Genomic DNA, 143,683 nt, shown 5'->3' with positions numbered 1-143,683 from the left:
TGGGTGTGGCTGGATTGTGAGGTGTGGCAGGGTTGTGAGGCGTGTTTGGGTGTGGCTGGATTGTGAGGTGTGGTTCGGTGTGGCAGGGCTGTGAGGTGTGTTTGGGTATGGCTGGATTGTGAGGTGTGGCAGGGCTGTGAGGCGTGTTTGGGTATGGCTGGATTGTGAGGTGTGGCAGGGCTGTGAGGCGTGTTTGGGTATGGCTGGATTGTGAGGTGTGGTTCGGTGTGGCAGGGCTGTGAGGTGTGTTTGGGTATGGCTGGATTGTGAGGTGTGGCAGGGCTGTGAGGCGTGTTTGGGTATGGCTGGATTGTGAGGTGTGGCAGGGTTGTGAGGCGTGTTTGGGTGTGGCTGGATTGTGAGGTGTGGTTCGGTGTGGCAGGGCTATGAGGAGTGTTTGGGTATGGCTGGATTGTGAGGTGTGGTTCTGTGTGGCAGGGCTGTGAGGTGTGTTTGGGTATGGCTGGATTGTGAGGTGTGGCAGGGCTGTGAGGCGTGTTTGAGTATGGCTGGATTGTGAGGTGTGGCAGGGTTGTGAGCCGTGTTTGGGTGTGGCTGGATTGTGAGGTGTGGTTCGGTGTGGCAGGGCTGTGAGGCGTGTTTGGGTATGGCTGGATTGTGAGGTGTGGTTCGGTGTGGCAGGGCTGTGAGGCGTGTTTGGGTATGGCTGGATTGTGAGGTGTGGCAGGGTTGTAAGGCGTGTTTGGGTGTGGCTGGATTGTGAGGTGTGGTTCGGTGTGGCAGGGCTGTGAGGCGTGTTTGGGTATGGCTGGATTGTGAGGTGTGGCAGGGTTATGAGGCGTGTTTGGTTGTGGCTGGATTGTGAGGTGTGGTTCGGTGTGGCAGGGTTGTGAGGCGTGTTTGGGTATGGCTGGATTGTGAGGTGTGGCAGGGTTGTGAGGCGTGTTTGGGTGTGGCTGGATTGTGAGGTGTGGTTCGGTGTGGCAGGGCTGTGAGGTGTGTTTGGGTATGGCTGGATTGTGAGGTGTGGCAGGGCTGTGAGGCGTGTTTGGGTATGGCTGGATTGTGAGGTGTGGCAGGGTTGTGAGGCGTGTTTGGGTGTGGCTGGATTGTGAGGTGTGGCAGGGTTGTGAGGCGTGTTTGGGTGTGGCTGGATTGTGAGGTGTGGTTCGGTGTGGCAGGGCTGTGAGGTGTGTTTGGGTATGGCTGGATTGTGAGGTGTGGCAGGGCTGTGAGGCGTGTTTGGGTATGGCTGGATTGTGAGGTGTGGCAGGGTTGTGAGGCGTGTTTGGGTGTGGCTGGATTGTGAGGTGTGGCAGGGTTGTGAGGCGTGTTTGGGTGTGGCTGGATTGTGAGGTGTGGTTCGGTGTGGCAGGGCTGTGAGGTGTGTTTGGGTATGGCTGGATTGTGAGGTGTGGCAGGGCTGTGAGGCGTGTTTGGGTATGGCTGGATTGTGAGGTGTGGTTCGGTGTGGCAGGGCTGTGAGGTGTGTTTGGGTATGGCTGGATTGTGAGGTGTGGCAGGGTTGTGAGGCGTGTTTGGGTGTGGCTGGATTGTGAGGTGTGGTTCGGTGTGGCAGGGCTGTGAGGTGTGTTTCGGTATGGCTGGATTGTGAGGTGTGGCAGGGCTGTGAGGCGTGTTTGGGTATGGCTGGATTGTGAGGTGTGGCAGGGTTGTGAGGCGTGTTTGGGTTTGGCTGGATTGTGAGGTGTGGTTCGGTGTGGCAGGGCTGTGAGGTGTGTTTGGGTATGGCTGGATTGTGAAGTGTGGCAGGGCTGTGAGGCGTGTTTGGGTATGGCTGGATTGTGAGGTGTGGCAGGGTTGTGAGGCGTGTTTGGGTATGGCTGGATTGTGAGGTGTGGCAGGGCTGTGAGGCGTGTTTGGGTATGGCTGGATTGTGAGGTGTGGCAGGGTTGTGAGGCGTGTTTGGGTATGGCTGGATTGTGAGGTGTGGCAGGGTTGTGAGGCGTGTTTGGGTGTGGCTGGATTGTGAGGTGTGGTTCGGTGTGGCAGGGCTGTGAGGCGTGTTTGGGTATGGCTGGATTGTGAGGTGTGGTTCGGTGTGGCAGGGCTGTGAGGCGTGTTTGGGTATGGCTGGATTGTGAGGTGTGGCAGGGTTGTGAGGCGTGTTTGTGTATGGCTGGATTGTGAGGTGTGGCAGGGTTGTGAGGCGTGTTTGGGTGTGGCTGGATTGTGAGGTGTGGTGGGGTGTGAGGCGTGTTTGGGTATGGCTGGATTGTGAGGTGTGGCAGGGTTGTGAGGCGTGTTTGGGTGTGGCTGGATTGTGAGGTGTGGTTCGGTGTGGCAGGGCTGTGAGGCGTGTTTGGGTATGGCTGGATTGTGAGGTGTGGCAGGGTTGTGAGGCGTGTTTGGGTGTGGCTGGATTGTGAAGTGTGGCAGGGCTGTGAGGCGTGTTTGGGAATGGCTGGATTGTGAGGTGTGGCAGGGTTGTGAGGCGTGTTTGGGTGTGGCTGGATTGTGAGGTGTGGTTCGGTGTGGCAGGGCTGTGAGGCGTGTTTGGGTATGGCTGGATTGTGAGGTGTGGCAGGGTTGTGAGGCGTGTTTGGGTGTGGCTGGATTGTGAGGTGTGGTTCGGTATGGCAGGGCTGTGAGGTGTGTTTGGGTATGGCTGGTTTGTGAGGTGTGGCAGGGCTGTGAGGCGTGTTTGGGTATGGCTGGATTGTGAGGTGTGGCAGGGCTATGAGGAGTGTTTGGGTGTGGCTGGATTGTGAGGTGTGGTTCGGTGTGGCAGGGCTGTGAGGTGTGTTTGGGTGTGGCTGGATTGTGAGGTGTGGTGGGGTGTGAGGCGTGTTTGGGTATGGCTGGATTGTGAGGTGTGGCAGAGCTGTGAGGCGTGTTTGGGTGTGGCTGGATTGTGAGGTGTGGTTTGGTGTGGCAGGGCTGTGAGGTGTGTTTGGGTATGGCTGGATTGTGAGGTGTGGCAGGGCTGTGAGGCATGTTTGGGTATGGCTGGATTGTGAGGTGTGGCAGGGTTGTGAGGCGTGTTTGGGTGTGGCTGGATTGTGAGGTGTGGTTCGGTGTGGCAGGGCTGTGAGGCGTGTTTGGGTATGGCTGGATTGTGAGGTGTGGCAGGGTTGTGAGGCGTGTTTGGGTGTGGCTGGATTGTGAGGTGTGGCAGGGTTGTGAGGCGTGTTTGGGTATGGCTGGATTGTGAGGTGTGGCAGGGCTATGAGGAGTGTTTGGGTGTGGCTGGATTGTGAGGTGTGGTTCTGTGTGGCAGGGCTGTGAGGTGTGTTTGGGTATGGCTGGATTGTGAGGTGTGGCAGGGCTGTGAGGCGTGTTTGGGTGTGGCTGGATTGTGAGATGTGGCAGGGCTGTGAGGCGTGTTTGGGTATGGCTGGATTGTGAGGTGTGGCAGGGTTGTGAGGCGTGTTTGGGTATGGCTGGATTGTGAGGTGTGGCAGGGCTATGAGGAGTGTTTGGGTGTGGCTGGATTGTGAGGTGTGGTTCTGTGTGGCAGGGCTGTGAGGTTTGTTTGGGTATGGCTGGATTGTGAGGTGTGGCAGGGCTGTGAGGCGTGTTTGGGTATGGCTGGATTGTGAGGTGTGGCAGGGTAGTGAGGCGTGTTTGGGTGTGGCTGGATTGTGAGGTGTGGTTCGGTGTGGCAGGGCTGTGACGTGTGTTTGGGTATGGCTGGATTGTGAGGTGTGGCAGGGCTGTGAGGCGTGTTTGGGTATGGCTGGATTGTGAGGTGTGGCAGGGTTGTGAGGCGTGTTTGGGCGTGGCTGGATTGTGAGGTGTGGTTCAGTGTGGCAGGGCTGTGAGGTGTGTTTCGGTATGGCTGGATTGTGAGGTGTGGCAGGGCTGTGAGGTGTGTTTGGGTATGGCTGGATTGTGAAGTGTGGCAGGGCTGTGAGGCGTGTTTGGGTATGGCTGGATTGTGAGGTGTGGCAGGGCTGTGAGGCGTGTTTGGGTGTGGCTGGATTGTGAGGTGTGGTTCGGTGTGGCAGGGCTGTGAGGCGTGTTTGGGTATGGCTGGATTGTGAGGTGTGGCAGGGCTGTGAGGCGTGTTTGGGTATGGCTGGATTGTGAGGTGTGGCAGGGTTGTGAGGCGTGTTTGGGTGTGGCTGGATTGTGAGGTGTGGCAGGGTTGTGAGGCGTGTTTGGGTGTGGCTGGATTGTGAGGTGTGGTTCGGTGTGGCAGGGCTGTGAGGTGTGTTTGGGTATGGCTGGATTGTGAGGTGTGGCAGGGCTGTGAGGCGTGTTTGGGTATGGCTGGATTGTGAGGTGTGGCAGGGTTGTGAGGCGTGTTTGGGTGTGGCTGGATTGTGAGGTGTGGTTCGGTGTGGCAGGGCTATGAGGAGTGTTTGGGTATGGCTGGATTGTGAGGTGTGGTTCTGTGTGGCAGGGCTGTGAGGTGTGTTTGGGTATGGCTGGATTGTGAGGTGTGGCAGGGCTGTGAGGCGTGTTTGAGTATGGCTGGATTGTGAGGTGTGGCAGGGTTGTGAGCCGTGTTTGGGTGTGGCTGGATTGTGAGGTGTGGTTCGGTGTGGCAGGGCTGTGAGGCGTGTTTGGGTATGGCTGGATTGTGAGGTGTGGTTCGGTGTGGCAGGGCTGTGAGGTGTGTTTGGGTATGGCTGGATTGTGAGGTGTGGCAGGGTTGTGAGGCGTGTTTGGGTATGGCTGGATTGTGAGGTGTGGCAGGGTTGTAAGGCGTGTTTGGGTGTGGCTGGATTGTGAGGTGTGGTTCGGTGTGGCAGGGCTGTGAGGCGTGTTTGGGTATGGCTGGATTGTGAGGTGTGGCAGGGTTATGAGGCGTGTTTGGGTGTGGCTGGATTGTGAGGTGTGGTTCGGTGTGGCAGGGTTGTGAGGCGTGTTTGGGTATGGCTGGATTGTGAGGTGTGGCAGGGTTGTGAGGCGTGTTTGGGTGTGGCTGGATTGTGAGGTGTGGTTCGGTGTGGCAGGGCTGTGAGGCGTGTTTGGGTATGGCTGGATTGTGAGGTGTGGCAGGGTTGTGAGGCGTGTTTGGGTATGGCTGGATTGTGAGGTGTGGCAGGGTTGTGAGGCGTGTTTGGGTGTGGCTGGATTGTGAGGTGTGGCAGGGTTGTGAGGCGTGTTTGGGTGTGGCTGGATTGTGAGGTGTGGTTCGGTGTGGCAGGGCTGTGAGGCGTGTTTGGGTATGGCTGGATTGTGAGGTGTGGTTCGGTGTGGCAGGGCTGTGAGGCGTGTTTGGGTATGGCTGGATTGTGAGGTGTGGCAGGGTTGTAAGGCGTGTTTGGGTGTGGCTGGATTGTGAGGTGTGGTTCGGTGTGGCAGGGCTGTGAGGCGTGTTTGGGTATGGCTGGATTGTGAGGTGTGGCAGGGTTATGAGGCGTGTTTGGGTGTGGCTGGATTGTGAGGTGTGGTTCGGTGTGGCAGGGTTGTGAGGCGTGTTTGGGTATGGCTGGATTGTGAGGTGTGGCAGGGTTGTGAGGCGTGTTTGGGTGTGGCTGGATTGTGAGGTGTGGTTCGGTGTGGCAGGGCTGTGAGGTGTGTTTGGGTATGGCTGGATTGTGAGGTGTGGCAGGGCTGTGAGGCGTGTTTGGGTATGGCTGGATTGTGAGGTGTGGCAGGGTTGTGAGGCGTGTTTGGGTGTGGCTGGATTGTGAGGTGTGGCAGGGTTGTGAGGCGTGTTTGGGTGTGGCTGGATTGTGAGGTGTGGTTCGGTGTGGCAGGGCTGTGAGGTGTGTTTGGGTATGGCTGGATTGTGAGGTGTGGCAGGGCTGTGAGGCGTGTTTGGGTATGGCTGGATTGTGAGGTGTGGCAGGGTTGTGAGGCGTGTTTGGGTGTGGCTGGATTGTGAGGTGTGGCAGGGTTGTGAGGCGTGTTTGGGTGTGGCTGGATTGTGAGGTGTGGTTCGGTGTGGCAGGGCTGTGAGGTGTGTTTGGGTATGGCTGGATTGTGAGGTGTGGCAGGGCTGTGAGGCGTGTTTGGGTATGGCTGGATTGTGAGGTGTGGTTCGGTGTGGCAGGGCTGTGAGGTGTGTTTGGGTATGGCTGGATTGTGAGGTGTGGCAGGGTTGTGAGGCGTGTTTGGGTGTGGCTGGATTGTGAGGTGTGGTTCGGTGTGGCAGGGCTGTGAGGTGTGTTTCGGTATGGCTGGATTGTGAGGTGTGGCAGGGCTGTGAGGCGTGTTTGGGTATGGCTGGATTGTGAGGTGTGGCAGGGTTGTGAGGCGTGTTTGGGTTTGGCTGGATTGTGAGGTGTGGTTCGGTGTGGCAGGGCTGTGAGGTGTGTTTGGGTATGGCTGGATTGTGAAGTGTGGCAGGGCTGTGAGGCGTGTTTGGGTATGGCTGGATTGTGAGGTGTGGCAGGGTTGTGAGGCGTGTTTGGGTATGGCTGGATTGTGAGGTGTGGCAGGGCTGTGAGGCGTGTTTGGGTATGGCTGGATTGTGAGGTGTGGCAGGGTTGTGAGGCGTGTTTGGGTATGGCTGGATTGTGAGGTGTGGCAGGGCTGTGAGGCGTGTTTGGGTATGGCTGGATTGTGAGGTGTGGTTCGGTGTGGCAGGGCTGTGAGGCGTGTTTGGGTATGGCTGGATTGTGAGGTGTGGCAGGGTTGTGAGGCGTGTTTGTGTATGGCTGGATTGTGAGGTGTGGCAGGGTTGTGAGGCGTGTTTGGGTGTGGCTGGATTGTGAGGTGTGGTGGGGTGTGAGGCGTGTTTGGGTATGGCTGGATTGTGAGGTGTGGCAGGGTTGTGAGGCGTGTTTGGGTGTGGCTGGATTGTGAGGTGTGGTTCGGTGTGGCAGGGCTGTGAGGCGTGTTTGGGTATGGCTGGATTGTGAGGTGTGGCAGGGTTGTGAGGCGTGTTTGGGTGTGGCTGGATTGTGAAGTGTGGCAGGGCTGTGAGGCGTGTTTGGGAATGGCTGGATTGTGAGGTGTGGCAGGGTTGTGAGGCGTGTTTGGGTGTGGCTGGATTGTGAGGTGTGGTTCGGTGTGGCAGGGCTGTGAGGCGTGTTTGGGTATGGCTGGATTGTGAGGTGTGGCAGGGTTGTGAGGCGTGTTTGGGTGTGGCTGGATTGTGAGGTGTGGTTCGGTATGGCAGGGCTGTGAGGTGTGTTTGGGTATGGCTGGTTTGTGAGGTGTGGCAGGGCTGTGAGGCGTGTTTGGGTATGGCTGGATTGTGAGGTGTGGCAGGGCTATGAGGAGTGTTTGGGTGTGGCTGGATTGTGAGGTGTGGTTCGGTGTGGCAGGGCTGTGAGGTGTGTTTGGGTGTGGCTGGATTGTGAGGTGTGGTGGGGTGTGAGGCGTGTTTGGGTATGGCTGGATTGTGAGGTGTGGCAGAGCTGTGAGGCGTGTTTGGGTGTGGCTGGATTGTGAGGTGTGGTTTGGTGTGGCAGGGCTGTGAGGTGTGTTTGGGTATGGCTGGATTGTGAGGTGTGGCAGGGCTGTGAGGCATGTTTGGGTATGGCTGGATTGTGAGGTGTGGCAGGGTTGTGAGGCGTGTTTGGGTGTGGCTGGATTGTGAGGTGTGGTTCGGTGTGGCAGGGCTGTGAGGCGTGTTTGGGTATGGCTGGATTGTGAGGTGTGGCAGGGTTGTGAGGCGTGTTTGGGTGTCGCTGGATTGTGAGGTGTGGCAGGGTTGTGAGGCGTGTTTGGGTATGGCTGGATTGTGAGGTGTGGCAGGGCTATGAGGAGTGTTTGGGTGTGGCTGGATTGTGAGGTGTGGTTCTGTGTGGCAGGGCTGTGAGGTGTGTTTGGGTATGGCTGGATTGTGAGGTGTGGCAGGGCTGTGAGGCGTGTTTGGGTGTGGCTGGATTGTGAGATGTGGCAGGGCTGTGAGGCGTGTTTGGGTATGGCTGGATTGTGAGGTGTGGCAGGGTTGTGAGGCGTGTTTGGGTATGGCTGGATTGTGAGGTGTGGCAGGGCTATGAGGAGTGTTTGGGTGTGGCTGGATTGTGAGGTGTGGTTCTGTGTGGCAGGGCTGTGAGGTTTGTTTGGGTATGGCTGGATTGTGAGGTGTGGCAGGGCTGTGAGGCGTGTTTGGGTATGGCTGGATTGTGAGGTGTGGCAGGGTAGTGAGGCGTGTTTGGGTGTGGCTGGATTGTGAGGTGTGGTTCGGTGTGGCAGGGCTGTGACGTGTGTTTGGGTATGGCTGGATTGTGAGGTGTGGCAGGGCTGTGAGGCGTGTTTGGGTATGGCTGGATTGTGAGGTGTGGCAGGGTTGTGAGGCGTGTTTGGGCGTGGCTGGATTGTGAGGTGTGGTTCGGTGTGGCAGGGCTGTGAGGTGTGTTTGGGTATGGCTGGATTGTGAGGTGTGGCAGGGCTGTGAGGTGTGTTTGGGTATGGCTGGATTGTGAAGTGTGGCAGGGCTGTGAGGCGTGTTTGGGTATGGCTGGATTGTGAGGTGTGGCAGGGCTGTGAGGCGTGTTTGGGTGTGGCTGGATTGTGAGGTGTGGTTCGGTGTGGCAGGGCTGTGAGGCGTGTTTGGGTATGGCTGGATTGTGAGGTGTGGCAGGGCTGTGAGGCGTGTTTGGGTATGGCTGGATTGTGAGGTGTGGCAGGGTTGTGAGGCGTGTTTGGGTGTGGCTGGATTGTGAGGTGTGGCAGGGTTGTGAGCCGTGTTTGGGTGTGGCTGGATTGTGAGGTGTGGTTCGGTGTGGCAGGGCTGTGAGGTGTGTTTGGGTATGGCTGGATTGTGAGGTGTGGCAGGGCTGTGAGGCGTGTTTGGGTATGGCTGGATTGTGAGGTGTGGCAGGGTTGTGAGGCGTGTTTGGGTGTGGCTGGATTGTGAGGTGTGGTTCGGTGTGGCAGGGCTATGAGGAGTGTTTGGGTATGGCTGGATTGTGAGGTGTGGTTCTGTGTGGCAGGGCTGTGAGGTGTGTTTGGGTATGGCTGGATTGTGAGGTGTGGCAGGGCTGTGAGGCGTGTTTGAGTATGGCTGGATTGTGAGGTGTGGCAGGGTTGTGAGCCGTGTTTGGGTGTGGCTGGATTGTGAGGTGTGGTTCGGTGTGGCAGGGCTGTGAGGCGTGTTTGGGTATGGCTGGATTGTGAGGTGTGGTTCGGTGTGGCAGGGCTGTGAGGTGTGTTTGGGTATGGCTGGATTGTGAGGTGTGGCAGGGTTGTGAGGCGTGTTTGGGTATGGCTGGATTGTGAGGTGTGGCAGGGTTGTAAGGCGTGTTTGGGTGTGGCTGGATTGTGAGGTGTGGTTCGGTGTGGCAGGGCTGTGAGGCGTGTTTGGGTATGGCTGGATTGTGAGGTGTGGCAGGGTTATGAGGCGTGTTTGGGTGTGGCTGGATTGTGAGGTGTGGTTCGGTGTGGCAGGGTTGTGAGGCGTGTTTGGGTATGGCTGGATTGTGAGGTGTGGCAGGGTTGTGAGGCGTGTTTGGGTGTGGCTGGATTGTGAGGTGTGGTTCGGTGTGGCAGGGCTGTGAGGTGTGTTTGGGTATGGCTGGATTGTGAGGTGTGGCAGGGCTGTGAGGCGTGTTTGGGTATGGCTGGATTGTGAGGTGTGGCAGGGTTGTGAGGCGTGTTTGGGTGTGGCTGGATTGTGAGGTGTGGCAGGGTTGTGAGGCGTGTTTGGGTGTGGCTGGATTGTGAGGTGTGGTTCGGTGTGGCAGGGCTGTGAGGTGTGTTTGGGTATGGCTGGATTGTGAGGTGTGGCAGGGCTGTGAGGCGTGTTTGGGTATGGCTGGATTGTGAGGTGTGGCAGGGTTGTGAGGCGTGTTTGGGTGTGGCTGGATTGTGAGGTGTGGCAGGGTTGTGAGGCGTGTTTGGGTGTGGCTGGATTGTGAGGTGTGGTTCGGTGTGGCAGGGCTGTGAGGTGTGTTTGGGTATGGCTGGATTGTGAGGTGTGGCAGGGCTGTGAGGCGTGTTTGGGTATGGCTGGATTGTGAGGTGTGGCAGGGTTGTGAGGCGTGTTTGGGTATGGCTGGATTGTGAGGTGTGGCAGGGCTGTGAGGCGTGTTTGGGTATGGCTGGATTGTGAGGTGTGGTTCGGTGTGGCAGGGCTGTGAGGCGTGTTTGGGTATGGCTGGATTGTGAGGTGTGGCAGGGTTGTGAGGCGTGTTTGTGTATGGCTGGATTGTGAGGTGTGGCAGGGTTGTGAGGCGTGTTTGGGTGTGGCTGGATTGTGAGGTGTGGTGGGGTGTGAGGCGTGTTTGTGTATGGCTGGATTGTGAGGTGTGGCAGGGTTGTGAGGCGTGTTTGGGTGTGGCTGGATTGTGAGGTGTGGTTCGGTGTGGCAGGGCTGTGAGGCGTGTTTGGGTATGGCTGGATTGTGAGGTGTGGCAGGGTTGTGAGGCGTGTTTGGGTGTGGCTGGATTGTGAAGTGTGGCAGGGCTGTGAGGCGTGTTTGGGAATGGCTGGATTGTGAGGTGTGGCAGGGTTGTGAGGCGTGTTTGGGTGTGGCTGGATTGTGAGGTGTGGTTCGGTGTGGCAGGGCTGTGAGGCGTGTTTGGGTATGGCTGGATTGTGAGGTGTGGCAGGGTTGTGAGGCGTGTTTGGGTGTGGCTGGATTGTGAGGTGTGGTTCGGTGTGGCAGGGCTGTGAGGTGTGTTTGGGTATGGCTGGTTTGTGAGGTGTGGCAGGGCTGTGAGGCGTGTTTGGGTATGGCTGGATTGTGAGGTGTGGCAGGGCTATGAGGAGTGTTTGGGTGTGGCTGGATTGTGAGGTGTGGTTCGGTGTGGCAGGGCTGTGAGGTGTGTTTGGGTGTGGCTGGATTGTGAGGTGTGGTGGGGTGTGAGGCGTGTTTGGGTATGGCTGGATTGTGAGGTGTGGCAGAGCTGTGAGGCGTGTTTGGGTGTGGCTGGATTGTGAGGTGTGGTTTGGTGTGGCAGGGCTGTGAGGTGTGTTTGGGTATGGCTGGATTGTGAGGTGTGGCAGGGCTGTGAGGCATGTTTGGGTATGGCTGGATTGTGAGGTGTGGCAGGGTTGTGAGGCGTGTTTGGGTGTGGCTGGATTGTGAGGTGTGGTTCGGTGTGGCAGGGCTGTGAGGCGTGTTTGGGTATGGCTGGATTGTGAGGTGTGGCAGGGTTGTGAGGCGTGTTTGGGTGTGGCTGGATTGTGAGGTGTGGCAGGGTTGTGAGGCGTGTTTGGGTATGGCTGGATTGTGAGGTGTGGCAGGGCTATGAGGAGTGTTTGGGTGTGGCTGGATTGTGAGGTGTGGTTCTGTGTGGCAGGGCTGTGAGGTGTGTTTGGGTATGGCTGGATTGTGAGGTGTGGCAGGGCTGTGAGGCGTGTTTGGGTGTGGCTGGATTGTGAGATGTGGCAGGGCTGTGAGGCGTGTTTGGGTATGGCTGGATTGTGAGGTGTGGCAGGGTTGTGAGGCGTGTTTGGGTATGGCTGGATTGTGAGGTGTGGCAGGGCTATGAGGAGTGTTTGGGTGTGGCTGGATTGTGAGGTGTGGTTCTGTGTGGCAGGGCTGTGAGGTTTGTTTGGGTATGGCTGGATTGTGAGGTGTGGCAGGGCTGTGAGGCATGTTTGGGTATGGCTGGATTGTGAGGTGTGGCAGGGTAGTGAGGCGTGTTTGGGTGTGGCTGGATTGTGAGGTGTGGTTCGGTGTGGCAGGGCTGTGATGTGTGTTTGGGTATGGCTGGATTGTGAGGTGTGGCAGGGCTGTGAGGCGTGTTTGGGTATGGCTGGATTGTGAGGTGTGGCAGGGTTGTGAGGCGTGTTTGGGCGTGGCTGGATTGTGAGGTGTGGTTCGGTGTGGCAGGGCTGTGAGGTGTGTTTGGGTATGGCTGGATTGTGAGGTGTGGCAGGGCTGTGAGGTGTGTTTGGGTATGGCTGGATTGTGAAGTGTGGCAGGGCTGTGAGGCGTGTTTGGGTATGGCTGGATTGTGAGGTGTGGCAGGGCTGTGAGGCGTGTTTGGGTGTGGCTGGATTGTGAGGTGTGGTTCGGTGTGGCAGGGCTGTGAGGCGTGTTTGGGTATGGCTGGATTGTGAGGTGTGGCAGGGCTGTGAGGCGTGTTTGGGTATGGCTGGATTGTGAGGTGTGGCAGGGTTGTGAGGCGTGTTTGGGTGTGGCTGGATTGTGAGGTGTGGCAGGGTTGTGAGGCGTGTTTGGGTGTGGCTGGATTGTGAGGTGTGGTTCGGTGTGGCAGGGCTGTGAGGTGTGTTTGGGTATGGCTGGATTGTGAGGTGTGGCAGGGCTGTGAGGCGTGTTTGGGTATGGCTGGATTGTGAGGTGTGGCAGGGTTGTGAGGCGTGTTTGGGTGTGGCTGGATTGTGAGGTGTGGTTCGGTGTGGCAGGGCTATGAGGAGTGTTTGGGTATGGCTGGATTGTGAGGTGTGGTTCTGTGTGGCAGGGCTGTGAGGTGTGTTTGGGTATGGCTGGATTGTGAGGTGTGGCAGGGCTGTGAGGCGTGTTTGAGTATGGCTGGATTGTGAGGTGTGGCAGGGTTGTGAGCCGTGTTTGGGTGTGGCTGGATTGTGAGGTGTGGTTCGGTGTGGCAGGGCTGTGAGGCGTGTTTGGGTATGGCTGGATTGTGAGGTGTGGTTCGGTGTGGCAGGGCTGTGAGGTGTGTTTGGGTATGGCTGGATTGTGAGGTGTGGCAGGGTTGTGAGGCGTGTTTGGGTATGGCTGGATTGTGAGGTGTGGCAGGGTTGTAAGGCGTGTTTGGGTGTGGCTGGATTGTGAGGTGTGGTTCGGTGTGGCAGGGCTGTGAGGCGTGTTTGGGTATGGCTGGATTGTGAGGTGTGGCAGGGTTATGAGGCGTGTTTGGGTGTGGCTGGATTGTGAGGTGTGGTTCGGTGTGGCAGGGTTGTGAGGCGTGTTTGGGTATGGCTGGATTGTGAGGTGTGGCAGGGTTGTGAGGCGTGTTTGGGTGTGGCTGGATTGTGAGGTGTGGTTCGGTGTGGCAGGGCTGTGAGGTGTGTTTGGGTATGGCTGGATTGTGAGGTGTGGCAGGGCTGTGAGGCGTGTTTGGGTATGGCTGGATTGTGAGGTGTGGCAGGGTTGTGAGGCGTGTTTGGGTGTGGCTGGATTGTGAGGTGTGGCAGGGTTGTGAGGCGTGTTTGGGTGTGGCTGGATTGTGAGGTGTGGTTCGGTGTGGCAGGGCTGTGAGGTGTGTTTGGGTATGGCTGGATTGTGAGGTGTGGCAGGGCTGTGAGGCGTGTTTGGGTATGGCTGGATTGTGAGGTGTGGCAGGGTTGTGAGGCGTGTTTGGGTGTGGCTGGATTGTGAGGTGTGGCAGGGTTGTGAGGCGTGTTTGGGTGTGGCTGGATTGTGAGGTGTGGTTCGGTGTGGCAGGGCTGTGAGGTGTGTTTGGGTATGGCTGGATTGTGAGGTGTGGCAGGGCTGTGAGGCGTGTTTGGGTATGGCTGGATTGTGAGGTGTGGTTCGGTGTGGCAGGGCTGTGAGGTGTGTTTGGGTATGGCTGGATTGTGAGGTGTGGCAGGGTTGTGAGGCGTGTTTGTGTATGGCTGGATTGTGAGGTGTGGCAGGGTTGTGAGGCGTGTTTGGGTGTGGCTGGATTGTGAGGTGTGGTGGGGTGTGAGGCGTGTTTGGGTATGGCTGGATTGTGAGGTGTGGCAGGGTTGTGAGGCGTGTTTGGGTGTGGCTGGATTGTGAGGTGTGGTTCGGTGTGGCAGGGCTGTGAGGCGTGTTTGGGTATGGCTGGATTGTGAGGTGTGGCAGGGTTGTGAGGCGTGTTTGGGTGTGGCTGGATTGTGAAGTGTGGCAGGGCTGTGAGGCGTGTTTGGGAATGGCTGGATTGTGAGGTGTGGCAGGGTTGTGAGGCGTGTTTGGGTGTGGCTGGATTGTGAGGTGTGGTTCGGTGTGGCAGGGCTGTGAGGCGTGTTTGGGTATGGCTGGATTGTGAGGTGTGGCAGGGTTGTGAGGCGTGTTTGGGTGTGGCTGGATTGTGAGGTGTGGTTCGGTGTGGCAGGGCTGTGAGGTGTGTTTGGGTATGGCTGGTTTGTGAGGTGTGGCAGGGCTGTGAGGCGTGTTTGGGTATGGCTGGATTGTGAGGTGTGGCAGGGTTGTGAGGCGTGTTTGGGTGTGGCTGGATTGTGAGGTGTGGTTCGGTGTGGCAGGGCTGTGAGGTGTGTTTGGGTGTGGCTGGATTGTGAGGTGTGGTGGGGTGTGAGGCGTGTTTGGGTATGGCTGGATTGTGAGGTGTGGCAGAGCTGTGAGGCGTGTTTGGGTGTGGCTGGATTGTGAGGTGTGGTTTGGTGTGGCAGGGCTGTGAGGTGTGTTTGGGTATGGCTGGATTGTGAGGTGTGGCAGGGCTGTGAGGCATGTTTGGGTATGGCTGGATTGTGAGGTGTGGCAGGGTTGTGAGGCGTGTTTGGGTGTGGCTGGATTGTGAGGTGTGGTTCGGTGTGGCAGGGCTGTGAGGCGTGTTTGGGTATGGCTGGATTATGAGGTGTGGCAGGGTTGTGAGGCGTGTTTGGGTATGGCTGGATTGTGAGGTGTGGCAGGGTTGTGAGGCGTGTTTGGGTGTGGCTGGATTGTGAGGTGTGGTTTGGTGTGGCAGGGCTGTGAGGTGTGTTTGGGTATGGCTGGATTGTGAGGTGTGGCAGGGCTGTGAGGCATGTTTGGGTATGGCTGGATTGTGAGGTGTGGCAGGGCTGTGAGGCATGTTTGGGTATGGCTGGATTGTGAGGTGTGGCAGGGTTGTGAGGCGTGTTTGGGTGTGGCTGGATTGTGAGGTGTGGTTCGGTGTGGCAGGGCTGTGAGGCGTGTTTGGGTATGGCTGGATTGTGAGGTGTGGCAGGGTTGTGAGGCGTGTTTGGGTATGGCTGGATTGTGAGGTGTGGCAGGGTTGTGAGGCGTGTTTGGGTGTGGCTGGATTGTGAGGTGTGGTTTGGTGTGGCAGGGCTGTGAGGTGTGTTTGGGTATGGCTGGATTGTGAGGTGTGGCAGGGCTGTGAGGCATGTTTGGGTATGGCTGGATTGTGAGGTGTGGCAGGGTTGTGAGGCGTGTTTGGGTGTGGCTGGATTGTGAGGTGTGGTTCGGTGTGGCAGGGCTGTGAGGCGTGTTTGGGTATGGCTGGATTGTGAGGTGTGGCAGGGTTGTGAGGCGTGTTTGGGTGTGGCTGGATTGTGAGGTGTGGTTCGGTGTGGCAGGGCTGTGAGGCGTGTTTGGGTATGGCTGGATTGTGAGGTGTGGCAGGGCTGTGAGGCGTGTTTGGGTATGGCTGGATTGTGAGGTGTGGCAGGGCTGTGAGGCGTGTTTGGGTATGGCTGGATTGTGAGGTGTGGCAGGGCTGTGAGGCGTGTTTGGGTATGGCTGGATTGTGAGGTGTGGCAGGGTTGTGAGGCGTTTTTGGGTATGGCTGGATTGTGAGGTGTGGCAGGGTTGTGAGGCGTGTTTGGGTGTGGCTGGATTGTGAGGTGTGGTTCGGTGTGGCAGGGCTGTGAGGTGTGTTTGGGTATGGCTGGATTGTGAGGTGTGGCAGGGCTGTGAGGCGTGTTTGGGTATGGCTGGATTGTGAGGTGTGGCAGGGCTGTGAGGCGTGTTTGGGTATGGCTGGATTGTGAGGTGTGGCAGGGTTGTGAGGCGTGTTTGGGTGTGGCTGGATTGTGAGGTGTGGTTCGGTGTGGCAGGGCTGTGAGGCGTGTTTGGGTATGGCTGGATTGTGAGGTGTGGCAGGGTTGTGAGGCGTGTTTGGGTATGGCTGGATTGTGAGGTGTGGCAGGGTTGTGAGGCGTGTTTGGGTATGGCTGGATTGTGAGGTGTGGCAGGGTTGTGAGGCGTGTTTGGGTGTGGCTGGATTGTGAGGTGTGGTTCGGTGTGGCAGGGCTGTGAGGCGTGTTTGGGTGTGGCTGGATTGTGAGGTGTGGCACGGTTGTGAGGCGTGTTTGGGTGTGGCTGGATTGTGAAGTGTGGCAGGGCTGTGAGGCGTGTTTGGGAATGGCTGGATTGTGAGGTGTGGCAGGGTTGTGAGGCGTGTTTGGGTGTGGCTGGATTGTGAGGTGTGGTTCGGTGTGGCAGGGCTGTGAGGCGTGTTTGGGTATGGCTGGATTGTGAGGTGTGGCAGGGTTGTGAGGCGTGTTTGGGTGTGGCTGGATTGTGAGGTGTGGTTCGGTGTGGCAGGGCTGTGAGGTGTGTTTGGGTATGGCTGGTTTGTGAGGTGTGGCAGGGCTGTGAGGCGTGTTTGGGTATGGCTGGATTGTGAGGTGTGGCAGGGTTGTGAGGCGTGTTTGGGTGTGGCTGGATTGTGAGGTGTGGTTCGGTGTGGCAGGGCTGTGAGGTGTGTTTGGGTGTGGCTGGATTGTGAGGTGTGGTGGGGTGTGAGGCGTGTTTGGGTATGGCTGGATTGTGAGGTGTGGCAGAGCTGTGAGGCGTGTTTGGGTGTGGCTGGATTGTGAGGTGTGGTTTGGTGTGGCAGGGCTGTGAGGTGTGTTTGGGTATGGCTGGATTGTGAGGTGTGGCAGGGCTGTGAGGCATGTTTGGGTATGGCTGGATTGTGAGGTGTGGCAGGGTTGTGAGGCGTGTTTGGGTGTGGCTGGATTGTGAGGTGTGGTTCGGTGTGGCAGGGCTGTGAGGCGTGTTTGGGTATGGCTGGATTGTGAGGTGTGGCAGGGTTGTGAGGCGTGTTTGGGTATGGCTGGATTGTGAGGTGTGGCAGGGTTGTGAGGCGTGTTTGGGTGTGGCTGGATTGTGAGGTGTGGTTTGGTGTGGCAGGGCTGTGAGGTGTGTTTGGGTATGGCTGGATTGTGAGGTGTGGCAGGGCTGTGAGGCATGTTTGGGTATGGCTGGATTGTGAGGTGTGGCAGGGCTGTGAGGCATGTTTGGGTATGGCTGGATTGTGAGGTGTGGCAGGGTTGTGAGGCGTGTTTGGGTGTGGCTGGATTGTGAGGTGTGGTTCGGTGTGGCAGGGCTGTGAGGCGTGTTTGGGTATGGCTGGATTGTGAGGTGTGGCAGGGTTGTGAGGCGTGTTTGGGTATGGCTGGATTGTGAGGTGTGGCAGGGTTGTGAGGCGTGTTTGGGTGTGGCTGGATTGTGAGGTGTGGTTTGGTGTGGCAGGGCTGTGAGGTGTGTTTGGGTATGGCTGGATTGTGAGGTGTGGCAGGGCTGTGAGGCATGTTTGGGTATGGCTGGATTGTGAGGTGTGGCAGGGTTGTGAGGCGTGTTTGGGTGTGGCTGGATTGTGAGGTGTGGTTCGGTGTGGCAGGGCTGTGAGGCGTGTTTGGGTATGGCTGGATTGTGAGGTGTGGCAGGGTTGTGAGGCGTGTTTGGGTGTGGCTGGATTGTGAGGTGTGGTTCGGTGTGGCAGGGCTGTGAGGCGTGTTTGGGTATGGCTGGATTGTGAGGTGTGGCAGGGCTGTGAGGCGTGTTTGGGTATGGCTGGATTGTGAGGTGTGGCAGGGCTGTGAGGCGTGTTTGGGTATGGCTGGATTGTGAGGTGTGGCAGGGTTGTGAGGCGTTTTTGGGTATGGCTGGATTGTGAGGTGTGGCAGGGTTGTGAGGCGTGTTTGGGTGTGGCTGGATTGTGAGGTGTGGTTCGGTGTGGCAGGGCTGTGAGGTGTGTTTGGGTATGGCTGGATTGTGAGGTGTGGCAGGGCTGTGAGGCGTGTTTGGGTATGGCTGGATTGTGAGGTGTGGCAGGGCTGTGAGGCGTGTTTGGGTATGGCTGGATTGTGAGGTGTGGCAGGGTTGTGAGGCGTGTTTGGGTGTGGCTGGATTGTGAGGTGTGGTTCGGTGTGGCAGGGCTGTGAGGCGTGTTTGGGTATGGCTGGATTGTGAGGTGTGGCAGGGTTGTGAGGCGTGTTTGGGTATGGCTGGATTGTGAGGTGTGGCAGGGTTGTGAGGCGTGTTTGGGTATGGCTGGATTGTGAGGTGTGGCAGGGTTGTGAGGCGTGTTTGGGTGTGGCTGGATTGTGAGGTGTGGTTCGGTGTGGCAGGGCTGTGAGGTGTGTTTGGGTATGGCTGGATTGTGAGGTGTGGCAGGGCTGTGAGGCGTGTTTGGGTATGGCTGGATTGTGAGGTGTGGCAGGGTTGTGAGGCGTGTTTGGGTATGGCTGGATTGTGAGGTGTGGCAGGGTTGTGAGGCGTGTTTGGGTATGGCTGGATTGTGAGGTGTGGCAGGGTTGTGAGGCGTGTTTGGGTGTGGCTGGATTGTGAGGTGTGGTTCGGTGTGGCAGGGCTGTGAGGCGTGTTTGGGTATGGCTGGATTGTGAGGTGTGGCAGGGTTGTGAGGCGTGTTTGGGTGTGGCTGGATTGTGAGGTGTGGTTCGGTGTGGCAGGGTTGTGAGGCGTGTTTGGGTATGGCTGGATTGTGAGGTGTGGCAGGGTTGTGAGGCATGTTTGGGTATGGCTGGATTGTGAGGTGTGGCAGGGTTGTGAGGCGTGTTTGGGTGTGGCTGGATTGTGAGGTGTGGTTCGGTGTGGCAGGGCTGTGAGGTGTGTTTGGGTATGGCTGGATTGTGAGGTGTGGCAGGGCTGTGAGGCGTGTTTGGGTATGGCTGGATTGTGAGGTGTGGCAGGGTTGTGAGGCGTGTTTGGGTGTGGCTGGATTGTGAGGTGTGGTTCGGTGTGGCAGGGCTGTGAGGCGTGTTTGGGTATGGCTGGATTGTGAGGTGTGGCAGGGTTGTGAGGCGTGTTTGGGTATGGCTGGATTGTGAGGTGTGGCAGGGTTGTGAGGCGTGTTTGGGTGTGGCTGGATTGTGAGGTGTGGTTCGGTGTGTCAGGGCTGTGAGGCGTGTTTGGGTATGGCTGGATTGTGAGGTGTGGCAGGGTTGTGAGGCGTGTTTGGGTATGGCTGGATTGTGAGGTGTGGCAGGGTTGTGAGGCGTGTTTGGTTTGTGAGGTGTGGCTGGATTGTGAGGTGTGGTGGGGTGTGGCAGGGCTGTGAGGCATATTTGGTATAGCTGGATTGTGAGGAGTGATTCAGTGAGGCAGGCCTGTGAGGTGTGACTGTATGTGGCGGGACTGTGCGGTGCGTTTGTGTGCCTAGCAGCTCTGATGTGCGTTTGGGTTGGTAGCACCGTTTTTTAGCAGTAATTCAGATTACTCGCAATTTAATTCCCATCACATATATTGCTGTGTAGGGTCGGGCACCGTCCCAGCAGGCGAGGGCTTCCCATCCCAGCTCGTCTGGCTCTGCTGGGTGGTCTCAGTGCACTGAGTCACGTCTCTATACGTGTACGAATTTTGCTGGTAAAAAGAGAGTTTCCTGGGTGAAAGGCACCTGCAATCGATTGGCTATTGAGACGCAAATAGCCTACAGCTCGCTGGGGCTGTCCTCGGCGCTGGGGAGCGGAGGAGGGTACAGGAGAAGGAGAGAAGGAGCTGCAGGAGAAGGGTACATTGACTGGCGTCTTTTTGAGAGCTGCTATTGTATCACACATTTCAGGCTGAGTTGGGGACTGGAGTGACTTGTCTCTTGCCCGCCTCCTGGAGCCACCTGTGTCCCAGTTGTGGGGTGGCTGGAGGGCGTTCTGCCCTGGGGCCGGGCTGTGACTCACATTGCTATAAACACAGCCTCCTGTTGGATAATGAATCCAGGCCCTGCCGGCTGGGCTGCCATGTGGAAAACCTTTTGATTTTCTTTGTGACACTTTCCCCCTCCCTCTTTGCCTTCTGGCGGCTCCGCTCCTGCGTTCCATCATTTCCTGATACAAACCAGAGCCAGGAATCTGAGGCCCTTTTTCCAGCAGGCCATTTATAGACTCTAGTTTATTCCAAGTTTCAGCGTTAACCCTTCTGGGGTCACTGGTGCCACATGTAGAGTCAGAGGGATGTTAGCGTTCCCTGTCTCGGGGCGGGGGGCGGGAGGCGGGGGGGAAATGCCCCGCAACATTAGCTCCCACTGGGACTTTATGAGCACAGTTTCCCATTTTCAATGGTTATTTAAGTCTTTTCTTCCACCTCCCCTCAAAATCCATGGCCTGGGGAGGCTGGGGTTGCACGGTCTCTGCTGGGTGCACAAAGCCGTGTTTTCTGGGCTGGTTTTACTCATTCCATACCATCAATCCCTTTATCTCGGCATGATCATCACAGGCCTGATGCAGCAGTCAGCATCTGAGCCTCTGCACCCAGCCCAGGAACTGGCCACTTTTCCTCTGCAGCCCTCGCGGTTTCCGCTCAGTCCCCCAGAGGCAACGCTTGGTGTCAGCCCAGGATGAGGCCTCTGCCCTAGAATGGCTCTGCTCAGTGAGCAGAGCCAGCTGGCAAAAGGTTCACTACTCTGTGTCAACACCTCCTAAGAGGCCTGACAAGCTCAGTACACCTCGCACGCTGCTTTCAGGGTATTTATGCACAAAGAATATGATGTAAGGTGTCAAACAGCAACTTGCGTCATACTGCTTGTCATAATCACTGCGAAGGGTCTGTATGGCTGGTATTTAAGGATGGCCTGAGTGTAAGTACTGATAAGGTAGGGTGAACGGATAGGTTTTGCCAGACGAAGGGCTGTCTAGTTACCAGTCTGCTGAGGGTCAGCTGGAGATTAAGCATTGTAAGCCAAGTAATGGTGCCCCATTCACGCACAGGGGGATGGGAAGGCAGCAGGAAGAGAACAGCAGGGCAGCTTTGCCTAGCGGGGCACTTTCAAGGGTTATTGGACTCTTAACTGAGGAACAGGGACTGTGATCAACCACTTAGGGAGCAAAACGAACCGCAGTTTTTGCATCCATAAAGGGTGGATCCCAGCCATGTGCTTTGGTGACTCTGAGAGTTTGCTTCAAGTGAGAAATCACTTTGGACAAGGATTTGATCCCGTTAAAGTTAAGTTTAGACTCTAAGAAATGTGTTACACTTTTTATTTTCTACATGTGACCTTGTTAGCCTCCCTCTTAAACTTCACTCTGATAATAAACGTTAATTGTTTCACTCTGACTAGATCTCAGTGCTGAGTTCTTCTGAAGGCCTGACCCTGAGCGGTGCCAGTCAAGCTGGGTGCACGCTGTCTCTTCGGGAACAGCTTACCTGGTCACTTCTGAGTGTGGCAGTGATGGGTTGGATGCTGCAGGGAGTGCGCCAAGGACTCGGGGCTTGCTGTGTGTCTGTCACTAGCCTGCACCGGGGGGCGAGTCTGCGGAGACCGGGAAGTCAGTGCTTGTGGGTCCAGAGGCTGCTGGTGTCAGGGAGCAGAGCTACACAGGCACAGACAAGACGGCTTCCTGCTCAGGGCAGGTGGTGGTGGGGCGTCTCATAACCCAGGGAGCACCACATCACTGGCCCAGGGAAACCCTAAAACAGATGCTCTACAGTGGCATCTCTAGCAGACCTTGCCTCCAGCCCTCCCTCTCCCCGCCCTTCACCCCACAGGCGGTATGTGGGAAGTTAGCCTCAGTCCCCATCCTCTCACCTCTTCTAAATAGGATTTTTAAAGCTGGATCCAGTCCTGAGCCACCTCCCTAAAATCTGACTCGATGGAGTCACTGAATATATCCTGTCACTGGGCACCTTCCACACACAGCGCCATTGCTATGGTAGATCCAGGACAATGGCCATCGAACGGACTTCTTATAATCTTAGCTTGAGACAGATTGCCCTGTGCACAGTAAAAGGGCAGCATCTTGTCAGCAGGGCCACAGCAAAGCTACCCCATGCTTGCTAGGGAGGCAGACGGAACCTTTTGCTGCACACTTAGTCCTCCCGCATAAGGAGACACCCTGACGCATCAGGAGTCCTCGCGGTTTTCTGTTGTGAGGAGGTGAATGCAGCCCCCATGTGTAAATAAATCTCACTTTTGCTTTTCTGGACTGTGCGGAAAGGGCTTTTTAAATAATTAATGCTTTATTGTATTTCCACAAATAAACAGATATAGCCATTCAAATACAATAGAAAGCCTAATTACAGAGAGGAGTGTAATGCTAATAAAATGCAGCCCATGGCACAAAAGGGCAATGATACCTGTCTTTACAGGTCGCTGTGCATTAGGAAGAGATACCCCCTTTGGCTAGGTTAAGGACGAAATGCTACACCAGAACTCCAGCTGTAGCTCCAGGCACAAACGTAACCAGTGAAAGATTTGTAAATGCAAAGATCAAAGACACCAGAATCCACATCTGCAAACGCTGACACTGCTTGACCACAAATGAATACATGTGAGTTGCTTGAAGAGTTCCCTCCCCACCAAAAATCTCAAACCCACAGGACCTGCCCCTAAATCCGGCCCTGATCGGGGACCTACTCTCTCTGCCAGCCTCTTCTTCTCTTAGCTGCTGTCTGTATTGTTTGGTTTCAGGGAGAGGAGGAGGCGGTGCATCAGTGTCACAGTTAATCCCCAAGGCCTCCCCAGTACCTCAGCATGTTTATATGAGGCTCTGGAAGCGCTGCCTTTGGAATGAGATTATTTTGAGAATATTGTTATCTCTCTGTGGCCATTACGATTCCATGTACCTTTTCCAAACCTAGAGACGAGGTGATGATTCCTGTGTTGTGAGTGAGTCTCCAGCTCATGGTCAGCTGATTATCCACCATGACCCCCAAATCTTTTTCAGAGTCCCTGCTTCCCAGGACAGAGTCCCCCATCTGATGAGGTTCAACAAGGACAAGTGCAGAGTCCTGCACTTAGGACGGAAGAATCCCAGGCACCGCTACAGACTAGGGACCGAATGGCTCGGCAGCAGTTCTGCAGAAAAGGACCGAGGGGTGACAGTGGACGAGAAGCTGGGTATGAGTCAGCAGTGTGCCCTTGTAGCCAAGAAGGCTAATGGCATTTTGGGATGTATATGTAGGGGCACTGCCAGCAGATCGAGGGACGTGATCGTTCCCCTCTATTCGGCACTGGTGAGACCTCATCTGGAGTACTGTGTCCAGTTTTGGGCCCCACGCTACAAGAAGGATGTGGATAAATTGGAAAGCGTCCAGGGGACAAAAATGAGTAGGGGGCTGGAGCACATGATTTATGGATAGAGGCTGAGGGAACTGGGATTATTTAGTCTGCAGAAGAGAAGAATGAGGGGGGATTTGATAGCTGCTTTCAACTACCTGAAAGGGGGTTCCAAAGAGGATGAGCTAGACTGTTCTCAGTGGTACCAGATGACAGAACAAGGAGTAATGGTCTCAAGTTGCAGTGGTGGAGGTTTAGGTTGGATATTAGGAAAAACTTTTTCACTAGGAGGGAGGTGAAACACTGGAATGGGTTCCCTAGGGAGGTGGTGGAATCTCCTTCCTTTGAGGTTTTTAAGGTCAGGCTTGACAAAGCCCTGGCTGGGATGATTTAGTTGGGGATTGGTCCTGCTTTGAGCAGGGGGTTGGACTAGATGACCTCCTGAGGTCCCTTCCAACCCTAATATTCTGTGATTCTATGATCCTGTAAAAAGAAAAGGAGTACTTGTGGCACTTTAGAGACTAACCAATTTATTTGAGCATAAGCTTTCATGAGCTACAGCTCACTTCATCGGATGCATTCAATGGAAAGTATAGAAGATCTTTTTATACACACAAAGCATGAAAAAATGGGTGTTTAACACTACAAAAGGTTTTCTCTCCCCCCACCCCACTCTCCTGCTGGTAATAGCTTATCTAAAGTGATCACTCTCCTTACAATGTGTATGATAATCAAGGTGGGCCATTTACAGCACAAATCCAGGGTTTAACAAGAACGTCTGGGGAGGGGTGGGGTAGGAAAAAACAAGGGGAAATAGGTTACTTGCATAATGACTTAGCCACTCCCAGTCTCTATCCAAGCCTATTCTATTCATGCTTTGTGTGTATAAAAAGATCTTCTATACTTTCCACAGTATGCATCCAATGAAGTGAGCTGTAGCTTATGAAAGCTTATGCTCAAATAAATTGGTTAGTCTCTAAGGTGCCACAAGTCCTCCTTTTCTTTTTGCGAATACAGACTAACACGGCTGTTACTCTGAAACCTGTCATTATGCAAGGCACTGCATTTAGCCGTATGGAGTGGAAATCTATCAACTGCATGAAAACACTTGTACAGATACAGACAGACATCATCTTCCTTTGCAAATGCAAACAGATGGACATCGTACCAAAAGGACTGAAGGTAAAAAATCCATTACAATCTACATACCACACAGACTATGCTGACAGCTTGTGCCACACGCTCTCAAAGAAACTGCGGAACCACCTGATCAACATCCTCTACAGCAAACAGGGAAAGATTAAGAATGAGCTCTCAAAAATGGATACTCTCATAAAAAAACAACCTTCCACACAAACTTCCTCATGGCTGGACTTTACAAAAACTAGACAAGCCATTTACAACACACACTTTGCTTCTCTACAAAAGAAAAAGGACACTAAACTTTCTAAACTACTACATGCCACAAGGGGCCACAGCAATGGTTCCCTCAACCCACCCAGCAATATTGTTGACCTACCCAACTATATTCTTAGCCCAGCAGAAGCAGCTGTCCTATCTCGGCGCCTCTCCTTCTGCCCCTCCACCCCCACGAACATGATACAGTTCTGTGGTGACCTAGAATCCTATTTTCGACGTCTCTGACTCAAGGAATATTCCCAACACACCTCTGAACAGCAGACTAACCCACAGAGACCTCCCTACCAACACTACAAAAAGAAGGATTCTAGGTGGACTCCTCCTGAAGGTCGAGACAGCAGACTGGACTTCTACATAGAGTGCTTCCGCCAACGTGCACGGGCTGAAATTGTGGAAAAGCAGCATCACTTGCCCCATAACCTCAGCCGTGCGGAACACAATGCCATCCACAGCCTCTGAAACAACTCTGACATCATAATCAAAAAGGCTGACAAAGGAGGTGCTGTTGTCATCATGAATAGGTTGGAATATGAACAAGAGGCTGCTTGGCAGCTCTCCAACACCACTTTCTACAAGCCATTACCCTCTGCTCCCACTGAGGGTTACCAAAAGAAACTACAGCATTTGCTCAAGAAACTCCCTGAAAAAGCACAAGATCAAATCCGCACAGACACACCCCTGGAACCCCGACCTGGGATATTCTATCTACTACCCAAGATCCATAAACCTGGAAATCCTGGGCGCCCCATCATCTCAGGCATTGGCACCCTGACAGCAGGATTGTCTGGCTATGTAGACTCCCTCCTCAGGCCCTACGCTACCAGCACTCCCAGCTACCTTCAAGACACCACTGACTTCCTGAGGAAACTACAATCCATCGGTGATCTTCCTGATAACACCATCCTGGCCACTATGGATGTAGAAGCCCTCTACACCAACATTCCACACAAAGATGGACTACAAGCCGTCAAGAACACTATCCCCGATAATGTCACGGCAAACCTGGTGGCTGAACTTTGTGACTTTGTCCTCACCCATAACTATTTTACATTTGGGGACAATGTATACCTTCAAATCAGCGGCACTGCTATGGGTACCCGCATGGACCCACAGTATGCCAACATTTTTACGGCTGACTTAGAACAACGCTTCCTCAGCTCTCGTCCCCTACCGCCCCTACTCAACTTGCGCTATATTGATGACATCTTCATCATCTGGACCCATGGAAAAGAAGCCCTTGAGGAATTCTACCATGATTTCAACAATTTCCATCCCACCATCAACCTCAGCCTGGTCCAGTCCACACAAGAGATCCACTTCCTGGACACTACAGTGCTAATAAACGATGGTCACATAAACACCACTCTATACCGGAAACCTACTGACCGCTATTCCTACCTACATGCCTCCAGCTTTCACCCTGACTACACCACACGATCCATTGTCTACAGCCAAGCTCTGCGATACAACCGCATTGGCTCCAACCCCTCAGACAGAGACAAACACCTACAAGATCTCTATCAAGCATTCTTACAACTACAATACCCACCTGCGGAAGTGAAGAAACAGATTGATAGAGCCAGAAGAGTTCCCAGAAGTCACCTACTACAGGACAGGCCTAACAAAGAAAATAACAGAATGCCACTAGCCGTCACCTTCAGCCCCCAACTAAAACCCCTCCAACGCATTATTAAGGATCTACAACCTATCCTGAAGGATGACCCAACACTCTCACAAATCTTGGGAGACAGGCTAGTCCTTGCCTACAGACAGCCCCCCGACCTGAAGCAAATACTCACCAGCAACCACATACCACACAACAGAACCACTAATCCAGGAACCTATCTTTGCAACAAAGCCCGTTGCCAACTGTGCCCACATATCTATTCAGGGGACACCATCACAGGGCCTAATAACATCAGCCACACTATCAGAGGCTCGTTCACCTGCACATCCACCAATGTGATATATGCCATCATGTGCCAGCAATGCCCCTCTGCCATGTACATTGGTCAAACTGGACAGTCTCTACGTAAAAGAATAAATGGACACAAATCAGACATCAAGAATTATAACATTCATAAACCAGTCGGAGAACACTTCAATCTCTCTGGTCACACAATTACAGACATGAAAGTTGCGATATTACAACAAAAAAACTTCAAAACCAGACTCCAGCGAGAGACTGTTGAATTGGAATTCATTTGCAAATTGGATACAATTAACTTAGGCTTGAATAGAGACTGGGACTGGCTAAGTCATTAGGCAAGGTAACCTATTTGCCCTTGTTTTTTCTACCCCCCCCCCCAGACGTTCTCGTTAAACCCTGGATTTGTGCTGGAAATGGCCCACCTTGATTATCCTACACATTGTAAGGAGAGTGATCACTTTAGATAAGCTATTACCAGCAGGAGAGTGGGGTGGGGGGAGAGAAAACCTTTTGTAGTGGTAAACACCCATTTTTTCATGCTTTGTGTGTATAAAAAGATCTTCTACACTTTCCACAGTATGCATCCGATGAAGTGAGCTGTAGCTCACGAAAGCTTATGCTCAAATAAATTGGTTAGTCTCTAAGGTGCCACAAGTCCTCCTTTTCTTTTTGCGAATACAGACTAACACGGCTGTTCCTCTGAAACCTTTTCTTTTTGCGAATACAGACTAACACGGCTGTTACTCTGAAACCTATGATCCTGTAAGTATGGCCAACATTCTTTGTTCCTAGATGTATACATTTACATTGGACCGTATTAAAATGCATGATGTTTGCTTACACCCAGCTTACCAGGTGATCCAGATTACTCTGTATTAGTGACTAGTCCTCATCGTTTTTACCACTCCCCAATTTGTGTGTCATCTGTAGACTTTATCAGTGATGATTGTATGTTCTTTCCCAGGTCACTGATAAAAGTGTCAAAGAGTGTAGGCTCGAGAACTGATCCCTGCGGGACACCCCTAGAGACACACCTGCTAGTGGGAGTGGAAAGCGGACAGTGACTGTGACTTGCCAATGCTATCTGTGTGGGCATACAAGCTCTCTGCCAATATGCAGAAGAGGGGGGAATATAAAATACGTCATGCACTATCCTTTCCTCAGAAGAATCCCCTAAACCCTTGACACACACATCAGTTCACACATGACAGTTACCTGTTGAGATCCATCAGCCACCTTTTCATCCATTTAATGTGTGTGGGACGGGGTGAACTCACCCTGCACTGGTCGGGAACGGGTTAACTCCTCACTGTGGGCGGAGGAAGCCACCCCTCCGACGTAGCACCAATATAGGGGGGAGCAGCCCAGCTCAGTATGGGCTGACTGCCGGAGAGGAAGGACACTCCTTGCCAGCTCTTGCCCAGAAACAACCGGAGCCCCAGACCACGGGAGCCAGAGGCACTGAGACCTAAGCAGATGCCCAGCTACCTGTGGATGCCCCAGGGCGGTCTGAGCCACAGGGAGTTGCACTGGCCGAGGAACCCAGAGACTACAAAGATGCACAGACCAGTACCATGAGTATCACAGTAGAAAGCAGCCCAGGGGAGGACTAACCATTGTCCCAGTGATGGTCAGCGTGTGGTGGACGGATCCTCACTGACTGAGTGGTGGACACACATGCCACTGACAGGGCCCTGGGCTGGGACCCAGTGGAGCAGAGGGGGCCCAGGTCCCCCTACCCTGGCAGCCACCCACCCCCTCGGTGGGTGGCCCACACACCCCAACCGGCCAGTAGGCCATACAGCCCCACCCTGGAGGACTACTCTATTGACTCTGGCCGCTAGGCCACACTGCTCTGCGAACCCAAAGTCTAGTGACATTGGACACCAGGCCTCTCTGCCTTGTAAACCAGGGTAAATCTATGGACTCCAACTGTTAGGCCCCACTGCCCGTGGAGAAGGGCTACCTCACTGACTTGAGCCACCGGGCCCTACTTCCCTGTGGATCAGGGTGACTATATAGATTCCAGCCACGAGGCCTTACAGCCCTGTAGATCAGGGCAACTCAATTGACTTTAACCCTTAGGTCTCACTGCCTAGGGACTGAGGGCAACTCAAAGGATGGGGTGAACTCACCCCGCACTGGACAGGGTCCCCCGACCCCGTCACAGTGTGCCATGTTATTATATCGGGCTAGCTTTTTTAATCAAAATGTTGTGTGGTACCAAGTCAAATGCCAACCCACTTCAATACAGAACCACCCCCCTCCCCCATTGACCACCCAGTGGCTGTAGGCATGCTAGCATTCACACCCAACACACCGATACACTCGTAATTGTAGAAAACATGCCTTGTAAACTATTATAGGGCCACTAATAACACCTGGGTTAATAAAATCATTGTAAAACAGGTGTTAACGTCACATGTGAAGTTATGAATTTCCTCTGTATGATGTGACTAGAACCTGTTTAAGAGCAGACAGCCTCGCCCAAGGAAAAGTGATAAACAAATCTGTTCCACACAAAGGAATGTGGGTTTATCTCAATTTACATATTAACCACAAAAAAAGCCATTGAGCGAAACCAAGGGGGGAGGGGTATCCTGAGCCTGAACTCAAGAGACAGAGAATTAACATGCCAGAGAGACACAGACGACTGAATCCCTGCGAGGCCTTCCTGACTTGTAAGACAAACACAGTCCCTTTGGGAATATAAGAAACGGAGAGACTCCATCTTTATCCTTCACCATGGGAGGGAAAGAACCAGGTGATTTGGTTTCTGTGATGGCCCTGGCCAGGCCAGCCAGTGAAAAACTAGAAAGGGAGCTGTGGGTGAGAGAAACCATCTTGAACAAAGGCTGTATCTTGCTAGATGACATTTCAGTCTTTTAGATGCATGTTTTCACTTTGATTTGCTTGTAGCCATCTCCGTCTTTATCCTTTTACTTGGTATCACTTAATCCCGGCTCGTTTGTTACTAAACTTGTTTTACTCTAACCCAAGTGAGTGCTGTGCTGGCAGGGAAGGATGTATTTACTCCAGAGAAATCAATCAGCTGATTAAATGGTCTGCACTTTATTCTGTTTGCACATTATAAATGTGAGCAAGTCATGATCACTTGTACCTACGTTGCCATTCTTTTTTAGTTGTGTGATCAGTTCCTCCTTATCTGTCAAGATGAAGTCTAATATAGAATTCCCCCATGTTGGAGGCAACCCTTTTTGAGTTAGGAAATTGTCATAGAATCATAGAATCATAGAATCATAGAATATAAGGGTTGGAAGGGACCCCAGAAGGTCATCTAGTCCAACCCCCTGCTCAAAGCAGGACCAATTCCCAGTTAAATCATCCCAGCCAGGGCTTTGTCAAGCCTGACCTTAAAAACCTCTAAGGAAGGAGATTCTACCACCTCCCTAGGTAACGCATTCCAGTGTTTCACCACCCTCATAGTGAAAAAGTTTTTCCTAATATCCAGTCTAAACCTCCCCCACTGCAGCTTGAGACCATTACTCCTCGTTCTGTCATCTGATACCATTGAGAACAGTCTAGAGCCATCCTCTTTGGAACCCCCTTTCAGGTAGTTGAAAACAGCTATCAAATCCCCCCTCATTCTTCTCTTCTGCAGGCTAAACAATCCCAGCTCCCTCAGCCTCTCCTCATAACTCATGTGTTCCAGACCCCTAATCATTTTTGTTGCCCTTCGCTGGACTCTCTCCAATTTATCCACATCCTTCTTGAAGTGTGGGGCCCAAAACTGGACACAGTACTCCAGATGAGGCCTCACCAATGTCGAATAGAGGGGAACGATCACGTCCCTCGATCTGCTCGCTATGCCCCTACTTATACATCCCAAAATGCCATTGGCCTTCTTGGCAACAAGGGCACATTGTCATTGACAATGTTTAGAAATTGTGAGGATGTTTTCTTACTGGAAGCATGAGCCCTCCAGCATGTGTCACTCAGATGGAAGGCCCCTATGATCACACAGCTGTTTTTCCTACACATTGCAAATAGGTGCATATGGAAGTGGTCTTCCTGTTCCTAGTGCGATTTGGAGGGCTCTCGCAGACGCTAAGCAGTACCCCATCTTGTGGTTTATCTGTTAGGACATTGATCCATTAGCATTCTAGGTCATTTTCTTCTGCGTTATCAGTGACTTCATTTTAGGCAGAGTGCCACTCCCTCCCCCGACCCTTTGCCTACTCAAAATTTTCCGAAATAGGTTATAAGACTTGATAAACACTCAGCCAAGCATGGGACATCCACAGATCACCTATAAGCAGTACGCTTGCCGGTTTAATTACTGTAGTGTCAAATGGTGATGGGGAGAGGAACATTTCCAAGTTGAGAATACAACAGGTATGCAAGTGTCTTATCTTTTATTTCAGACTGAATCACATTGAGGGGAAATGCACTTATTGAAAGGAACGGAAAGCTTAGGAATGACTATTTGGGAGTCACCAGGGATGCACTGGGCATAAATACATTCAGAGCCAGACCTTGTATTTATTAACCCACAAACACTTTCCCTGGGCAATTAAGGTATCATGAATTATGAGGTGAGTTCAGAATATGTCATGTAACTGTACGTTTACAGTACATTTGCCAACAGTTTCCACTGGGCTTGATGCTGCCATCTTTGTGCACCCAGAACTCCCACTGACTTCTCTGGAAAACTGCAAGGGCTGCTGGTGCTATATGGTATGGCCCTGCCACTGTGGTACGTGTATGCCTCGCAGTCCTGGAGAGATTTGAGCCTTACAGCCCCTTGTAAGGCAGGGAGCCATTCATTTTCTCAGTAGACTGCACTAACAATATCAGGGCCCAACCCTCCCCCTTTGCTCAGATGACCTGTTCAGTGTCACTTGCACACCCGCAAGTAAATCAATGCGCCCACGTGGATGAATAAGGGTGGCAGGAGGTTGTAGAAGCTACTTCCCTGGTGGTTTTCAAGAGGAGGCTGGAGGGCCATCTGTCTTGGATGGTTTAGACACAACAAATCCTGCCCGACCTCCAGCACCCCAACCTTGGCAGACAGCTGTGTGCAGGCAGTGGGGCCTGTCGGAGGATTCTTCTCTTCCTGTGCTCAGCCCTGCAGCAGCTCTGCTAATGGTGGCAAGATTTCAGCCTTCCCTGTGCCAATGACCGCTCACCTGCTAGTCAGAACTTGTTCCTTAGAATGCACAAGACAGTAATCGCCCTAAACGGCTACCCACAAACCCAATTTTAGGCTCTAGTTTGAGAGAGTTCTCGACTGTTTCTCCCTGTGACCCGTTCCTGCCAGGAAAGCCTTTTGATATCAGTGTTACAACGGTCCTTCCCTTAGAGGTCTACTAGAGCATTTCAAATTCAAGGGCCAATTCTTCTTTGGTGTAACACTTTCAAAATCCAGGGAGTGGGGCACACAGACGGTTCTGGCTCCAGTTGCCAAAAGTCTGCATTCAGATTAGCTCCTTCTTTGGTCACTACTATTAGATTTCCATTTACACATGGATGTTCTTTTCCTCCAGGAACAATTCAGGTTCTCCAAGGTCCTTAGCTGAACAGAAGGTAATTCCGTCTTTCCAACTGATCCTGTCAAATACAGATGTCCCTCAGGCCCATCACAAAAGTGTCTGTGCTCCTCCTTAAGACCTGCATAGACAGTTCGCCATCAACCTTCTGTCTAACAATTCTATAATGACCTCTTTGAGATATGCCTCAATCTGCCGTCCCTGAACAAGCTCTGGTTATTCTGGAGATGGCCTTCCATGAAGAGATCAAAGTCGTTCATTCTAGAAACACCATATGTGGGAAGATCAGCCAGCCAAAGCAGTGTGATACAAAACTTCAAATCATACTCCAGATACAGTTAATTTTCACATTAATCACTGTGAGCTTTCATCTTTACTAATTCCTCTTTGAGGGATATATATTGTTAAATTGTTTAGTCAACTACATTTGCTCTCCGTGTAGGGAAACAACAAAATTACAAACTCCTGAAAACAAATGTGCATCTGTGATGAAGTTGCATAAGCTGTGGTGTGGGAATTTGTATACATGTGAGCTGTGTATTAAACAGTCAAGCAGACGGAGTTAATGTGCTGGATTTTTTTTTTCTTTTTTAATGACTATGTCTCTCTCTGTACTGCTGTCTCTCTTTGCAGGACCACAGCAGAGGGGGAGCAGATGCTACTAATCACCACCAAAGGAATTGCACAAGGCTCTGCCTAAGGTGTTATCCTGTGATGAGCACGCTTGGACGGTGCTATCATGCTCGATACATAACGCAGTTGATTAGGAAACAATACAGTATTTTTGGAAAAGAAAACAATTGCATGGAGTAAAGCATTTGTCCCCGTCATCTGTAGGGCAAGGAGCAGGAACAGATGGGGCTGAGTCACTGACCTTTGTGTGAATAGCTCTGTACTTGGCTCTACGGCTGTACTTGTGCCAACCACAGATATTCCCAAAGTGAAATGTTTGAGAGCACAATGTGAGGCCAAAGGCCGCTGGGCAGAGAGACAGTCCCTCCCCTGAGGGGAAGAGCTGCCGGGGGGCACAGGCTCTGGGTTGGGCTGTGCCTCGGCACCAGCAGCAGCTCCAGGGACCATTGTGCCTGAAGAAGGCCCCCTACTTCCCAGAGCTTCACACCGGCGAGAGGCTGTCATGTCTGCTCTTCTCTGAGACCGACAGGCTCTGCTGGCCTGGGCCATGGACAGCCCACCACCAGCACTAGCTTGATCATAAGGTCGGCGGTCCTGCTGTGCAAGCCAACAAGGATCTACATGCCCTGTCCCCATCCTTGTGCACCCGCACAGAGTTGGCCACATGCTAACTAGACCACGGCTTCCTTCGGGGCGTCATTTCAGACAGTGGGGGGCAGACCCGAGACAGCAGGTAGAATGCTGTACGTGATCATACTGCATCCTGCCAAGACGGGCGAGATAGGGAGAGGGCAAAAAGAGGAAGACACAATGAATGGCGCATAGAGCCTTGGGGAGGGAAAACGCCTCCTTGCCCATAGCAAATGATGCCCCTGGCTTCCCTGAGCAGCACTGCTTAGGAGTTAACGCGCCAGACCACTGGCCAGTGCCCGGCAGATGTATTGATTTTCAAAGTGGGGCCCTGGGGCCTGTGACTATTATATGGGATTTATGAGAGTAGCTGCATTTCTGTTGCTATGGGGCTTCTGCAGCCGTCCCAGTGCAGGCAGCAACTCAGTCACCCTTTTAAGCCCCGTTTTCAGCCCTCCCCCCAAGAAAACCTGCAGGTAAAGATCTGGGGGCTGGGGGAAGAGCACCTCATGGCCCAGGCAGGATATTTGTAGCAAGTTTCATGCGAATGGAAAGGGGGGAAATCGGGAGCTTTGGACCCCCAAGCCCAGCAGGTGTTGAGAGTCTACATCTTGTCAGTCTTCACCGCTGCCAAGCACACACCCCTGGGCCAGCACTCGCGCCTGGCAGCCGTTCCTGGAGCACCCCAAGGAGAAGGCAGGACATGCGTGGGGCTCTTTTCTGGAACAACACCTTGGCTTGCCAACTGTGCTGAGCCACTCTTCAACCAACACTAAGACGCCTCCTCTGGCTCGTCCCTCCTGCTGCCGATCCACAGCAAGATCCTGGCTTGTGGTGCAAGCCAAGGCAGCAGCCATACAGGACACCGCCAGCCTTGCTGCCACTCTCCCCTTTGGCCTAGCAGCTCCAGGGGACTGGGAGAGAGGTGGCCATGAGTCCTGGCCCATGGCGGCCAGAGGAATGCAGCTCCACGGGAACAGTGCTGTCATGGAGGGGAGGGAGGGCTTGGAGGGGCTGCATGAATGATGCTGACCTTGGCCCAGTTCCATGGGACCAGTGGGCGCCACGGGCCGAACCCCCTGCCCTTCCATCACCCCACAGAAATGCTGGGGATGCCTTTAGAGGATGGTAACAGCCACAGAGCTTACAACAGTCCAGGAGCTCTCGGTGCAGATCCCAAAGGGTCACACGTCTCAGAGTAACATCTCCAGAAGTTTCCCCTCAGCCCTAGCAACAATGGCTGGTGCAGTAGCCACTGCTGAGGAGATTGGTCGGCTTCTACAGAAGCTTTGGAAGAACTGGGTTTCGTCCAATTCCCTTTCAGCGTTCTGGAAAGAATTCTCCTCTGGCTTAAAAGCCAGGATGAGTCATTTTAGACAAACAGGAACGCTCAGAACGTTGGAGACAGAGGATTAAAATGAGGCGTATAATGGAAGCTGTCTCCCAACCTTCGTTACAGAGCCATGACTGCGGCCCCATGGTTATATAGGGAGAGTGAGTGTGGGTGCAGATACTCTGCTCAGTGTCCTGAAAGGGTTTAAAGGGTACCGTGTCTGCCAAACAAGGAATGCCACACACTATGCTGGGTGTCGTGAGTCTTCAGAGGCGAGGACATTAATGCCAGCCCTTAACACCTACTGGCTTGCGCCCTCCTCCAGAGCCCAGTGAAGTCAAAGGGAGTCTTTCCATGGACTTCAGTGGGCTTTGGGTCAGGCCCCCAGTGTCCCCACTGCCCGTGGGGGGTCCAGGGGAGCTGCAAATGTTCGATACTTTAGGAAGAAGCACTCAGCAACTCTCAGGATCTGGCCCTTACATCAGCAAACCCCTTCTGGCTGATTGTCAGCCACCATTGCATGCAAGCTCTCCGGCCCAGTCAGCATACACGCCAATGACAATGGCTGTCTCCAGCTGAGGCTAGGTCTATTGCCCCGTCACTGCAGCTCCTGGGTTGTGGGCATGAGCACCCCACCGGGTCCAGCAAAGGGCTCACTGCATTTTCCAGTGAGCCACCAGAAGGCACCAGAGCTCGTCTCTCGTCTTCCCTCGGGGTGGAAAGATACAGGGTGGGAAAGCGAGGCTGCTCCCTGCAACAGCAGCAGACAGGCGGCACCGCACCCAGCCCACGGCTGCGGGGTTCTGCCCAGGGGAGGGACACGGGGGCCGCTGCCAACGCAAGGAGCTGTTTAAAATACAGGCGGAGGGTGACATCTGGTGGCCAGCCTGGGTCTTAATACTTACAACCTTGGCAATAGGGAGGAGGGACAGATGAGTGAGGAAGCTTCAGGCTGCAGGGCGTTATTAATTGGGTTGATTTAGTTGGGGATTGGTCCTGCTTTGAGCAGGGGGTTGGACTAGATGACCTCCTGAGGTCCCTTCCAACCCTGATATTCTATGATTCTATTGTTACCCTCCGGCCCTGCCACCAGACTCCTAAGGCACATGTGAAAACTTACCAGAACAATTATGCCGATAACAAAGCCATCCCCAAGAGGAGAAGGATTCTGTATTTATTCAGGCTGCTTGGCAGCCTCTTCGATGTCAATACCAATCTGAGAGTCAGTTTAGTAAGACAAGGCCCGATTCTGCTACCCTCACTGAGTAACACCTTCTGCCATGAGTGCCCCCCTGGGGCCAGCGGCTGTATTTGCACAGTAAATGTCACCCTTCTGCCTGTCAGAGTTGGCAGCAACAAGGGCCGGGTTCAGTATCTAGGGGTTCCATTCCAATAACACAATGCAAACCGGCTCGAGCCCCCACCCAGTGACCTGGGACAAATATATACCACCCTCGCTGGGTGCCTCCAAGGGGCAATACTTCCCCTCTCGCAAGCACATAGTCTGAGTGTAGCAAAAGCCTTTTAATAACAGAGAGAAACAATGTGGCATTATGTTGGGGAAACACCACCAACAGGATTCATAACACAACCCATGAGCAAAAACCCACCCCAAGCAAATTGGGGCATGTCCTTTCCGTTTGGTTCTTGAGTCCAGCAACCCAAAGTCCAAAAACCCAGAAGTCTCTGTCCCTGGTCAGTACAGCGCCAGAGTTTGAAAGTTTATCTGCAGTTTTACCTCCCAACCTGGGTGGAGATGGGGGGGGGGGGCTTAAGCAGCACCTTACGTGGTCCAAAGCTGATTGCCCCACCTCTCCATGGGGCTCCACTCCACTCCAGTCCACCAGCCATCCCACAAATTGCTCTGCTCTGCCAGCCATCCCATGAGCTGCTCCAGCCATCCTGCAAGCTGCTTCAGGCTCCCTCACTACTTAACACAATACTCAGTGATTTCAGCTTGTAGCAGGGGAGCCTCAGTGCTGGTGCACCATTGGCCCAAAATGAATTCAGCTCAGCAGCCTGTAACTAGTCTCCTAATGGAATCAAAACTAGCTCTGATATTCCACAGTGGAGAAAGGAGGAAGTACAATTAGCACATGGGACCCATACCACCAAGCATTAATACCTATCCTCAGCCTCTCTCCATTCACTGAAAGTTGGAACCCATGTCCCTTGCTTAGCGAGTGCTACTTAGTTGATGGTGAGTCCCTCCATCATAACAAAAGGCCAAGTACAGTTCCACTGTCCTTGATTCACATAATCAGGATAATAACAATTTATTCTTCCTGCCCCAATAACAGAGAAACTGGGGATCCCCACAGCAGCCAAAGTGACCATTTGGTCAGCTTTGGGCTCATGCTAGGCGCGGTGGGTGTGCCTATGCAAATGAGATCAGCCCCTGAAGTTCTTTTCCACAACTTGCCACAGCTCACCACCAGATGTCAGGATGGAGCTCATCCTGACTCTGCTTACATCAAGTACAGCTCGTGAGTGAGAGTGGCAGCATCTGGCTCCAGGCCTGATCCAACTCTGCTGAAGAGACTGAGGGTCTTTCTATTGACTTCAAATCCATTTTGAAGCACTTGGAGGAGAGGAAGCTGATCCGGAACAGTCAGCATGAATTCACCAAGGGCAAGTCATGCCTGACCAACATGGTTGCCTTCTATGGTGAGATAACTGGCTCTGTGTTTATGGAGAAATCAGTGGACGTGATATACCCTGACTTTAGCAAAGCTTTTGACACGGTCTCCCACAGTATTCTTGCCAGCAAGTTAAAGAAGTATGGGCTGGATGAATGGACTATAAGGGGGATAGAAAGCTGGCTAGATCGTCAGGCTCAGTGGGCAGTGATCAATGGCTCGATGTCTAGTTGGCAGCCGGTATCAAGAGCAGTGCCCCAGGGATCGGTCTTGGGGCTAGTTTTGTTCAACATCTTCATTAATTATCTGGATAATGGGATGAATTGCACCCTCAGCAAGTTCGCGGATGACACCAAGGTGCGGGGAGAGGTAGATATGCTAGAGGGTAGGGATGGGGTCCAGAGTCACCTGGACAATTGGAGGACTGGGCCAAAAGAAATCTGATGAGGTTCCACAAGGACAAGTGCAGAGTCCTGCACTTAGGACGAATGAATCCCATGCACCGCTACAGACTAGGGACCGACTGGCTAAGCAGCAGTTCTGCAGAAAAGGACTTGGGGGTTACAGTGGACGAGAAGCTGGATATGAGTCAACAGTGTGCCCTTGTTGCCAGGAAGGTTAACAGCATATTGGGCTGCATTAGTAGGGGCATTGTCAACAGATCGAGGGAAGTGATTATTACCCTCTATTCGGCACTGGTGAGGCCACATCTGGGGTATTGCATCCAGTTTTGGGCCCCCCACTACAGAAAGGATGTGGACAAATTGGAGAGAGTCCAGCGGAAGGCAACGAAAATGATTAATGGGCTGGGGCACATGACTTGTTAAAAAAAAAAGCAGAAAGCATACAGGGAGTGGAAGATGGGAGGGATCAGCAAGGAAAGCTACCTTATGGAGGTCAGAACATGTAGGGATAAAGTGAGATAGGCTAAAAGTCAAGTAGAGTTGGACCTTGCAAAGAGAATTAAAACCCATAGTAAAAGGTTCTATAGCCATATAAATAAGAAGAAAACAAAGAAAGAAGAAGTGGGACCGCTAAGCACTGAGGATGGAGTGGAGGTTAAGGATAATCTAGGCATGGCCTAATATCTAAACAAATACTTTGCCTCAGTCTTTAATAAGGCTAATGAGGATCTATGGGATAATGGTAGCATGACAAATGGGAATGAGGATATGGAGGTAGATATTACCATATCTGAGGTAGAAGCGAAACTCAAACAGCTTAATGGGACTAAATCGGGGGGCCCAGATAATCTTCATCCAAGAATATTAAAGGAATTGGCACATGAAATTGCAAGCCCATGAGCAAGAATTTTTAATGAATCTTAAACTCAGGGGTTATACCGTATGATTGGAGAATTGCTAACATAGTTCCTATTTTTAAGAAAGGGAAAATAAGTGATCCGGGTAACTACAGGCCTGTCAGTTTGACATCTGTAGTATGCAAGGTCTTGGAAAAAATTTTGAAGGAGAAAGTAGTTAAGGACATTGAGGTCAATGGTAAATGGGACAAAATACAACATGGTTTTACAAAAGATAGATTGTGCCAAACCAACCTGTTCTCCTTCTTTGAAAGTAACAGATTTTTTAGACAAAGGAAACACAGTGGATCTAATTTACCTAGATTTCAGTAAGGCGTTTGATACCGTGCCACATGGGGAATTATTAGTTAAATTGGAAAAGATGGGGATCAATATGAATATTGAAAGGTGGATAAGGAATTGGTTAACAGGGAGACTACAGCGGGTCCTACTGAAAGGTGAATTGTCAGGCTGGAGGGAGGTTACCAGTGGAGTTCCTCAGGGATCAGTTTTGGGACCAATCTTATTTAATCTTTTTATTACTGACCTTGGCACAAAAAGTGGGAGTGTGCTAATAAAGTTTGTGGATGACACAAAGCTGGGAGGTATTGCCAATTTAGAGAAGGACCGGGATACCCTACAGGAGGATCTGGATGATCTTGTAAACTGGAGTAATAGTAATAGGATGAAATTTAATAGTGAGAAGCGTAAGGTCATGCATTTAGGGATTAATAACAAGAATTTTAGTTATAAGCTGGGGATGCATCAATTAGAAGTAACAGTGGAGGAGAAGGACCTTGGAGTATTGGTTGATCATAGGATGACTATGAGCCGCCAATGTGATATGGCCGTGAAAAAAGCTAATGCGGTCTTGGGATGCATCAGGCGAGGTATTTCCAGTAGAGATAAGGAGGTTTTAGTACCGTTATATAAGGCACTGGTGAGACCTCATCTGGAATACTGTGTACAGTTCTGGTCTCCCATGTTTAAGAAGGATGAATTCAAACTGGAACAGGTACAGAGAAGGGCTACTAGGATGATCCGAGGAATGGAAAACCTGTCTTATGAAAGGAGACTCAAGGAGCTTGGCTTGTTTAACCTAACTAAAAGAAGGTTGAGGGGAGATATGATTGCTCTCTATAAATATATCAGAGGGATAAATACCAGAGATGGAGATGAATTATTTAAGATCAGTACCAATGTGGACACAAGAACAAATGGATATAAACTGGCCATCAGGAAGTTTAGACTTGAAATTAGACCAAGGCTCCTAACCATCAGAGGACTGGAATTCTGGAACAGCCTTCCAAGGGAAGCAGTGGGGGCAAAAGATCTATCTGGCTTTAAGATTAAACTCAATAATTTTATGGAGAAGATGGTATAATGGCATAATATGATTTTGGCAATGAATTGATCTTTAACTATTCATGGTAAATAGGCCCAATGGCCTGTGATGGGATGTTAGATGGGATGGGATCCGAGTTACCCAGGAAAGAATTTTCTGTTGGATCTGGCTGGTGAATCTTGCCCATATGCTCAGGGTTTAGCTGATCGCCATATTTGGGGTCAGGAAGGAATTTTCCTCCAGGGCAGATTGGAAGACACCCTGGAGATTTTTCGCCTTCCTCAGTAGCATGGGGCACAGGTCACTTGCTGGAGGATTCTCTGCTTCTTGAAGAAAAGGAGTACTTGTGGCACCTTAGAGACTAACCAATTTATTTGAGCATAAGCTTTCGTAAGCTACAGCATCCGATGCATCCGATGAAGTGAGCTGTAGCTCACGAAAGCTCATGCTCAAATAAATTGGTTAGTCTCTAAGGTGCCACAAGTACTCCTTTTCTTTTTGCGAATACAGACTAACACAGCTGCTACTCTGAAACCTGCTCCTTGAAGTCTTTAAACTACGATTTGAGAACTTCAATAGCTCAGACATAGGTGAGAGGTTTATTGCAGGAGTGGGTGGGTGAGATTCTGTGGCCTGCATTGTGCAGGAGGTCAGACTAGATGATCATAATGGTCCCTTCTGACCTTAATCTCTATGAATCTATGAATCTATGAGGAGAGGCTGAGGGAACTGGGTTTATTAAGTCTGCAGAAGAGAAGAGTGAGAGGAGATTTGATAGCAGCCTTCAACTACTTGAAGGGGGGTTCCAGAGGATGGAGCTCGGTTGTTCTCAGTGGTGGCAGATGACAGAACAAGGAGCACTGGTCTCAAGTTGCAGTAGGGGAGGTCTAGGTTGGATATTAGGAAACACTATTTCACTAGGAGGGTGGTGAAGCACTGGAATGGGTTCCCTGGGGAGGTGGTGGAATCTCCATCCTTAGAGGTTTTTAGGGCCCAGCTTGACAGCGCCCTGGCTGGGATGATTTAGTTGGTGTTGGCCCCGCTTTGAGCAAAGGGTTGGACTAGATGACCTCCTGAGCTCTCTTCCAACCCTAATCTTCTATGATTCTATGATTCAAAGGGGCCTGGCTCTGGTCCTAAGAAAGTCAGGGGTGACTAGTGCCAGCTGGAGAGGATGCGAAGAGGTGAATGCTTCCCTCTCCTAATCTGCTAATTTACCTGAGCCCTGATCTGCTAAATCCACCATCAGGCCAAATGCACAAGTCTCTAAAACAGGCCCACATCTGTCTTCATTTGTTCTGGGCTTCATCTGAACCAGGGCTATTAGCACTGGCAAACTGCATGCTAGTTTTGTGATGGGGATAAGTAGGAAGAGCCTACCAACCAGTTTCCATTTCTGACCCAAACCAGGATTAAAATTCAGATCTTATCATATATAAAGACAGCATGCTACACCACTGAGCCAGTTAACCCCAGGGCTGAGCCCTGCCTTTGGAACAGGGAGGGTTATATTTCTTTTGGAATTTAACTGATCCATGGACTAGGTATCTGGAATAGACTCAACTACAGCTGTAACTGATCAGATTTAGTAGGAGGTGGACTTCTCAGGTTCCATTTCTTGCAAATGCGATGAGAAAAGCTGTCAAAAATATTTTATACAGAACCAAAACCATCCTTCCACCTCTGTGACCCTGGATAAAAATGATTAAGACTCTATCTATCCCACATCTCCATGTGCAGAGGAATCCTGCAGCCCGAATTCCAGAGGCACTGGGGCGGGGGGGGGGGGGGGGGTTACATTTTCTAATGGACTGCATGTTGAAAATTAGAATAATTAAAAGTGACTATTGTGAATACACAAAAAGCTGAATTACCGCTAAAGCAGAAGCATTTAAATGTAAAATGTCTCACTGGTGAAAGTCACTTTCCCGTAGGGAAAATTATCTATTTTTCTAAACCCATTACCAGTTCTATATTGTGTTTTCTAAAGTATATTGCACATGTAGTATAGGAAACTATATGTAACAATACATGAAATACTTGGCCTAATTTTTGTTTAGTGCCCAAACGTAAAAGCCAGAAGCACATTTTCCACTTACTGTCAATTTCAAGATATGGAGTTTTCTTTAGTTAAGTGCTTTAAATAGCCAAGGTTTTTACCTCTTCCTGTCTCTTCTTAAACTCCTCAAACCAAAGGAGAAACCTTTCCCAAGAAAGCAGAGCTTGCCAGTCCAGCCTCAGACCAAAATGATCAGAGAGTCAGTCAGCGATATTTTAGGGTGGACTCAAGTGGCAGATTCCTTCACTGACGGAGGAAGCCCTCCAACACCACAGGCGTGAGTTCAGGTCTTCACGGCTAAGCAAGAAAGCGTTCCAGCCGTGCGCCAACTCTAGATACATAGCTGGCGCGTTTACTGGGGTCACCCCCTAAACACTGGGCTTGGCTTTGGGGTGTGTCAAGCCGTTAAGATTTACACTAAAGAAACCTTAGAGACTAATCTGTAGCCCACGAAAGCTTATGCTCAAATAAATGTGTTAGTCTCTAAGTCCTCCTTTTCTTTGAATAGCAGACTAACACGGCTGCTATTCTGAAAACTAAAGACACCCTCTGATTCTTTTCACACATGGAAAGTCCAGCCACTGGATAAAATTAACGTTCTCTCAGACCCGCGACCATGCAGATGGGGTCATCTGCCCCCTGCTGGCAGGGGCTGCTCTTGGCAGCTGGAGATGGGACACTCAGCCTTGCGCCTCTTTGGAGCTCTCTGACCATTACTGGGGCACTGACCTGTCATTCCACACCACCTTGCAGGGCTCTCGCTCTCGCAATCTAGCAGGATGCTGCTGTAGTTGGGGATTGGTCCTGCATTGAGCAGGGGATCGGACTAGATGACCTCCTGAGGTCCCTTCCGACTCTGATATTCTGTGATTCTATGACGCTGCTGGAACTCCCCTGGCCAGGCAGCAGTAGCGGGGCAAAGCACAGACCAGGCCATGCCCAAAAGCTGCCCTGCAAATGTTTGTTTGAGTGCGCAGAGGGGATGCTCCCAGAAAACAAAGCCAGCTCTGGATAGCTAACAGAAGCTCAACGCCTCTCCTGAGAGACAGCACAGGGACACCACAGCTGGGGGAAAGCACCCATGCACGGGGATGGAGCATCCTGCCATGCCACGGCTGCAGAGATGCAGAATTACAGCTCAGATAGTCCTGCCTCTGCAGGACGCTCCCCCGAGAGGCAGCAGTTCAAGGGGTATCCCAAAGGAACAGGAGAGGGAAGCTGCAAGGAGCAGCAACAAGGCTGCTATCTGCTGTGTGACCAGGGAGGTTTCTGCGTGCACACAAAAGGCGTGCTCTCTCATGGGCAGTGTCGGGGACATAGCCAGCAGGGTCCTCTGAGGTGGGTCTTTTTCTCAAGCACCCTGGAGCGCGGGTAGCTAGGGGAGGTATGCAGTCCCTCCCATTAGCTGGCTGGAACAGAGACAAGGGCCAGCAACTCTGCTTCCTGCAGCACACCTGGGTTGTGGCCCTGACAAGTTCCTGGAATGGCTGTCACTCGAATTCAGCTGCCCTGGCCACTTTCTGTCTAGCCTGAGCCAGCTCTGCTCCAAAATGATCACAAGCGACACACTCCGGTGAGATGTTCCAATTTTGAGACAACTGCACTCTGCAGTGGAAACCTGTTCCACCGAATTGTCTTGGCCAGCTCTACTTCAAAACCTGGTGAGGATGTAGGTGGGGGCATGCTGCAGTCACTCCAAATGGAATTCGGTTTGGTTTTCCATTTTCCTTTGTGAAATAACCGAGGAAATTGCATACGAAAAGCTAAATGAAAACCACATGATTAATGTTAAAAAGTCGGAAGTTAGGAAATGACACAATTAAGACTACCTAAACCAGTTAATGGGCCCCCCTTGTACATAGACATGATGATACTCCCTTTTCCACAGACTCTCTGCTTCCATCAGTGCACAGGATAGCTGGCGCTCAGCACATGATGCCCAGCTGTGTAGTGAATTGTCTATAAGACCCCTAAAGTGCCAGAACCTCAATGACTTCTGCAGGTTTCAGTTTTCCCCCACAGCCTGGCCCATGTGATGCTTATGCCTGATCTACCCCAGCTTTCATCTCCCTGCATGTAGGACCAGAGCAGACACACTTGCACAGAGGATTTAATGGCTGGCAATTTGCTTCTTGAAACCTGCATGACTCTGCTTTGGAGCCACTTGCTCTTGGTAGTGCCCAATTTGGGGGTGGGGAGGGAAGGGGATCAGGGACAGGGCTGGCCCTAGACCAAATGGCACCCCAGGCAAGGTGTGTCTTCAGCACTCCCCCCCTCATTTGTTAAACTGTTGAATACCTTATTTTTTATTGCCTTTGTAGCCCATTTCATGAATTTGGTGAATGATTTGCATGCATGATTTATCCCTGTCATATAAGATGATAAATTTGTGTGTTAGGATCCATAAATCTGTATTTATTCCTGCCATAGATAAGCAAAAAAAAAAAGAAAAAGTTTCCTCTAAGATTATAGGTTTCAGAGTAACAGCCACGTTAGTCTGTATCCGCAAAAAGAAAAGGAGGACTTGTGGCACCTTAGAGACTAACCAATTTATTTGAGCATAAGCTTTTGTGAGCTACAGCTCACTTCATCGGATGCATTCAGTGGAAAATACAGTGGGGAGATTTATACACACAGAGAACATGAAACATTGGGTGTTACCATACACACTGTAATGAGAGTGATCACTTAAGGTGAGCTGTTACCATCAGGAGAGCGGGGGTTGGGGTGGAACCTTTTGTAGTGATAATCAAGGTGGGCCATTTCCAGCAGGGGACACCAACATAGGGCCTAATAACGTCAGCCACACGATCAGAGGCTCGTTCACCTGCACATCTACCAATGTGATATATGCCACCATGTGCCAGCAATGCCCCTCTGCCATGTACATTGGTCAAACTGGACAGTCTCTACGTAAAAGAATAAATGGACACAAATCAGTTGTCAAGAATTATAACATTCAAAAACCAGTCGGAGAACACTTCAGTCTCTCTGGTCACTCAATTACAGACCTAAAAGTGGCAATTCTTCAACAAAAAGACTTCAAAAACAGACTCCAAGGAGAGACTGCTGAATTGGAATTAATTTGCAAACTGGATACAATTAACTTAGGCTTGAATAGAGACTGGGAGTGGATGGGTCATTACACAAAGTAAAAAGATTTCCCCTTGTTTATTCCCCCCCCCCCCACTGTTCCTCAGATGTTCTTGTCAACTGCTGGAAATGGCCCAGCTTGATTATCACTACAAAAGGTCCCGTCCCCCCCGCTCTCCTGCTGGTAATAGCTCACCTTACCTGATCACTCTCCTTACAGTGTGTATGGTAACACCCATTGTTTCATGTTCTCTGTGTATATAAATCTCCCCACTGTATTTTCCACTACACGCATCCGATGAAGTGAGCTGTAGCTCACGAAAGCTTATGCTCAAATAAATTGGTTAGTCTCTAAGGTGCCACTAGTCCTCCTGTTCTTTTTTCTAAGATTATAGAAGCTTTTTAATTTTAACAATAACTGAAATATACTAACGTCGAGAAATTGAACTGTCACCAGCATTGGGTGGACAAGTATTAAATAGGGTTACAGCTGGTGACAGCCTTGGAAAGTTAACCCTCGTCCTTTAGTTCAAAAGGTCGCTTTTCTTGCCTCTGCCCTCGCAAACTGAAGCCCAGCGTCGGAGACATCCAAAGACTAGCCAATGGCACTTTCAAGCAATAAAATAGCAAGTGATGTCCATCTCTCCTTGGCCATCATCAACTGAAGATGTGTTTTAATGAGCCAGAGCTCCAAAAGGCTGTGCTCATCACTCATGACTATGACCGGCAGCGTGAGCAAAAACCTCAAAGCTATCCACACCTTAGGAAAAGGGTCCTTCAGCTCTGCATCATGAATGAATTGGAGAACTTGGTGGGGAGAGTGCTTCCCATGTCGCAAAATGTGACAGACATTGTCCAATTCGATATAGATTATCATTGACATCCGAACATTCCCCATGTGTCAGCATCCGGTGAGGGTCTGTACAATTGTTCAAGAGCGTTTTCCTGTCTGCCTGCAGCTAAGGTCATACAAAAACCCCCAGGTCTTTTTGTGGTGCTTCATTTGTCCAAACCTTTCTTTGATGGACATGCAAGCAGTGTCAACAAGAGAGCAAAAAAAATGCCTCTTGAATTTTTTCTTCTGAGCTCCCCATCACCGCATTTCTTCCCTTGTAACCACACTGTCTCTTCTTCTGATGAATACGAGTTTCCTTGAAGACAGGCTCAACTCCTAAATTTTCCACCATTTCTTTGGCAGCAGTGATGGCATCTGCGAATCTGTTGTCTCTGTAGGCCACAATGAAGTCAAGGCAGCTTCTCATCCAAGTAGCAGTGGTCGTGATGTCTATTGACTGAGTTTGTAATGCCGTGCTTACAACATTGGAACAGGATATCATGCCAAACCACAAGTGAGACCAGAAATTTGAAGTCAGTGATCTGCTTTGCCAGGCTTTGCACCTCGTGTTGGATTCTGGCCTCAGCTTTACTTGACTGCGCTAGTTCCATCAGGGTGCCATAAACCTCAGTCACTTGGTACCTCACTGGCCTTCTGCTGTCAATGTAGCTCTCTCAGTGAGTGTCACTTAGCGGCTTCATGGTCAGATTTGTAACATTGTCCGTGAGGATCTTCCACCTGATAGCTGATGCTGCAAACAGGACATATCTCCTTTGCAGTACTCCGAAGAGAGATACTGAATCTAAAGAAGATGATGCTGCATCTGACATAACCAGGTTGAGGGAATGGCAGCCACAAGGCACGAAGAAGGCTCTTGGATTCAGTGCAAGGATGCTGGCCTCAACACTACTGTTTCTGCCCTTCATATCTGTGCTGTTGTCATAGCCTTGTCCGTGTCAGTCCTGAATTTTATTTTATTCTCATTCAGTTCTATTAGCCTTTTCCAGTAGAGTCATCCACAGACCGGAAACAGATAAAGCGTTCCTTTGCTTGGATACAGCCATCCTTGTCATCAACAACTCTTACTGTAAATGACATCTTTTCACCGTGACTAATGTTGGGAGTGCAGTCCATTATTACGATATAATACTTTGCTTTGCCATGCCACACCAATAGGTTCTCAAGCACCTTCCTTGTCATAAGGTCAATCAATTTGTTTTGAATTGTTTTTCTGCAGAAATGGTCCATAGGTTCTTTACAAACTACTCGATGTAGGTGCTCACACATGACATCATCATATTTCCCAAGGAGCTCTACCAAACCAAGGAAATTACCATTATGTTCAGTGAACAACTTATCCGACGAGCCCTGGAAAGCCAAATTATTCTTTGGCAGGAACAGGGTAATTGAGCTCAGATGTATGAGCACGTTTCGCCAGTGCTGGGTTGCTACATTAATAATGCACTTGTTTTCTGCATCTATGCATTTATTCAGCTTGAGCCTGGACTCGATCTCCATCCATTTGGAGTAGGCTGTAAAATGGCCAGGTGACTTTTCATGTTGCTTCAGAGCACCGGCTAAGTTATGTCAGTAATTGTACCCGGAACGCGCAAGCAAGGATTTGGCATTCTTGTCAAATATTTTGCAACAAAACCAGAACACTTTGTCAGTTGATTTCGAGTAAACTAGGCAATGCCAATTCAGTTTCTCATCATTCTCAAGCACTCTTTTGCAGTGTGACTTTGAGAAGTGTCGCTTTTGCTCATTTACTGGAAATGGTCATATCCTCAATTTTGCCCAGCCCATTCAAAATTGTACGATCAATAATGGCAGAGTTTAAGATCGCTGGCCATAAAGCAGGCTCTGATGTATTGATTTGTGATGTGCAATTTTTCTCACTGCTGTTTCTGTCATCATGCGAGGCTGATTCTTCTTTATCGTTTCTCTCTTTTTCATGTAAACCAGATTTTCCTTTGTCATTACTCCCCTTTTCCTGTGAGCCACTTTCTTCTTTATCATCACTCTCCTTTACTCCGCCAGGAAAACTGGATGATTCTCCATCACTTTCCACACATTTCCATTCCTTATCTTCAGGCAAATCTGCTAATTCCTTAGTAAGAGGACTTCCATCATTTACGCTTCACTCCACAATGTCTTCTGCCCTGGGACGATTGCTGCTACCTAAAGCCCGGTCTGTGTTATTCTGTTTCAGATATTTTCCCATCAACTTTGCCCCTTGCTGAAAGCTATATTGCAATTGAGCTCTTTGCTTCCTACACTGAGCTCCTGAATGCTTCTTTGGGGGTGTCTTTTATTTTCTCCAGGGGAAAACAGACAGCATTAGGGAGAGCAAAAGTCTTGTTCCACAGTCTGAGAAAATCATCAGATATTACATGTTAAACATGGCAAAAGAAGTAACAGTATTTGTTTTATATTGTTGCATATATAGGGATTCAATAGATATCTCTGGCATCTCATTAAATATGTCCTTCATTAGTCGCTACTTACACTCTTCAACTCTTAAAATGTAAGTACACTTTCACAATTACACAGTAAAACAAGGTTCACAATATTGCAGCTGGACTCTCATTTTGTTCTTATATCTCACTGATTCACTGGCGATGCTCCACCCCTCATATACCCGCGAGGGCCTGGCTGACAACATTCTAGGAGGTTCAAGGAAAACGTGCTCTCAGAAAGTCTGGAAGGTTCCATGAGATTCTACAAAAGTCCAGAACATTCTAGGACATAAGTGCAAAATGAATCCACATCAGACATACCAAACCTGTGAAAAAAACGCAGAAATTGGGCTTGTTTTTGGCTTAATTGGCTTGTGAGTTGCTTGTTGGCTAGTTTTTGGCTTGTAGCTTGTTTGGCTTGTAGCTTGTTCCTTGTTGTAGCTTGTTGCTTCTTTTTTTGATCAGCTCCCGGCAAGCAGGGGCAAGGGGGGCAAGCAGGAGCAAGGGGCAAGCAGGGGCAAGGGAGGGAGAGAGTCCGGGGTGCACAGCGGGCCCACCACAGTCCCAGACTGCACGCTGGGGGGATCTAGTCACATAGGGTGTTGGGGTTCTTAGGGATTGGCTTGTTTTGGCCTTGTTTTGAAATGGGATTAGTTTGATTTTTGGCTTATTGTGAAAGTTGGGGTGCTTATTTCCGGCATGAAAGTTGGCAACCGTGATCCACATATGGAATACCAAAAGCATTTCACTTCAAACATTTGATTTTCTCTTTTGTCACTAACAACAAAAACAGCACCCCAAGCCTGGCACCTCCCCAAACCTGGCACCCCAGGCTGTCTCCTGGGTTGCTTTCCCCTAAATCCAGCTGTGATCAGGGACCTACTTTCTCTGCCAGCCTCTTCTTCTCTTAGCTGCTGTCTGTATTGTTTGGTTTCAGGGAGAGGACGAGGAGGTGCATCAGCATCACAGTTAATCCCCAAGGCCTCCCCAGCTGGTTCAGCCAGTGAACCCTAGTGCAAGTAGAATATCTCCCCCACCCCTTGCAGAATAAATGTAAAATTAGAGAATTAAAGTTATCTTACGTTTGGTTAAAGAAATGTGTTATTGAATATGAATACACTGGCCAGGGATGGTCTAGGTTCACTTGGTCCTGCCTCACAGGACTTGATGACTTCTCAAGGTCCCTTCCAGCCCTACATTGATATGATGCTGTGCTGAGAATGAGACAGGGATCTGATGCAGGAGAAAGGCTGATCTCATGGTGAAGGCTGTTGACTGTAATCCAGAAGAACTGGATTCCATACCTGCCTCTGACACAGAGTTTCTATGTGATGCTAGGCTCTTCACCAACATTTTCGTTTAAGCAAGTGACCACTAACTATGTGTTCTTCATTTTCTGAGAATGCTCTGGCCTGTTTTGGTTTGCAGAAGTGCTGAGAGCACACAACTACAACTGCTATCAATGGGAGCTTGCCTGTTCAATGCTGCTAGCCGTAAAGCGGTGCATTCTGGGGGAACAAGCGCGGAATTAGAAGTTAGAATGTTCTAATCCTGGCTTTACCATAAACTCATAAATAGGGACCCCTGAACTGACACCAGTAGACAGGTGAGTGTGTACCTGCATAATACTTTTCATGTTCTCTTTTTCATTCCTTATGCATCCAGAGGTGAAAGTAAGCCAGTACGCCCCGGTACGTGTACCGGCAAGAGCCGGTGCACCGTACTGGGGCAGCCTGGCTTCCCCAGGGGGCAATTTAAAGGGCCTGGGGCTCCCAACAGTGGCTGGAGCCCCAGGCCCTTTAAATTGCCTCCAGAGCCCCGCTGCTGGAGCCCTGGGGTAGCAGCTGCGGGGCTCCAGAGGCTATTTAAAGGGCCTGGGGCTCCCCTACTTCTACTGCCCGGGCCCTTTAAATAGCCCCGGGAGCCCTGGGCTGCTGCTGCTACCCCGGTGGGGGAGGGGGGGAGAAGAAAGGGGGGCACTTACTTTACAGGGTGAGCTGGGGCTGGCTCTGACCCCCTCAGCCCCGCCCCTTCCGGGGGCCAGAGCTGGCCCCAGAGTACCAGTGAGTCAGTCGACTTACTTTCACCCCTGTATGCATCCTAACTTACTCTTTGCTTTGTTTTAACTGTCACCGTACAGATGTTTTCATTGAGCTGTCCACAGTGACAACCATGTCTTTCCTGTCTTTCTCCTGCGTGCTTCCAAGTAACCAGCCATGTGTCTGTGCGGTTTTACCTCTCCCGAAACACGACACTTCCTGCTGCACAGCGTCCACACTGCTATGGGGAGCCGGGAGGCCGTACGGAAGCGAATCTCTAGCATCACTTTCTGCAGCAACTGCGTTCTCCTTTGTGGCCTCATCTGCAAGCGGACCTGGGCCTGCCGAGCCTACTGACAGATCACAGCAGGGTGGGACGTGAGAAATAGAAGAAATCGGTATGTCTCTGGGTGTTAGTAATACAACCATGGAGCCTTAAAACTCCACCAGCCCTGCAGCAGAGAAATAACAGAAAACGAGTGCTGCTCAGGGACTTCAACCTGAAGGCAGAGAACGCCCTGTGGACAGGGGGAAACTAGTGTCTCTAAGACTCTACCGTAACACGCAATCTGTTTGGCTCCTGAAATAAGCCAAATGATATTATTATTGGTTTACCACTTGTATGTCCATGCGGTGGCTACGAACGTGAGTGTCTCATAGCTCTGGGCTAGCCCCTGGCCTAGGGCAAATGGGTACTGGGCAAGCTTCTGCTGACGTACCTCACGCAGCAGTGCCCACGTGCCAGTCCTGCCCTGGACCTCTTGTGAGCAGAGGCTGCCCACCATACTGGCCGGGGATTCGCTGGTATGGCACTCAGGCTGTGGGATGAGGCCACCAGCCCCCTTTTCGGTGAAGGGTTGATTTTGAAGGTAGGTCCCTAGAAGCAGAACATCTATTTACAGCTGCTAAAGGGGCTGGGTTCACTCGGGGAAATGAGATTTTGGACAATTTAAACAACTAAATTTTAAACTAGCCACTGTATGCTCTATTATTATTATTATCAACTACAACTAAGAAAGCCACTTATTTGTTAAAACTGACCCAGGGTAAAATACCTCATTATTTCCTTGTGCTCCCTCATCTGTCTGTCTCCAGCTGCTGTAGCCTGTAAGCTACTAGGAGGCAGGGACCCTTTTTTGTTCTGTTTGTACTGCACCTTGCACAAAGGGCACCTGTTCATGGTGGGGGCTCATAGACCCCACAATACAAACAATAAACAAACTTACACTATTCCTGTAAACCTGGCAACGTATGAATAGCAAATGTCTAAACATCACCAGACATTCAGTTGCTAGCACTGGCAGTGTGGCCTAGTGGCTAGCCCAGTGGCCTGGAACTCAAGAAACCTGGGTTCTTTTCCCAGCTGTGCCAGGTGCAGTCACTCCCCTCCACCATGCCTTAGTTTCCCCATCTGTAAAATGAGGCATTCCTACTGACCTCCTTTGTAAAGCACTTTGAGGCCTACGAACTAGGTAATGGTATTTACTGGCTGCCAAACATTTCCAGACAGGAACCCTGGTCTCGGTCAATTCCAAAGGAGAACCATACCCCACCGTTATCCTGTGATGAATTTGTCCCATTATGACTGCATTGTTTGGGAGGGCTTCACACCCCTTCACATTGCTACAACATTCAAACCTGGGTGATTTGGCCTTTCTTACAGCCATTCACCCCTGTGCAGAGGGTCTGCCGGCTCCTCCAACCCCCTATAGATGGTGAAATCCACCTGGGTGCAGATCCACGCCAGGTCTGTTCACCACGTCCGTCCCTTGTAGCCCCTCCCAACAGGGCCCTGCCCAAGGGTGAATGCCACCCCGAGGGCTCTAATGTTTCACGGGCCCTTGTACGGATGCTCTACACTGGTGCACCCTCCTTCCACTGGTTGCAGCTGCGCGATTAACAACCTTTGTGGTCCTGTGAAAGAAACAGCCAGGATAGTAGCGGAAAACCAAAAGGCAGGAGTGCTGTTTTACTCGAGTCTGTGACCACCGCCCCTAACATTCATCGTTAGCCCGGTTAATCGTGGTTATTACGGTAGGGCTTGAGGCCCAGCCAAGGATGGGGCCCGGGCACAGTGCAAACAGCAGCTGGCCCCTGCCCCGAGGAGCTGGCAATGGAACTAGACCAGGCAGAGAGGAAGGGTAGCACACACCAGCAGAGGGAACAGTGAACGGCGTGTTAGGGCCCCGGTGCATTGACTTCGGGTGGGCTTAGTTAGGAGGGGATCTGCTCCCTGGAAAGACACGGGGTGAGGGGGCGGGGCCGGTACAGAGCAAAGCTGAATGAAGAGCCAGTCGGCGCATGGGAGCAACCAGCCAATCAGCACAGGGCAGAGATCGTCCAGTCAAACTGCAGGAAGTTCTCCAAGTGTCCCGCAGTCTCGGCTTTTGCTGCCCCAGCAGCTGTGGCTAGAAGCAAACGCTGCCAAGCTCCGCTGTGCACCTCCATTAATCTGCAAAACTCACCCGTTTTTATCATCTGAGGTTGCATTCGTAAGGGCCTAGCTTGAGTAAATCCACTTGATCTTGCTCTCATTAACCCTTTCAAGGCAGGAGTGGGGCCTTCTCAGTGTGAGGCACCAAGACATTCATCTATCCCCCTAATTGTGATGAAAACTAAAAATGGCAGAGACCACCAGCCGTTACACCGAGGCTGAGCCACGGAGAGGAACTGGTGCTCACCGTCAGGTGCAAAGATTCAGAATGTGTTTACTCAGCACAAATCTCTGGAAAGCTTGGCTGCACACGGGCAGGGGCGGCGAGTTATATGGGCCCATGGTGCCATGCTCCAGCAATATTCAGAGCCCGGGGGCCCAGCTCCACCAATGCTCAGGGCTGGGTCTCTGCCGCAGCCCCGCCTGATGCCCACCCCGCGCCTCCCCGAAGTGTCCCTTCCTGCCCGGGGCAGTGGGTGGCTGCCTCCTGCAGCTCTGCTCTGAGCTCTGCTCTGCTGGCTCCTGGCATCAGCGGCCGCCGCAGGATCCTAGCGCCCCCCAACCACTCGTGCCTGGGCAGGCTGACCCTGACCCTGCCGTCAGCCTCGGACCGATGGACCCTTCCCTCTTCCGGCGGGACCCTCCACCAGCACAGCCCCATCCCCTCCCACAGTCACCGCTCCTGCCCCACGCTGGGCAAGGGGCAGCCCCATCCCCACCCCCCCGTGAAGCTACAATGAGGGGCAGCAGCAGGGGAGGCGGTGCACACGTGGTGGCAGTCCCCTCTCGCACCCACCACGGGGGAGGCGAGGGGGCTTCCTGGACCTGAGAGGGGCCCTAGGAGCATGTGCAGTGACAGTGGTGCGAGGCAAGTGTGATGCCGGGGGACAGAGGGGGGGGCCTCCCCCGGAGCTCGCGCTGTGTAAGCTGGAAAGCTTGTCTGCTTCACCAAAGAAGCTGATCCAGTGAAAGATCTGACCTCCCTCGCCTTGTCTCGCTAAAGCAGTATTTTATAGAATCACTGGACTGGAAGGGGCCTCGAGAGGTCATCTAGTCCAGTCCCCTGCACTCCCAGCAGGACTAAATGTTATCTAGACCAGCCCTCACAGGTGTTTGTCCAACCTGCTCTTAAAAATCCCCAATGATGGAGATTCCACAACCTCCCTAGGCAATTTATTCCGGTGCTTAACCACCCTGACAGGAAGTTTTTCCTAACGGCCAACCTAAACCGCCCTTGCTGCAATTTAAGCCCATTGCTTCCTGCTCTGTCCTCAGAGGTTAAGAAGAACAATTCTTCTCCCTCCTCCTCGTAACAACCTTTAATGTCCTTGAAAACTGTTATCATGTCCCTCCCCAGTCTTCTCTTTTCCAGACTAAACAATTTTCCAGATGCATATTATGCCAGGTTCTCGACCCTATTTCATTCCCTTTGTGCCTCTCATGCAGCAGGACCCTCCCTCAAATCTCCAGCTAGAGCAGGGCTGGGATAGCTGGTTCTTGTGCCCTCCTTTACCCTGTGGTGCAGGGGGCGTGTTAGCTATGAGGACAGGGTATGGCTGAAGATCATTGCCCGATGGGGCAAAGAATCAGGCAGCTGTCCACTTTCTCTCCCTCCAGGGCGGTCCTGGGCCTTTCTCGGAGCCCCTCTAGGCTCAGAAAAAGCTAGTCACGCTCCTACCAACATGAGCTAACAATTCCTAGCAATTAAGAAATTTGATTCATGTCACCTGGTTGTCTCTTGGTGGAGTTGATGGTGCTGGTTTGGACTTATGAAGCCTGGGAGCTGGAGAAAACCCTCTCTCCCCTTGCTGCACTACTGCTGAGATCAGCCGAGGGGAGGGGCACCACCGTGGCCTTCGTCGCTGGGAGAAAGGTTTGCTGGTGGGGCTGTCTCCACAAAGACCCCTTGGCTCTGGAACATTCTCCCCAGACACCGGGCCTGACCTCCGGAGCATGCTTTCAAACCCGAGGTGCAGTGTGATGGGGGACATTTTGCTGCTCTTCTTACTGGCTGGTGTGTTAGCTTATGCTGGTGTGAACGACTGCTGGGTGGCATTCTTCCACGGACCATATGCTCGTTTGTTGTCAGGGTACCTAGGGCTCACGTACGGGCGTTTCTTGTAGTTGAGTTAGAAATGTGAAGGCTCCAAGGAGTTCTGATACTGGAGGAGCCGGTCTCTGGCTAAGCTATTAAACCTAAATGTGGTGTGTGCGACAGAGTGAAATGAAAAGCCCACCCTACAGGTGTTTGATCTGTTTTTAAATGAGGGGACAGCTGTCAGCCAGGTGCCTGCGCTCGTGGATTCTTTTGCCCAGATGTCAGCACAGATGGGCCTGCGATCACTGTCTCCTGGCCACATGGCTGCTGGCCCTGTTTGGAGCACGCAGCCACCCCACTACCTGTACGTAATGAGACTCTTTGTAGTGCGCTTGGGTGCTGGATCATGTGCACAGGGAAATACAAACGGGAGTGGATTCCAAGTCACTCTGGCGGCAAGGGAGGAATGGGACAATGCGTTTTAAGGAGTTTGACGCTCGTTTAAAGGTTTGGCCTTGAAATTCCTCAGTGAACTCAAAATGCTTGAGGCTAGAGTCACAAAAGGACTTAGGTGCTTAACTGCCACTTTAGGTGCCCCAAACCCTGGGCAGCTGCCCCCAAACCTGTGGGTGGCCACGCTCACGTGGCACCTATGTTTCCATAGTAGCCTCTGATCTCACTTGCGGCAGCCCCAGGCCAGGTGTCCAGGTGCCCGAGTCCCAGAGCACTACCCAAATTGTCATTCCTCTGTCTAGCTCACCTGCACAGCCCAGTCCAGCCTGTGGGCTGACCGTGCCCTCTAGGTGAGCTTACACTGAAGGGTAGGGCGAGAAGGCGCACCCCCATAACCATTGGCCTAGTGGGAGAGACCCTGGTTCAAGTCCCCGCTCAGCCTGAGGGGAAGATGGGATCTGAACAGGAGTTTCCTACCTCTCAGGTGCGAGTGCTCATCAGTGGGCTGGGGGGTATTCTGATGGCGGACTCCTTCTGGCTCGCCCGCGGAAGTGTGGATAAATAACGGGAGAAGTCATTGGGAACAGGCAGGATCTCCCAGGGGAGTGCTCTGAGCACCAGGCTACAGCATCACGCACGTGATGGCGCTCTGTCTGGTCCAATGGCTCTCTGAGACCAGGCCTAGAGGCCCCTCTCCCTGAGGGGGCAGGGCCTATTGCACCCCTTTCTGATCCGCATCTCCCAGGTCACGTTGGGTGGGTCCATGCCTAGCGTGCTGGCTTTTGTGGACCCATCTAAGGTGCCTCTCCATCCCTGATCTTTGACTTGGGAGCCTACATGCCCAGCTCAGCCTTTGTGAATCCCAGGGCACTTTGCGGGCCCCTAAAGTTAGGCAGTGTGATGCTGAGTGCTGCCATGCCCACCTTTCTTTGGGAATCCAGCCCCTGAGGTTCCGACTCTTCTATGGGACAGATTCCACTGCAGGCGCAGGGACCCCTGCCTGTTTTTCACACCTTTGCAGGAGGCAGCCAGAATCCTGCTGCTTGCCTGCCCACAGCACCAGGTGTGGGGTAATCTTACTGTACCAGCCGTGCTGTGCACCAAATGGAGATGTGATGGGAGGAGCTGGGCCACTGCCCCACCCTCTTCCAGGCTCGCTCACAGACGGAGGCCTGTGCTGGGAGAAGCGCACACTGCATCCTTTCAACTAATGAGTGTCGCTTTGGCATTCATTCAACTAATGAGTGTCGCTTTTTCCCCACCAGCCCACAGGCTGCCTGTTATCTGCAGGAACAAACCTTCTCGCCACATGCACGCACACACCTGGCTACGGCGGTGGCTCAAATAGCTAGACCATGAGGCGTTATAGCTGCTAGAGAAAGCAAAATGCCTCCATGTTCATTCCTCCCCAGCTGAGCGTATCAACCTGCAGTGGGTGCCCATGTGCAGCACTACAGGGAAACCATGGACACATTTGTGCCATCCGGAGCAACGCTGACCACACCCAGGAGCATCCCAAGCAGACTGGTTGACCAGTGGGCGCTAGCCCAGTAGCACGGCTCCTGAGGCAGAATAAAGGAGACCTGGCACACGTGTGTTTATAGGTGTGCGTTTGTGAGAGACACAGAGAGTGGGGAAGAGCAGGAGATCATGGAGCTCATATGGAAAAATAACATTTCCCATGTGTTACAATGCTAACGTATTGCACAGATTCTGTAGCTAGTTCTTATCAGGCTATTTTACACACGTGTAATACATTAAATATGTTCTATACATTCTATACAGTATAAATGTATTGTTATTTATGGAAAATATATCATTTTCCCCACATGGGAAATAGGATAGCGATACAAAGACAAACTTGTGGAAGCAGAAAGCAGGGCTGGGGTTGAAGAACAATAGGTGAGAGCACAGAACCCACCCATGGCAGATTTGTCCAGACAAGTGGGCTGGAGATGTAGGGGTTTTTTTTTCATATCACAAGAGGTCAATTAATCTGAGGGGGAAATGGAATCATTTTGCAACAGGAATACCTTCCTTTTATAAAAAAACATTGGGGAATTCAAAACCTCTCAAGCAATGCATCAATCAATGGGGACCTTTAAAAAAAACAGATCGGAAGGTTTTGTGGATGAGCCCAGATTATTGAGACAAAATGGAAAGAGTGGAAGGGGAGGAAAAGCCCAGGCTCAGCCTAGAAGCTCATTCGGAGAACCCCGGGAGAAAACCAGAGTCAGAAGTCAGAGCTCGTTGGTAGCAGAGCTGCACAGATATTTATTGAATACAAACAATGGCAAACACAGCAGGCTCACAGAGATTTGAGCTTCCTGAGCTAAGTCCAAAATTCACTATGGGCTACTGTCTTAAGAATTCTTGGAGAGGTCCCTGTGGCTTTGGATTCCAGATCCCTAAATCCCCCACCCACCCCACTCCCAAGTACTTCCTAGTTAAAAAATAAGACTGACTGTTTTTCTTCTTTCTTTAGTAATAAAAATGGCTTGTTTGGACACTGCCATGTTGGAAAGAATATACTGTGTGTGGGAACCAACAGGGACTCAGAGGTGTATTCATTGGCTCCTGCACATCCTGCTTCCAAAGTGACACGGGGTAAACCATGCCACATTCTCCGGACATGGATTCCAGGTTTAAAAGGTGAGCCAGGACAAGCAAAATGAAAAATGGACCTTTCAATGGGATAATTATGAGCAGAGTATTTCAAAGCAAGCACAGCTCTAGCTGGCATCATAAATCATACACTACAGTAAGTGCTGTTAAAATGTCAAAATAAAACATTAAAATAGCTAAGCTAAGCTGACACCAGAGACCAAGCCTTATTCTGAAGTCTCACCAGTGGAAACCCCCCAAAAGGTAGTTAAAATAATTAACACTGTACTTTGAAACCATGGACAGGCCTGGGACCATAAAAAAAGCGTTCAGGAGCAATATCAGGAGCACAGTATGGACTATATAAAGAAACTGTGTGTGTGTGTGTGTGTGTTAGTAAAGAAAAAAGTATCTATGGAGGTAAAGGGAAGGGAGTAAAAATACAGATTGTTCAAGCCGGGTGGAGTGTCATTGGCTTGAGAGGGTCAGGTGATGCAGAATGAAGGGTGACGGGTAGAAATTAGAGTGCCCCCATTCCAGTGACCTCAGACGTCAGCCTAGAATAGACAAAGGTAAAGAGAAAGGGGAAAGGGAAGAGATAAAAACAAACAGCAGGATTAGAAAAGAAAATGAAGATTTTGTGGCATACTCACAAGTCCTCTTTTCCGCTGTCTCCTATTCACTCTTCCCTTTCCGCCAGTGCAACCTGCCAGCTAAAGTGTTCATTTATCAGCCTGGAAGTGACACCATAGTCAAGACTGCATTTTAAAATGGGTCTGAACTGGAGGGAATAATGTCTGCCGGTCTCTAAGAGCAGCTGGCCAATCAGTGAAATTTACCACAAGGTTAGTTTTATGCCCGTTGAAATGTCGAGGGAGCCTCTTTGGTCTCTTTCCATAAACTTTTAATGGGAAGTCTCTGAACTGGGACTCCAGATGGCTGCTTTCCTCAGCACCCCTGGTTTCATTGTTGACTGACATCTCTTTAAAAAGATGGTCAATCTCCCTCAGTAGAAAGGTGACCCCAGAGATCTCGTCCAATGGGGAGAGGGTTTTTTCCAAAAAAAAATTCTAAAAAAAAAAAAAGAGCAAGGTTGGCCTCGGGTGATTTTTAGACATAATTCACATAATGAATTGGAGTTAATGGCACTGTGCATACAAGCCTGATATACATGAGCCTGGGCACATGCAAGCCTGATTAGTTGTGAGGCGGGACCTTGAGCTCACCCAGGCCTGATTGATTGGCTGGGCACACAAAAATCACTTCCTGTCTGGAATTATCAGCGTTTATCCCACAGTGCACGAGAACGCATGCACGGATGCTGACAGATAAAATATCTTCCTTCAGCAGCTGCATTTGTAGTGTCACACAGGCCTGCACCCCCCACACCTCCACCCCAATGAAGCATTACAATCCTTGGAAATGAACACACACAGTCTCCATGGTGAAGCAGTGAAGGTTGCCACCCACACAGCACACTTGACATAAGCCCACAACAACATGGAGATGAAAAGTTGAGTCACCTAACAGTACATACCCTCTACTCTTCCTTCAAGGTGCATACCTTGCCACTATCACATCTTGTACACCACAGACCCCACAACCTTAACTCTGCCCACAGGATGCTAGCCTTCCAGCACCCGCTTTTGCACATGACCCTTTGCCAAACTTCCTCTCACAATGCAAACAACTACTATGCCCCAAAACCTCCAGCCACAACTACTAGTGTTGGGGGGAAAATAATCTGGTAAAGGGTGTGTGTAGAAGGGCAAAAGGAGGGGGCAGAATTAAGGTTGTGGATGTGGCCTGTGAAGTACAGATCTGTTAGGTGGCTTAACTTTTCATTTCCTTGCTTTTGTGAGTTTGTGTCAGGTGTAGTGTGTTCGTAGCAACCCTAACTGCATCATAACAAAGGGGTTTATATATTAAAGTTCCTTTTGGTCTTTTCACGTTGCCATAGATTTTAAAAAGTTGGGAGAAAATGATTTATTAACATTTATTAATCATTTAACAATGATTTATTTGCTACATCCCAACTCCATCTCTTCCTCTGTGCTATTCACAGCTGGAATTCAGATTGCCTAATAGTTATTATTAATAACAGCCCCACCTGCAAAGAAAGGAGAGTTTGTTTAAAGAGGCACTTAAAGGTAAAAGAAAGTTCTATGCCAGCAGCTCAGACATGGTTTTCAAATGTGGCTTTGCAGCTAGGGAAGGACAGACATTTCACACTTTAGGCCATATGCTAGTCTCTGCTCAAGGGAGACCCAGGGCTTGACCCACAGAGGGGCTACAGGTCAGAATGCAGGTGCTGAAGCACATCAGAGTGGGAAGAAGACGTTTAGGACAGAAAGGCAGAGGTTGGGACAGGTCAGAATTGCGGTTAGTTAGCACAGCCTCCATTATGGCAAGAAAGCTCACACGGACCCTGCTTGCACGATACTTGATCTACCCGGTGTGATCAGTCCCTCGCCTGAATGAGCACCAAAGTCATGAAGTGACTAGGAGAAGAGCACTGCTCGGGGGGCATTCTTACTGCAGTTTCATCCTGACAGTGTGATGGGGAAGGTGGAGAAACACTATCAGAAGGTAATAAATGTGGTGGTTAAATGCTAAAATCCCAATGACCTCTCATGATTGGCTGGCATGATACAGACTCTGCCCTGTGTGGAAAGATTTGATAGTCAATCTAGCTGTATGGACCCCTTCTGCAACTGGTCTCTTTCTAATGTTAACGTGATGCATTGTTCAAAGGGCTCCTAAATAGAAAGCTATCACATTTCCTCTGAACTCTGGTCTTCCCTCCCCATCTCACCACCTGTGCATTTGTGCTCAGACACAAAAAGTCTGACTAAATCCAACCTCCACCCCTTTTCCTCCTCGAGACTCAGTTACAGCTTGCACTCTGGGATAAACTCAGCCAACCACACCCAATTACAGCCCTCTTAAAAAGCGTGTTTTACTCAGTAGTCCAAACTTGCACTTTCATGTTTGCACAACTGGGCTTTGCTCAGTGCATCCTTGCCCTAGTGAACCACAGACACTGTTATGACTCCAGTTTGGGCCAATGTTGATGGTGAACATTCACCGTAAGTTCAGCTACTAATTACCTTCATGAAATCTTCTGTTTCAAATGTATCACAGGTGTGCTATTATTAAAAGAAAATAAACAGGCTGTTCCATTTTGTTATTTATTGGTCTAATTAGTTTGAAGGAGGAAGACATTTCTGAGTCTTGGAAACACATAACAGAGGCACCTGGGACTTCACATTCAGCATTTGCTGTTCTTTATATTTTTGCCACGTGGACAAAGTGGCTAAATGAACTGTTTTCAAATTTTGCCCTCTCCCCCAAAACAAGCAAATTCCCACACCCCGGCTGAGAACTCACCCTGCTTTTGAGGGAACGTAATATTACAGCCTAATTATAAACTCCTGCTAACAAGGGTACAACTACAGAGACGTTAACAGACCCATAACTTGAGCAACACGTAAGTTGTGGCCTGACTTCTAACCCTGAGGAAATGGCTGAGTTGTCATTAGGAAGGCTTTCCTGGGAGAAAGGCCCACATCGATGATATAATATTCCCACTCACTTTGAACATCAACAACCAATAAAATCACCGGTGTGTTCACTTCATGCAGTGCCCTGGAACCTAATGAAATCACTCCCATGAAAGTAATGCTTGGAGTATATGTTACTGTCTGAGTTTTGTATGACTTATTCAGTTGGCCTCTCTCTTTACAGGGCGGTCATGAGACTGCGGTGGATGAACGTGGCCTTGATTAGCACATCTCACCTGGCGTTGATGAGGTACTGGGCAAGGCTGATGTTAGCTGGGGTTCCTGTGATGGTAATTTGACGTTCCGATGAGCCTTCTGTGGCATTGGCGATTTTGATCTGCGCTCCAGACATCTGTCGAATTTCATTGATTTTGGTCCCTTGGCGTCCGATTATGCAGCCTATTAGCTAGAAAAAAGTATGGAGGGAATTTCTTAAAGCAGATCCTCAGACAGTAACTTGCAGGATGCAAGCATGATCACACGGTGAAGCTCACAGGGGTTGTCAGACAACTCATCATTTCTGTGAAAGGATGTGAGTGACTTTAATGCTCATGAAGGCAGGAGACTGAAAGCACTGGTTTAAGCCATAGGTAATATGAGCAATTTCCTGCCCAAAGCTCTGCCATTGTAAGTTCATCCTGACCTGCAGTAGCCTGGTCTTTTGGTTCTCTTTCAGTCTTTTGGTTCTCTTGAGCAGAGGCTGCTAATTGTACAGAGATTATGCCAGCTAGAGCTGAGGGCTAAGATACAGACATAGCACTAGGTCACCAAACTCATTTTCAGTTGTGTCCTCAGCTGGTTGGAATGTACCAGAGGTGAAAGGCTATCTATCTGCATTGTTATTTTAATGTGTGGGAGAGTTACGGAGTTTAAAATGGGGGGTTACTGAACTTCTGCCAAATCACCAAAGACATCATCTGCTTCTGCCTTCTCCTTCACTTTCTTTTAATAACAGCAGCTACACTTTGAATCGGCATGAATGGGTCTGTTCTGTCCCTGCCACCCTCCTGGGTCAGTGTGCCTCTCCACATTGAATCAATCCCTTGCTAAGCAGATCCTAGAGGTCTCCATCTAACCAGGTTTGAAGTGGCCTGAGCTCACAAAGGTGAGCATCAGAGAGAAGGTGGCGGTATTTATTTTTGTGTTAGTGGAAGGTAGCAGGTTGACAGCACTAGAGACTAACGTTCTCTATTCCCAGAGAAGATGCATTACAGACATTTCCTCAGCCCTTTTCTGGAAAGGTCAGCTATCGGGCTGAGAGAGTCGGTCAGGTCTCCATTCCCATGCACTTGATAACGTCTGCTCGCCCTCAAGGGTTAGGTGTTTACAGAAGGAATGCCAGTCTACTTATGATGGCAGTGAGATCACAAACTTCCTTTACATAGGCCCCCAACGGATAAATTTATCAACACTAAGAGGAAAGAACAGATAAAGAAAGTGAGAGGGGAAACTGGGAACCAGGAAAGTGAGAGGAGGATTTCTGAATGTTGCCTGGGTATTTTTAAAGAAAATCAAACACTGCCAGAGTGGCTACGTTAAGATACATGGAAGTAAGGAAAGTGTGTCTGTCTCCAGAGCTTCCCCACTGTGTTTGAAGCAGTCAAAGGGAGCTAGCTAACTTCGGGCCTGAGAAGTGGTGGTGAGGTATGCTAAGGAGATTTGCAGTGACCTGTCCACATTAAATATTCAGTTTTTCTGCCTTTCATCAATGGCATTCCCTCAGACACAGTGAATGACATGAGAAACAGACAGAGGGCAAGATTAGGAAACTCCAAATGGTGACACTTTACTTAAGCTCTGCTCACAGTCCTACAGTACCTGAATTTCATTGTTTCAAGGGTTGAACATTTTAGCAGAAACAGTTAATGGCCTCATTGGGCTTCACAGCTAATGCATCATTGAGCTAATTAGGCATTGTTCACACCTGGTAAAGTGACTGCCATAGCCTACCTTAGATTTCACAGGACGACAGGGTGTAAATTCATTAGAGCTCTCAAGCGATTAAAAAAATTAATTGCGGCTAATCACACTTTTAAACAATAATAGAATACCATTTATTTAAATATTTTTGGATGTTTTCTACATTTTCAAATATATTGATTTCAATTACAACACAGAATACAAAGTGTACAGTGCTCACTTTATATTTATTTTTATTACAAATATTTGCACTGTAAAAAAGAAAATAAATTGTATTTTTCAATTCACCTAATACAAGTACTGTAGTGCAATCTCTTTATCATGAAAATTGAACTTAGAAATGTAGAATTATGTACAAAAAACCTCTGCATTCAAAAGTAAAACAGTGTAAAACTTTAGAGCCTACAAGTCCACTCAGTCCTACTTCTTGTTCAGTCAATCGCTCAGACAAACAAGGTTGATTACAATTTGCAGAAGATAATGCTGCCCGTTTCTTGTTTACAATGTCACCTGAAAGTGAGAACCAGCATTTGCATGGCACTGTTGTAGCCGGTGTTGCAAGATATTTACGTGCCAGATGTGCTAAAGATTCATGCATCAACCACCATTCCAGAAGATGTGTCCATGCTGTTGACGGGTTCTGCTTGATAATGATAGAAAGCAGTGCATATAGATACATGTTCATTTTCATAATCTGAGTCAGATGCCACCAGCAGAAAGGTTGATTTTCTTTTTTGGTGGTTCAGGATCTGTAGTTTCCGCATCGGAGTGTTGCTCTTTTAAGACTTCTGACAGCATGCTCCACACTTCGTCCCTCTCAGATTTTGGACAGCACTTCAGATTCTTAAACCTTGGGTCGAGTGCTGTAGCTATTTTTAGAAATCTCACATTGGTACCTTCCTGGCGTTTTGTCAAATCTGCAGTAAAAGTTCTTGAAACGAACATCCCAAACCGCTATAACATGAAATATCTGGCAGACTGCAGGTAAAACAGATCAGGAGACATACAATTCTCCCCCAAGGAGTTTAGTCACAAATTTAATTAATGAATTTTTTTTTTTTAATGAGCATCATCAGCATGGAAGCATGTCCTCTGGAATGGTGGTCAAAGCATGAAGGGGCATATGAATGTTTAGCATACCTGGCTCGTAAATACCTTGCAATGCTGGCTAAAAAAGTGCCATGAAAATGCCTGTTCTCACTTTCAGGTGACGTAAATAAGAAACAGACAGCACTATCGCCTGTAAATGTAAACAAACTTGTTTGTCTGAGTGATTGGCTGAACAAGAAGTAGGACTGAGTGGACTTGTAGGCTCTAAAGTTTTACATTGTTTCATTTTTGAGTGCAGTTATATAACCAAAACCAATTCTACATTTGTAAGTTGCACTTTCATGTTAAAGAGATCCCACTACAGTACTTGTATGAGGTGAATTGAAAAATGCTATTTCTTTTGTTTATCATTTTTACAGTGCAAATAATAATATAAAGTGAGCGCTATACACTTTGTATTCTGTGTTGGAATTTGAAAATGTAGAAAAAATCTAAAAATATTTAATAAATTTCAGTTGGTATTCTATGGTTTAATGGTGAGATTAATTTTTTGCAGTTAATCACGTGAGTTAACTGTGATTAACAGACAGCCCAAGTCTCAGCTCCAACTGAACTCTGAATCATTCATTGACAGCAAAGTTAATTCTAGCCTGGAGGTGGTTCACTGCGCCTGCAGGAAGGGAGATCAGCAGTTGAGGTAGAGGTTGCACGGCTTTCCACAGAATGAAAGGATTTCCCTTACAACATAACCCCACTCTGGCAGACTAGAGCCTGTATAAAGAATCCAGTGCTGCATGCAATTACCAGGTCAGCCACAAAGTTATGAACACAAAGCTGTGATGTGTTATCATGCAGCTTGGAATTTGCAGTATTTGAAGAAAAATGCAAATATCCCCCTGATGGTCACCCGATAGGGCAGGGTCTGGCTCATTTCCAGCTGAACGGGACTAATACATTTCTCACTAACACTACCCACATTTTTTCCTGTTGGAAATTTGGAGTCAAATTCAGAGTCAATTGCCTCAGATGTAGAGTCCAGTAAGTTCAGAGGTAAGAGAAGTCCCCTGTTACTGGGTGGGTGGAGATATACAATGCCTCTCCGGGGAGTGATCGTTCCTCCGTATGCTGCTGTTGTAAATGTCATCATTTCTCAGTCCAGGAGTATCTGCTCAAAGCACATTCAACCCCTGAGCCTCTTCAGGACCAACACTGACAATCGTGCTGAAGATGTCAATCGTGTGTACACTGGCTTGGTAAAATGAGTCTTGATCAACTAATGATGGAACAAAGTTCTCCCCCCTCATTCCAGTTAGGACCTGATGTTAGAACTGAACGGAGCTCCTGAATTGTATCCGCTCACAGCTTCCCTCCAGACCCAGCCAACCTGAAACCGCTCAGCAGAGTCGTCTAATTAGAAGAAAACGAATAGGTCACTTACCACTGGAGTCCCTTCCTCTCCTCAGGTGGATCCTTAGGACAAGTGTCCCATCAGGAGGTGAGCTGACACATTTTCAGTAGTTCTCAATAATTACTCCTACCCCTTTGTTACTCCTACTCCTTCCCCAATTTCCTCTCTCTCTAACTGTATGGGGATCAGAACCAGACTATGACACTGAGCAACCCAATAGACTCTCCGATACAATTCTCAAGAAATATGGGGCTAGATCCTCAGCTAGTGTAAACTGACCTAGCTTCATTGATTTCAACAGGACTTAAGCACATGGCTACGGGAGGCTGACCCCCCAACCCCGCCCCTTCTGCCCTAGACCCCGCCCCTTCCACCTGAGGCCGGGCCCCTGTACCGGTAATCTTTTTATGTTACTTTCACCCTTGACTCCCTGTCATTTATGTGTGCAAATTATAGTATTTGCAAAAGCCAACAGGACTTGTGTGTACAAATCAATTAGTGGTCTAACTACTTGATTCGATGTATGTCAGTCTCATTTGTGTGTGCACATTCTACTGGGGCATGCAAATTTAAGTTCACTTTCAAGAAATTTGCCTTGAAATTCTGCATGTCATTCAAATGGCATCTGTGCTCCCTCTGTCATAGTCTGTATAACTGGTGACGGTTTCTTATCTGAATTTTTATTCTTCTTTTGTCACATTGAAGACACATTAACAGATCTTACAATGATTTGCTCCACTTTGCAATTAGATTTAGTGTAAGAATACTGCTCCTATGACAGTGCAGATTTCCTTGTATTGCTGACTTCTCAGTAAGTGGAGGAGAATGGCTGCTGAGGGAGGATGATGAGGAAAGGGAATCCTCACTGGTAACCTATGCTATGTCTCCTTCCTCTTCTGTGGCCCCATAGTACATAATACTAGATTAACCAACAGAGCAATATCAAGTGGGGATAAGTGAAGAAGGTGAACAGAGTTATCCTGGTTAGAGAAGGCAGCACACAGAACTTTAGGCCACTAGAATTCCTCTTTAAAATCTCACAGGAGGCTCCTCCACCAACTAACTGCTTCTTAACTCTGAACACTAGGAGCCAACCACAGAGATAATTATAACATCACTTCATACAACATTGTTCATCTAACAGGAGGGGGCACCATGTCCTGGAATGCAAAGACTCTGAAAAGGACATGGGGCCCTGGTGGAAGAACATCGCCAAGCAGTACAGAGTTGAGACCATTACTGGATACTGTGTCCAGTTCTGGCATCCAAAGTTCAGAAAGGATGTTGACCAATTAGAAATGGTTCAGAAAGAACTACAAGAATTATCTGAGCTCTGGAAAAGCTGTCTTATAGTGAGTGACTAAAGGAGCTCAATATATTTTGTTCATCCAAGAGAAGGTTAAGAGATGACTTGGATCATGGTCTATAAATACACACATGAGGAGAAGGATCTGACCACAGAGGGCTCTTTAATCTACTAACAGAAAAAGGCATAACAATGGCTGGAAACTGAAAGTAGACCAATTCAGACTAGGGACAAGGCAATACCTTTCAACGATGAGGGTAATTGCCATTGGAACAATGTACCAATGGATGTTATGCATTGCCCATCATCTGAAGTATTTAAATTGAGATTGGATGTCTCTCTAAAAGGATCTGTTCTAACTCAACCACAAGTTACTGGGTCTGGTGCAGGAATCACAGGGTGACTTTCTCTGGCCTGTGTTACACAGGAGCTTGGACTAGATGATCCTGACAGTCCTCTCTGGCCTTAAAAAAAAAATCTATGATTCTGCTAATCTCCAGACATTGCTGGAGAACATCTTACTAAATGCCCCGAAAAGGCCCAATCCCACAACTGAGGAGGAAGACTGTGCTGGGTTAAAAAAAAAGACCTAGTTTAGAGGGGAAGTGAAGGTAGCTATACAAAAACTAAAAAATAATATATAACAAATAGAAGAAAGGGGAACTTGATAGTAATGAATATAAATCAGCAATTATCAATTTTCTACAACTCCTAAGGGAAGCGAAGGGACACAAGGAGAAGTCTATGGCCAGCATAGTTCAGGCCAATAAGAAAGAGTTTTTCAAATAGAAACAAAAAGAACCCTAACCATGGTATTGGTCATTACCAGATGGAAATGGTAGAATTGTCAGTAGTAATGCAGGTAAGGCAGAGGTTCAATAAATCTGTTTCTTATTTGGAGAAAAAACAGATTATAAAGTCTGATTATATGGTGGCAATAACACTCTTTCCATTCCATTAGTATCCCTGGAGGATGTTAAACAGAACTACTAAAGTTAGACATTTTTAAATCAGCAGGTTCATATAACTTGCACCCATGAGTTTTAAAAGAGCGGGCTCAGGAGCTTGCTGGACCGTTGATATTGATTTTCAATAAGTCTTGGATCACCAGGCAAGTTCCAGGAGACAGGAAGAAAGCTAATGTTGTGACAATATTTAAGAAGGGTGAATGGGGTGATCCAGGTAATGATAGGCCTGTCAGCCTGACATCAATCCTGTGAGAGTGGCTGATACGGGACTTGGTTAATAAAGAATTAAAGGAGGAGACTGTAATTAATGCAAATCAACATGGGTTTATGGAAAATAGATCCTGTCAGACTAACTTCATATCTTTTTTTATGAGATTACAAGTTTGGTAGATAAAGGTAATAGTGTTAATGTGAGACATTTTGACTTCTGTCAGGCATTTGGCTTGGTATGACATGACATTTTGATTAGTATAAAATTAATATGGCATGCATTAAATGGACTAAAAGCTGGTTACTGTAGTCATTGAGCAGGGCTGTTTCCAGCGGGATCCCACAGAGATCAGTTCTTGGCCCTGTGCTATTTAACCTCTTTATCAAGCAACTGGAAGAAAACATAGAATCACCACTGATAAAGTTTGCAGATGACACCAAAACTGGGGGAGGGGTAAATAATGAAGAGGACAGGTCACTGATACAGAGTGAACTGGATCGCTTGGTAAACTGGGCGCAAGCAAACACTGTGTGTTTTAATATGGCTAAATGTAAATGTGTACATCTAGGAACAAAGAATGTAGGCCAGACTTACAGGATTGGAGACTATCCTGGGAAGCAGAGACTCTGAAAAGGATATGGGGGTCATGGCAGATAATCAGCTGAACATGAGCTTCTAATGTGATGCTGTGGCCCAAAGGACTAATGCAATCCTGGGATGTATAAACAGGGGACTCTTGAGTGGGAGTACAGAGGATATTTTGCCTCTGTATTTGGCACTGGTGCGAACAGTGCTGGAATCCTGTGTCTGGTTCTGGTGCCCACAATTCAAGAAGGATGATGATAAATTGGAGAGGGTTCAGAGAAGAGCCGCGAGAATGATGAAATGATTAAGAAATGTTCCTTTTAGTGATAACTCGAGGAGCTTAATCTATTTAGCTTAACAAAGAGAAGGTTAAGGGGTGACTTGATCACAGTCTACAAGTATCTACATGGGGGAAAATATTTAGTAATGGGCTCTTCAATCTAGCAGAGAAAAGGTCTAACACGATCCAATGGCTGGAAGCTGAAGCCAGACAAATTCAGACTGCAAATAAAGCATAAAGTTTTGACTGCAAGGGTTTTGACCATTGGAACAACTTACTAAGGGTCGTGGTGGATTTTCTGTCACAGACCATTTTAAAATCAAGATTGACTGTTTTTCTCAAAGGTCTGTCCTAGGAATTATATTGGGGAGGGTCTCTGATCTGTGCTATACACGAGGTCAGACTAGGTGATAATAACAGTCCCTTCTGGCCTTGGAATCTATGAATTATGCAACTATTAACAACAGTTATTTATTAATGAATCAAGCCTCACAACATTTCTGTGAGGTAGGTCTTGTGTCTTGCACTGCCCAGTTTGCTTAGACTGCCATTGTATTATCTGTTTTATAAGCATGGTTTTGCTCACCAGATGTTCACCATATGCATGACTACAATTCCTGTGGTAATTCTGAACTATTGGTGATGAAACTTCCCAAACTGGAAATGGAGATTTATCTGCTGGGGACCAAGTGATGCTTTTGGTGTCCCTCAGGAATACTTTAAAGGTATTCTGCTCCTCCAACATATTTGTCATGAACCTTGAAGCTTCTGTCTCACTACTGACTGATGCTACATATCCAGAAGAAATTCAGGATTGACCTCACCTACATGTGCTACAGGAACAAAGAACCCTAATTCAGAGACCAAGTTTCAGGGCTGATTTTGTAGGCTAGTGAAGTTGAAGTATGCATGAAAGAGGTCTTTTGTATATGTGGCTGCAAAGTGTAGCTTGCTTTCATGTTAGAACAGTTATCAGCTAACCAGGAAGCACCAAGGACAATGGTGTTTCTTTCGTTCAGGTCTGGTATATTAAACGCTTTTGCAAAAACCCAGGAGGTGATGGGGAGTGTTTGTTGACTGCTTCTGGACTCTCTGTTCTGCCACAACTCAAGATTTCCTGTGTTTTTTGCCTGCAAAGAATCGAATTGAGATGGAAGCCTTCTGATTTGGGGATTCCAAAATGTTTTGATTTTAAAATAATATTTTGATAAGCAGAGCAGTTCTGAAATTAACCTTCAAGGATCAAAGAAAATACTTCACTCCGTTACACTCCCTTGCACTCCCTCGACTCTCTCCACCCTGCCTAACACAATTGACAAGGAGCGTCAATGCATGTATTAAATCATCATTAGTCAAACAGAATTTCCAAATCCTAGGGCATTCATCCTTTGACTTCTGGCACTGATTTCTTCTGTAATACAAGGAAAGCTATTCTACCTCTGCTAAAAAGAGTTGTTAGGCTATTTGCCTTACGATATGGAAGGGCATGTAAGCCCTTTTTCTCCAAGCGAAGATAAATTAGTGGATTTGAAAGCTTTCAAAACAGACTTCTCTATTTTCTTGCTCAAAATTATTCTGGTCACCAAGAGGTAAAGAAAAAAGGATATTCTAGCACACTGGATGAGAAAGCAGCTGTAGATATTCAGCATGCTGTCAATGTTTGACAAAAGGTGTGTGAGAACAAGTTTAGTTTCTAGTGACTGCAAGTCCCAAGTCATTGAAGTAATATATAGTAGTTTGTGTAAGGGGACTGGTGCCCCCTTACTAACATTCAGTGGGGGTGTTTTAGTTGCTAGCTCCCAGTACTAAAAAGGGGGAAGGGTTGATGGGGAATCAGGACCCTGAGACTGACAGTCCCCAGGATCAATGGGGAGAGGCCAATGCTCCACGTCAGCCTGAATGACAGGGCGGGCAGGCTAACCAGGGAGTCAGGAGGCCAGGGAGGTCCCCTCCTCCGTGTGAGCTGGATTTGCCTGGGTCAGACAGAGCGGGTCCGAGCTAAGGAGAAAGCAGGGGCCCAAGCTGAGCTGGGGAGCAGAGCTGGGCAAGATCCATAGAGAGCAGACCCTGTTCTGGGAGCAGAGCTGCAGCCCCAAAGCCAGAGGCACAGGCCAGAGAGAACAGACCTGTCCCGGGAGCAGAGCTGTAGCAACCGGAGGGGAGCCAGAGGGGCCAGAGAAGCAGCCCAGAGAGAGCAGACCTGTCGTGGGAGCAACCAGAGCCAGAGGGGCCAGAGAAGCAGCCCAGGGAGCTGGGGGCAGAGCAGCAGCCGTGCAGAGACCGAGTGGTGGGGCTGGGGCTGGAGCAGTCCGGAGCTGGGTGCGGTGAGCAGCTGGGGAGGGCGAGGGGGACCCTGGGCAGCGGGCCCCGCACAGGGAGACGCCTCAGCCAAGGGGCTCTGCAGGCCAGGCTTGGATTGTAACCCCGACAGGGCGGGGGTGACACTGGGAAGAAGGGTCCTACCGCTTAGAGCCTGAGAGCTTGTGGCCTCCACCAGAGCAAGTGTCCAACCCGCAGCATCCCTGCAGCACGGCCAGGGCCGGAGAAGGGGCCTGGGACTCACAAGGAGCAGACTGTGAACTGCCCTGACGTTCCAGAGATGCTGTTTGTGATGTTCCCTGCCACAGAGCGAGGTGATGTGTTTCCTTTCACCTTTCCCATTTTTCCTTACTCTTTTTAAAATTGTTTAAAATTGTTGATTAAATAACTTGCATTTGCTTTAAATTGTATGTAATGGTTAGTGGGTCAGAGACGTGCCCAGTGCAGAGAGAGTACCCCGGAGTGAGGACACCCTAGCCCCTGTCCTAGGTGACCACAGCAAGGTTGGGGGTCGAGCCCCCCAGGACTCCTGGGCCCAGCCTTGCTGGGGTTACGAGGACTCTGCCACACAGGAGAGTGGAAGGGGAGTCCTTAAGGGCAGGGAGGCCACTGGGTAAAGGAAGTGGGAGCGAGGACTCAGATCCTTTCACTAGCCCACTTCACCGGGGTAGTGCAGAAGCCAGGAAAGTTCCCCACAATAGCGGGACTATTCCCCCACTTACATTTGTACATCACCTTCACAGAGAGCTATAATTTATCAGAGACTAGATCCTTCTGCAAATAGTTGCTCCAATCTTCACAAAAATGCTTTAACCATCTCTGCATTCATGTTTCCAATCCTGAGATGACACAACTACCTGAACCCTTGGGAATCAAGGCACAGGAAAGCACCAGGTATTTCCCCAAGAGGATTTTCCTAAGAACATAAGACCAGCCAGACTGGGTCAGACCGAAGGTCCATCTAGCCCAGTATCCCGTCTTCCGACAGTGATCAGGGCCAGGTGCTTCAGAGGGAACGAACAAAATAGGGAAATTATTGGGTGATCCATCCCCTGTCATCCAGTCCCAGCTTCTGGCAGTTAGAGGTGTAGGGACATCCAGAGCACGGGGTTGAATCCCTGACCATCTTGGCTAATAGCCATCAATGGACTCATCCTCCATGAACTTATCCAGTTCTTTTTTTAACCCAGTTATTTGGCCTTCACAGCATCCCCTGACAACTAGTTCCACAGGCTGACTGTGCGTTGTGTGAAATAGTACTGCCCTATGGTAGTGTTAATCCCTCTGCCTATTAATGTATGTGTTATATGAAGGGGTAAATAACATTTCCCTATTCACTTCCTCCCCACCATTCAGGATTTTGTAGACTTTGACCATATCCCCCCTTAGTTGTCTCTTTTCTAAGATTAAAAAGACTCAGACTGTTTATCTCCCCTTATAGCGAAGCCGTTCCCTGCCCCTCAATCATCGTGTTACTCTTCTCTGTACCTTTTCCATTTCTGATGCATGCTTTTTGAGATGGGGTGACCAGAACTGCCTGCAGTATTTAAGGTGTGAGCGCACCAGGGATTTTCATAGTGGCATTATGATATTATCTGTCTTATCCATCCCTTTCCTAATGGCACCTAACGTTCTGTTCGCTTTTTTGGCTGCCGCTGCACACTGAGTGGATGTTTTCAGAGAACTATCCACAATGACTCCAGGATCTCTTTCTTGAGTGGTAACAGCTAATTTAGACCCCATCATTTTATATGTAGAGTTGGGATGTTTTCCAATGTGCATGACTTTGCATTTATCAACATTGAATTTCATCTGCCATTTTATCGCCCAGTCACTGGTTTTGTCAGATCCTTTTGTAACTCTTCACAGTCTGCTTTGGACTTCGCTATCTAGAATAATTTTGTACCATCTGAAAATTTGCCACATCACTCTTTGCCCCTTTTTCCAGAGGTGAACCAGAGCATAGGTGCCAACTCCGTGGATGCTCTAGGGCTGGAGCACCCATGGGGAAAAATTAGTGGGTGCTCTGCACCCAATGGCAGCCAAGCTCCCCTCATCTCCCGCCCCACCTCCTCCTCCCCTCCCCCTGAGCGCGCCATGTCCCCGCTCCTCCACATACCTCCCAGCACTTCCCCCCAGCTGCCGCCAAACAGCTGTTTGGCAGCATGCTGGGAGGGAGGGGGAGGAGCGGGAACGTGGCATGCTCAGAGGAGGAGGCGAGGAAGAGGCGGGGCTGGGGCAGGGATTGGGGAAGGAGTTGGAATAGGGGCAGGGAGGGGGTGGAGTTGAGGAGAGGACTTTGGGGAAGGGGTTGGAATAGGGGCGGGGCGGGGTTGGGAAGAGGCGGGGCAGGGGCGGGGCTGCATGGAAGGGATAGCGTCAGGGCGGAGCCGGGAGCAGTGCAGGGGTCAAGCACCCAGGGGAAAACAGGGGAGTCAGCGCCTATGAACCAGAGGAATAAGAGTAGGTTTGGAAAATGTCCTGTGACTAGCTATGTCATCTATGCTACCTTCCCTCCTACTTGCAGCTGAAGCTTGCCAAGGTGCAGAAGGTTTTGAGAATTTTCGGTTTCCCTGACCCTGGGCTGCCTGGAGACCAAAATGCCCCTGGATGGCATGTAGAGCAGCCTCAGGGCTGCTTTAAAATATGCTGCCTGCAGTGGTCCTGGGGAAACCAGTGTGGCAATCCAGGATCAGTGAAGTACCCTGTATTCTGCCTCTTTCATCCCTGTCCCTAACACTCTTCAACTTTTCGGGTGGGAGGAGCCAGTAGCATAGAGCTGGCTATGCCCATGCAGCTCCACCTGAGAAATGACCCTTGGAATCCTTGGATTTTCCATTGGGACAGCTCCGTGCCTCAGCTGGGGCTGAGTTTAGCCCTTAAATGCTTCATTTCTATGAAAATTTGAGCATGTGAGTTTGACATTTACTGTATACTAACACACCAGTAACACTCAACAGCTCAGACGCTGTCAGACCAACCATGGGCATGTGCACCCGTAGGCAATCTGCATGAATATTTACAAAAATATACATTCTATTTCCCTTCCCCTGCTGAGGAACCTCGATCGTCTCAGACTCTTCCTTCACATAACCGCCAATTTTTTTTCCTAAATTGGGATTTCCCTTTCTCTGTCCAACAAGATTAAATTATAGTTAATCCCTTTCCAGATCCATTTACAATAAATTAAACATAGTAAACTGGCAGTCAGCAGAGAGAACAAGGGTTGAGTGGGCAGTTACATCACAGGGGTCCACATAGCTAAAGCACATTGGTGGGACCATGAAAAGAGTCTCCTCGTGCTGTACCGGTCATGGAATATTAGATGACCTCATTCTCTAGAGCTGTCAACCAGACATATTTCATGAGCATTAAATTCACTTTAAAGAAAAGACATAGTCATAGATTTTAAACTAGCAAAGAAAAAAAAGGGGAGAGCCAGATTGACCCATTCTTAACTTTCTTTGTTTTATTCTGTGCATTAAGTCTAGCAATCATACTAAATGTTTTGACACAACATTGCCAAACAACATGGCTGGGCTCAATGAACTGGCTGCTACATAGCTATTTAACTGATTTATCTGTAGCTTTCATATATATCCTGGTACAGAGAGCATTCAAAGGTGCTATACTCACATCATTGGGAATGGTGAGTTCATGAGTACTGGCCGGGGGACTGGCATCCAAACCTGAGCATATGCAAGGGAAAATGATTATAGCTTGCAGAGAAAGCACTGTCTATTGCCTGGTATTTAACCAAAATAGCAGACATTACAAATGTTCCATACTCCCTCAGGGCCAGGAGGGTAAGCGGACAACACATTCTGGTATAATAACAAGGAACAAAATTACTACCAACACTCCTACAACTGGTTACCACTGTTCTTCTGGGACCCTGAACCCTCCCAGTTGGTTCTCATTAGGAGGTTCACAGCTTCCAGACTAAAAGCCAGTGACTGTAGGTGCCTTTCCATCACTTTGTCTTCCTTCCAAGAAACAAGGAGGAAGAGCTCCTTGCTACTGCCAGCTAGTCCATGCTTCCTTTCTTTTATTTTAACACTCAAACAATCCCTAGATTACTGAAAACCATTGTGCAAAATTACAGACCCACCTGGGAAAAGCTGAAATAGGTTAAGCAAGCAACATCCTGTATTGCTTGAAGTCTACCAATGAGAAATAAGAGGTGCATTTTGTGTGGGGAAGTCTGTAAGTAAGCACTGGAGAGTGAGAAATCACATGGCCCACAACAAATTAGAGGTAGTAAATGCCTTATAGGATGAATGCTTTATCATCATGATGATGGCATCAAGGGGTAAGTAGTATACACACTACAAACCTCTCTGATCACATGATACAGCAAAATGTGCTTAAGAAACATTCATGGAGAGGAGGTACAAGATAGATCAAGAATGGTCTTTGTTAGGACATGTGGCATTGCTACATTAGATGATATATTTCTGCATGTCCCTCTGGCAGCAGTCTTCACAAGTGGTTTACAAATGGTAGTGAAAGTGGAATACTGTGTCACAATGCATCAGATAACACAGGCTGAGAGAGGAAGTTCTTCATGTTGACTCATTTGTGTTCTATGATGCAACGCTGGGAGTCCAGGCACTACAGATTTACACTCAGCAATGAATCAAAGACACAAAATACAAAACAGGAACTGACTAACTGAATTCAATACCCATCCTGCTCTTCCACCACAGGAAAATCAAGACATCCAGTTTTAGAGCCTGAATTATTGTTTAACCAGATAGAAACATGCTGTACCTAGTGATTGATATGTATAGAGACATATATTTCCTTTCAGTTTCCCTGAAGAGATAAAGAACACTTTCCATTAATATGAAAGTGGAGGTGTCAGGGGACAAATCTATGCAGCTTGAAATGTAATCAATCAGCATTTCATACTGTTCTCAGTACAGGACCAAGCATATGTCACCAGTAGTTTCTCTAAATAAGATTATTAGATCTTCATTCATTGCCGAAATAGTGACATTCATATCCCTATTTGCAGCACTGGGAGAGTGCAGCTGTCTAGTAGCCAACATAAATTTACAGTTACTCGCAAAAACTTTAATCAGTATATAGAATAAATGACAAGGGAAGGAATTTGAGGCAAAGAATATAAATGAGGTCAAGAGACACCAAGGTTTGTGTCTGGAGAAATAGGGGAGTAAGAGCATGGAGAAAAAGCACACAGAATGGAGGATTAAAATGAAACAAAAGAAAAAGAAAAGAAAAGGCAGGTACGTTAAGGCCAGATGGCCTTCACGGCTCCTAAAATGCCTCATGTTTTATCATTTCCCCCAATTAACAGCGATGAAGCCAGTTACTTACAGTGTCTCTATGAAATAACACAGCGGCATTATTGAACTCTATCATGCAAGTCATGAAATGAAATTACCCCAGAATTGCTGCTGCATGCCATGTGGTATTTTGTAGTTGCTCCAAAAGGAATATACAAACAATACAAGCAATGATCTAGTGTTGCTATCCTTCAGTTCCGCCAACGTTTTCTGTACTGCTAAAGAGGATTTCCCAACTAATTTTGCTGATAACAACAGAGTACATTTAGAAAATGAATGAACCAATCATAGATACTGGAACTAGGAGTGCTGGGGGTGGGCTGGGGGGACTGCCGCACCACCTGGCTTGAAGTGGTTTCCATTTTTGACTCCAGTTTGGTTCAATGGCTCTCAGCACCCCTGCTGTACAAATTGTTCCAGCACCCCTGGAACCAATGAGCTCCATTTCTGTTGGTATCATTGTGTTTTAAGAATTCAAATCAGAACAACCATATTTTACAGTATTAAGTCCATAAGGAAGATTGATGTTGCATTAATAATACAGTGAAGAGTGAATATATGGAAAAATCCTTAAAAGAAATGTGATGTGTTGTCTTTGTCCTTAGCATGCCAGAGTTGACATGATACAAAGTACTTCTCACTAAGACTGAAATCTATGAACACATTGAAAAAAAGTTTAAATAGGCATTTCGGAGACTACTCCTGGAAATAACTGTATCAAATTGCTTTGCTTTGCTGGAAGATATAGCACTTCCCATACATTACTGAATTTAGCCTCATGACCATCCCAGGAGGCCAGATAAGTGTTGTACCCATCTCCCAGAAGAAGAAACTGAAGGAAAGGTAAGGCCACAATTTTCAAACTTGGCTGCTCAAGGTTAGACACTGAAGGGTCCAGATTTTCAGAACTGATGAGCTCTCACTAGTCCCAGAAATTTCCAAGGGATTTGTTAAGAACCTCTGAAAATCTGGGCACTTATTTAAATATCTAAATATAGACTTAGTTGCGTAATCTTAGGCGCCGAAGTTTAAGTATTTTGGCCTAAATGAATAGTCTAAGGACACAAGACGGGAGTGGCAGAGCTGGGAATACAAGCCAGGACTTTCAACTGCCAATCAAGTGCCTTAACCATAAGAACACCCATCCTGCCGTGCAGCCCTCTGTTGTGGGCACAAAGCAGCATTAGCCCTTGGCTGGGACACCAGCTCAAGAGACTGTCACCACTAGCTCTCCCCTGCATTTAATATTGGTTTTACAGCAGAGGAAGGACTTTACTGGTCAGCAGTAGGCTCCTAAGTGCCAAGACTTAGTGAAAAGCACTTCTCACCAGTCAGGCTTGCAGAGTAACACACTCACTGAAATAGATGCAGCCTTCTTTTATATTACTCCACATTGTCACTAATACTCCCTTTCTGGGTTAACAAATCCACCCCCACAGGGCTAATGGGAAGGGCAAATCATTGAGGCAAAATAATAGCCGGTCCTAATATTTGCCCATACTCAGATGGGACTGGAAACTCTTCTCTGGTCTGGACAAATTCCCTCCTCTTCACCATTCCATCTCCCCCTTGCTCCCAGTTCTGATCCAGTCCTGACCCCATGGATCCTTCTTCACTATGTCTGTCTAGAACCTACTCCTCATTCCCCTAGACGAGCCCATCTCAACATCCTCTCCCCCGCTGAACATTGTAAGGTCCAGCAGGTCTTCTGGCTTCCTGGCTGGGTGCCGCCCTAACTATCACGTCCCGTGCACTGGAGTTGGGGTTGTCCCTGTTACTTGCACCTTGGTGTGTACCACACCGCAGTGATGGAAAATCCCAGAGTGCGTGACCTTGAACTCTCTCAGGGGGTTCTCACGCGCATTATGAGGTTCAATTTTTGTAACCGCTTGGAATTCCACAGGAGACATTTTCTGAATCAATATGTTACACAGTTACAATTTATAACATCTCCTGGGAGTGAGGCGAGGGGACGCTATCTAATGAAAGGTCATGAACCAGACCGTCAGCTGGTGTGAATCAGCATATCCCTATTGACTTCCGAAGGGCTGGGCTGAATTAATCCAGCTGAGAACCTAGCTCCATGTGTCAGAGCTAGGATGACACTAGTGTGACATGAGCACTGAAGAATGCCAGAGCAAGAAAGTGAGTTGTAGTCATGTGCACAAAACAACGGTCAAAATTTGTCCAACTATTACAAAAATACTAAACCAACACATGCAGAAAAATGTAAGTTTTTGCGTGTCATGTTATACTTTGGGGGGCGGGGATTAAGTCTTGCAGAATCCATTTCAGTGGTCAAAGTTTGCCTTTTTGGTTAAGTAATGTCGTCAGAACATTTTGCAGTGTATGTATAATCTATGTGTATGATGTCACCAGCACATTTATGTTGGCATTTTTATGTATTTATAAATAGGGCTCTGTGTCCGTCATGGAGGTTGTGGAAGTCACGGATTCTGCGATTTTCCGTGACCTCTGTGACTCTACAGGGGCCAGTGTGGCTGACCCCAGGGCTGCCCAAGCAGCTGGCGATGGGGCCAGCTGCTCAGGTGGCCCTCAGGACAGCCACACCAGCCACTGCTGGAGTGGCCTGGGGCATAGCCACACCAGCCCCTTCTCTGGCAGCTGCGGGCAGCGGTCCCCGGCCGGCTGGCTGGCCGGCTGCAGCAGCTGCAGTTTGCTGGCCCGGACAGCTGGTGCCGCTGGCCCCGGATGCCCCCCGAGTGGAATCCTCCCCGATACCCTCCGAGATGCACCCCCCTTCCAAGATTTAATCACAGGTATTTTTAATATAAGTCATGGACAGGTCACGAGCCATGAATTTTTGTTTATTGCCTGTGACCTGTCCATGATTTTTACTAAAAATACCCGGGACTATACGTAAGGTTATGATTTAAACATAAGGCCAGATCTTCAGCTGATATAAATAGACGTGACTCCATTGGCTTAGTTGGAACTAAGCTGATTTCCATGAGCTGAGGCTATAGCCCATAAAATATACCCATACTGCTTTAACGAAATGTACTTCCATTCCCCAGCAAGAGATATTATAGTACAATAAGATCCCCAAAATTCCTTTCAATGGCATGAAGAATAAAATATTTTTCACCGGAAAATACATTAACTTATTAGCACTAGGCCATATTATGAAATGATTATTTTCCAAATGTATGTTTAAATTAAAGGTATTTTGAGTGTTGTGAATGTCAACAATATTTTTCAAGTGGTTAATTTCTTCTATCATTTACTCTCAAGTGCTAAAACACCCTGTTTTGACTGCATTTAAGATATAAACAATTATTATTAAAGAAAGTCTGCACTGACACGTGTTAGCTTCTTAGCCAATTGTCAGCGCAGAAAATTTGAAATAGGAATTTATCAAAAATGACAGCTTTACTCAGATACATGAATGCCTTGCACAGCTTAGAAAGCTACCTTCCTTTGGATGGATTAATAAAGCTACACTAACGTAGGATTGCTGTCTCTTGCCTCCCATGGGTATTCTTCTGTTATCTCATGGAGAACTGTATAAAACTCAAATACAATAATACAGGTCATAATTCTATAATTTTCTTGACCATGCATAATTCTCATTAGCATGAATGGCGATTATACACCTATATCAAGAGACTATATTAATGGACTATTGAAGTACAGTACAGTACGGGTAAATTTATTCCCTTCCTTGGACATACTGTAGAAAGAAAATGGCAGGTACTGTCTTACGCCATCGGTTCTTGCCCATTGGAAGTCGTACTGTCTTGTCAACACAATAAGACAATTTATGTATGATTATCAACACTGATGGGGTCCTATTCAAGAAATACTGCAACAGAAGCCTACTAATTTCCCTATAGCTTTTATTTTACCTGATGACTGGCCCATCAGATTTTGAGCTTCTTCGGAGGAATGTAAGGGCAGCTTTTCTCCTGAAGAGCAAAGAAGAAACAGATTTAATGCTTTTGCCTTCAAGGAGATAAGCAATGTCACTTCATCTAGGAAGCTCAAAATATGATGGACAAAATGGCAGAAAAGGAATTTCCAGTTGGCATTTTGACCATCGAGAGGAATGAAGGTATTTTAAGTATTTTCATTCCCGACTCTATAGTTGCCACCCTAATTCACAATGAAAAATGTAAACTGTATTATCAATTCTTCTAGCAAATTTTGAGACATATAGCCCTAACTAGAGTTCTGCGGGTCCTCCATTATAGCATATTGCTTCAAAGGCCTCCTTCACCAGAGGACAGGATTCCCCCCTAAAAGTATGGCTAATTCCCACCACTTCTCATGAAGCACAAAACAAAGAGGCTTCACGTACAGTATGTTTCTGTTGACATTCTACAGCTACTTTGTGCATATGAAGAGAACATCCTGGATGGACAGTGACTGAGATCAATAGGAAGAGCTGAAAGGAATTTACACAGCCTTTACAGATTTCTGAATCTGCAGACAATGCTCAACAAATGAAGCATTGTCAGAGTGTATGGATGTCTCCCAAAGGACATACCAACCCGTGGCAATGAATACTCAGTCCTCTGTGCTAGAAAGGGCCCACAAGCATTTGTTTTATCCCAAAGTTGATTCACCTCTATTCAAGCTAGCAAAGCAGGAAGCAGATAAACATGGCTTCCCAAGAGCAGACTGTACACGCACAATTACAGCAAACTGAGCCATAAGGAGAAGCACTTTGAAATACTAATCTTTGTTAACTTTTCACCATTGACATTTGCAACTTCACTTTACTTGTCCTATTTATTTCCATTAAATAAAACAAGCTTAGAAAGAGAGAGAAACTCTACAGGTAAGAAGAGAAGGAAATCTGTAAAGGGCATCTGGGTACGTACCAGGGAAAGCGGGGGTGGTCTGTCCAAGGGGAGTAAAGGGGGTTTGCTGCATAGCCAACTGGTGGAGCTTGGTCAACTGCTGAGGGGTAGGAGGGACATTAGAACTAAGAAGGTTATTGTTATAGAATACAACAAGTCACACCAAAAAAATTAAGAACAAAATTATAATAAAAAAACCAAAGCAGGACGCCATGTTAAGACATGGCAAACATGACATTAACAGAAGGACTTGGCCTGGGTAGATACAGTAAAGCCCAAATCTTTAGCAGAAGTGCTTGATCAGGGTCTGAAGTACAATACCAGCAGCAAGCCCAGTTTTGGTCTCTAACTGAAATCATTTAACTTTGTCAGTGCAGATCTCTCCTGATCCTGCCAGCCCACAGATAGCATCACGTGCCCTGATGGAACAGAGAGCTGTCGAAGCCGGTAGAAGGGTATCAAAGCACAGCAATTCCAGATGCAACTTGGCTGATCAGACTTTGTAACCCACTGTCACTGACTGCTGCTAGTGAAGAATAGGAGTAAAAATATCTGAACAGTGTCAAATATGCTGCCAGGTCCATAACAATCAAATTCCAATATTTAAAAAGCACAGATAGTCCCTGGGATAGCTATCAGAAGTGTACAGTAATTGGCCATTTTGTTTCATTACCCACTGGATGTTCCCCTTGCTTGACTTGAATACTGCACATTGAAAGGGAAATTTATCTAGTTGCCAAACCAGTCGTAGCTCTTAAAGTCGTCACTTTATCGACACAAACTACCCAGCAGTTGGCAAAACATGGGCTTCAGCTAAAACAGGTAAGTATTTCAGAGCCTGCAAATCCCTTGTTGTGCTCGGAGTCTTTTCCTGGCCCCTTAAAAAGAGACCTCGGAAGAAGAATATGTTTGGAATACATTTTGTGCTCCGTTTTATTGCTTCAAATTTAAGAAAACTGAAGAGGTAGAAATTTCATCCTGATAAGGCCCCCTTTGAGATTTTGCTGTGTATGCAGGAAGGAGTGCCCTGTATCACACCCCCTTCAATAATCTTCGAGAGCTTGGGCGGCCTAGGAGGTTTAACAAAATCATAGACATCAGAAATGGAAAAGACCTGTTAGGTCAATTAGTCCAGTCCCCTGCAGGTAAGTGGGGGAGTTGTCATTTAAATTTGCATGTGAAACAACATCCTAAAAGTCCTGGCTCCTGCAGCACATCTGAGGGAGGGAGTGGAGGGGAGTCTGACATCAGCAGTGGTGAGGGTGAAGCACTGGAGGCAGAAGAAAACAGGTGGGAAGGCGGAGAGGAGTTTTGGCAATGGTATCTAACAGTCAGTTACCAGAGAGCTGGCAAGTAAGAACATCAGAAGCATTTGGCATGCAAGTGGTCAACTTTTAAACAAACTAGTGGAAAAGAGTAGGCCAGATTCCAACCAACCCGAGCGGGCGAGCTTGCATCAGGTTTTCTAGTGCAACAACAGACATGGAGTATCAGCTTTTAAACTCTCCCAAGGCTTTACTGATCAAGGGGGCACAGTGTCGTGCCGGTGCACAGAGAGTTTTGTATATAAGTCCCAATGAATCAAAATGAGAATAACCCCGAATGTCACATGCAGTATGATTCCAGCAAACCAACATGGAAACCCGGGGATAAGACGTGTTAGTCCACTGGGCATGACAACTCTCTAACTGAAACAAAAAAAGAACAGGATTATTTTTTAAAAAACAGACCTTATCCTGCTTTACACTAAAATGGAGACCAAAACAGTCTCCTTGGGTTCATTCCAAAGATAATGATAAAATTTTCAATGGTTCTTTAGCCCTTCACGTTTCTCTTTTAAAATTTGCATCTCCCTGCTGAAGCCTCTCATCGCTGCCATCCAAGGACAGCTGCTGTGCAGTATCTTACAAGAGCTCTTTCCTCACTGCCACCATTACCAGCCTAGCTTTCCCATCCTTCCTGCCCTGAACGACACAACCCCTGCCCACTGCTGTTTGGGCTGTAAAATGGAAACCGGAGTAAAGCCAACCAGATTGCTCATTAACCTGAGCATTCCTAACTACGTCAGTGTGAAGAGATGATGTTTTGCCGAATGGAACAACTTTGGGAGCCACAGACCATTCATTGGAGCTGCTCAGGGCCAGGGGAAACAGTGAAACCCTTTCTGTTTCTATTATTGAATGAAAATATTTTTCATGTGGATATGTAACAAAAGCATATGAGTGTAATGAAAAAACTCAAAAGACTTAGGGGACTCCACAGCCAGGCAGTAGGGTAAAGCAGTTGTTTGAACCAATGCCTAAACGGCTTACAACATCTCCTATATTTCTAATTTCTGTACTCTGACGAGCTGGCAAGAGTTGTGAGGAAAGTGTTGTGAGCCAGCATTTCACAGAACCATAGAAGATTAGGACTGGAAGAGACCTCAGCAGGTCATCTAGTCCAACCCTCTGCTCAGCAGGACCAAACCCAGCTAAATCATCCCAGTCAGGGCTTTGTCAAGCTGGGCCTTGAAAACGTCTAAGGACGGAGATTCCACCACTTCCCTAGGTAACACATTGCAGTGCTTTGCCACCCTTCGAGTGAAATAGTGTTTCCTAATATCCAACGTAAACCTCCCACACTGCAACTTGAGACCATTGCTCCTTGTTCTGTCATCTGTCACCACTGAGAAGAGCCGAGCTCCATCCTTTTTGAATCCCCCCTTCAGGTAGTTGAAGGCTGCTATCAAATCCCCCCTCACTCTTCTGTTCTGCAAACTAAATAACCCGAGTTCCCTCAGCCACTCCTTATAAGTCATGTGCCCCAGCCCCCTAATCATTTTTGTTGCCCTCTGCTGGACTCTTTCCAATTTTTCCACATCCTTCTTGTAGTGGGGATTCTAAAACTGGACGCAATACTCCAGATGTGGCCTTACCAATGCCGAATAGAGGGGAATAATCACTTCCCTCAATCTGCTGGCAATGCTCCTACTAATGCAGCCCAGTATGCCATTAGCCTTCTTGGCAACAAGGGCACACTGCTGACTCATATCCAGCTTCTCGTCCACTGTCACCCCTAGGTCCTTTTCTGCAGAACTGCTGCTTAGCCAGTCAGTCCCCAGCCTGTAGCGGTGCATGGGATTCTTCTGACATAAGTGCAGGACTCTGCACTTGTCCTTGTTGAACCTCATCAGATTTCTTTTAGCCCAGTCCTCCAATTTGTTGAGATCACTCTGGACCCTATCCCTACCCTCTAGCGTATCTACCTCTCCCCCCAGCTTAGTGTCATCCACGAACTTGCTGAGCGTGCAATCCATCCCATTATCCAGATCATTAATGAAGATGTTGAGCAAAACCGGCCCCAGGAGAGACCCTTGGGGCACTCCACTTGATACTGGCTGCCAACTAGACATCGAGCTGTTGATCACTACCCACTGAGCTTGATGATCTAGCCAGCTTTCTATCCACCTTATAGTCCATTCATCCAATCCATACTTTTTTAACGTGCTGGCAAGAATACTGCGGGAGACTGTATCAAAAGCTTTGCTAAAGTCAAGATATATCACATCCACTACTTTCCCCATATCCACAGAGCCAGTTATCTCATCATAGAAGGCAATCAGGTTGGTCAGGCATGACTTGCCCTTGGTGAATCCATGTTAACTGTTCCTGATCACCTTTCTCTTCTCCAAGTGCTTCAAAATGGATTCCTTGAGGACCTGCTCCATGATTTTGCCAGGGACTGAGGTGAGGATGAACAGTACATAGTCCCTGGATTCTCCTTCTTCCCATTTTTAAAGGTGGGCACTATATTTGCCTTTTTCCAATCGTCCGGGATCTCCCCCGATCACCACAAGTTTTCAAAGATAATGGCTAATGGCTCTGCAATCACATCAGCCAACTCCCTCAGCACCCTCGGGTGCATTAGATCCAGATCCATGGACTTGTACATGTCCAGCTTTTCTAAATAGTCCTTAACCTGTTCATTCACCACTGAGGGCTGCTCATCTCCTCCCTATGCTGTGCTGCCCAGTGCAGCAGTCTGGGAGCTGACCTTGTCTGTGAAGACCGAGGCAAAAAAAAGCATTGAGGACTTCTGCTTTTTCCACATCATCTGTCACTAGGTTGCCTCCCCCATTCAGTAAGGGGCCCACACTTTCCCTGACCCTATTCTTGTTGCTAACATATCTGTAGAAACCCTTCTTGTTACCCTTCACATCCCTTGTTAGCTGCAACTCCAGTTGTGTTTTGGCCTTCCTGATTGCACCCCTGCATGCTCAAGCAATATTTTGATACCCCTCCCTAGTTATCTGTCCAAGTTTCCACTTCTTGTAAGCTTCCTTTTTGTGTTTAGGCTCACCGAAGACTTCTCTGTTAAGTCAAGCTGGTCGTCTGCCATATTTGCGATTCTTTCTGCACATTGGGATGGTTTGTTCCTGCGCCCTCAATAAGGCCTCTTTAAAATACAGCCAGCTCTCCTGGACTCCTTTTCCCCTCATGTTATTCTCCCAGGGGATCCTGCCCTGAGGGAGTCAAAGTCTGCTTTTCTGAAGTCCAGGGTTCTTATTCCGCTGCTCTCCTTTCTTCCTTTTGTCAGGATCCTGAACTCGACCATCTCATGGTCACTGCTACGCAGGTTGCCACCCACTTCTACTTCCCCTATCAATGCTTCTCTGTAAGCAGCAGGTGAAGAGAAGCATGGCCCCTAGCTGGTTCCTCCAGCTCTTGCACCAGGAAGTTGTCCCCAGCACTCTCCAAAAACTTCCTGGATTGTCTCTGCACTGCTGTATTGCTCTCCTAGCAGATGTCAGGGTGATTGAAGTCCCCGATGAGAACCAGGGCCTGTGATCTGGAGACTTCTGTTAGTTGTCCGAAGAAAGCCTCATCTACCTCATCCCCCTGGTCTGGTGGCCTATAGCAGACACCTACCAGGACATCACCCTTGTTGCTCTCGCCTCTAAATTTAACCCAAAGACTCTCAACAGGTTTTTCTCCAGTTTCATACTGGAGCTCTGAGCAATCATACCGCTCTCTTACATACAATGCAACTCCCCCACCTTTTCTCCCTGTCCTGTCCTTCCTGAACAGTGTATACCCATCCATGACAGTGCTCCTGTCATGTGAGTTACCCCACCAAATCTCTGTTATTCCAATCGCATCATAGTTCCTTGACTGTTTCAGGACTTCCAATTCTTTCTGCTTGTTTCCCAGGCTACTTGCATTTGTGTACAGGCACTTAAGATAACTAGCCGGTTGCCCTACTTTCTGAGTCTGAATCAGGAGGCCTCCCCTGTTATGTTTCCTCCCTGTATCCCACTTCCCCACTTACCTCCAGGCTTAGGTCACCGTCCCTTGACAAACCTAGTTTAAAGCCCTCCTCACTAGGTTAGCAAGCCTGCCTGCGAAGATGCTCTTCCCTCTCTTTGTTAGGTGGATTCCGTCTCTTCCTAGCAATCCTTCTTCCTGGAACAACATCCCATGGTTGAAGAATCCAAAGCCCTCTCTCCGACACCACCTGCGCAACCATGCATTTACCTCCACAATTCAATGGTCCCTACCTGGGCCTTTTCCTTCAACAGGGAGGATGGACGAGAACACGACTTGTGCCTCAAACTCCTTTATCCTTCTTCCCAGAGCCACGTAGTCTGCAATAACCCACTCAAGGTCATTCTTGGCACTATCATTGGTGCCCACATGGAGAAACAGGAAGGGGTAGCGGTCCAAGGACTTGATCAGTCTTGGCAGTCTCTCCATCACATCGTGAATTCTAGCTCCAGGCAAGCAGCACACTTCGAGTCTCCCGGTCGGGACGGCAGATGGATGACTCCATCCCCCTTAGGAGGGAGTCCCCAACCACCACCACCCGTCCCCTCCTCCGCTTTACTCAGGTTCACAGTATAGAACTATGATGACATATCCAGGTAACCAAGCTGCCACGATGGGAGAGCACTAGCTTCTACCAATGTGCAGTGATGCAGAATATCACTACGTACTGGCAAAATGTCTGCTTATACCCTATTACGGGTAACTGGGCAATCTCGTGCATGGCTCTGGCGCATGGCTCAGGGCTGAGATCCCACTATGCTAAAACAGTTCCTATGCTCATCATATCCAAAGAACCCCTAGCCTCCCAGTCACCACTGGCTTCCCTTCCATTGCAAATTCCAAATGGAGACTACCTGTCTCGGTCTGTACATGAATGCCCAAGGGCTGTCCTTACTGAGACAAAACTCCCATTCACTCGAGTGACCAATTTATCCACGGGAAAACTGAGCAAGGAATTTGGGGTTTGTCCCAGGATGTCCATATTCATTCATTCCTTACAGATAGTTCCAAATCCCCAGGATAACAACATTGCTGAGGTATCAATAAAAAGGGAAAGCTCAAAGACAAATGTGTGTTGCAGCAAGTGAAAGAGCGAATTACTTAGTAAAATTGTTTTCATATTTCCATTAACTAACTAATTGAGCATTGTTTTAAATACTAAAGCCTTGAAAGAGATACAACTACATTACTCAGGCATTGAATGAGGTCTCTGTAAATTCTGCAGGATTTGGCCACAGAGTATTGAACAAATCACAAATATTATTTGCCTGTTACTGACCAGAGCGCAAATGCTTCCACAATGCAGTATACACCATAATGTGCTTTGTTCCTCTGCCAGAGAGCTGCATCATAACAAGAAGAAGTATAGCCTGAGTCAATGCTGGGTGTATTGAGAAGGACAATTAGGAGAAAGGGCATGTTGATCTGACTAGCAAAGTAGACTCATCATATTCACAGTCTATTTAAGGAGAGAACTTGAAATATATAAAACAAAAACTTCTTAGAAAAAATAGACAATGCTGTGTTAAAAGGGATGGGTAACCCTGATCTTTGTTAGACTTGACTAAAACAGTGCCTCTAACAGAATTTGGCCCAGTCTGTGTGTTATTACCACTACATTTGGCTGCATAGTAAACGTCATTTCAGTAGTTCCCATTTTCAGAAGTGTCGTTTGTGTCACCATAAAAACTTTTATTTGTACGTTGTTATGCAAGAAGTAGTGTGTTTTAAACCCGCCTGCCAGGAATACAAATGTTAAACCATACTGATTGTTGAACAACATGAGATTTGCAATGGGCTGTTCAACAGCAGATTGCATAACACAGAGTGATGGGGGTGACAGCTAAGATTTTCAGAGGGGTCTAGGAGAATTAGGTGCCCACATCTCATTGATGCTCATTGGGAGTTGAGCACCTAATTCCCTTTGGCTCCTTTGCCAACGGTTCACAAAGAGTGCTGTCAAGAGGTTGCCATTGTTTGCCCTCATGCTGAACTGAGAGGCCACCGTGGCATATTTTGTTTTTGTAATGACATCTGTTGCATAAGTGATATGAAGTGCTACGCACGTGTGTCACAGGGATGGGGTGATCCAGTCCAACATGTCACATAGCCTAGAGTTGTATGATCATGTTATAAGAGATGCTGCTGTGAAGCATAAGTGAAGGGGACACAACGGAAGTTGCCCATGGAACCTTAATTCTAAATGCTCTGGGCCAGACTGTCCACTGAAGCTATGCCAGTTTACACCAGGGGAGCATCTGGCTTCCTGGCAGCACGCAATTAAATCTCTGTCTTCACGTTGCAGTAAAGCAGCCTTTTGCATCTTATTTCTTTATTGTTTATAAAAAAGGACAAACATTTAAAATAAATCATGTTTTCTATTTTTATCAGTATTTTGTCAAAAAAATATGTCCCAATAGTCATCTGTATACTTTCTCCTCAAAAATCTTCTGTATTCCCTTCATCCCCATCACCACTACAGAATAATAAAAGCAGCAACAAATGTGAATACTGGCAAGAATGAATAAAAATTGCAAAACTTGATGTGGACTGTGCAGGCTTATGCAAAATATCCATGCAGCTCTCTGTCCAATAAGGTATTGTCTTTATTTGTGATTAACATATTCTAGGGACATAGTAAATCAAAACCAATAAGGTTACCTATCAAACAAAAGGAGACTCTGGTATCCTGTTAGTAGCTAGCAAGAGCTGAGGTCAGTAAGCGTCTGCCTGGTACACAAAGGATACATGTATTCCACAGACCTCACCTTGCCCTGGTCTTCCATCTAAGTACTAACCAGGCCCATATCTGCTTAGCATTTAAATACAAGCATCAGGACACTCAAGCATATTAATAGCAACACAGCTCCTGTCTATCACTCATCCAGCGACTGGCTCTTCAATCAACACACTCCACAAATTTCATAAAATGATTGCCAACTATAGAGAAAGTGACCTTCTCACCCACTGCTGAAATGCAACCTAAGTAGAAGCTGGCAGCTTTCAAACTGTGCACAGAAAAAATATACAACAAAGGAGTCCAGGAAGGGAAGAATATGATAACCAATGGAAATGCCACAGATTTCAGGGAGTAGAATTTCACCATGGCACTCATTTTTGTGGAAAGTGCAAAGGCATTTCTACTGAACACAACTGATCAGGACCTCCGCTTTACACTTTGTGTAAAAGTTGGGGTTCTAGCAGCACAAAGCTACTAGCCCATCTGATGTCCGACCTCAGCGCTGCTTCCGAGGGAAGAGCCCCACCTACCGACTCTCCAATATTACTTTCTAAAGCACCTGCCGGTATGTGTCGTAGCTGCAAGGCTCACATCCAAGTACTGATTATGGCCAACCTTCATAGCTTAGAAGATCCGACAAAATCACGTCATGAGGCCCACAGAATGCATTTGCAAACAGACTAACAGAATATGAGCTTGATATTCCATTAAATCACTAGGATCAGTATTCATGACCCTCACGGGTTTATCATATCCTGAACTGTCTCTGAGGCTGTGCATGCAAACAGACACAATGGAGCTCATCTTAGGCAACAGCCTGACCACAGTACGCAGAGGAATATGCCTTCATCACGGTCTAATCACCACTTCCTGCAGGAGGGTCCTTCCACTATGCTAATGCGGCAATGGACCAGCTCTAAGAGTCTGGTCTCCATGACTCATGGACTTTAAGGCCAGAAGGGACCATCGTGATCGTCTAGTCTGACCTCCCGCACATTGTAGGCCACAGAATCTCACCCACCCCATCTTCTAAAACAGTAGTTCTCAACCAGGGGTCTGGGGCGCGAGCAGGTTTCAGGGTCCGCCAAGCAGGACCAGTGTTAGATTTGCTGGGGCCCAGGGCAGAAAGCCAGAGTCCTACTGCATGGGGCTGAAGTGTGGGGCCCTGAGCCTCACCACCTGGGGCTGAAGCAGAAGCCTGAGCAACTTAGCTTCACGGTGCCGCTTGTGGCATGGGGTCCTGGGCAATTGACCTGCTTGCTACCCCCTAACGCCGGCACTCACTTTTAGATGCAGAAAACCAGTTCTTGGGGCACAGGTGGGCCATGGAGTTTTTATAGTATGTCTGGGGGGGCCTCAGAAAGAAAAGGTTGAGAACCCCTCCTCTAAAAGACCCGAACCGCTGGCTGAGTTACTGAACCCTCAAATCATGATTTAAAGTCTTCAAGTTACAGAGAATCCACCATTGACCCTAGTTCAAACCAGCAAGTGACCCATGCCCCATGCTGCAGAGGAAGGCAAAAATCCCCCAGGGTCTCTGCCAGTCTGACCCAGGGGGAAATTTCTTCCCGACCCCAAATATGGCCATCAGTTCGACCCTGAGCATGTGGGCAAGACCCACCAGTCAGACACCTGGGAAAGAATTGTCTGTAGTAACTCAGAGCCCTCCCCACCCAGTGTCCCATCTCCAGCTGTTGGGGATTTTTGCTACTAGCAGTCAGATGAGCCACATGCCACTGTAGGTAATCTTATCATACCATCCCCTCCATAAATTTCAAGCTCAGTCTTGAAACAAGCTAGTTTTTTGCCCCCTACTGCTCCCTTTGGGAGGCTGTCCCAGGACTTCACTCCTAGAATCATAGAATCATAGAATATCAGGGTTGGAAGGGACCCCAGAAGGTCATCTAGTCCAACCCCCTGCTCAAAGCAGGACCGATCCCCAATTAAATCATCCCAGCCAGGGCTTTGTCAAGCCTGACCTTAAAAACCTCTAAGGAAGGAGATTCTACCACCTCCCTAGGTAACGCATTCCAGTGTTTCACCACCCTCTTGGTGAAAAAGTTTTTCCTAATATCCAATCTAAACCTCCCCCACTGCAACTTGAGACCATTACTCCTCGTTCTGTCATCTGCTACCATTGAGAACAATCTAGAGCCATCCTCTTTGGAACCCCCTTTCAGGTAGTTGAAAGCAGCTATCAAATCCCCCCTCATTCTTCTCTTCTGCAGGCTAAACAATCCCAGCTCCCTCAGCCTCTCCTCATAACTCATGTGTTCCAGTCCCCTAATCATTTTTGTTGCCCTTCGCTGGACTCTCTCCAATTTATCCACATCCTTCTTGAAGTGTGGGGCCGAAAACTGGACACAGTACTCCAGATGAGGCCTCACCAATGTCCAATAGAGGGGAACGATCACGTCCCTCGATCTGCTCGCTATGCCCCTACTTATACATCCCAAAATGCCATTGGCCTTCTTGGCAACAAGGGCACACTGCTGACTCATATCCAGCTTCTCGTCCACTGATGGTTAGAAAACTTGTTAATGGTCAGTTTATATCCATTTGTTCATGTGTCAACATTGGCGCTTAACTTAAATAACTTCTCTCCCTCCCTGGTGTTTATCCCTTTGACGTATTTAGAGAGAGTAATACACCCATGTTTCTCTCTTTCTTTCTCCTCCTCTGTTACGTTCCCAGCTTATACCAAAAATTCTTGTTTTAGTTACTAAGTGCATGACCTTGCACTTTGCACTATTTTAGTTTTTATGTTTTCCCCTTTTCTTCCCTTCCTTTTTGCCTCTGAAATAGGCGGTGGTAGAAAAAGGTAAACATGAAATAATGAAAAAGTTCCATTTTGGGTTTCAAAAAGCAAAAAAAGAGGGGGGTGGATTTCAGGGGTCATTCCTTCAACCAAGGAGCCTGTAGTCTCTAGGAACGGACTATAGATAAGAAACCTGCTCAGACAAAGATAGTAACTTGCTGAAGTTACAGGTTAGTCACTGGAAAGTGTCTTTTGTTCATTTTGTTTATAACCTTTGTGGTAAGACACCTTCTCTGTCTCACTGGGCGTACCACTTCCCTCTCTGGCGGTGCCTGGGGTAAATCAGTCCACTCTGGACAGTGTTTGTCTTCCCACTCGGGGTTTATTTATCAATGTTTTCGAGGTAGGCCTCGGGGCAGGCCCAACGAGGGCTCCTCCACCAAACAAAAGAAAGAAATTCACAAACACAAAATAAAGGGGGATTCCTTTTCCTGACCCCCTCTCTGGAGGGGGGTTTTCCTGTTGCTGGCCCCAGGGTGCAGGTCCTTCCCCTAAACAGGCAGTCAGCTTGGTTGTTTCCCCTGTAGAGATGAGAGCAGCCTCTCACCCTGGAGAAGCCTGTCTCTTTCCCTCCCAGCTCCCTGAGGAGGGGTTTTTACAGGCCTCAGGCAGCCCTTAATTGGATTCAGGTGTCCCTAGTTGACCTGAGGTAGCCCCTTCTCAGCTTATAGGGCAGGGGTTGGCAACCTTTGGCACGCGGCCCATCAGGTTAATCGGCTGGCGGGCTGCGAGACATTTTGTTTACGTTGACCGTCTTCAGGCATGGACCCCCGCAGCTCCCAGTGGCTGCGGTTCGCTGTTCCCAGGCAATGGGAGCTGCGGGAAGCGGAGGCCAGCATGTCCCTGCGGCTCGTGCCACTTCCTGCAGCTCCCATTGGCCAGGAACGGGGAACCATGGCCACTGGGAGCTGCGGGGGGGGGGCCGTGCCTGCGGCCAGTCAACATAAACGAAATGTCTCGTGGCCCACCAGTGGATTACCCTAATGGGCCACGTGCCGAAGATTGCTGACCCCCATTATAGGGAAAAGGGCCTTTATCTTTCTAGGGCTAACACACCCGCCCACCTCCTGCAACCCAAGAGGACCACCCTCTTGAAGCTGCACCACTTGACTTTGTCACACCTCTCAGATCGCTTTCACCCGTACTTGAAATCACTTAAGCCTATGTCCTTTGTTAATAAACTCAGGCTTGTTTTGTTACACACCCATCCCAGTGCTGTGTGTTAGCAGGGGTGGGGGAGTCCTCAGCCAGCCTAGCAGGATGCTGTGTGCTCGCTCTCTCTGGAGGCAGCGGGTCCCAGGGAGAGGGGCTGGACGCTGCAGGGAGGCGTCCCTGGGAGCTCCGGGAGTGGGGATCGCTGCGGGGCAGGGCTGGACTGGCAGATGCTGCAGGGTTTGCTGGCAAGGCAGGCAGGCTGGCGTGTCAGGGACAGATTCCCAGCTTAGCCGCAGCAAAGCGCCCTCCTGCTAAGGCACAGCGGTAACGGCGTGGCTCACAGATCTGGGTGAGTTGAGCAAGTCGTCACAGTGTCATTCAATCAGGCTTCCAGCTGGGCCAGGGCATGGCAATAGCATGATCTTGGCAGTCACTGGTCTTCTCGCGACAACGAACAGAGGTGGGACATCTGGGCTCACACTGCTAGGTTGGTCAGTGGTTTTAGGTACTAGTGACTACAAGGTGCTGCTGATCCAGCTGTGGCCCCTGGCAGGTCAGGGCTGTAGTCCTTAAAAGTAGCTCCACTTATTTTAGGGGAGTGCAAAGGGCTGTTTTGGCTGCCTGCTATGGTGTCTCTGTCACTCCTCTTCAGCACCTGTGTGAAGCCACTGGGGAAGGTCATAAAGACCTCAGGGCCAAAGTGTCACCAATAGGCAGAGGACACCCAGCTCTGTCTCGCCTCCTCTTTGACTCTGGGTGGGACCATGTCCTTGCTTTCCTAGAGATGGATGGGGTCCTGGATAGAAGCCAATTGGCTTAAACCACCCACCTGAATAAGCACACCTGTTGTAAAAGTGGTCCCCAACCTTGAGGTCTTACTAGACTCACTCTTACTCGAGCACTCACCGAGAGCAGTGTAGCTGGGAGTTCTTCCTTCCACCTATGGAAGGCTAAGAGACTGCCTCTTTTCACCCCGCCTCAGTGCACGTGCCTTCGTTCACACCCACTATTATAAAACATATGGTTTTGCCTTCTTCCCTGTGACTCCTCCCACTAAGGAGGGAATGCTGCAAAATGACAAAGACCGGGCCAGCAAGGGAAGATACGGAACAGGCCTACACCCCAGGAGAGAGTTGTCTCCTGGAGATGGTGGCGTCTGTATCCATCCCGCCTTCCCTTGGGGGACCTGTCAAGAAGGATAATTTTAAATTTCTGCTGGGGGCTGCATATGAGCCACATGGGTGAAAGCTGCAGAGGGGATGTGTTTACTCCTTGCTCACCTGTGCCCAGCTTTTCTCACTAGAAATAAGCATTAATCAGGAATGAATTTGGCACAGAACCTCCTTTTCTTTCTCTCCTCCGTCTGTCGCCTCCCCCCTTGACTAACGTTAAGATCAACAGAAAAAAATCCTCACCCTTACCAGAAAAGACAGAGAGCACCACGGGCCTTCCTATACAGCCCTGACTGGGAATTGAACTCAACACAGCAACCTGTACTGTCCTTCATTTCTAGGGAACTTTTGCATGTTGCTTGTAAGCCATGTCAAAGAGAGAGCTTGGGACATTTCATCCCTTCTGCCAAAACACAAGGAATGGGTGCATCTATGCTTAGGTGACTGATCAGTTTGACTGCAAAATCAATCCTCAGTCTAAAATAATAGTGGGGAGAGAATTCAGCAGCACCAGACGCCCAGACTTCCTTTGCAATACGACTGACAACATACCCAAAGACAGACCAACCTGTGGGAAGGCACCGCGTTTAGAAAGCAAAGTCTATGAGACAGCCATAAGTCTCTAAGCTTTCAAATATACCTACCCCCTCACAAGAGCACCCGGATAAGCCAGTGTACGCATTTCATTAGCAACATTTTATGGAGGGAGGGACACAGAGGGAAAAGACTATTTTTGACCATTCTCTGGGGCACAAAATGCATATAGGGTTTGTCTTAGAAAAGGGATAGCACTGAACAATACAAAGAATTTAACATCAGGCCAAGTCCTCAATATTAATAAAGTTTAGTGCTAATAGGTTAAAAGGCTATTCAAGGTATTACAGATACTACACAGAGACTGTTACTTTGAGAATATGCTATTAATATTATTGTCTAATATTAATATTCGTAGTAATTAACAGTATCATGCAGGTGACATAAAAGAGCAAAATGGGTATAAGAAAAATTAGGGTAAAACTCACATCCGGGTGTGGAATTGCATATTGTCCCTGAATTGTATAGGCCTGTGAAAGGAAAAGATATGTCATTAGACTTGGTTGTCGGGTCTATTTAAGCCCTATGCCTCAGCTGCAGCTTTCATCTAAATCCCTTCCCCCTTTAATAGCCAATCTGGGAAGGGGGAGAAGCCCCCTATGATTTTTGGGAAAGTATTTTTATGTATAAATGAAGCCAGACCAGGCGTCCACCTCCTCCCCATAAAGAACCCTATCATCACTCTTAAAACCGCTCCTCTCACAACGGGTATCAGCACTGGTTTTTTGGACTGGCCACTATAAAGCACTCAGCCCCCCAGGCTGATGGCACACTGTTAACCTTCGATTTCTGTCACAGAGAGCAGCGCTGCCCACTACAAATGCCCACTCCAGAGCCGTCCCTTAACAATACACAATTATAGCAAAGGTACGTATGAGTCCCCAAGTGCCGCTCTTTGGATTACAGGATCCTCATTTAGAGGTCAGCACTGGGATGTCACCGCAGAATTGCTGCACAGTCCTTACACCCAATGCACAAATTGCCCTGAAGGTTTTTGAACAGCGGCACGCTTGGGAAGCTGTATAAATACATAGTGGCAGCGGGCTAGCTTGGAAAATCCCTTGTCATGTGACGACTTCCAATCTCTCCAGTGTGAATCTGGTTAAGTAACTCTAAGGTTATGAGTAGGGCCCTATCAAATTCAGGGTCCATTTTGATCAATTTCATGGCCAGAGGGTTTTTAAATTGGTCAATTTAATGTTTTTTGTTGTTTACATCTGAAATTTCACAGTGTTGTAATCATGGGGTCCCAACCCACAAGGTACCAGGAAGTGGGTCTGATCCTGCGATTCCAGAGCTGCCACGCAAGGGAACTCACAGCTAGGAGCCCCCCGAGCTGAGGTGCTCCCAGGAGCAGGGGGATATTGGACCCACCTCCACAAGTCTCCTCCAGCTGCAGGAACCTCTGGGACTGGAGCTTCCTGCAGAAGGGGAGGCACTCCAAGGTGCGTCTGATCTCCCCCTGAGAACGAGAGTGGCCGTGCAGGGGAAGGACAAGTCCTCTCCCTCCCCAGCCCATCCAGGACTTGCAGCTAGGAGACCCCTGACTGAGGCGGTCCCAGCAGTAAGGGGCAGATCAGATTTCACGGAGAAGGGCTTATTTCACAGTCTGTGACACATTTTTCAGGGCCATGAAATTGGTAGGACCCTAGTTACGAGGTTGCAGGAAAGGGCGCCATGTTGGGTGATCAGAATGCTGCTGTGTTTGTACTGAAGAGGAGATATGTAGTCGGCACTATTGTATCACAGGGGCTGAGACTGAGGGCTTGTCTACACAGCAGCGCTTAGTCATGACGCTACCTATGCTGATGGGAGAGCTTCTCCGGTCGGTGCAAGTACTCCACCTCCCCGAGAGGCAGGAGCTATGTGACTGGTTTTCCAACCCCCTGAGCAATGTCGTTATACCGACATAAGCTTGCAGTGTAGACCAGGGCTGGGAGGTCACAACTATGGAAACATTTGAGTGGAAAGCAAATGAATGTATTCATCCCTGGATCCCATGCTGTGCCATGAAACACATATCACATGTGGTTCTTAGGGGTTACACTGACCATCTGTTCCCTCTGTGTATCATGGAAGTTCCTTCTAGGAGCTGATGGGCATTCTACATGCTGTGGAACTGAGACCATTACAAGTCAGGCAGGAGGCATTTAGGCCACATCTATGCTGCAGTGGTGGAGGGGGAAGGTAGACATACCCGCGCTAGCTTTAATGTAGCTAGCTCACTAAAAATAGTAGTAAAGACATGGCAGCATGGGCTGTACAAGCCCGCTTGGCCTCCCTGGGTCCGTGTTGTCATTGCTAGCCTCCCCTGAAGCCCCCATCACTGCATCCTTTTTAGCATGCAAGCCAGATGAAAGCGAGTGCGGGTACTTCTGCCAGAGCCGTAAATCACACCATGCTGCAGAGACCAATCCTTAGAGAGAGGGTGGGCTGCGGGTTTGAATTTATTTCTGAGGACCTTTTTCTTTTATCTAGAGACCATCCTTTCATGATAGTCCAGCTTGAATTTAGAAGTTGCACAGCTGAACAGACAACGCACCTGCAAGCCTGAGTCACCTCTAATGACCAGCCTGATCCCTCAGGGACTGGCCATCGGACAGGAGCTCAGCAACCTCAAGTCAGGGCTGGGCCCTAGCTTTCTAATAGCTTGCACCATAATTGATAGAGCTAAATAGCTTTGTACTGGGGGAGGGGGGGATGAAAAGTGACATCCCACAAACTTAATATACAGCAGATATTTGGAAAGTCGGTATTAACCAGGGCTCTGAATTTGCCAGCTTGCTGCTACACTTATGGCCGGAGCATGAAAAAGCAAATGATGTGCACAGAACGTACCAACTGCAAAGGGCACCAACTACTTCCCTTTTCCCCCTGTACATGGCCTATAGTCCTACCCAGGATAGATCATTCTGAAACGACAGCCTAACAGTGCAGCTATAGTGTCCTTCCTCCAGACAGAACTTCCACCTGTCAGTGGGAGTGTAGCCAGAGGAAGGTTTCCACTGGCAGAACTGAATCCTTTAGTCATCTACCCTGCAAAACATTATGGCTGGGATTTGCAAAGCCAGGTAAGAGATTAGGACACCCAGTTTCCCTTACAGTTAGCAGGAATTGGACATCCAAATCCCACATGTGGCTTTGAAAATTTCAGCCCATAGACGTCAGTCCAGGGTCTGTGGCTGGTGTAGGGAAAAGGGGGCTAAGGAAATGTCTCTGTCCTTGGTACTGACTTCAACAGACTGCAATTTCCCCCTCCTGGCCACTGCAGATGAATTGTCTCTATCCACTGTCCAAAAGGGACATAGCAAAGATCACCGAAACAGCAACGTTGTGCAGAGTGAGTGTGATTTGCTTCTCAGGTCTGACAAAAGGTTTGCTCAGCCCTGCAGCTCAGCATCCTGGAAGAGTTTGTTTAGAAAGAAACACTCAAATCGGTGACAGAATGGCCTGTAATGTGTAGAATTAGCAATGAAAGGTCCAATTCTGTTTTACGTCATTGATGGTGTAAGTGAGCTCAGAATCAGACCCTAAACCCTTCAGTTATTTAGGTGTTTGTGATGTCATCGTTAGCTTTTGTAGGGGTAACACAAAATCCTGCTCTCGGGTCTTAGAAAGTGAGAAATATTTTGTTTAAAATTATAAAATGTCCAGTATTTACACACTTTTAATCTGTACATACATTATGTTACTACATTAGGGTGAAATGAAACCCTGAGCAGAGATGCAGCAGAAGTCCAGTGTGCCATTTACGTCTCACTTATGCCCTCAAAATAGAGCGCAAGTGGCATTTAAGTGCCATGTAGGCCTTGTGGTGGCTCTCTGCATTGTGGTGAATTTCACCCTCTGTAGTTCAGGGTGTTTCCTAGGTATCTTCAGCAAAGTTTTGCAACAATCCTTTAACATACTCTTTTTATCACTTTGAAAATAAGCATTATTGTCTGCCAACAGCTGTAGACGCCTTAGTGCTAAGGAGTTTACTGGGTAATAAAACATATCTGATTAATTAAAACATTTTTCAGATGATTCCAAAATAAATGGCATAAAGGATGGATAACACTTTGTAAAGGGAGAGTAAAGACAGCAAAGAAGAGGAAAGTCTGGTAACCTTTGAAAAGTTACATCACTCGTTGCAAACAACAAGCTGTTTGGCTCAGTAACATCCTCAGCTTGGTGGGGTGAAGATCAATAACAAGTGTAGAGAAATTGGACACAAAAGCCAATTCAGTGGTTTCTTGCCATCAAAAATTCTATTATCTGATTCTTAGAACATTGACAAAGATAAGGTGGGTGAGGTAACATATTTTACTGGCATTATACATGTCCACGGTCTCCAAAGGGTTAAATTCCCATCGCTAAATCTTTCACTCCCTAGGCTGTATTCACACAGGGTATAGTAATAGGAAGGAAAACAGACTGAGGATGTTCTCTAAATTGTTCAATTTTTCCTTTAAATTTCCATTTGATATTTTGCTTTAATTTTGTTTAAATGACCAGGCTCTGAACATAGTTCATTGGTCAGCTCCGAATTACCAATCAGCTCCAAAAGTATCAGTAATATACATACTTATTTCTACTGGGGACTCAGTAACTAGAGATGTAGAAGTGAAAAATGGTCCAATAAGCACAACATTAAATAATGTCCAAAATAAACAGTCCAACCTCTTTCGGCTATTCTGTGATATCTTTTGATGATTACATACAGAGTTAGCCACAGATAGGACGGTGTCTCGGACAGATGCAAATCAACTTTCTTCAAAAATAAACCGGGTACAGTAGTTGTTTTTAAAAGGTCAACATTTCCCAACAGAAACCCCAGAGATATTGCCAGTCCAAAGCACATGGAAAAACCATAGAGTGCTAATTGTCAGAAAACACTGACATTTTAATGGGAACCACTGTAAATATATTTGAAAATACTGGAGTTTTACTACAGATCAAAATGCGCCTTGAGCTGATCTACATGCAACTTCCCGTTCCCCCATGGACCTGGTCCACCCTGGAGTTTTCTCAAACACCCCCCTGCTGCTGCTATGTGGCAGACCAGTGACCCAAAGGGACAAGTTGCTTTGACGCAGGAGGTCCCATGGAATCCGTCAGGTGTGGGGCCTTCCCTCCCTGGAGAGACAGGGGTTGTGGGGCCTAAACTGTGCCATCCGCACCGAGGGCCGGGGTCTGTGGGTGGCTCCTGAAAGAGCCACATTGCCAGGGCTCAGAGGTGGGGGGGGCTCTTGGAAGCATGGAGGGGAAAGCTGTAACGAGTTGCTGAAGGCGCAGTGTGCTCTAACCTGTACGACCTCGGTGCTGGGCAGCAGTGGAATCTGCAGTGCCCAGCCAGCCCCTAGCCCTGCGCCCTGCTAACCCGCAGAGCCTTCCCTTGCACAGTCCCTACAGAGGGGCTCCCAACGGATCTGGAGCACACTGTGGAAGTGGCACTCCCCTCTTCCCCTTCTCCCCATCCAAGATCAGAGCTGCCGAGTCCTGCCCAGCTCCGGGGGTGCCATGTGTCACCAGGAACCGTCCCCGACTCCCCTCAGGGTGCCCCAGGCCCCGGGACTGCACTGGCAAGGAGGCAGGAGCACTCCCTCTCTGCACAGGAGGTTGGGTCGGGCAGATGCACGAGCAGCTGGGGAATGGGAAGTCAGCAGTGACTGGGGAGCCTGCAAAAGTCAGTGGGGGCCAGAGCATCTCAGGGAGTCGGGCTCAGAGTGTGGCGGACTGGGTTCACTGAGTCATTGCGGGTGGGGTGGGGTGGAGAGAAAGCGCTGGTGGAGCCTGAGGCTGGTGGGGGTTGCTGAGGGGATGGGAGACCCTGAGACTGTGGGGGGATGTTGGGGATGGAACAGCCTGAAGTGGGGACGGGGGAAGAGCCTTAGCAGTTGGCAGGATTGCTGGTGGGGGAGAGCCTGAGGCCGTTGGAGGGCTGTTTGGGGGGATGGAACAGCCTGAGGTGGGTGGGGTGTGGCAGAGCCTGAGGCCGTTGGGGGGATTGTTGGGGGAAGCGATGGGGGGCAGTACCTGTGCCAGGAACTGTAGCTGAGGATGGTGAGCTGGAGCCTGCCTGTGGGGGTGAGGTTACGTGGGAGTGTGGCACTGAACGCCTGACACTCCTCAGCCCTGCTGTATACATGGGGAGACCTGAGGCAGCTGGGGGCATTTTCCCCCATACATTTGTTCCTCCAATCACAGGACAGGGCACTTACCCCTTCTGAGGCAGAGCCCTTACAACTAATAGCTTCCTATGCAGAGTAGCTAAGGAGTTTTCTTTTATACAGCCAATGAGGATTTCCGACCCCTAGAGCCCCACTTCTTCCCTTGAAATAAACCTCTGCTCAAGACACCAACAATTTAACAGCAGGGGGAAGTTCCTTCCATCTTACTCTCCCTTTTGAGAAGATACAGTTCACTCCACAGCTGGACCCAAAGCTCGTCTGCAGGACTGCTGCTCAGAGGGTGGTGATGCTTTTGGCAACTGGTTAAGATGCGTTCTGCTGTGTCCCCTTGTCGTGTGCTCCCATACCTGGTTTGCACTTCCGCCAGCAATTATGGGCTGGGGGAACAACATGCTTTAGACAGGGCTGTCTTGGAAGGCACACAGAGGTTGAGCTACCACAAAGATATAAATTGGCTACTAATGCCCATTTTCCCAAGGGCACACATTGGAGTGGCTCCATTTTTGAGCATCTACATGGAGAGAACTGGGTCCTGACTCCCAGGACTCCCCTGAAAATCAATGGCACCTGCAGGTGCTCGTCCCTTCTGAAAATCAGCCTTGAGTGTTTCCAATTGGGCTCCCACTCACTGAGGCACCCAAAAGGATGATTTGGGGATTTTTGGCCACATATGTTTCTGTTTGCTATCATTCTGGCTTGAAGGGAAATTACTGGAGCCTGGGAGAATTCCGATCCTAATTTGTTTCTTAGATGCAACAATGATGAGTCCTATAGAAAACCGAAACTGATCAGAGACAATTAGATTAGACAGATGACATAAGTGTCATTAATGTCATTGCACGCTGGACCCCGAACTTCAGAATATGGCTACCTACACATCTGAAAATTCCCTGAGCACTTAAACCCTCTCTCTACAATGTTGCCTGGGTTTAATTCAGATTGGTTTTAGAAGGCAGTTTCAGGGTTTCCACCCAGAGGTTTGCATTGCTTTAACTAAACTGATTTTTTAAAGTGACTTCAGTTAAACTGGTGCAACGAGGTGTTTAGAGCAGCCAGCTCCAGCCCTAAGGAATGATGGGTAATAAATATGGCAATGCAGGTCTCATGGGGGACTCGCTGACCGTCACTTCCTCGCTTGAGAAGTAATGAGAAATCACAAAGCTACAGAAGAGGTGGGGATGCTAACGTTTACTTCATAGTGTAGATCAGCTTTTAAAATCCATGTAATTCTTGATCCGTGTCTGATTTTTTAAAATGTGCATTGATTATCTGAAGCAAAAAGCAATGCCAGCAGCCAAGAGTTCAGACTCTCTGCAAATCTCCGGCAAGCCAATGTGGGCGAGTGCCATGAAAGGCACGAGTGTCTATGGAAAAGAAGGTGCAGATTCACTTTCAAAGGGTTATTATAAACACATTCAAAGTTCCCTAATTGTGGGCCAAACTCTGCCCTGATTTACAGGCACTGAAGCCAGTGCAATATTCCCTGTTATTTTTCAGTCCCTCCATTAAAAACAACGGTGATTATGCCGTAGCACGCGTTACTGGTACCGCATTACCTTCCGCTAACTGTGCAAAAAACGTGCAACACTGCCCTGTATTGTGGGCTTTAATAAAAGGCCCAATTCAGGCAAAACTTTAATGCAAGGTTTGTGTAAATAAGGACTTAGGACCCCATTAGGACCCAAGGGGCTGAGTTTTCCCTGGGAAGCGCTGAGCTCCAAGTCCAGTCCTACTGCTACCAAAGTGATGTTTAATCAGAGCTGTGTGAAACTTTCCAAGTGAAACTGAAAATACTAGAAGTTAGAAAGCTTTTGGATTCCTCTGAGAAAATATTAGCTGGCCTATCTTCATATGAAAAGCTAATTTTCACTAGAAAATGGGAAAATGTCAGTGAAAACGCCTTCATTTCTGTGCATCTAAAGGTGAAATGTTGCTCAAAACTGAGCAGAATATATGAAAAATAAAGCTAAGGTTCCAGCAAAGATGAAGCTGTAGCAAACCCATGCCAAAGCGTGATGTTTTACATCACAAGTGGTATTTTCACTGCGTGTAAGCATCCCAAACCAACCAGTGGAAAGCGTTCCCGTTCCTCACGGCCCTTGTCTCACAGCACGAAGGGAGCAATCCTGCAAGGTGCTCGGTTCTCTGAGACAAACGCAGCACAGCCCTTCATTGTGTGCTGAATATGCACGGGCTAAGGTTCTTTCCTGGATCAGGACTAGCGCGCCCAGCATCTTCCTTTGCAGACTCAAGCCGTAAATGTGGGGAAGAGCACATTCCACCCTGAGTGCTGCCTGCCTGCCTGCTACAAATGTTCAGTTGTTTCCTAGAATGCAAGACAGCATGGAAGCGGACTGTAAAATTCACTTCTATTCCCAGCAATTTGGCCAGAGGAAGAATTTTTCATACTCGCCCCCCATGGATGGGGCAACTAAGCCAGGTATTCAGGCAAATTAACCAAGAGCAGTTTAGCAAAGAGCTTTCAGTCCATCTGCTTTGGCACAATATGAATGGGATGAAACCATGCAAGTGAGAAGGCGAGAAAACCTGAGTGCACTAACAGGCAGCGGCTGGTGCTGCAGTAAGAGGCTGAGGTTGGCAGTGGAGGCCGCAAGCGGGTCGGCTCTTACCTGACCACCTGCAAAAATGACAGGGGTGGAGGCGGGCTTTGGGCGATAGGGAATGGTGGCACCTTTCGGTGGGGACTAGGAAAAGGGACAAGGAGAGGGAGAGAGAACATTAGAACAGCTTTCCTGAAACATCAGTAAAAAGAAAGTTAGAAAGCAACCAACCCAACCCAGGTCATGGACATCGACATCACAAGGCCCATGAATTCTATCACTGTCCTTGCCCCACAGAGATTCCTTCAATACCTTTAACAGAAACATTGCTGTTGGGACTGTGTGAATATGGTTTCCAAATGAGAGGAGACAAGGGAAATAGTCATGTGAGCGGGGGGCGGGGGTGGGGAGAGAAGTCCTTAAATTAAATGAGGTGAGGCTTCTCAGCATAATCTATTTCCTACAGGCTTTCCTACAGGCATTACACCAGTGCACCTTCTCAGCATAATCTATTTCCCTCTCCAGCACTCATCCCCACACACACTGTATAGACTGATTTCTCAGTTAATCTACATTCATAATTTACCAGGCTTTTGTGCATGAGAGAACATCTGAACAGCACCCCTCAAACTCTCATTGAAGAACACATGTACCCAGAGACACGTGGCAATAGCACGATGTGCTGCCTATGGGACACGCAGCAGGGTTGCGAGGGAGATAACTCGTTAGGCGTACATACAGGGAAGTTGTCTTCATAGCATGGCCTTTGTTACCATCATCAAGCTACGCTGTACATCTCAACACCTGATTACAGCATCGCATCGGTGGTGTCAGGTGTTGGATACGATGCAGGGGCACTGTTGTAGAGCACAGCAACCATCAGTGTGTTGGGGGAAATTAGAAAGAGTGAGAAGGTTGTACAACACATTGACCATCTTTGTCTTCTCCACTTAAAAAAATCCTTTTTAGTTTTCTCCAACGCAGATAGGCCACCCGTGCTGCTGGGCCCACTTCTAATCTTATGAACGGTTTTGTGCCTGGTTGTACAGCTACTATTGGAAGGTCTTTGGGGCAGAGACTATCTTGTTACTACGTATCCATACAGGACACTGCAGGGCTTTAGTGGAATGGGACCTGCTATGTGGTGCAGTAGTATCAATAACGGTAATAATGAACTGGTGACTGTAATATACACACACAGGGCAGCTCACAAACAAAGGCTGGGAAATTACCCCGCCTCTCCCGTGGTCTCTATATTTTAGAAGAAAAGCATTTTATTATAAACCTGCAAATAAGAAATTATGTTTATTACACTCCATGGAAAGTGATTTCCTCGCTTCCTGGTTTAAAGAGGAAATAGCATACAGCTCTTGAGACCCCTTTCCGTGATGTTACCGTACTTATGAAAGGGATCACCCTGGGGGCATGGGAGATTCAAGTCCTCTGCTTATCCACAGAACAGGGACAGCACAAGCAGCAATTGTGAAAGCTGCACACACACACAAACCCCAACAGTGTGCTGGTGGAGCGAGTGAGCAGTGACCGAAGAGCCACCATGTAGCCATATGCCATTGGGAGGGTTCTCCTCGACACACACCCTCTGTCTTTTCATCCTGCCACAAGTCAATACTATTTGCCAATTCAGTCTCCTGCTTCAGCCTGACCTGTCTGTTGTGAAGGCAATGCACGAGCTGTATTCTGTGACTATTGCTCTTACTGGTGTTTGTGAGAGGTGTATGCTGAGTTCTGTCTGATAACCAAATCATTGTTAATGCACGAAAGAAATCTTGCGAAAGCCTCTTCCTATGAGATTTCAGACCAAAATGTTTGGATTCGTATCCATTATTGTTTATATTATATACAGTACGTATTTATAGGTCATTATAGTTTATATCTATAATTGTAATTACACACACAACTACTATCTGCAGAATGCATGGCATATAAAATCAATATGAGTTTTAAGAACCTCACAATAAATATTAACACACAGAAACCTGTGCAATCAAACCCCCCAAATGAGCTACAGAATTTCAGGGCTCGATAGTCACAAGTCTGCTTTCTCTCATACTGCATTAACAACACAGGGAAAATGAGAATTTCACTGGTTAAGTACTAGAAAGGTGACAGGATTGTAGCGAAAGTCATTGTAAAGCATTACAATAATTATCGATACTTCAGCTCGTAGACCTATCTCCCATTCTGACGCAGGCTTCCCATTTGCCTCTACTGCCATAATGCGCACTGAATTCTGCATCTCCAAACAGGTACCTGGTGCTGCAAACCTGTCCACCACCTGTGCAGCCCGGCCTGTGATTACTACTGTTCCAAACCCACCTCTGCCGAAATCCTCCTCCCTCTCCCAACTTCCTTTGCTAAGAACTCCCCAGACTCCAGTGTGCAGAAGGCTGATTCCTGCCTTCTCTCACACACTCAATGCAGTGACCATATTGCTCCGGTCCTCAGACAATACCACTGCCCCCTTCAGTTCAGGATCCAGTTCAAAATGATCTTCCTAGTTTTTCAAATGCTCCATGGACTAGCTCCAGCTCACGTCACAGATCTTATTTCTCTCTATGCCCTTCCTACTCCCCTTGCTTTTCTCGCACTAAGCCGTCTCTGTCCCACCGCACAAGCTCTCCAGTCTAAGGGAGAGAGCCTATGGCCTCCTAATTTCAAAAGCAACCTTCTTGTGACTCTACTACTGACTGCCCCTCCATCTCATTTCAAATCTAAAGAGAAAACATCATATTTCACTTCTCAGTTAAGTTAAGAGTTCAGCCCCAGACTCCATACCTAGTAAATGAACAGAGTGCATGGCTGGGCAAAAACACATGGTGAGGATTTTAAACTAATGGTACCAGTAAGTGAGGGTGAACAATAACATCAATAGCTATTCCAGGGTTTTCACTGTAGTTTGGTTGTTGATAGCTTTTCCTATATACTTTACCCCCATTGTTACAGACTGTACCTCCAGCATCACCACACAGATCTGTTTGACACACTGGATAATTGCATCGGGGGTCCCCGAAATTGTCACTGCCCGTTCTGTGGAGTTGGGCAGCATGTCCCCCGCCACTTGAACCTGAGCACCTGTTGACTGGAGAAAGCAGGAAGGGAGAGAGAGAGAGAGAGAGGAAGAATAGCAAAGTTGAATGCACAGCAGCTGCAAGAACAAAAACACCTTCCCTTCCTTTTTGTAGTCAGCTGTAACTTCAATGTGCTCGTTTTTCGGTGCGTTAGACCCTGGTTAAGAATTGCTTTGCAAACATGACATGACAATCACCCTCCCTCCTCTTGCCACGCCATGCACACAGTGCATATGTCAGTCTCCAAGGCCTGTAGAAGTCAAATGCAGTGTCATGCCGGTGCTGGCAGGAGCCCATGTCAGTTACATGCTGGGATCCTTAGGAAATCAAAAGTCCCGGTTTAGCATTTCCGAGTCAGCTTCTGGTGGCAGGCGTTTTGCTGGAGGCGATGCTATTTGTGAAGCTGGCTGCATGTGGATACCCACTGCAGAGGCTGCAGAGTCAGTTTCCATTCTCACTTGAGTTAAATGTAGCTTTTAAACAGTGCACTTACAAGGGAGGTTTAAGAAAAAGGTCTGCCTTACCTCCCTGATTTCCTTAATCTTGGAGCCTCCTTTGCCAATCAGTGACCCACACTGGCTAGCAGGCACGACCAACCTCAGTGTTACTGGTGGTTTACTGGTAGCAGTGCTGTTACTCATTGAGTTGATTATGTCCTTGGGAAGGGGAAAAATGAAAACAGGCTCTATTATTCTGCCATACACACCCTATCCCAACCGGCGAAAATATACACAGAAGGGGACAGCTTAATCTTGCCTTAAACTGCACATAGGACCATAGCGTGCGGTCAGAAACCAAAAGCACTGTAGGTCAACTATTTCCATAGCTCATAATTATCTCTCTTAGGTGTCTGTCTGGTTCCAGTCACTGCTCTACACCCGTAGCTGTCCACAGACCGTACCTCCCAGTACTTGGGAAGGAATCCAAATGGACTATACTGGAGAATTACCTACAGCCACTAGAGGGAACAAGTATATTTTGGTAATTGTAGAATTTTATTAGGTGGACAGAAGCTACCCCGACTCAAGGCTGTACAGCCACCCCGACAGCTAAGGTGCTAACAGAAGAGATGTTCTCTAGGTGAGGTTTTCCGAAGGCTGTGGATCGTGATAATGGATTTGTGGGAAAGGTGATGAGGGAGGTTTGTGAGTTACTAGAACTTGATCCAAAATTCCATATACAATACCACCTGCAACGCTGGGGATTGGTGGTATGAGCCAACTGGACTGACAAAACCATGTTGAAGAAGGTGTTTTAATGCCCACAAAGGAAGTGTGGTGAAGGGTACAAGGATTGCTCCTTTTGAGGCTGTCATAACCATAGGGATAGCCTAAATTCCTCCTTACCTGTCGGGGGTTAAGAAGCTCAAGTAACCTGGTTGGCACCTGACCAAAGGAACCAATGGGGACAAAAGATACTTTCAAATCGGGTGGGGAGAGGTTTTGTTTTGGGTTCTTTGTTTGTGTGGCTGTTAGCTCTTGGGACTAAGAGGGACCGGACATCAATACAAGTTCTCCAGACCTTTCTGAACAAGTCTCTCTTGTTTCAAACTTGTAAGTAACATCCAAGCAAGGCGTATTAGTTTATCTTTGTTTTCTAAACTTATGAACTTTCCCTTTGCTAGAGGGAGGTTTATTCCTGTTTTGTTGTAACTTTGAAACTAGGGCTAGAGGGGGTTCCTCTGTGCTCTTTGAATTTTCTGTTACTCTGTAAGGTTAACTACCAGCCTAAGTACAGAGGGAACTCTTTTACCTTTTTCTCTTTAAATAAAATCCTTCTTTTTAAGAACCTGAATGATTTTTTCCATTGTTCTAAGACCCGTGGGGTTGGGTCTGTCATCCCTTTGTAACCAATTGGTGAGGATATGTGCTCAAGCCTTCCCCTGGAAAGGGGGTATAGGCTTGAGGGGATATTTTGGGGGAACAGGACTCCAAGTGGTCCTTTCCCTGATTGGTTTCAGAGTAGCAGCTGTGTTAGTCTGTATCTGCAAAAAGAAAAAGGATGACTTGTGGCACCTGAGAGACTAACAAATTTATTTGAGCATAAGCTTTCGTGAGCTACAGCTCACTTCATCGGATGCGTGTAATGGAAAATACAGTGGGGAGATTTATATACACAGAGAACATGAAACAGTGGGTGTTACCATACACACTGTAACCAGAGTGATCAGATAAGGTGAGCTATTACCAGCAGGAGAGCGGGGAGAGGGGGACTTTTTGTAGTGATAATCAAGGTGGGCCATTTCCAGCAGTTGACAAGAACATGTGAGGAACAGTAGGGTGGGTGTGGGGAATAAACATGGGGAAATAGTTTTACTTTGTGTAATGACCCATCCACTCCCAGTCTTTATTCTAGCCTAAGTTAATTGTGTCCAGTTTGCAAATTAATTCCAATTCAGCAGTCTCTCGTTGGAGTCTGTTTTTGAAGTTTTTTTGTTGAAATCAGACATCAAAATTATAACATTCAAAAACCAGTCGGAGAACACTTCAATCTCTTTGGACACTCAATTACAGACCTAAAAGTGGCAATTCTTCAACAAAAAAAACTTCAAAAACAGACTCCAACAAGAGACTGCTGAATTGGAATTAATTTGCAAATTGGACACAATTAACTTAGGCTTGAATAAAGACTGGGAGTGGATGGGTCATTACACAAAGTAAAACTATTTCCCTATGTTTATTCCCCCCCCACCACCACCCTACTGTTCCTCACACATTCTTGTCAACTGCTGGAAATGGCCCATCTTGATTATCACTACAAAAGTTTTCTTCCCCCTCACCCCACCCCCACTCTCCTGCTGGTAATAGCTCACCTTACCTGATCACTCTCGTTATAGTGTGTATGGTAACACGCATTGTTTCATGTTCTCTGTGTATATAAAATCTCCCCACTGTATTTTCCACGGTATGCATCCGATGAAGTGAGCTGTAGCTCACGAAAGCTTATGCTCAAATAAATTTGTTAGTCTCTAGGGTGCCACAAGTCCTTCTTTTCTTTTTCCCTGATTGTTTGTTAAATCACTTGGTGGTGGCAGCGATCCCAAGGCAAGAAAGGAATCTGTGCCTTGGGGAAGTTTTAACCTAAGCTGGTAAGAATAAGCTTAGGGGGTCTTTCATGCAGGTCCCCACATCTGTAGCCCAGAGTTCAGAGTGGGGAAGGAACCCGGACAGAGGCTATCACTGGAAGGGAGATGAGACTCTGGGAATGCTTATTCATTACCTCAGTGGCAGATGTAATGCAGTAGGGCATTGTAACAGATCAGTGGGCCAAGGCATTGGTATGGCATATACAAGATAGACACAAGATGGTGGCAGGAAACCTAGGGGAAGCCCAACGAAAAATGAAAAGATATTCTGATGACCAAGCTTCTGGTGAGGAGAATGAAGTGCGAGATCAGGTACTTGTGCAGCATGTCTTAGATAAAAGGCCACTTCCAAAAGCCATTTGGGAGGGTCACTGCTATGTAATGGACCAGACTAGTCCATCAGTACACCTGGTTCAGGTATCGATGGTGTATCGGTGGTTGCATGCTATGCAGCTGAAACTGTACAGACAGCAGGACAGAAGGGAATCCACTGATGTAAGTAGAGGGAAGTGAGAATTGTTTTCTTTTTCAGGTGTTGTCCATCGTGGGAGGCATAACATGCACTGCCTTGGGGTCTGTGGAATTTGTGATCCAGCAGAGGAACAAGGCCATGACAACGCACGAGGGGGAGAATGCCACTTTAGCCTTATGGCTCCCAGGTAATCATGCAGGAGAGCCTGCCCTATCCTGGTGCAGACTGGACCACAGCCAAGGTGGCGGATCCTGCAGCACAAGTGACTCTCGGGAGCAGGTACTTGGACTGGGGGACTTAAACGGGGCAGTGCATTACATGGGATGGTAATGGATAACCTAACCATTCATAGGGCACAGGTAAGACACGTGGGATCTAATACAGTGACTTCGGCAGATTGCTGGACTACCACCTATCATGCCAGCAAAGTGACCGAGACGTTGACCCTCTCTCAGCTTGCGATGAGGGACTGGCAGAGTACCACACCACTCCTGAACACGCTGGAGTAACAATGCCTCCTACTCCAGAATTGAAGCAAGGTGATGAAACATGCCCGAAACAGAAGTGAGACCTGACAATGGACTAGTGATAAATCGTGAACACCAGATTATGTATAATAATGTACAGTACCAAGTGATACCCGTAGTGTTGAACTGAACCATTTTTACATTAGCACAGAAGCTCTGTCATGAAAAATACGTGCATTTCTATACGCAAATGCCAGCGAAAGTGGTACCGAATTTCAGACAGTCAATGGATGGGGTGGAAGAGGAGGAAATTTGGTGGCTTGAGAAGGGAAAGAGAAAGAGGAAGAAAGATAAAAGAAAGAGATTTAGGACCAGTATTAGGAGTTGGGGTGTTGGGAACTTCCCTATGGAATGATATAGATATCACAGTATTGTGGGAGGAAAACCAGTAAATGAGACTTCAATTACAAAACCTGTCAACAACAGCATGGGGGTATGGGGAGCATTTAAAGGCTGTCCGGGATGCTAGGATAACAGGACAGCTGTTTAGGGAAGTGGAAGCAGCAATCAATGAAATGGGAAAAATTATGAACCATCCACATGCATCAAAGGCATGATATAGTATGGCATAAGGTAAGGCAGCTTCCTAATACTGGAACTACAGGTAGGACTAAAGGAAACTCGAGGTGGAGAAGTGCCTGGGTTCAGAACAAATAAGATGCTAGACAGAAATAAGGGGAGTAGATTGGTGCAAGGTTAGGTGCTACTCAAGGGTCTGTTATGCTGAGGAAAGGTGCAAACTTGATGAAACATGGATCCTTTCTATGGTACTGGCAGTGGCAGTGGCCACAGGACTAAGTGAGGCATTAAGAGTGTATAGTGTCCAGTCCATAGGTACGTTGGAAACTTCCGTGACAGATCACATCTCAAAGGAACATGGCACTCATCCTCAGACGCTGGAGAGGATGGGTGTGGGAGTCTGGAAAGCCCCAGATACCTCATATTGTTCCAAGAGGCCTCATACCTGGTTGTGTTTTTGTGATGTACTGCAGAGTGCATTGCTGGCATGGGGTTTCATTTTGGATGAAGAAACCTGGAATTGCACAGTATGGCTGAGGCAAGGTCAGCCAAGGTTGCAAGGGCTGGAGAAGGCAAATATTATATAAGCTCTTGGGCCAGATACTTCCAGTATGGGACACAAACATGCTGTTATGACTGGCCAGTCTTCTGCCAAGAAATGTTACCTGACTAGGGGACAAGGTAATTTTTTCAGTTCCCCAGCATGAGATCCACAGTGTATCAGCTTCCAGAGTAACAGCCGTGTTAGTCTGTATTCGCAAAAAGAAAAGGAGTACTTGTGGCACCTTAGAGACTAACCAATTGATTTGAGCATGAGCTTTCGTGAGCTACAGCTCACTTCATCGGATGCATACTGTGGAAAGTGTAGAAGATCTTTTTATATACACACAAAGCATGAAAAAATACCTCCTCCCACCCTACTCTCCTGCTGGTAATAGCTTATCTAAAGTGACCACTCTCCTTACAATGTGTATGATAATCAAGGTGGGCCATTTCCAGCACAAATCCAAGGTTTAACAAGAACGTCTGGGGGGGGGGGGGGGGAGAGGTAGGAAAAAACAAGGGGAAATAGGTTACCTTGCATAATGACTTAGCCACTCCCAGTCTCTATTCAAGCCTAAGTTAATTGTATCCAATTTGCGAATGAATTCCAATTCAATAGTTTCTCGCTGGAGTCTGGATTTGAAGTTTTTTTGTTGTAATATCGCAACTTTCATGTCTGAAATCGCGTGACCAGAGAGATTGAAGTGTTCTCCGACTGGTTTATGAATGTTATAATTCTTGACATCTGATTTGTGTCCATTTATTCTTTTACGTAGAGACTGTCCAGTTTGACCAATGTACATGGCAGAGGGGCATTGCTGGCACATGATGGCATATATCACATTGGTGGATGTGCATGTGTATCAGCTGATGCTCATCTGATTGGTGCTGCCCTAGACTGTGTGATAAAGCTAAGCTGAGTCATACCACCACTGCATTGAAATGTGCAGGCCTCAATGACCAGATGCCCAGAACATTTGTTGACCTTAAGACAAGAGAGTTGAAATATTCAAAGTGACATAGATACTCTGGGAAATGCCCCATGGTGGGAGTTAGTATATAATATTGGGGAACATCCATGGATATGTATGATATCAATGGACTTCGCAATTGCGCAAGCCTTACTCGTAGGGGTGTTAATTGCATTGATCTGGAAGGGTAGGAGGCAGCTGGGAAAGAGAAGAGATGTATAGAAAATACAGGCTTAGATGAAGCCTTAGAAAGGATTCTATGGCTTCACAGTGGGGAGTGTTGTGAGCGAAGGCTTATGTAGGCCTGACAGAAGCCTGCTGGAGATTTTAAGAGTCTGTGCTTATAACATTTAACGGTATAAGTGTAAGTAGAACCGTGCATGTGTGAGAAATTACAGAGCCCTCATGTTTGTGAGAACAAGAACAGGTAAAATCACTAAAAAGCTAGAAAGGATCGCTTTGAACTAACATGACACCTGTACTGATGGGGGAGGAGAGTTGACATGGAAATGAGAGACTAATACATATGTATAAGACAAGATAACAAAAAGGTATAAATAATTTGCGTAACAAAGGGAAGTTGAAGGTGTATTGTCAGTGCTGGCGGTGATTGTGATGAGATCGTCCTAATGAGCTTCCTACTTGTAAGTTATTGATCACTGTTTGCTGAGTGTTTTCCCTTAATAAATAATTGTTAGATCTATCTGTTGAGTAAGTGAACCTCAATGGAACTACCTGTATCAAGTCTACAGATACCTCCTTCCTATTCCCATCAGCATGAGAAGGGCTGTCTTGAGAGGATGCAACCAGGAAGCATGAGGGCACCGATTAAGGGGCTGAATTTGCCTCTATTCCCACAAGACTACATGGAACCCTTACACTTGGCAGAAAGACAATGGGCAAAGACTGAATTAAACGTGAGGCAAAACCTGAAGGAGATCACCTGCTGCCAAAATTAGAGACAGCGACCATGTAATGTACAGGGATGGTATCTGCCCCAGCACACACCACCTGTGAACTATATCTCCTCACAGTTTTACCTAGGAGTAAAGCTTTTGCTTTTCTCGCCCTCCCTGGAAGAGACTGCTCCTTGTGCCATCAATGCTCACAACACCGTATAATGGCTAATCCACTTTCAGTGTAATGCACAAAGCCCTCTACTGCAGAGGGATTTCGGTGGCTGTATTTTTCATCTGTTGAGCACAAATGTAGTGAAGGGGTGTGGTCTAGTGGAGAGTGCCCTGTCCTGGGATTCCTAGCCCTGGCTCTGCCACTGCTTGACTTTGGGCAAGTTATTGTACTGCCCCATGCCTCAGTTTCCCCATCTGTAGAGTGGGGCTAATGATACTGACCTCCTTTGTAATGTGCTGTGAGATCTACCGATGAAAAGTGCTGGGTATTCTGAAAAGTACTGTACTTTTGAGGTGCAGAAACGGACTTTCCCCACTCAGGAACAGGTGCAGCGTCCATGCTGGCCTATCCCTTACTACCCCATCCAGGCAGCTCAACCTTAGCCAGCAGGCACGAGCTCTAAAAATAAGTACTTCTGGTTCTAATCCTGCCTGTTTTGGTTCTTGGCCTCTCTGCTGAGACTACCGGAAACGATGCCAGGTAGTGACCTTCCTGTTGCGAGAGGGCTACCCCCTTCTCCACTAAGAAACGGACGGATCTCACTCTCAGGGCTGGAATGAATCTGTTGCCAGGATGACAGGCTCCAAAACAAGAATGGAAACAGGGCCACTCTGTATCTCCCAGCACGAGGTGGCTCTGTGTGGACTTGTTCACTCCAGCTTCTGACCAGTGCGTCACCTCTTCATCCCTCAGTGATTTTCCTCCCTCCCACCCTCTCCACCACCCCTGTTCCCCACACACGTGTGCACACATGCACACTCACCCATGCACGCTCCCCCCAGCTCTCCCCTTCCCCTTCTGCCTCAGCTTTCCGTCTCCCCTGCTTCCCAAGCTCCCGGGCCCTCTTACCAGGTCCGTCTGGTAGTATTCCCTGATACAGCTCTGCCACCGACATCACACCCATTGGCTCCTCACCGCAGCAGCCAGAGGGTGCACAGCAAGAGAGGGCTGCAGCCGCCTCAGAAAGCATTCCCACCCCGCCTCACTACCTGATGCTCAGGCCTAGAAACTTTGTCCTGTTACCCCCCTCCCCAGCCTGAGGTGACAGCTGTGTCCTGACATTACGTCGCAACCTTCTAACACTGCGCTATGACAATGCCAGGTAATGCTACATCATAATAGTGAGCTGTAGGCATGGCAGCATGATAAACATGTGCGCTGACCCACAATTATTTCCACCAGACTTTAATGGTCTTCAATGGTTTAATGGAACTGGGGGACCATTCCTAATGACCTGACCAAAAAGCAGGTCACCAGTTCTCCATCTGCAAAGGAGTGTGTGTATTTCCTTACCTCCTCAAATTTGTAAGCAATCATGGCAAAAGCCTTGAAGATGGCATCAGTGGGGCCTGTGATGGTCACAATTCTTTCCGGACAGTTTCCCTCTGAGATGTTGATTCTTGCTCCACTCTAGAAAGGAAAGAAAAAAATCTTCTCATCCCATTAAAAAGCCCATCAACCTGACAGCCGCACACTGAACCAGAGCTGGCTACTGACCTAGAGAAACAGGCTAGAGGTTCACCAGTGACCTCAGCTCCTGCAATCTGACCAGTGTGTAGGCAGAGCCCTGCACCCCTGTGGACTCCTGGTGGCTCCCCTCTAATGTAAAGGTACACTGGCAGGGGTCAGGTTCATTTATAAAACAAACAAACCTTTTATTCGGCTATGACAGCCAAGCAGTGCACAAAAGCTCAAAGTGCTCAGACCATGAACTTGTAAGGCAAATTACTGGTATTCAGGTAAATCTCCACTGAAGTTAATGGGAGTTTTCCTGAGTACGGCATGAATAAAAACTGACAAAGGGTCTCTGGCCATAGCCTACTTTTATTATTCTGCAGCTTGCTGAAATTTCTTGAATAATGGGTCAATGGTCTTTAAAACTGAGTAAGTGACTAATTGCACATTTTTCCACAGCTAAAATCAAATGTCTGCAAAGCTCTAGGCAACTATTCACTGAAGCTTCCACGAACTGGGCCATAGGAGCAAGGCCTTTCCATTAGTCTCCATGTCGCTTTCATTAGAAATCATTTCAAATGTCTGGGTAGCTCACCTCCTCCCGCATCTTTTTCACCGTCTCTCCTTTCTGAAATAAGATGCAGAAACACAACCATTAGAATATCATCAATAGCTTCATCCAAACACCTGTCCCGATACTGAAACTTCAGAAAGTTTCTAATACATTTTCATAAAATACAAATACATACAATACAGTTTAGAAAGCTGGGAGAAGAGTTCACCCCCTGCTCCCGCTCCTCAGTCCCGCCCTGCTAGAGCTTTGAAGTGTATTTGTACTCTGAGAATGGGCTATTAACAATTTCCTTTTCATACTCTACAGATTTTATCCCTGCGTGTATTGGAATCAAGTCTGCTCACTTCACTGACAAAACAGCATTCAGATCATTCTGATAGAGATTCACAATGAGTTTCTTCCTTTCCAAATGTCCTTCTCCATGGAAGAAGCTCAAAGACATTCATATCCATCAAAAAGTTGACTAAACAATCTGAGTTTGATAAGAAAATAATGGAAAAAATAAGGGCCATGTGTGGAGGGACAGGCATCCTCCCTCTTACCAGTCATTGTAATGACCCCGTCTTCTACCGACCTACCAACCTGTAAAAACACTCCAGCAATGGTCCTCCATAACGCTGTAGTAATGTCACTGTTCTTTGGGGGCAGTGCATGGAGTATCATGTCACTTTTCATGAAGGTCCACCGGGGCCAATGATAGTCTATGTTCTTTACTGTAAGTGCCATCCAATTTTGAACTTTAACACATAAGCACCTGTCCACTTTTCAGGAAGGTTGTAATTGTAATTGGCGCAGTTGTGTAAACAGGTCACCTATAACTCAGTACTCTGCTGTAGAGGAATTGGAGGAATTTCTTTGTTGTTATGCTAGTCTACCAAGGTTGTGAAGACCAACTTATTTACTGACATCTTGCTACTCTTGTGATGAGATTCATCTTTTTCCTTAATGTATCAGTGGGAACAAAATTATCACCATCCCAGAATGAAGGTACATATTAGTAGCCAGAGTGATGCAGCAACATTAAGACTCGAAAACTGACAGTATTTTAGATGCATTTGGAAAGGAGAACATCATTTGATTTCTTCTTCGGATACCTGAATAATCTCTCCTGCAATCAGAGCAATAGATCCACATGATGCCAATTGTCAGAGGTGTATAATGTAATAATTAACAGCTGTAAAAATACAGGTTATAACTATTATGCAACTAACATGTACAATGATGGAATCTGAAGAAATATTTACCTTCCCAATGATGCTTCCAACTTCCTAAAAAAGACCCAAACACAAAGACAGAAATTACAGAATTTACGAAACTCCAATAAAATCTCCTAGTGACGTACAGGAGCTGGTGCACGCACTGAGCTCAATGAATTATGAGCCACCAGATCAATTTTCAAATAGCCCCAAAAACACAGAGCAGAAAGGGAATTACTTCTTTATTTCAGAGGGGGGTGGTCACATGTGTTTGCCAAAGGTACGTGCTGCTCTGCCCTGAGGAGGGTATAAACTCTGTTTTCTTTCTGAGGTGCCTCATAGACCATGTTGGTTCTGAACTATGGCCCCCGTTCAAGAGATCACCCCTGTTCAGGGCTGCACGTAAGAACATGCTTTCCTGAATGGGGCCTGGATGTCTGCAAAGTGAAGCCGAGTGGTTGCATGATCTCCTGGACAAGCTGGCTGCGAGGCAGCCTAGAACACAGCTCTCGCACTCTTGTGGCATCATGTGCAAAAACCAATACCTATGAATTAAAGGGGGGTTAATTTTTTTATAAGAAAAGATGTCTCCTACACAGGACTCTCAGAATGGAGCCATCGGTTGTGTTTCAGTTCCATGGTACACGGCCCTCCTCCAGCACATGGGCATGCCTGTCTTCTGGCACGGTCAGCCAGCCAAGCAGAGCAGCTGGCTGCACATTCCCAGCTAGGCTGTATTACGCCACGCGACTTCCCGGCGAGTTCAGAAGCGGTTTGTGTGGTGGCTGATTAGCACAGCCATCCCCACAGTGAGCAAGAGAGAGGAATGTCTGTCACTCAGACCACTACTGACACACGGGGGAGGAGGCTCACACCTTCCCAAATGCCATCGGTCGGAGAACTGGACCTTCCTCTAGAGCAGGGGTCGGCAGCCTTTCCGAAGCGGCGTGCCGAGTCTTCACTGATTCACTTTAGTTTAAGGTTTCGCGTGCCAGTCATAGATTTTAACGTTTTTAGAAGGTCTCTCTCTATAAGTCTATATATTATAGAACTAAACTATTGTCATTTGTAAAGTAAACAAGGTTTTCAAAATGTTTAAGAAGTTTCATTTAAAATTAAATTAAAATGCTGATCTTACGTCGCCGGCCCGCTCGGCCCGCTGCCAGCCTGGGGTTCTGTTCACCTAGGCTGGCAGCAGGCTGAGTGGGGCCAGCGGCCGGGACCCCAGACTGGCAGGGGGCTGAGCGGGGCCAGCGGCTGGGACCCCACACCGGCAGCAGGCTGAGTGGGGCTGGCAGGGTGTGGAGGGTGCAGGGCTCAAGGCAGAGGGCTGGGGTGTGTGGGGGTGCAGGGCTCAGGGCAGAGGGCTGCAGTGTGTGGGGGGGTGCGGGATCAGGGCAGAGGGCTCGGGTGTGTGTGTGGGGGGTGTAGGGATCAGGGAAGGGGGCTGGGGTCGTGGGGGGGTGCAGGGCTCAGGGCAGAGGGCTGGGGTCGTGGGGGGGTGCAGGGCTCAGGGCAGAGGGCGGCGGTGTGTGTGGGGGGGTGTAGGGGTCAGGGCAGAGGGCTGGGGTGTGTGGAGGGTGCAGGGCTCAGGGCAGAGGGCTGGGGTGTGTGGGGGGTGTAGGGCTCAGGGCAGGGGGCTGGGGTCGTGGGGGGGTGCAGGGATCAGGGCAGGGGGCTGCGGTCATGGGGAGGTGCAGGGGTCAGGGCAAAGGACTGGGGGTGTGGGGGGGTGCAGGGGTGAGAGCAGAGGGTTGGGGAGTCGTGGGGGGTGCAGGGGTCAGGGCTGGGGGCTGGTGGGAATGTAGGGGGGGTGCAGGGGTCGGGACTGGGGGTGTGTGTGGGGTGCAGGGGTGAAGGCAGGGGGCTGGGGGGTTGTGGGGGGTGCAGGGGTCAAGGCAGGGGGCTGGGGGAATGTGGGGGGGTACAGGGGTCAGGGCAGAGGGCTGGGAGTGTGTGAGGGGGTGCAGGGGTCAGGGCAGGGGGCTGGGGGGTCGTGGGGGGGTCAGAGCTCAGGGCAGGGGGCTGGGTTTGTGAGGGGGTGCAGGGGTCAGGGCAGGGGGCTGGGGGTCGTGGGGGGCAGGGAGCTGGGGGTGCGTGAGGGGGGGCAGGGGTGAGAGCAGAGGGCTGGCGGGTTGTGGGGGGGGCAGGGGTCAGGGCAGGGGACTGTGAGGGTGTGAGGGGAGGTGCAGGGGACTGGAGGTGTGTGGGGGGGTGCACAGGTCAGGGCAGGGGGCTGGGGGTGTGGGGGTCTGCAGGGGACAGGGCAGGGAGCTGGGAGGGGGACATGCCCTGATTCCACCCCCCATCTCCACACCCCCGGCCCCACCTCGTCTCCGCCTCCTCCCCGGAGCAGCGGCTCCGCTTCCCCCCCTGCCCCAGAGCACCAGCTGAGCGGCGGCAGGGAGGGAGAGGGGCAGGGCCCAGCACAGCGGGGGGGGGGGGAGAGGGAGGGGGGAGGGACAGGACCCCCGCACGGCGGGGGAAGAGGCCGGGGAGGGGGGACCTTGCCTGCCCTGCAGCAGCACCCGGCAGGACCAAGCTTCTTCACCCTGCCTGGGGGGCGGGGGGGGGGGGCGGAGAAGAGCAGGCGGGGGGGCAGAGAAGAGCGGGCGGGTCAGGCAGGATTTTGCATGGCTCACTGCAGCCTGCCGGGATCCCGGCCCGGGTTTGGCAGCGGGCTGAGCGGGGCCGGTGGCTGGGACCCGGCAGGCAGCAGGGAGCCATTGAAAATCGGCTCGCGTGCCGTAGGGTGCCCACCCCTGCTCTGGAGCCTCATTTCTCAGCCGAAGGATTTGGGACCCCGGGGGGTCATGAGAGGCCAAGAGGGGGGAAGGGTTGAGAGGTGTTGAAACTTCTCTTACAGTCTAAAGCAAAGGAAATCTCATTCCCCCACTCCCCAAAACCCTTCTGCTTCAAGACCAAGGATCCTCTGTCAGCCTCTCCAAAGACACCCACAAATCCGTAACACAGGCTTGTCACTGAAATGTATTTTGCTCTTACTCTTTTGAGAAATGTAAGGGGACCGCAAACATTTTTGCCTTTAAATACCAAGTCAATGCCAACCTGAGCCGGTTGAGAAACGCTGCTCTAAAGCCGTGGAATGGTGCTAAATTCATGCGACTTCAAGTGTCTAGTAATGCTCCCTCAGGTCTCGTCCTTCACTGAGCTCTGCAAAGAGCTCCTTGCCTTTGAAAGCGGGAGAGGAAGAGGAAGAGCCGTGACAGCGCGGAACCTGTGCAATGGGGGAAGGCAGCTGCACCCCTGTCAGGGCTGGCCCGAGCAGGGAGCAGGAATTGCACCTCTCGGAGTCCCAGTTCCCTCCTAGGCTTCTCCTGGAGCAGCGCAGTGACATGCTGACCCTTGCTCGGGGCAGGGCCGAACGGCTCCATCTAGCCTTTCATCTTTCTCCATTTGGTAAACACTGATCATTTCATTGTTACGGGCAATGGAGCTGAAATGAAGACAACAAAACGTGCATCCACTCCTTACCTTTCCATGCATGAGCAGCCGGATGGTGAGAGTAACATTCAGGCCACCTTCCGAGACTTTTGATTCCATTTCCTACTGAGTACGGGAGATGTGTGGTAAGGAACAGGAAGCCCCCAAGGAAGGACAAGACAGCCCTAAAACAATCACCTGTAAGGAGACAGAGGAAGAGCTGCTTAGTGCTCCCTGCTTTTGAATCAATGAAGTCTACCAGCTGATTTCACTCTTTCCACAACACCTGCTGCCAATGGCCGGGGACTTGGACTTGGCCTTCAGCAGAACACGAACAAGCTGAGTGCTCCCACATGGCTTGGAGACAAGGGACATTTGTAAGGTTCTGTTCACTGACTGATGAGGAGATGCTTTGCTCTGCCCTTGACCTGCACAACTCCCATGGTCAGGGCTCCTGAATACTCATGGGTTTGCTTCTTTGTTTTTGTTATAGTAAAAGGATGTGGGTGCATGTATGTGACACACAGTATATTGCTTGTACGACATGGCAAGAGCTTGTTTCATGGGGCACATCAAAACCAGAAGAGTGAGGTAGGGGCTCACCCTCATCTGGGACAGACAAAGGGTATGTCTATACTGCAATCAGACACCTGTGGCTGGCCCCTGCCAGCTGACTCAGGCTTGCAGGGCTCAGGCAAAGGGGTTGTTTACAGGTTCCCCTCCCACCTTGCAGGCTCCTAGATCCCAGGCTCCAGCCCAAACCTGAACCTCCACACTGCCATTAGACAACCCTGGAACCCAAGCCTGAGTCAGCTGGTACAGGCCAGCCATGGGTTTTTAATCACAGCGTAAACACACCCAAAGAGTGGGACAATTCTTTGTAATACACATTTTTCATCTTGCTTATAAGCAAGACTAGAACCTACCCAGGGAGCTTTTCTTCCCAGAGTCTAGCTCTGCTCATGTCCTGCTGAACTTCTATTTGTGGTTTTCTCGTCGGGTCAGCTCCTCGGCTTGCGGATCTCCAGCTTTATCAGCTGCCAAGGAATTCTGCAAGGGGAATCTCTGCTTGTCGAGAGCCGGCTCAGTGCTACCCACACTTCAGGCAAAGTGGCGGGAATGGGGAAGAGGGAAGTGTGCCTTGGGTCATAGGGAGCCTGACATGCACCAAGGGCCAAAGCATTCTCTGGATGGCCCAAAGATTAGAGAAACACAAAGGTGGCATGTGCTAAATTCCCTCCGGTCCTGTGCCAAGCACACCTGGGTGCACCAGAGAACCTGGGCCAGATGTGTATCCTCTACAACTGCAGCTGGAACCAAACGCATCCAGTGGGCTACTACACTCACTAGCAGCCACAACCGGTGAGGCTTTTCCCGCTTGGTTATAGGTGAGCTAAAGACATTCATGAATCCATGGCCCAGAAGGGATCACCAGATCAACTAGTCTGACCTCCTGTGTAGCACAGCCCATTACAATTCACCCAGTTACCCTGTCCTGAGCCCAGGCATTTGTATTTGCATCGGCATATCGTCCAGAAAGGCATCCAGTCTGAAGATATCCAGAGATGGAGAATGCACCACTTCCCTTGGAGGCTGGCCAAATGGATAATTCCCCATCACTGTTAACAATCCGTGCCTGACTTGGAATTTGAATTCGGGTGGCTTCAGCTTCCAGCCATTGGTGCTTGTTACATTTTTCTCCACTAGATTCAAGAGCCCTGTAGTACCTGGTATTTTTCTTCTTGTGAAGGTCCTTACACATCTCAGTTCCTTCCATTTGACTCTGAAACATCAGGCGCTGACCACAACCAGAAGCAGAATACAGGACTTAATGGACCAATCATTTCATCCATCTAACCCACAAAACACGTGCCCTTAAGGCAATAGAAAAGCCTCCCTCTCTCCGCTGGACCCGTGAGTTGCCTTGTGGGACCATGACAGCCAGCAGAAGACCACCGTACTACCTTCATTACAGCCATCTGCAATTGCTCTTGGTTTCCACACGGCAACGTTACATGATGGAAGAAATGTCCCCTGGCACATACTCCTATAGTAGAAGGAGCTTTCCTGGGGAGAGAGGAGATGGGAGAAAGCCGCGCATCACTAGGGTACATGGCTGATTAAGCTAGGGTTGGGAGAGACTGGAATGACCAAACTCCATCTGTAACATTTCACATTCAGGAGGACACCATTCTATCGTTATTTGTATTGTAGTAGCCCTGGCAGCACCATGCCTCATGGATCAAGGCCCTTCTGTGGGCCGCCCCCTTCCCTTCTCCTTCCCCATCACTTTCTTCTCCTTCAGTCTTGTCACTGATGGAGATGTCTCCCCACTCTCCTCCTGTAACCTCTCCGTTCACCCCAGCAACCCCATCCCATACAGTTTCATGACCTCCCTTATCCCCACTTTCCTTCCTGTCTTTACTGCTCTCTTTCACTTTTCACTGCCTATCACTCTCATCTACTTTCTTCCCCTCACAATATAAGCATTGTCTCCCAACCATAAAACCCTGCAGAATCAGAGCAATGTAGGACTGGAAGAGACCTCGAGAGGTCGTCTAGTCCAGTTCCCTGCGCTAAGGCAGGACTATGTATTATCTAGACCATCCTTGACAGGTATTTATCTAACCTGCTCCTAAATACTCCAATGATGGAGATTCCACAACCTCCCTAGGCAATTTGTTCCGGTGCTTCACCACTCTGACTTCCTAATGTCCAACCTAAACCTCCCTTGCTGCAATTTAAGCCCTATCCTCAGAGGTTAAGGAGAACAATTTATCCTCCTCCTATTTATGTACCTTTTATGTACTTGAAGACTGTTCTCATGTCCCCCCTCAGTCTTCTCTTCAGACTAAGCAAACCCAATTTTTTCAAATCTTTCCTCACAGGTCATGTTTTCTAGACCTTTCATCATTTTGTTGCTCTCTTCTGGACTTTCGACTTTCTCTATTTAGTCCACGTCTTTCCCTAAGCATGGTGCCCAGAACTGAACACATTATTCCAGATGAGGCCTTATCAGCACAGAGCAGAACGGAAGAATGACTTCTCGTGTCTTGCTTACAAGACTCCTGCTAATACATCCGAGAGTGATGTTTGATTGTTTTGTGACAGCGCACTGTTGACTCATATTTAGCTTGTGATCCACTAAAACTCCCAGATCCCTTTCCGCAGTACTCCTTCCTTGGCAGTCATTTCCCATTTTGCATTTGTGCAACTGATCGTTCCTTCCTAAGTGGAATACTTTGCATTTGTCCTTATTGAATTTTATCCTATTTACTTCAGACCATTTCTCCAGTTTGTCCAGATCACTTTGAATTTTAATTCTGTCCTCCAAAGCGCTTGCAAACCCTCCCAGCTTGGTATCATCCGCAAACTTTATCAATGTACTCTTTATGCCATTATCTAAATCATTGATGAAGATATTGAATAGATCCAGACCCAGGACAGATCCTTCCAGTTTGACTGTGAACCACTGATAACTACTCTCTGAGTGCGGTTCTCCAACCATCTTTGACCCTGACTCCCTCCCCTATTACCTCCCTGTGACCCTCGACCCTGCCTCACTCTCATACCACCTCCCCATCTCCTTTTATCTCTAAACACATTGACTGTACTATCGACTAGAGTCACCTTGGTACTATCTACTAGAGTCCTGTCCACACCCTCCCCTGAGCCCTTCCACTCTGGTTGCTGTCCTCTCCAGCCCACTGTGCCCATCACGGTATCTAATGCTCTAAACCCTCTTTGCACCTCCCCTTTCTTAGGCTTTCTGAGAGGCAGAAACAGTTGCCACCCGCACTCCCTGCCCCACTAGCCTGATCCTCCTCTTCCCCTCCCAGGTGTCCCCCTCCCTGGCCTGACCTCCTGCCCCCTCCCTGGACCCTCAGCCCAGGGAGCCCCTCCATGTCCCCTCTCAGGAGCCCCTGTCTCCCCCACCCTGGTTCCCACTCCTTACCCCTCTTTGGTGGGGTCCTGCTTTCTGGTGCGGTAGGAAGCAGGAGCCTCAGCCGCCACATTGAGAGGTCGAGGGCCCCACACGCAGAGTGAGATCCGGGTGCCATGCTAACAGCACTTCCAGCAGCCACCTGACCTGCATGCCACAGTGGATGCAGCCACTGATGGTCCCACACGTGCACGCAGCAAGATCACAGGTTGGAGTGTGCCAAGAGTTATGAGTGAAAAAATCTCAGCACATCGCAACGAGCAACCAGCAAGGCAGGAGAAAAACTGGCCAGGCGGCTAGGGGTCTGGCTGGCCCTGACATGAATTACAGCATCCTGAGGGTAGTTCTCTCTGACACTCGGCTGTCATGGTCCCTGAGGGTTGGGTTGGGAGAGGGGGCAGTGCTGAGGTGTTGCGGCAGCTCTGTGCCATCTGTCCTGACAATCCCCTAACACCTGGGATAACCCTGGGGGCAATTTCTACCCCTTTATGTTACCAGAGAGGAAGGGAAAATGAATCTCATTGTCTCCTTTCTAACCTCTCCCCAGGTTCTCCATCGCCACGGGCAAAAGGCTTCCATCACGGTGTCTAGTCTCGGTGTGTTCTGTGGAACAACGTCCTCCGTTTCAGACGGTGCGGAAATACCTACCGGGATGGAAAGGGATGAGACATTGCACCTGCCGCCCTCTCACACCATTTATCACTCTTCTGAGCTCGGTCCAGCAGGGAAAATAAGGCCTGTCACAGCCTGCAGAGCCATGCCACAATTTACACTGGGACGGCAACAGCAAAGATGTTCGGACCCTTTAATCCTCTGCATTAGGCGTGTGCAGGGGTTGCAGCTCCAGGCAGGACCAAGGGGACAGCTTGAGGGGCAGTTAATGAGGGATCCTTTCAGTAAGAGTTGATTATCCAGCAGCCTGTACGATACAGTTGTACCCTGGGCAGTCCAGGAGGAAGGTGGGCTCTGCTAGCTAGTCACAGAGTATTTAGAATCATAGAATCATAGAATCATAGAATATCAGGGTTGGAAGGGACCTCAGGAGGTCATCTAGTCCAACCCCCTGCTCAAAAGCAGGACCCATACCCAATTAAATCATCCCAGCCAGGGCTTTGTCAAGTCTGACCTTAAAAACTTCTAAGGAAGGAGATTCCACCACCTCCCTAGGCAACGCATTCCAGTGTTTCACCACCCTCTTAGTGAAAAAGTTTTTCCTAATATCCAACCTAAACCTCCCCCACTGCAACTTGAGACCATTACTCCTTGTCCTGGCCTCTTCCACCACTGAGAATAGTCTAGAACCATCCTCTCTGGAACTACCTCTCAGGTAGTTGAAAGCAGCTATCAAATCCCCCCTCATTCTTCTCTTCTGCAGACTAAACAATCCCAGTTCCCTCAGCCTCTCCTCATAACTCATGTGTTCCAGACCCCTAATCATTTTTGTTGCCCTTCGCTGGACTCTCTCCAATTTATCCACATCCTTCTTGTAGTGTGGGGCCCAAAACTGGACACAGTACTCCAGATGAAGCCTCACCAATGTCGAATAGAGGGGGATGATCACGTCCCTCGATCTGCTCGCTATGCCCCTACTTATACATCCCAAAATGCCATTGGCCTTCTTGGCAACAAGGGCACACTGCTGGCTCATATCCAGCTTCTCGTCCACTGTCACCCCTAGGTCCTTTTCCGCAGAACTGCTGCCTAGCCATTCGGTCCCTAGTCTGTAGCTGTGCATTGGGTTCTTCCGTCCTAAGTGCAGGACCCTGCACTTATCCTTATTGAACCTCATCAGATTTCTTTTGGCCCAATCCTCCAATTTGTCTAGGTCCCCCTGTATCCTATCCCTGCCCTCCAGCATATCTACCACTCCTCCCAGTTTAGTATCATCCGCAAATTTGCTGAGAGTGCAATCCACACCATCCTCCAGATCATTTATGAAGATATTGAACAAAACCGGCCCCAGGACCGACCCCTGGGGCACTCCACTTGACACCAGCTGCCAACTAGACATGGAGCCATTGATCACTACCCGTTGAGCCCGACAATCTAGCCAACTTTCTACCCACCTTATAGTGCATTCATCCAGCCCATTCTTCCTTAACTTGCTGACAAGAATACTGTGGGAGACCGTGTCAAAAGCTTTGCTAAAGTCAAGATACAATACATCCACTGCTTTCCCTTCATCCACAGAACCAGTAATCTCATCATAGAAGGCGATTATATTAGTCAGGCATGACCTTCCCTTGGTGAATCCATGCTGACTGTTTCTGATCACTTTCCTCTCATGTAAGTGCTTCAGGATTGATTGTTTGAGGACCTGCTCCATGATTTTTCCGGGGACTGAAGTGAGGCTTACTGGCCTGTAGTTCCCAGGATCCTCCTTCTTCCCTTTTTTAAAGATTGGCACTACATTAGCCTTTTTCCAGTCATCCGGGACTTCCCCCGTTCGCCACGAGTTTTCAAAGATAATGGCCAATGGCTCTGCAATCACAGCCGCCAGTTCCTTTAGCACTCTCGGATGCAACTCGTCCGGCCCCATGGACTTGTGCACGTCCAGCTTTTCTAAATAGTCCCTAACCACCTCTTTCTCCACAGAGGGCTGGCCATCTATTCCCCATGTTGTGATGCCCAGCACAGCAGTCTGGGAGCTGACCTTGTTCGTGAAGACAGAGGCAAAAAAAGCATTGAGTACATTAGCTTTTTCCACATCCTCCGTCACTAGGTTGCCTCCCTCATTCATTAAGGGGCCCACACTTTCCTTGGCTTTCTTCTTGTTGCCAACATACCTGAAGAAACCCTTCTTGTTACTCTTAACATCTCTCGCTAGCTGCAGCTACAGGTGCGATTTGGCCCTCCTAATTTCATTCCTACATGCCCGAGCAATATTTTTATACTGTTCCCTGGTCATATGTCCAACCTTCCACTTCTTGTAAGCTTCTTTTTTATGCTTAAGATCTGCTAGGATTTCACCGTTAAGCCAAGCTGGTCGCCTGCCATACTTACTATTCTTTCGACACATCGGGATGGTTTGTCCCTGTAACCTCAACAGGGCATTTCAGGCAGCTTACGAGCATCTGTTAGTCATAATTTATTTTTACAATGTCTAATGATAGCCAACCATTAAAGACCAGTCTGATGGCTGTGGGCAGTAGTATAGATGCGATGGAGAGAGCCGGGGGAAGGAGGGTGAATCAGTAATTAGTAACTCAAAGTGTGTTTTGCTTGCTCGCTGCATGTCACAGCTTGAAACAGGTCCCCAGTCAGTCGGGTCTCTCACCCACGGAGTGAAAATTAAAGCTCTGTTTATCCTCAGAAGGGCAAAATCCATCAGAGCTGATTTCAGTGGCAGCCTAATCCCTGCCTGTTTACTGCACTTTATAAATGACTCTAGTCCTCTCTCCAAATTAACAGGGGAAAGCCTCTCATTGGTGAATCCTGATTCTTTCCAAATTCATAGCAGCAGTCGCCTTCCCAAATCTGACGGTGCAGAGTCCCAGGGCTCTTGGCATGCTGTCAGGAGTGCCCTTAATTAGCTGCCAGCTCTGCCGGCCCTGCAGTAATCGGGCCACAGGGTCTCGCTGTCCCCAGGCTATAGAGCATCTTAGCCACAACTGCTGCACACAGAGAAAATACATTTCCAGGAGGGACGGTCCTAATTAGGACAGCTCAGCCACCCAGGGCAGGGAGCTCTGGCCTCTCTGGAGGGAGCTGCACCCCGCACCCAGACTGTGGGGTCAGCATGACACTGAGCCTTCCAGAGCAGTAGGAAAAGGAGACAAAGGGACACGGGTGCTCAAAGATCCAGGAGGGGGAGTCAAGGATATCAAGGAGAAAAGCATTGTTTGGGGAGCTGGGGGGAGAAGGCAGGCAGCGCCTGACAGGTATGTTCTTAGTGCAGCCCAAGGGTTCAGCTGCCCTCATTTCATGAGTGTAAGTGGGTCCAAAGTGGCAGGCTGGCCGCGCCATGGCCTGGAAGCTTCAGTCTATAAATGGTGTGCCAGCCAGGGGTGAAAGTAAGTCGAGTGACTTACCGGTACTCTGGGGCCAGCTTTGGCCCCCGGAATGGGGCGGGGCCTAGGGCGGAAGGGACGGGGTTGAGGGGGTCAGAGCCAGCCCCAGCCCACCCTGTAAGGTAAGTGCCCCCCCCCACCGGGGTAGCAGCAGCAGCCTGGGGCTCCGGGGGCTATTTAAAGGGCCCGGGGCTCCCCTCTTCTACCGCCCTGCCCTTTAAATAGCCGCCGGAGCCCTGGAGTAGCGGCGGCGGGGCCCCAGTGGCTCTTTAAAGGGCCCAAGCAGTAGAAGCAGGGGAGCCCCAGGCCCTTTAAATAGCTGCCGGAGCCCTGCAGCCGCTACCCCAGGGCTCCAGCAGCGGGGCTCTGGAGGCAATTTAAAGAGCCTGGGGCTCCAGGCACTGCTGGGAGCCCCAGGCCCTTTAAATTGCCCCCTGGGGAAGCTGGGCTGCCCCAGTACGGAGCACCGGCTCTTACCGGTACGCCGTACCGGGGTGTACCGGCTTACTTTCACCTCTGGTGCCAGCCCTCCCCTCCTCCCACTCTAACAATGTACCTCTGAAAGGGCAGGTTAGCACCAGCGCCCTGCATTAAGAACACCAGGAAAGAGACTAGAAAAGAATATAAACAATGAAACACAAAGAATGGAATGACTAAGGAAGTATGGGCTGGATGAATGCACTACAAGGTGGGTAGAAAGCTGGCTAGATTGTCGGGCTCAACGGGTAGTGATCAATGGCTCCATATCTAGTTGGCAGCCGGTATCAAGTGGAGTACCCCAAGGGTCGGTCCTGGGGCCGGTTTTGTTCAATATCTTCATAAATGATCTGGAGGATGGTGTGGATTGCACTCTCAGCAAATTTGCAGATGATACTAAACTGGGAGGAGTGGTAGATACGCTGGAGGGGAGGGATAGGATACAGAAAGACCTAGACAAATTGGAGGATTGGGCCAAAAGAAATCTGATGAGGTTCAATAAGGATAAGTGCAGGGTCCTGCACTTAGGACGGAAGAACCCAATGCACAGCTACAGACTAGGGACCGAATGGCTAGGCAGCAGTTCTGCGGAAAAGGACCTAGGGGTGACAGTGGACGAGAAGCTGGATATGAGTCAGCAGTGTGCCCTTGTTGCCAAGAAGGCCAATGGCATTTTGGGATGTATAAGTAGGGGCATAGCGAGCAGATCGAGGGATGTGATCATTCCCCTCTATTCGACATTGGTGAGGCCTCATCTGGAGTACTGTGTCCAGTTTTGGGCCCCACACTTCAAGAAGGATGTGGATAAATTGGAGAGAGTCCAGCGAAGGGCAACAAAAATGATTAGGGGTCTAGAACACATGAGTTATGAGGAGAGGCTGAGGGAGCTGGGATTGTTTAGCCTGCAGAAGAGAAGAATGAGGGGGATTTGATAGCTGCTTTCAACTACCTGAAAGGGGGTTCCAAAGAGGATGGCTCTAGACTGTTCTCAATGGTAGCAGATGACAGAACGAGGAGTAATGGTCTCAAGTTGCAGTGGGGGAGGTTTAGATTGGATATTAGGAAAAACTTTTTCACTAGGAGGGTGGTGAAACACTGGAATGCGTTACCTAGGGAGGTGGTAGAATCTCCTTCCTTAGAGGTTTTTAAGGTCAGGCTTGACAAAGCCCTGGCTGGGATGATTTAACTGGGAATTGGTCCTGCTTTGAGCAGGGGGTTGGACTGGATGACCTTCTGGGGTCCCTTCCAACCCTGATATTCTATGATTCTATGATTCTATGATTCTATGACTTTGCAGCCACTTCAAAGCCTGACCAGGGAAAATATTGCTTCTCCCTGCAGCCGTGGCCATGCAGCACCGATTCCGGCCTTCTTGCCGAAATCCACGGGAAGGCCTGCCTAGCCCCAGCAGTACTGGTGGCAGAGCCTGGCGCCCCTCAGGCAGTGCAGCAGAGTTGGGCTGTGGGGGAAACGCATTGCACACTCAGCCTGAGAAAACACCTCCCGCAGCATAGGACAGCTTTCCAATATTACAAATAGCCACTTGTCAAGATGCTCCAGCATGCTGGGCCACATTCTTAAGGCTATCTTGGGAGGTGGGCTACCCAAAAGAGATTGCGAGGCCTCCCACTGCACTCCTGCATGGCCTCCCCAGCCCTTGGCTGGAGGCATGCAGGGACAAGCTCACTCCCTCGCAAAGCAGGTGGGCAGGAGGGGCGGGGAGTGGGTATACCTTTGGCTCCACCCCACAATGTAACAGCCAGCAGAAAGGGGCTGGCATGGAAGGCTCAGCAGATAAGTACCCCTAAAACAACAGGAAAACATCAATGTGCCGACCCTTGCACAGGGCAAGAGGAAAAACACAATGTAGCCCTGAACGTCTGGTTCACAATTCGCATGCGGGGAGGGATTGCTCAGTGGTTTGAGCATTGGCCTGCTAAACCCAGGGTTGTGAGTTCAATCCTTGAGGGGGCCATTTAGGGATCTGGGGCAAAAATTGGGGATTGGTCCTGGTTTGAGCAAGGTGGTTGGACTAGATGACCTGCTGAGGTCCCTTCTAACCCTGATAGTCTATGATTTAAAGGTTTGATTGAATCTGCCATCTTTCAGTTGCAAGATATACATCATAATGTATGAACTGCATATGCAAGGGATGGTTTAGCAAATCCTTATCAGAGATACTTATCTGAGCTGTAACCAATTTGTTTTTTTTAACGGTGTTTTTTTATTCCTTCCTCCATAGCCAACAAATGCAGAACCCTGAATCAGTCGGTTATGTAAATGTTTCCAATTGATTGAAAAAGTGGGTCATGTGTTAGCCAAATGCTCCTGGCTTTAAGACTTATCAGCGTTATTAAATTAAACACGCTTCATGCTTCAATGAGCAGCAAAGCTACACTGGCCTTTTCTTAATCATTCTGGTGAAAGGTAAGTCTTTATATCTGAGTTCATAAACTCCCTGAAAAACGTGGGGGATAGTACAGCCGAGGCAATGACTTCATCTATCTGCCTTTCGCCATTTGGGAATTATCCCCAGAGACAAAGGGCTTAAAAACAATTTTCCCAACACGCTATTTTGTGTGATTCCGAACAATGCGTTCTATGTCCTGCCCAAAAAGAGCGAGAGGCATTTAAAGCTCCTCCTCTTCAGTGGCCATCATCTTCTGCTTATTTCAAAGAAGCCTTGAAATTGCTTCTTTGTCTTTCTGCTTGAAGGCCCCAAAGATACCATTACGTCCAGTCCAGTGGATCAAAAAGATAAGGGGCCAGATTCAGACCCGGGTAAGCAGGTACACCTCCACTGACGTCAATGGCATTGCATCGGCTTACAGAGGGGCAAAATCCAGCCCAAAGACTGAAGAGCCATATCTAGCTGAAGTTTTCCTCTGCTGTAGATTGGCTATGAAAGTTCTGCGGGCCCATCAGTCACAAAGGCTCATTCCTGTTGGAGGCACTGTTCCTTGGCTCCTTGGCACCCTGAACCACCTAATTCCCCAATAAACGAATTTCTGAGTGTGCTGGGAATGAGCTCCTTCCTACAATGGCCAACCGTAGATTGGGATTTTCCCCAGCTGACTGAACACTGGGCACCAGAGAGGGCTCTCCTGGGGCAAGTATCCAGCATCCACCAATGAGAATATGGAGCACTCCTGCGGGGAGGAGGGAAAGGCCCTGGCAGTGCCCCCATGTCCTGCTGGTTGGGTCCGGTGTGAGCCACAATCCATCGCTGTGGGGCAGGGATGCTGGAAGCAATCTGGGGCAGTGCTTTCACACGCATGAGGAGCCCTTAGTTCCACCAGAGCACCGCATGTGGGAGCTTCCTTACTAAAAATGATTACAACCTTGCAGTCCAGGGTGTGGTTCCTCCCTCTGCCAATGACACAGACAAAACATAAGGAACCTTTTCATGCATTTTAAAATAAAGCCACATTTTTTTTTTTTGCTTTTACTTGGCATGTTCCCGGCATGCATTTCTCTAGTGAGCAGCAAATATGGCCCCTGGCAGAGAGCTGGGCACACTTTTCTTCTTCTTGTCGAAGAATATCCATGTTTTAAATCCATTTCTTGTTTTTCAGATAGAAAAACTGCCAAAAGGAGGTGTTCTTTTAAAAACATATACAGAAGACCACCCTGTGAAAAGCTGATCAGCAAAGTGACATAGCAGAAGGAAAAGAGGGGAGAACAGAGAAAACCAAACAGTGAAAGCATTTCCCCTCCCCCTTCTCTCTGCACTTTCATTGCAACTTTGGATTGACTGGCTTCATTAGAGGTGGGATTTCTTTGGGTGATTTTTTTAAATTTTTGATTATTTCAAAATTTCAAAAATCATGTTTGGAAATAAAACATGACAAACAAAGGTTTCCGAGGGGGAGCCGTGTTGGTTTGTATCAGCAAAAACAATAAGGAGTCCTTGTGGCACCTTAGAGACTAACACATTTATTTGGGCATAAGCTAGAACCCACTTCATCAGATGCATGGAGTGGAAAATACAGGTATATATATATACATAGTACAGGAAAAGATGGGAGTTGCCTTACTAAGTGAGGAGTCAGTGCTAACGAGACAATTCAATTAACAGGGAGGGAAAATCACTTTTGTAGTAGTAATGAGGGTAGCCCATTCCAGGCTGCTGACAAGAAGGTGTGAGTAACAGTAGGGGGAAATTAGTATTGGGGAAATTAGTTTTTGTAAAGAAACATTCTATTAAAAGAATTATAAATATAAGTAAATTACATTAAAAATCAATTGAAACGAAAGTGAAAACCTACTCTGATATAAAACCAAACCAATGTTCAGGATTCCCCCCCACCCTCTCCATTGGGAAGACACAGGGGACAGAAGGAGGCGCGAAATGAAGCATTTTGATCTGCGCTCCACAAAACATCATTCTGTTTGGTTCACATGTCAGAGTGCAACAAAGCTACCGTGTCTAGTACAGGAACAAGATATACATTGGAAGGGAGCAGAGAGCGTCTGATTGGTACAATTTCCCCCCCTAATTTGGAGAAGTAGTTTCCTGTTGGGCACAGATGTGTCTATTTGCATAGTCAGCTGAATGGCAAAGTGAAGGCAGGGTTCTGAGTCATGCTACGGGTGCCTGAATCTGCATTGGTCACTGCCCGGGTTTAGCCTTAGCCTGCACTGAACACCATCTTTATTTTGGAGCACAAAGGCTTGACAGCAACCTGACTCGGAAAGGGCATTGCCTATTTTAACTGCAGCTGGTTGCAGATTTCTCCTTGAAAAGGGTTTTATGATTTTTGGATTGTTACTTTTAAAAAATGCTTGTTAGAACCACGTGGGTTTTTTTTATGAAAAATGTTTGTGTGGTTCAAAATTTTCTAATGTTTGATTAAATGATTCCAGGCCATTTTCTGTGCGTTGGCTTCAACTCATTTAAACGAACATTTGGAAAATCTACACACACAAAAAATCAAATGAAATGAAAATTGTTTTGTTTCCTTCAAAATTGTGAAAGCAAATGGCCATTCTGTGTTACCAGCTCTAATTTTAAGTACATCTCTATTGAAGTCGAGGAGATTATTAGTGACTCCAGTGGGCTTTGGATCAGGCCCTTAAGCTGGGACCATCCCTGCAGTCTGTGACCTTCTACCACAGGAAATTACATGAGTCCAGGAGGGCTGTTAATGTGAGCAAGGTTTTGCAGGGCTGGACACTGTGTTTGAGGCTTGCCTCGATTGCTCCAGCACCTTGGCTAGCAAAACCAGCATTAGGGCCACATTTCCAGCATTCAGAGTGCAGCCACTAGGAGACTGCGGAGAGCCCTCTAGGCGAGCGTGTCTTGCTCTTGTGTTTGATCTTTTGTCAAACACTTATAAAGGCTCTGCATGGAAGTGCTGAACAGATTCGGTACCTACCAGCACTCTCCCATGCTCCCTATATGTACAACTGCACCAGCCCATCTCCTTTGGCACGCTCATTTTGAGTCACTGGGTGCATTAGTTGCACGCTAGCAAATCCTCGGACATCTCAGGCCTTAAAAATGAAATGAAACACACAGTGTAAGTCAGGACGCAATGAGTCCTCAGGCTTCAAACCCAACTGAACCAATTTGGAGCCCTGTTGTACTCTTGAGATACCCTGCAGAACGTGGTCCTCTGCACACCCACGATAGTGGAGTTCGGTGCAGGCTGCTGTAGCCAGCCCCTGCCCCAGAAGCACATCGTGTGCTAACACCATACAGAAGGTAAACGCACAGTGCAGGGCAGGCCTGGACCTCAGCTTACATCACTACATTACTGAAGAGAGGAGTGCTGGCTGCCATCGGTTCCCATACAGCTTTGGGAGAAAGGCTGCCATTTAGTTTTCATAGAATCATAGAATCATAGAATATCAGGGTTGGAAGGGACCCCAGAAGGTCATCTAGTCCAACCCCCCGCTCGAAGCAGGACCAATTCCCAGTTAAATCATCCCAGCCAGGGCTTTGTCAAGCCTGACCTTAAAAACCTCTAAGGAAGGAGATTCTACCACCTCCCTAGGTAACGCATTCCAGTGTTTCACCACCCTCTTAGTGAAAAAGTTTTTCCTAATATCCAACCTAAACCTCCCCCACTGCAACTTGAGACCATTACTCCTCGTTCTGTCATCTGCTACCATTGAGAACAGTCTAGAGCCATCCTCTTTGGAACCCCCTTTCAGGTAGTTGAAAGCAGCTATCAAATCCCCCCTCATTCTTCTCTTCTGCAGGCTAAACAATCCCAGCTCCCTCAGCCTCTCCTCATAACTCATGTGTTCCAGACCCCTAATCATTTTTGTTGCCCTTCGCTGGACTCTCTCCAATTTATCCACATCCTTCTTGTAGTGTGGGGCCCAAAACTGGACACAGTACTCCAGATGAGGCCTCACCAATGTCAAATAGAGGGGAACGATCACGTCCCTCGATCTGCTCGCTATGCCCCTACTTATACATCCCAAAATGCCATTGGCCTTCTTGGCAACAAGGGCACACTGCTGACTCATATCCAGCTTCTCGTCCACTGTCACCCCTAGGTCCTTTTCCGCAGAACTGCTGCCTAGCCATTCAGTCCCTAGTCTGTAGCTGTGCATTGGGTTCTTCCGTCCTATGTGCAGTAGTTTTTCAGAATTAGAGCTATTTTAACCTGTTGTTACAGCGGATGGTGGCTTTGTGTTATTCCCCCCCCACACACACACATACTCCCTCCTCCAGCCACACGCTGTCATGCTTCGGCCATACCCCTAGCCACAGTTTGCAGGCAGCACTCCCTCTCCGTGCACATCTGGTACTGCTGTTTCCGGGCATGATCCTCCCACGCCCAGCCCCAGGTGGGGCACCCCTAGCCACCCCACCCTCCCCGCACAGCACAGGCTCTCATTGGCCTTTCCCTGCCCCGGGGCGCCAGGCCCCACTCACGTCCCAAAGCCATGACTTCTACTTATCACCCTCAGTCCTAGCCTTACCCCACACCTGCTGTGGCTCCAGCTGCCACGTCCCTGTCCCTGTCAGCCACAGACCTAGCCCCATCCCCTGGCCATCCCCAGGCCTAAAGTTATGTTTAAAACTTCACCCAGGCACCAGGCCTATCCCAGGCCTTGGTGTGCACTGTTGTTAGCCTGGGGAGCTCTGACAGAGCCCCTTGGACAAAGATGGGTAGGTCCCCCATGATATACCAGGGTACAGGTATATCATAGCACTCATTAGTCTGGATTGTACCCCGGTAAGTCACATGTCCCCATCGCTGCCTCTCCACCAGCAGCTCAGCTTGGCCAGCTCTCTTTCGAAAGCCCTCCACAGGGTCCCAGGAAAGGGGGGAGTGCCGACCCAGGAGGGGACTAGCCTCGCCACCACTATTTCTAGTGGGGAACGGGACATCCGTGCATGGACCACAGCCCTGAGATCAGAAGTAGACCCCATCAGTTCGTGCAGGTACGACTGTGCAAGACTTGGCCTGTAGTTTCCTTTCCACCTACGTGCAGCCCCCATTAAGTCACAGCGGCGTCACATTCTGCAGAGGAATAGATTCACCACCCTGCTCCCACGCGCTGCGGGGTGAGGAGCAGAGCGCGGGAGACGATGGCAAGAGGCCCGATAGAGAGATGCAGTCAGTTTATGTTGGCCCATCAAACCGAATCCCAGGAAGGGAGCGAGCTGACTTATCACACCATGGAGAAGGCACTGCATGGCGCTCTGAAAGCACCTTCCTCCTTTGGAACCAGGCAGCTGGAAGAAGAGCATGGACCCCAGAGCCAAGGCCGCGGCATGGGTGCTCTGCATGTTTGGTCCTTTATCTCCTATATGTCAGGGGAGCTGCGGGTCTCAGGGTCTGAACCTCTGCTCCTTCTTTGGTGAGACAACCCCCCTGCCCCAATGGAATAATTTGGAGAAAACATGACAATGGTAATCTCATGGAGTTTTCCTCAGCCGGGGCCCCTGCCACAGGAGGCTACAGTCTGCCCCAGAGCTGTGAGAAGCAGAAGCCAGGAGTTCTGAACCCTACTTGCCCACACTTACCACTGGACGACACTACCTCCCGGAACAAGCATGGTCCATTGATTCATTCAGCTGCAGAGTTTGGAGGAGTTTATATTGAAAGCACACACTGAGCTGGATTAACTAGGTCTGACGGTCCTTGTCAGGGTGCATTGTCGGGTGAAACCAGTGAGGTGAAAAGAATCCCTCAGCATTACCGCTCCCTTCTTGTCGGCAAGCAGAGCTGAGAGACATTTCTTTCCTCAGATCCTTCTTTGTGGGAATAAAGTCATCCACTGCGGTGCAGAGATTTGTGAAAATATCAATAAAAATCCCAGTTCATTACCATTGCAGTGAGCTGACAACATTTTTCAGACCTGTACAGTGCTCAAAATCTTGCTCATTTCCTCAGATCCAAAGCAGAAATACTTTCTCATGATTAGAACTAGAATAGGTCAGAAAATGGAAGGTTTTTATGTGAAAAATTTCAGGTTCTTGTCAAAAAATCAAAAAATGAAAATTTTTAGAAGAAAACCAAACAATTTTAGCTAAAATTAAAAAATTCCATTCAGAAATTCTACCAAAGTGCCTGATGGGAGTTGCACTTTGGGTGCCTCAGGTCTCCATTCTCCTCTTTGGGCTGAGGTCTCTGGCTGGATGACATCTCTCATAAAGCACTATGGTCCCTCCTTGCAGAGCTGTCATGGTGCATCATGGGAGTCCCCAGCTGCAATGTATCATGGGAGCTGTAGTCCAGCCAGGGCACCCAGCCTATAGAGGGAAAGGGGTCATGAGGAATCTGAAGTACAACTCCTATAAGCTATTGTGATGGCATTTTCAAATTTTAAAAAAGATGATTTTCAGTCAAATGTTTTCAGGTTTTAATCAAAATTTTCCTTTTCTGCTGAATTTTTTTTACTTTTTCAGATGGAATTTTCTGCAGAAAGCAGACACATTTAATGCAAACATTTTGTTTCGTTAAAAACTCAATTTTCCATTGACAAAAAGTTGTGATGGAAAATTTTCAACCAGCCCTTAGTCAAATTTTACCAAGAAGGAGTGGTCTCGTCACATCTGCCATAACATGATAAACGTTGGTAGCTTTTATCAATCCTAAAGAAAACTCAAACTGCAATTTCCTGAGTGCAGCTTAAAAAGGTCCCCAAAACCAAAACCCTATGAAAACATCTTGTAAACTTCATAGGCTCCTCAGCATTTCAGGACTGTGGAGTTAAGCTACGAAAGGTGGACACAGTGGGCCCAATCCTTGGCCAAAACCAATGGCAAAATTCCTATATACTTCAACAGACCAGGATTCGGTACTACAGGTCAAAAATATCAAACTTGGTTGCTTAAAATTAGGCCTTTAACCTAGAGCTGGGCAAAATTTTCATCCAAAACCTTTTTTCTCCAAAAAATGCAGATTCAGGTCAACCCAAAACATTTGCGAAAATTATGTCGATTTAGGCAAATTGTTGCAGTTGAATAAAAAAGAATAAATCATTTGGAAATGTCAAAATGAATCATTTCAATTTTTCAGGCTAGATTCACAAGGGGACTTACGCACCATTCACAAAACTGAGGAGGGCGGGGTTCTCGCCTGCAATACCCCAAAAGCCCCACAGTTAGTGTACTCATGTGGGAGGCCTGGGTTTAAATCCCCACTATGGGTCAGGCAAGTTGGAAAATGCTGGCCAATAGCTTCCTCTGGATGAGCGTGCTAGACTCCCACTGCCTCAGCCATTCTGTGCACCACAATGTGTGTGGCAGGGCTGTCTGCAAACTGTCTCTCAATTTCATTTGGCGGAAATAGTCTCACACCAGGCAAATTCACTGCTCAAGATTGCATTTTTGGTGGTGAGGGGGAAAGGCAGGAAAGAATGTTTAAATACTTCCAACTATTTAGCACATCCTCAGTGTTATTAAGACCAAAATCTTGATATCTCCCAAAAGGAAAAGGAGGACTTGTGGCACCTTAGAGATTGACAAATTTATTTGAGCATAAGCTTTTGTGAGCTACAGCTCACTTCATCGGATGCATTCAGTCTTTCTGCGAATACAGACTAACACGGCTGCTACTCTGAAACCTGATATCTCCCAGAGACTCAGCGTCATAGATTCCAAGGCCAGAAGGGACCATTGTGATCATCTAGTCTGACCTGCTGTATAGCCCAGGCCAGAGAACTTCCCCAAAACAATTCCAAGAGCAGATCTTTTAGAAAAAAATCCTGTCTTTATTTAAACATTGCCAGTGGTAGAGAATCCATCATGATCCTTGGTAAATTGTTCCAATGGTTAATTACCTTCACTGTTAAAAGATTCCACCTTATTGGCAGTCTGAATTTGTCTAGCTTCAACTTCCAGCCATTGGATTACTTTATATTTTTGCCTGCTAGGTTTAAGAGCCCATTATCAAATATTTCTTCCCCATGTAGGTACTTACAGACTGTGATAAAGTCATCCCTTAACCTTCTCTTTGTTAAACTAAATAGACAGAGCTCCTCGAGTCTACCACTATAAGACATTTTCTAGTCCTTTAATCATTCTTATGGCTCTGCTCTGACTCCTCTCCAATTTATCAACATCCTCTTGAATTTTGGGCACTACAACTGGACACAATATGCCAGCAGTGGTCACAACAGAGCTGACAGAGACGTAAAATAATCTCAATTCCTACTTGAGATCCCCCTGTTTATGCAGCCAAGGATTGCACTAGCCCCTTTGGCTACAGCATCGTACTGGAAACTCATGTTCAGCTGATTATCCACCATAACCCCCAAATCTTTTCAGAGTCACTGCTTTCCAGGGTAGAGTCCCTGATTATGTAAGTGTGGCCTACATTCTTTGTTCTTACATGTTCCTTGTTTGAAAAAATAACTACCAGCGCATGTTGGTCCTTCCTATTCTCTGCCTGTGGCCCAGCACAGTCTAGTCTCCTGTGGGCTGTGATACTTCGGTTTCATTTCAGTTGTTGGGGACGGAGGTCAGACTAGATGATCGGGTGATCCCTTCTGGCCTTAAACTCTATGACACTTTACATTTCAATTTAGCCATATTAAAACACATTGTTTGCTTGCGTCCAGCATACCAAGAGATCCAGCTTGCTCTTATCAATGACCTGACCTCTTTGTTATTTACCACTCCTCCTAATTTTGCGTCCTCTGAAAACTTTATCAGTGATGATTTTATGTTTTCTTCCAGGTCATTAATAAGAACATTAATTAGCAAAGGGCCAAAAACTAAACCCTGTGGAACCCCCCTGGAAACCCCACTGACAACATGCCTTCTCAATGACAACTCACCATTTACAGTTACATTTTGAGACCTATCAGTTAGCAAGCATTTAATCCACTTAATGTGTGCCATGTTCGTTTATATCTGTCTAGTTTTTTTAATCAAAGTGTCACGAGGTACCAAATCAAACGCCTTACAAAAGTCTAAGTGTATTACATCAGCACTATTACCTTTACCAACCAAACTCATAATCTCATCAAAAAAGATATCAAGTTAGTTTGAGAGGCTCTATTTTCTATACACCCATGTTGATTTGCATTCGTTATATTACTCTCCTTTAATTCGTCATGAATCCAGTCCCATATCAGCCACTCCATTATTTTGCCTAGGATTGATGTCAAGCTGACTGGCCTATAATTACCTGGTCATCCCATTGACCCTTTATAAATATTGGCACATTAGCTTTCTTCCAATCTTCTGGAACTTCCCCGGTGCTCCAAGACCCATTGAAAATCAACATTAATGGGCCAGCGAGCTCCTGAGCCAGCTTCTTAAAAACTCTTTGACGCAAGTTATATGGACCTGCTGATTTTAAAATGTCTAACTTTAGCAGGTGTGGTTTAACATCCTCCTGAGATACAGTGGAAAGGAAAGACTGTTATCATGTGATAGGATTACACCATCTGTTTATTACCAAATACATAAGAGAAATATGTATTTATCATGAAAAGAAAAAGAGTACTTCTGCCACCTTAGAGACTAACCAATTTATTTGAGCATAAGCTTTCGTGAGCTACAGCCCACTTCATCGGATGCATTCAGTGGAAAATACAGTGGGGAGACTTATATACATAGAGAACATGAAACAATGGGTGTTCTCTATGTATATAAAACAATGGGTGTTCTCTATGTATATAAATCTCCCCACTGTATTTTCCACTGAATGCATCCGATGAAGCGAGCTGTAGCTCACGAAAGCTTATGCTCAAATAAATTTGTTAGTCTCTAAGGTGCCACAAGTCCTCCTTTTCTTTTTGGGAATACAGACTAACATGGCTGTTACTCTGAAACCTGTATTTATCATGTCTGCCTTTATTGCATTATTAATAATTATATGTAGTATATATAATTATATTATAATAATATGTATCATTTTTATAGCTGCGTTCATTTCCCCTCTAAACCAGTTCGGCCTTCTTCCTCAGTCATGGCATTGCGGCTTTTTGGGCATCTAACCAAGTGTTCAGAAAAATAAGGTGGAGAGAGTATAGCTTTTGTTTTTTCTGCATTTTACATACTCCAGTTCTCCTCTTGACTGGGGATTTTGGGGGCTTAAGTAAAAGCTTTCTCTCTTGCTCTCTCCTCATTTCTCCCTGAAGCTTGAGCCTGCCATTAAGACCTAATCCTGTAATTTTCAGCAATGCCTGTTAGCAGCTGGGAAGGACTAGATGCAGAAATTTCAGGATTATGACGTCAATACAGAATATCATGATCAGGCTGGAGATGGAAGGAGCAGGAAGAAAAGATTGCTGTGACAAAAGATAAACATCTATTAATCCTTGTAATAGGGACTCTGTGCATAGAAATATATCCACAATTAACAAAATTATGTTGTTAGAATGTGCTATGCTCTAGGCAGAGAGGTAGCAAGACCTATCTAAAAGTTGCCAAACACTTCCCATTATAACTCTGTGTTTTCAATTATTTCTGATCTTGGCAAACTTTAACTATTCAGGCTGACATTTCCTATAGTTGGTCTCTGATTCAGGTTGGGAAGTGTGAGCGAAAAGGTGCAGTGGTTTTTAAGAAAAACAGTTTATTTTACCAACGTTAATCTTGCTGATTTTTTTAAGAGCTCTTCATCACTACAGTTTGGAGCAAGAACACAGGAACATACTTGTTCCCTCAACTCCAGTCCTTCTAGCTCCATTATTCTCTCCTTACAAATCCTTATTCCAATGCTTACCCAATTGCCTTCCTCTCTTCCATTCTCAGATCTCGGAATAGGCTGTTCACTGGTCTGATTCCATCCTCCATGTCTTGGTGGCCTGGGCCTTTCAAACCCATACTTCACTCACGTCATCCACACAGCCCTCACTACAGTTATTCAAGACATCATGGAGCAAAATCCAAAGGCCTCACTTCTCTCCATTTTGTTGCTTGGCCCATCAGCCACTGTGGCATTCATTACACCCCACCTCTTCATTGCCTCAGCACACACAACGTTTCTCTGGGTTCTGCATGCCGGTGATTTTCCTGCTTCTCATCTGATTGATCATTTAAAGTATCCTGCAATGAGAATCTTCCTTGCTCCTTTGGTGGGTGTCTCCGAAGGCTCTCGTCTCAGTCACCAACTCTTGTCTCTTTGTACTTCCCTCTTGGCACTGTATCTCTGCTGACAAGCAATTACATCCCACCTTTCCTCCCTCACTCTTGTATAGCCATAACGCTGTTTCAGCCTATCTCATCTCCATGTCCTTTTGGATGAAAGCCAATTACTTCAATTTCTACAATGGCGATCTGAAATCCTCTCTTCAGACACTTCAGTCAGTTCAAATTCATGCAGTGTGTCTAATACTGGCTCTCCTTCACAGTTTGCATTTCTCTCTCTCCCTTTCCCCCCCACCTTCTTTTCTTCACTTTACCATCTACTTCTTCAACTGTACTTGATGTTTAATGCCATCATCTGAACCAGTCCTCTCTACCTTTCCCCTCTTACCACTACTCTGCCACTCTCGTGTTTGCTCCCTTGGTTCCTTGTCTTAAAATCTTCTTATCCTTCTTCTCTTCCTCTCCTTTAACATTATGCCTTTTCCTTGCTCGTCCTAACTATTGGGAATGCTCTCTTTTTCTTTGTTTTCTAGGACCAAATAATATTTTCCTACAGTTATTCAAAGTCAGCCTGACTTTATTATCTAGTCCCAGAAATAGTGTTTCTATCTATCTTTTATAGCCCCATTATTATTTTGTTAGCCTGACCCAAAGCAGTAAGTTCTGGAAATCACATTAAAAACCAATTCCCATAAGATCTTTGCTCCACCTGGCATCTACGCTTTCGGGTTTCTTTATAAACCAGATCTCTGAACCTTTTGTGGTTCACCTGGCTTTAGTCTGACTACATTCTGAGAACAAGAGTCTGTCCCGTGATCAAGACCTGCGTAGTATAGGAACTCGAGCAGGCCACCAGGGGGCCAGTTATAACGCCCTCATTCTATGGGCCGGTCTTCACAGGCCCTGGCCCTGACATGATCTAAAAGGCTGCTCCAGCTCATGTCCGCTGAGGCTGGCAGAGTGGAGCTCTGCCCTGCTCTCTCCTAGCCCTGACACACCCCTTACAATGATGTGGGGGGTGGGAAGTTGGGGCAGAAGCTGGCACTGCCAGCTTTAAGGCAGCTGAAAGTTCCCTTGCCTGAGGTGTAC

The 143,683-nt window shown here is 48.5% G+C and overlaps 1 protein-coding gene across 1 annotated transcript; it reads right to left on the bottom strand.

The window, feature by feature from the left end:
• Nucleotides 1–57,225: 57,225 nt before the first annotated feature.
• On the bottom strand, nt 57,226–137,320 carry PCBP3 (poly(rC) binding protein 3). The gene is made up of 13 exons (XM_048869359.2): nt 137,072–137,320; nt 120,703–120,849; nt 117,259–117,282; nt 116,036–116,068; nt 115,279–115,395; nt 107,262–107,393; nt 106,620–106,748; nt 103,649–103,792; nt 95,343–95,384; nt 81,151–81,226; nt 74,628–74,680; nt 61,181–61,350; nt 57,226–57,938 (listed from the first exon to the last, which is right to left on the bottom strand). The coding sequence occupies exons 2-13, from the start codon at nt 120,769–120,771 to the stop codon at nt 57,902–57,904; spliced, it is 1,026 nt and encodes a 341-aa protein (XP_048725316.1). The 5' UTR covers nt 120,772–120,849; nt 137,072–137,320; the 3' UTR covers nt 57,226–57,901.
• Between the last annotated feature and the right edge of the window lie 6,363 nt (nt 137,321–143,683).

The sequence above is a fragment of the Caretta caretta genome, chromosome 11 (genome assembly GCF_965140235.1).
Source record: "Caretta caretta isolate rCarCar2 chromosome 11, rCarCar1.hap1, whole genome shotgun sequence".
NCBI classification, from domain to species: Eukaryota; Metazoa; Chordata; order Testudines; family Cheloniidae; genus Caretta; species Caretta caretta.
This window is presented reverse-complemented; position numbering and strand designations above follow the sequence as displayed.

Bases quoted from the DNA above. Each gene is read 5' to 3' on its own strand.
- PCBP3 (XM_048869359.2), bottom strand. From the start codon at position 120,771: ATGGAATCAAAAGTCTCGGAAGGTGGCCTGAATGTTACTCTCACCATC. The intron at 116,069-117,258 runs GTAAATATTTCT...ATCTTATTTCAG, and splicing joins TTGGAAGCATCATTGGGAAG to AAAGGAGAGACGGTGAAAAA. The intron at 95,385-103,648 runs GTTAGTGCACTC...TTCCTTTCACAG, and splicing joins TGCAGCACCAGCCGCTGCCT to GCCTATACAATTCAGGGACA.